The sequence below is a fragment of the Symphalangus syndactylus genome, chromosome 14 (assembly GCF_028878055.3).
Source record: "Symphalangus syndactylus isolate Jambi chromosome 14, NHGRI_mSymSyn1-v2.1_pri, whole genome shotgun sequence".
Lineage (NCBI taxonomy): Eukaryota > Metazoa > Chordata > Mammalia > Primates > Hylobatidae > Symphalangus > Symphalangus syndactylus.
Window position 1 is genome coordinate 117604682 of NC_072436.2, and position 136395 is coordinate 117741076.

Genomic DNA, 136395 nt, shown 5'->3' on the forward strand with positions numbered 1-136395 from the left:
CCCATAGCTCTGCCGTACAGCCAGCCAGCCCTGAAGCAGCTGTGGGCATCCTACTGACATGTAATTCTCAATCGCCAATCCAAGTCCATCAACTCTCCCAACAATGTCCTTGTGCCCATCGCTCTTGGGTGTTACTGCTCACAGCCCTTCTCAGGGGACAGAGCACACGCATGCACACACTTGATCCATGCACACTCACACATGCACTCACACACATGCACATGCATGCACACACTTGATCCATGCACTCACACATGCACACAGATGCACCGTCACACATGCACACATGCACACTCACACATGCACACACCTGCAACACTCGATCCATGCACACTCACAATGCACTCACACGCACACACGTGTGCATACACACGCACACTCACATATACATGCACACACGAATGTTCACATGCACACAGACACACATGCACACGCACATTTACACACATGTGTGTACACACACGCACACGTACGCACGCACATTCATGTACTTGATACACGCACACACATGCACTCACACATACACATCTGTGCACACTCACATGCACATATGCACATACACGAATGTTCACATGCACACACGAATACATATGCACGCACATTCACACTTACACATGCACACACATACACACATGCACACTCACACATGCACACTCACACACTGAGACACACACACTCCCACGTGCACATCTACACGGCCATATCTACAATGAAAACCATGAGCTCTCACAGTGCCAGTGGTTCCACCCCACAGGGCTTACTCTGCATTTCTCCTCTCCCATCGGGCTGCCTTCTCCAGCAGTGGGGAGCTGGTTCCACCCCCAAATCAGTGATCTCAATCCCCCGTGTGCCCCCCACTCTGGGCCAGTGTGGCTGTGCCGCCCCAGGTCCACCCTGGGACCTGCCCCACGCTAGGCTTTAGGACAGAATCTATTGGAGGGAAAGGGAAGGGGTGGGGTGGAGATGCGAGCAGAGCTTGACTGTTTAAAAAGCTTCTGGCCGTTTCTGCGGGTGTGTAGTGGGTGCTCCCTGCGGTTTCACTCTGCGGTTCCCCAACCAGAGCAACCTGATGAGCCAGGCTGGGCACGGAGCCTGGGGGTGCCGGAGCCCAGAAACGGGACCCCCCACCTCCTAGTCCTTGCCTTCTCTGCCCTCAGGGTGACTCGGGAGGGCCTCTGGTCTGCCAGGCGCATGGCTCCTGAGGGCACGTTGGCGTCACGAGCTGGGTCAAGAGCTATAGCTGCGGGGACTGGCCAGGGGTCTACACCCTCCTCTCTGCCTGTGTGAGCCGGTCCCACCGCCGCATCCCAGCATCGGGGGCTCAGGGGATCCCCAGGCTCCCTCCGGGGGGACTTCTTCCTCCTCCTCCAACTCATCCTGCTCTTGGCTGTCTCCTGCGTCTGGCGGCTAAGTGACCACAGGGCCAGCCTCAGCGGCGCTTCCTCCCCCGACCTCTGACCCTTGACCCGTGACCTGCATGACCCCCTCCAGCTCCCTCCTCCCAGAGGAGTGGAGGGCGATGGCCGCAGCCTAGGCCTGCAGGGAGACCCCGCTCCAGACCTGCACAGCCCCGGCTCGCACCCCAGTGCAGCCTCTTCTCCCCGTGGGGAAACTGAGGCGGAGAGGGCGCCGTTACCTGCTACGGTCACACACAAGGCCTATCCCAGCCCTGGAAGTTCCAGGGCTCTGAGACCCGACCCAGCGGGCAGGTGGGGTGGGCGGGGCAGCCGGCTCCTCTCCGCCCCTCCCTCTACCCTCCCCGCACCTGCCCTGCCCCCTCCCCGCCCCCGCACCGCCCTCCAGCAAACGCCCGGGCTTCCTCCCAGCGCCTTCCTCGGCCGCGCCCGGGCTCCGCTTTGCATGGTCAGGGGCCCCCTCTGCTGGAGACGCAGGGAAGTGCAGCGCTCCGGAGGGAGAGAAAAGTCTGTGATCGCTGCATAGAAAATCCAGGAATAATGGACCCTGAAATAATGGACTTAGCAGGGCTTAGAGACACAAAACCAATATGCAAAAGCATTATTGTATTTCTAAATGCCAGCCATGAATATTGGAAGATAAACACGAACATCAATACTCTTTGCTACAGAATAAAAAAATCAAACACCAGGAATACATTTATGGAAGGCATGCAAGATCTCTACACCAAAACGTACAAACATTGCTGGGAGGAGATTTCAAAGCCCTACGTAGGTGGAGAGACAGGAACACGGGCCATTTTCATCACCCCAAAGGTTTCCTCACCTCTCGGTCACCTGCCTGAAGGGGCGGAGAGCAGACACCCTCGGGTGATACGTCTTGCTTTGGGCCATGGTTATACAGGTTTGGCAATCATCACAATTCATTGGACTGGACATTTCAGGTCTGTGCATTCTGTTTATTTAATTTTCTCTAAATAAAAAATATATCCATACATTCAGTTCCCACTCGGACATACAAAGGGACTAGAAGTCAACTTCACAACCACATCAGAAATGCTGGGCGAACTGAAACACAGCTGAACAGCCATCTGAGAACCGAGCTCACAGGGCAAAGCACTGCCCCCAAACCGGACAGACCGGTGGCTACTCGGGAGGCTGAGGTGGGAGGATTGCTTGAGCCTGGAAGGTTAAAGCTTCAGCGAGCTAGGACTGCACCGCTGCATTCCAGCCTGGGCAACAGAGCAAGAGCCCATCTCAAAAAAAATTTTTTTTAAAACTCTGCTCTACAAGAGACATTGTTAAGAGAATGAAAAGACAAGCCACAGACTGGGAGAATATCTTTGCAAAACTCATATGTGATAGAGGATGATTATCCAAAATATACCAAGAACTCTTATCGTCAACATTAAAGAGAACAAGCAACCCGGCCAGGGATGGAGTCACGCCTGACATCCCAGCACAAGCAACCCGGCCGGGCGCGGTGGCTCACGCCTGTCATCCCAGGACTGTGGGAGGCCAAGGTGGGCGGATCATGAGGTCAGGAGATCGAGACCATCCTGGCCCACATGGTGAAACCCTGTCTCTGCTAAAAATATAAAAATTAGCTAGGTGTGGTGGCACACGCCTGTAATCCCAGTTACTCGGGAGGCTGAGGCAAGAGAATCACTTGAACCAGGGAGCTGGAGGTTGTGGAGAGCCGAGCTCAGGCCACTGCACTGCAGGCTGGTGACAGAGCGAGACTCCGTCTCAAAAAAAAAAAGAAAAAAGAAAACAAGCAACACGATTAAAAAGTGGGCATATCAGATAAATCTAACAAAGAGATTGAAAGAATTATAAAGAAAAAAAGTGGGCAAAAGAGCTGAACAGACACTTCACCACTTCACCAAAGAAGATATAGAGATGTCAAATAAGCACCTGAAAAGATGCTCAGCATCAAACGTTATTAATTAAATTAAAATAACAATGAGATACCACTACACACCCGTTAGGATGACTAAAGTCCCCAAGACAGACAATGGGAAATCTCATCCACTGCTGATGAGAAGGCAAAACGGCACAGCCACTTTGGAAGACAGTTTGGCAGTTTCTTACAAAGCTAAACATACCCTTACTATACGATCTAGCAATTGTGCTCCTAGGTATTTATTTACCCAAGGAGTTGAAAGCTTATGCCCACACAAAAACCTGCACATAATGTTGATAGCATCTTTATCCATAATTGCCAAAAAGTTGAAGGAACCAAAATGTCCTTCAAAAGGTGAATGGGTAGAACAGCTGTGGTACATCCAGACAATGGAATATCATTCAGAGATAAAAAGCAATGAGCTGGCCAGGTGGGTGTCTCAGGCCTGTAATCCCAGCACTTTGGGAGGCCGAGACGGGCGGATCATGAGGTCAGGAGATCGAGACCATCCTGGCTAACACGGTGAAACCCCGTCTCTACAAAAAAAAAAAAAAAAAAAAAAAAAATGCCGGGCGCGGTAGCTCACACCTGTAATCCCAGCACTTTGGGAGGCCGAGGCAGGCGGATCACGAGGTCAGGAGATCGAGACCATCCTGGCTAACACTGTGAAACCCCGTCTCTACTAAAAATACAAAAAAAAAATTAGCCGGGCGTGTTGGCGGGCGCCTGTAGTCCCAGCTACTCGGGAGGCTGAGGCAGGAGAATGGTGGGAACCTGGGAGGCGGAGCTTGCAGTGAGCTGAGATTGCGCCACTGTACTCCAGCCTGGGCGACAGAGCGAGACTCCGTCTCAAAATAAATAAATAAATAAATAAATAAGTAAGTAAGTAAATAAGTAAATAAATAAATAAATAAATAAATAAAAGCAAGCAGCTATCAAGCCTTAAAAGACATAAAGGGGCCATAACTGCCTACTACTCAGTGCAAGGGGCCAGTCGGAAAAAGTTAATAGTATATCGTCGATAGTGGATAAGTCAAAGCTTCAGAGACAATGAAGATATCCATGGTTTCCAGGGGATGGGGAGAGGGAGAGTCAGTGGAACACCAGATTTGGAGGGCAGGGGATGTATTCCGCATAATACGGCAACGGTGGACACGTGACTTGTGCACTTGCCACGACCCACAGAATGTACAACAGAGAGAGTGAACCCTCCCGTAAACTGTGGGCGTTAGTTAGTAATAATGTATCAATATTGTTCATCAGCTGTAACAGTGCACCCACAGTAATGCAAAACGCTCATAACAGGAAACTCTGTGTGTGGGGGTGTGTGTGTGGGGGGGATGCGATCTGTACTATCTGCCCAGTTGTCTGTAAACTTAAAACTGCTCTAAAAAATAAAGTGCTTTAATTCCAAAACGCCATACAACTTCACGTGCAATTTCACCTTGCAACAGCCTGCTTTTAATCTCCCCTGGATCCTTCTGTTACTGTAGCACATGTTGCACCCGTGTGTATTCCATAAACCACACGATACTTGCACGCGCTTTGCTGTTGTTGCTTCAAACTGTCAATTCTCTTTCAAATATTTTTTGAGAGAGAAAACTGTCTTACACAGTCACAGCTGTTTCCATTTCCAGAGCTTGTCTTCTCTTAGTCTAGGTCTAGATTTTCATCTCTTATCATCTTGTTCCTGCAGAACTTCCTTTCACATTTCTTTCTTTTTTTTTTTTTTTTTTTTGAGACAGAGTCTCACTCTGTCGCCCAGGCTGGAGTGCAGTGGCGCAATCTCAGCTCACTGCAAGCTCCGCCTCCCGGGTTCACGCCATTCTCCTGCCTCAGCCTCCCGAGTAGCTGGGACTACAGGCGCCCGCCACCACGCCCAGCTAATTTTTTGTATTTTTAGTAGAGACGGGGTTTCACCGTGTTAGCCAGGATGGTCTCGATCTCCTGACCTCGTGATCCGCCCGCCTTGGCCTCCCAAAGTGCTGGGATTACAGGCGTGAGCCACCGCCCCCGGCCGAGTTTCACATTTCTTGTAGTGCAGATATGCTGCTGATACATTCTCTCCGTGTTTGTTCCGCTGAAAGGGTCTTTGTTTAATCTTCATTTTTGGAAAGGCATTTTCACTGGGTGGCTCACGCCTGTAATCTCAGCTCTTTGGGAGGCTGAAGCATGAGGATGTTTGAGCTCAGGAGTTTGAGACGAACCTGGGCAATATAGTGAGACTCTGTCTATACCAAAAATACAAAAATTAGCCAGGCATGGTGGCACCTGTAGTCCCAGCTACTTGGGAGGCTGAGGTGTGAGGATTGCTTGAGCACGGGAGGTGGAGGCTGCAGTGAGTTGAGATTGCACCACTGTACTCCAGCCTGGGCGACAGAGTGAGACTGTGTCTCAAAAGTAATAATAACAGTAGCCGCATGTCAAGAGTCTTTTATAAGCTGCGCTGTGCTGGGCCTCCCTTGCTGGTTCTGAGGAGACGTCTCCTGTTGCTCCTGCCTGTTTCTGAGTCACGTGTTTCTCTGTCTCTGGATGCCTACTATCTTCTGTCACCGGGTTTTAGCCATGTCTGATGTGCCCTTGTATGTTTTTCTTTGGATTTATCCTACTGGGGGCTTGCGGAAATTGTTAACTCTGTCTGTTTATACTTTTGGCCATTGACTGCTCAAACATCATTTGTTCTTCCTCTTCTTCTCTTTTCGGGACCACAGGTGCATCATGGACACTGAGATGCTTCCTGGTGCCAGTGACTCCATGGTCCGTTTCTGCCTTTTCCTCTCTGTGTTTCATTTTGAACCGTTTCCCTGAGTTGTTTGTTCTCTTTCTCTGCATTCTCTCATTTGTTGATAATCCCATGCAAATTATACTTTCTCAGTGTAGACATTTGTTCATCTCCAGGCATTCCACCTGAGTCTCCTCTACAGCTTCCACTACTGTCACCAGCCCTGTGTCTCCTCTACCTTTTTTTTTTTTGAGACGCAGTCTTGCTCTGTCGCCAGACAGGAGTGCAGTGGCACAATCGCAGTTCACTGCAATCTTTGCCTCCCGGGTTCAAGTGATTCTCCTGCCTCAGCCTCCTGAGTAGCTGAAATTACAGGCATGTGCCACCAAGCCCGGCTAATTTTTGTATTATTAGTAGAGATGGGGTTTCATCACGTTGGCCAGGCTGGTCTTGAACTCCTGACCTCAGGTGATCCACCTGCCTCGGCCTCCCAAAGTGCTGGGATTACAGGCGTGAGCCACTGCGCCCAGCTAATTTTTGTATTTTTAGTAGAGATGGGGTTTCATCACGTTGGCCAGGCTGGTCTTGAACTCCTGACCTCAGGTGATCCACCTGCCTCGGCCTCCCAAAGTGCTGGGATTACATGCGTGAGCCACCGCACCCAGCTAATTTTTGTATTTTTAGTAGAGATGGGGTTTCATCATGTTGGCCAGGCTGGTCTTGAACTCCTGATCTCAGGTGATCCATCTGCCTCGGCCTCCCAAAGTGCTAGGATTACAGGCGTGAGCCACTGCGCCCGGACATAACTGATTTTTTTTTTATTGGGAGGTCATCCTTTTTCATGCCTGCTTTTTCTTTTTTTTTTTTTTTTTAGACAGGGTATTGCTTTGTCGCCAGACTGGAGTGCAGTGGCACCATCTTGGCTCATTGCAACCTCTGACTCCCTGGTTCAAGCGATTCTCCTGCCTCAGCCTCCCGAGTGGCTGGGATTACAGGCAGGTGCCACCACGCCTGGCTGATTTTTATGTTTGTAGTAGAGACGGGGTTTCACCATGTGGGCCAGGCTGGTCTCGTTCGCCTGATCTCATGATCCGCCCACCTCGGCCTCCCAAAGTGCTGGGATTACAGGTGTGAGCCACTGCGCCCGGACACCTGCTTGTTTTTGCCTAGCCCCGGACCTCGTGAATACTCTCTGGAGTGTTTTGTTGTGTGCTGGGTTGTGTTATATTCCTTGACATCGTTTTGAGATGTGCTCTCACGGGCAGTTAAGTTACTTGCAATCATTTGGATGCATCTGTGGTTTGCTTTTCAGCGTTGTGAGGGTGGGTCCGGAGAAGCCTTCCGTTCCGGAATAATTTTCTCCCCTAGTACCTTCGATACCCTTCTGAGGACTCTCCAGTGCCTGCCTCTGACAAGCTTTCTCCACTCAGCTGGTGGGAACATGCGATATGCCCAGCCCTGCGTGCACTCCCGGACTCCTCTGCCCATCTTACCTGGTGTTTCTTGTTTCTGACGTGGCTCCTACGTCTCTCTGCATCTCCGGCACTCGGCCAAGGACGCCGGGGGACCCCCCTGTGGATGCCCGGAGCTCTCCGTGCTGTTCTCTCCTCTCCGGTTTTCTGCCTCCTGAGTCCTGGCTGCCTGGGCCTCTCCACACGCCGGCGTCCGTCTCCCCAGCAAGCTCCGGGGGCTGGGTTTCCCATTGCTGCCCTGAGTCTGGACACGGTCACTTCGTCTCACCCGGCTCCCCACCCTTCTCTCGGGGACACTGCCCCACGTGGCCTCTTGCCCAATGTCTGCCAAGGGCCTGGGACCCCAGCCCTCCAGCACCCCCAGGTGAGGGGCCGGGGATCGAGGCAGGGTGCCCAGGACTCGCCCTGATTGGCACAGTGTTAGCCAATCAAAGCACTCGCATCCCCATGGTGCTGATTGGCCCGCCTCCCAGGCCTGACCCAATCGGAGCATTCCTAAGAGAAGTGGTCCCAGAGCCCCTGCCTCCGGGGTGCCAGAGACCCCTGCACACCACAGCCCTGGTGTCCCCGTGCGTCCCTGGGTTCTCCCACCCCTGGTGTCCCGAGTCTCTTCTTCACTGTCAGCCCTGGTGTCTCCCGTCACCTGATCCCCTCACCTCCTTGGCTCCTGAAGGTCCCATCTTGTGGGCTTCATTCATGGAACCAGGACGGGGCAGGTGGAGGCCTCTGGGGAGTTTGTCCAGAGAATGGAAGAGAAGCAGGGTCATGAGCAGGAGCGGTCCGGGCCACCCCTGCCTGTCCCCCGGGGGATGCAGCCCGGAAGGAGTCCAGATGGATATGGTCCTGGTGTGCAGAGTCAGCCCCAAACCAGGCTGGTCCCAGGCAGGGTGGGGGCAGGAGGAGCCCTGGCGTGGCCCTGTGTTGGGGGTCGGGGGGTAGGCAGGGGGTCCTGGGGCTCGGAAGGGCAGGAGGTGGGCTGGAGGCCCCAGTGACCAGCAGGCCGAGGGGGGTCGGGAGGTGGGGTGGACGGACCAGCAGGGACAGTGTCAGCACCGGATGGGACGGAGAGCACAGGGAGCTGGGGCCAGGGGTGAGTCCATGGGGAGCTGGGCTGGGGCCGGGGGTGTCCCTGGGGAGCTGGGCTGGGGCTGGGGGTGAGTCCATAGGGAGCTGGGGCTGGGGCGGGGGTGAGTCCATGGGGAGCTGGGCTGGGTCTCCTGGGGTTGCACCTGCACTCCTGTCTGCTCTTCCCTCTGTGGATGAAGCTCAGATCCCATGAAAAGGAGGCACCTGCAGACCAGGGGACCTGCACGGACAGCCCCAGAGATGGACACTGAGGACTCGTAGGAGAACTTGGGTCTCATACGGGGGGTGGGGAGCAGGGCCCCTTCCTGGCTGAGGACACATAGTGCTGTCCCCTCTCAAGGCTGTTTCCCCATGTGACAAAGGGGTCTCATGTGAGCCCCCAGCCAAGTGAGTTGAGGAGGGCTGGCCCCACCCCCGTCGTTTCGGAGTCCGTAGGAGGGGTGACACCCGTCATGTCCCCACCCCGTGGGCACCTTCCTGTCTCTTGGAGTGTGGCCCATGGGCATGAGTTCCTCGCCCCATGTTCCTCTTGGGGAAACAGGTTTCGGGGGTGACTGGTCTTGTAGCATGGGGCAGCCAGGCCACCTGGGTGCAGCTATGCCTGAAGGCCTCCTGGCACCAAGACAGGGGCAGGAGAAGATCCCACCAGCGGGAAGGTAGTGTGTTCTGGTGCTGGGATCCACCAGCTGACAGATGGAGCTGCGAGCCTCCCCTGCTCAACTCTCGGTGGGGCCCGTCTGGCAGCCCCACACACAGAGGGCATCGGGGTGGCGGGGGCACGTGTTCCACGGGGGCCCTGGGTCTGAGTCATCCACTTCCTCAGCATCTGGATGGGAGGGCCCGGTGCCCTTCCTCCGCCCCATCCTGATCTGGAAGGATAAATGGGGAGGGGAGAGCCCACTGGGTAGAAGGAACAGGGAGTGGCTAGGGTAAGTCCCCACTCTCAGAGACCCTGACATCAGCGTCACCTGGAGCAGAGTGGCCCAGCCTGAGACTCAGAGCACCAAGACCCGCAGGCCTGGACCCACCCTGGTCCCCCCGTCCCAGCTCCATTCTTCACCCCACAATCTGTAGCCCCCAGCCCTGCTCCGTGAGGCCTGGCCAGCCCCACAATGCCCCTCCTTGCTCCGCAGATGCTGAGCCTGCTGCTGCTGGCGATGCCCGTCCTGGTGAGCCCGGCCCACGCGGCCCCTGGTGAGTCCCAGCCCGGGTCTACCCTGCCCCTCACCACATTCCACAGGTCAGGGCCTGGGTGGGTTCTGGGGAGGCCGGGCTGGCCCCCACACAGGGAAAGGCTGGGCCCAGGTGTGGGGCTGCTTCCTGGTCCTGACCTGGTTCGTGCCCCAGCCCCAGGCCAGGCCCTGCAGCGAGCGGGCATCGTTGGGGGGCAGGAGGCCCCCAGGAGCAAGTGGCCCTGGCAGGTGAGCCTGCGATTACACGACCAATACTGGATTCACTTCTGCGGGGGCTCCCTCGTCCACCCCCAGTGGGTGCTGACCGCGGCGCACTGCGTGGGACCGTGAGTCTCCTGGGGCCTGGAGGGGTGGGCGAGGGCCGGATGTGAGTCCTGGCTCCCAGGTGCTCCTGGGGGCTGCCCAGGGCCCTGAGTGGGAGCCTCCACTGCCCAGGGACGTCAAGGATCTGGCCAACCTCAGGGTGCAACTGCGGGAGCAGCACCTCTACTACCAGGACCAGCTGCTGCCGGTCAGGAGGACCATCGTGCACCCACAGTTCTACACCGTCCAGATGGGAGCGGACATCGCCCTGCTGGAGCTGGAGGAGCCTGTGAACGTCTCCAGCCACGTCTACACGGTCACCCTGCCCCCTGCCTCGGAGACCTTTCCCCCGGGGATGCCGTGCTGGGTCACTGGCTGGGGCGACGTGGACAATGATAGTGGGTCTGGGGACAGTGGGAGGTGGGGTGTAAAATCTCAGCCACAGCCCAGCCCCTGGGCTCCCTCTGGGCTCCAGGTGGGCATTGCCGGGCCCCCTCCTGAGGCTGCACCCTCTTCTCCACCTGCAGAGCCCCTCCCACCGCCATTTCCCCTGAAGCAGGTTAAGGTCCCCATAATGGAAAACCACATTTGTGACGCAAATTACCACGTTGGCCTCTACACGGGAGACGACGTCCGCATCGTCCGTGACGACATGCTGTGTGCGGGGAACAGCCGGAGGGACTCCTGCCAGGTGGGCCCCGCGTGTCCGCCTGCCCCCCGCACCACAACCCCCACTCCCGGGCCTGGTCGGCGAGCACTGACCCCTGACCTTCCCAGGGCGACTCTGGAGGGCCCCTGGTGTGCAAGGTGAATGGCACCTGGCTGCAGGCGGGCGTGGTCAGCTGGGGCCAGGGCTGTGCCCTGCCTAACCGGCCTGGCATCTACACCCGTGTCACCTACTACTTGGACTGGATCCGCCGCTACGTCCCCAAGAAGCCCTGAGCCAGGCCTGGGGTGGCCACCTGGGTCATTGGAGGGCCAGCCCCTCCTGTCCAAAACACCACTGCTTCCTACCCACGTGGCGACTGCCCCCTACACCTTCCCTGCCCCGTCCTGAGTGCCCCTTCCCGTCCTGAGCCCCCTCCCCTGTCCTAAGCCTGACCCCTGCACCGGGCCCTCCAGCCCTCCCCTGCCCAGGTCGCTGGTGGTGGGCCCTAACCCTCCTGAGCGCTGGACCTCATTAAAGTGAATGGAAATCACTGGTGTGCATCGCTGTGTTTCTGGTTGTGGATGTCACTGGGGGAGAAGGGCTCCAGGTGTGCTGAGGACAGCTGCTGGAGTGTGAGGTCCTGGCCCTCAAGGCACAGCCAGTCACTGTGGGACGGGGCCTCCTGGGCAGCCCTGGTCCCCGGGGCTGGCTTCTCCCCACACGATGCATCCAGCATTCGGGTCACACAGAGTCACTCGGGCAATTTAGATGATTGTAAAGGACAGCCACGTCCCTGCAACCGGGTCAAGACAGAGCATGGTCGCCGGGAGCCCCGATCCCACGCTTCCCACAAGGTCTTCTCCCGGCCCCTCCGTCCACTGCTTTTGCTTTGCCTCATTGCTTCCTTTGAGATAGGATCTCACTCCGTCATCCAGGCTGAAGTGCAGGGGTGTGATCAGGGATCCCTGCAGCCTTGAACTCCTGGGCTTCAGTGATCCTCCCATCTTGGCCTCCCATGTAGCTGGGCCACAGGAGTGAGCCACCACACCCGGTTAATTTTTGTATTTTTAGTAGAGATGGGGTTTCGCCATGTTGGCCAGGCTGGTCTTGAACTCCTGACCTCAAGTGATCCGCCTGCCTCGGCCTCTCAAAGTGCTGGGATGACAGGCGTGAGCCACCGCACATGGCCTGAGTTTCGGATTTTCAAATTCATTCTGAGGTCTTTCTCTTCATCAATACGTGAGCCCTTCGCATCTGGCGAGTGTTGCATTTTATCCCAGGTTCTTGCTTGCATTTTATATTTGAACATGATTACACTCATAAATGAAATGTGGGGCTATTCTGGTTGAAAAAAAACTCTCTAAAGAAACATTCACTCTTTCCTTCCAACTGTCAGATGCAGAGATGTGCATTTAGTCTCCCGAATCTCTGCAAATGACCTCTGTCCTCACAAGGGGTGGACTCGACCCCCAGTGCCCTCTCCAGCCCCACGTGACCTCTGCCTCTGCAGCCCCTGCAGGCCCATCCCCCGGCTCCTGTTCTGCAGGCCCAGCGTCTTGTTTATGAAGATGGACCTGGAACTCGGGCCCTCCTTCCTCCCTCTGGCCCATCCCACCTTCTAGGGATCAGAGAGAGTGCGGGGTGACCCCCAGTGAACACTGAGCCCCTAGAAGCACTTCCACACGCCCAGTGGAGGTTTTGCGGGGTGGAAGTCGGAGGGAGGAGACCCCGAAGGGAAGCAGCACGGCCCCTCAGGACAGGGCTTCCGGTATCAGGAAAGGTGGACAGCAGGGGCCGGTCACTGGGTGGATGGGGCGAGGCAGGCTCCAGCCCCAGAGCTTCCCAAATTAGATCCAAGATCCCTGGGAAGCTCAGTGAAGCTCAGCCCAGTCACACCGGCAGAAGTGAGCGTCAGCCTCAGCAGGAAGGGGTCTCCCAGGACGTGGCAGGCAGGCTGCTGGCCAGGGCTGCAGCCACCTGCGTTTTGACAGGGACGGGGGGACCTGCTCCAAGATCACCCATGTGGCTGCCGGTAGGAGGCCCTGGTTCCCTGTCACAGGGGGTGTGAGGACGAGGACGAGTGGGGGTGGACAGGGTTCCTACTGAGGGGACAGTGCCCAGGTGGCCAGGTCACCGCGGACAGGTTTCCTACTGAGGGGACAGTGCCCAGGTGGCCAGGTCACCGCGGACAGAAGCAACCCCAGGTCTCCCAGGGTCCTGGACTACAGGAGACCCCACCAAGCTGGGGGCCATCGCCAGGGCCAGGCCCCCCTCCCTGCTCCTCAGCTGGCTCTCCTGTCCAACGGTGGGGGGAATGGCACCATGTCACAGGAGCGCTGAGGCTCAGGGGACGGTGCGTGGAGCTTCTTTCTCCCCAGCAGGCCTGGAATCTGGGTGGTGTGGAGCACTCTGCGGGGAGCGGTGTGCTGGGGCACAGGCAGGAAGACAGGGTCCCCAGTGCTGTGGGTGAATTGAGTTGGGACAAGTGAGGGCCCTGAAGTCCCCGCCTGTAGGGACTTGGGGACCTGGTTCCATGAAGACGCTGCCCCTCAGGCTCCCTCCCCACTGGGTGACATCGCCCTGTTAGGGGCACCCTGGGCCGGGGACTCGTGGCTCAGACCCCACTCCCTTGTGTGGGGTGGGACTGTCTTGCCTCCCCTGAGGCCGCCGTGAGGGAGGAGGGTGCCCTGTCGTGGATGCACTGCTGTCCCCGCATGCTGGCTTTGTCCTTATTCATCACCAGGAAAAACACTGGACTCCAGTTCTGAGCCTTGGCTACCCCACATGCTGGCGTGCAGGAGGCCAAGTGTGTGCCCGGGAGGCCATATCCTAGTGGGTGGTCAGGCAACTCCCCCTACCCGTGCCTCAGTTTCTCCACGTCAAAGAGGGGATCCCTGACCTAGAGGGTCTCAGCCGGACCCTCCAGCCTGGCCTGTGATTTGGATCTGGGGAGGGCAGGAAAGTCCTGGGCACTGCCCAGGGCCCCTAATCAGCTGAGTCATCAGGCTGGGGCAGCTAGGACGGTTAGAAGGGCCAACTCAGGCTGGGCCGGGAGACTGTCCCCATCTGATCTGCCGCGCAAGCACGGGACCTGCTGCCGGATGTGGGGACAGCGACTTCTCGAAGGGTGGTTGTCACGAGGGCCTGAGCTGTCTCCATGGGGCTGCTGGGCCTTGAGCTGGGACCCTCCTGAGGAACCCCCAGGACTGGGCTCCCAGAGGATGAAGGAGAGGGGGCGGGTGTGCCCCGAGGGAACCAGGGAGGAATTCTCGGAGGGGGCGGCACTGACAGGAACACTCACCTCTCCCTCAGCCCTAGCCCTGGAGCAGAGATAGGGTGAGAAGTGCTTGCCTTCTGTCCTTCCCTGCTGTGCCCTTGACTGAGCCGGCCACTTGGTGCCAGGGCTGTGGTGTCCACATAGGGATAAATGGAGGTGACGACCCTTCTTTGCAGATGTGCAGAAGGAACAGGTGGGGCCGTCTGTGGAGCTCCGGCCTCCTCCTCTGTCCTCCCGCCCTGCCCGACAGCAGGTGTGTGGCCACCCCTACCCCCCACGCCCAGCAGGTCCAAGGGTCAGGCAGGCCCTCCTTCTTCTCCGTACAGTGGGCAGACACCATGGCCCTTGGGGCCTGTGCCCTCCTGCTGCTCCTGGCTGTGCCCGGTGGGTGACCTGGCCTGGGTGTGGGGATGGGGGGGCATCTGCTTCCTGCCTGGACCCCTGATGGGGGTGAAGCTGGGGGCTGGCCTGAGAGGGAGAAACACGCTGAGCCCCCACCCTGTGGGGCCCCGTCTCCTCTGGAGACTGCACCCCTGGCTGGAGGCCCGGCTGTCTGTGCCTGGGGACAGAGGCAGGAGGGAGGCGCGGGTGGGAGTTGGGAGTACGGGAGTTGGGGGTGCGGGTGGGAGTTGGGGGTGCGGGTGGGAGTTGGGGGTGCAGGTGGGAGTTGGGGGTGCGGGAGTCCTAGGCCCCGGAACGCTGGTGATTTCTCCCCTGAGCAGGACCTGGAGGGCGGGGAGGAGGCCCAGGCCTGAGGCCAAGCTCCCGGCCTCCAGCTGCCGTTTATGGCTCGTGGCTTGTCCCACCCAGCCCTGGGCCAGTGAGACAGCAGCTGACCCAGCCTCACCAGGCCGGGCCTCTCCACTCAGGGCCAGGCCCCACCCCGGTGTCAGCATGAGGCCTGGCAGGTGTCTGGCAAGGGCCTCTAGAGCCTGCACACCCCTCCCCTCGGCAGCCCCCTCCATCCTGGGCCCTCCGTCTCTTTCCCACAGGTGTGTCCCTCAGGGCTTTGCAGCCAGGTACGTCTCTGACAGGTGTGGGGTGTTGGGGAGTGTGCTGGCAGGAAGGCCTCGGAGGGACCCTCTCCTTCCCTGGGGTCCCACTGGGGGCCCGGGGAGGTCACAGTTTGTCACTATGGTTTCTGCTCGCATCTCTCGGTTGAGGGGGGCTGGCTGGGGTCTGCTGCAGGGCTGTGTCCCTCACCACCACTGCAGTCAGTCTGGACCTTGGGAGATGCTCTGAGGCCATGAAACAACCTGGCCCTCCTTGAACTTCCTCCCCGCAGCATCCCCACCGTGGCCTGGGAACCCGCTGGGGGCTTTGCTGTGTGGGACAGCCCGTGCCCCACTCCAGACCCGCTCCCTATCTATAAATATCTGCGTCTGTCTACATCCCAGCTTCCCTTCCATTCAGCCGAGGAGCCACACTCCATCGCCAGCAAAACTATCCGGCTCAGGCGGCCCCAGGTGTGGCCAGTGGGTCTCAAGCTGACTTCCTCTTCATTTCTTTTTAACTTACTGAGGTGAAGTTCACAGAAGATAAAGTTACATTATCAAGTGTCCACTTCAGAGGCCCTGAGCACCCTGGACAGTGCTGTGTGCTCCCCCCCGATTCTATCCAGCTCCGAACCTCACCACCACTCCTGACGGAAACCCGGGGCCCACCAGGCAGTCACCCCAGCATCCCAGGCCTTCTCGGGGGCTCCACCGTTCTCTGAGCCCCTTTCTAGCCACCCAGGGGCCCTCTGCAGCTTTGCCACTGCCTCTGTGAGCCGTGATTAGTTTGTGGAGCGTGGGGCTTAGAAACCGCGACCTGGGCCCCAGGCGCGCTCACTGCTCCAGAGGTGTCATTTCTGCTGCACCCACGATGCTTCTGGGGAGAGCCCGGCAGAGCAAAGTCCTCAAGAAGGCAGGGAGGTGTGGTGAGGGAAGGCTTCCTGGAGGAAGCGCAGTGGGCTTCTTGGGATCCCCACCAGGCACCCCTTCCTCCTTCGACTTAGGGTGTGGCCGGCCGCAGGTTTCGGATGCAGGAGGCCGGATCGTGGGGGGCCACGCTGCCCCAGCTGGCGCATGGCCATGGCAAGCCAGCCTCCGCCTGCGGAGGGTGCACGTGTGCGGCGGGTCCCTGCTCAGCCCCCAGTGGGTGCTCACAGCTGCCCACTGCTTCTCCGGGTGAGTGTCTGGGTGGGCAGGGCCAGTCTGAACGTCCAGGCCCCAGTGGGGCATGCGTCAGTGCAGAGGCCTCCAGTTGGTCTAGACTCACACTGAGGTTTGGAAACTCTCAGCTTGTTTCCTTCCAGTGGAAAGGGAGGGGCTGGCTGCCCACCCTCTGTGAGGTTCTGCCGGTCTGCGCTCACATCTAGGGACAGACAGCTCCCTCCCTCCCCACTGCCTGTCTCTTCATGTGGAGCTGAGCTTGCAATCCGCCTCCTGACCAGCCCCTGCTGCTCTCCGGCATGCTGCTGGCTTTTCCAGGGGCTGGCAGGAACCCCAAGGTGCTGCCATGGCCCTTGGGCCCTGGACGGTGAGGCCATTGCCCAGGCTTTCTGCATCCCAGACCCAGGAGGGAAGAGCTGGGCTTCGGATGCCCGCAGGGGTGGGGTCTGGGCGGGGCCGACGCTGACCTCCAGCCTCTGCAGCTGGCCCCTCTCACCCGCCCACCTTCCCTACCAGGTCCCTGAACTCATCCGACTACCAGGTGCACCTGGGGGAACCGGAGATCACTCTGTCTCCCCACTTCTCCACCGTGAGGCAGATCAACCTGCACTCCAGCCCTTCAGGACCGCCGGGGTCCAGTGGGGACATCGCCCTGGTGCAGCTCAGTGTCCCCGTGACCCTCTCCAGCCGGATCCTGCCCATCTGCCTCCCGGAGGCCTCGGATGACTTCTGCCCTGGGACCCGGTGCTGGGTGACGGGCTGGGGCTACACGCGGGAGGGAGGTGAGGAGCCCCCGTGGGGACACTGGGGTGGAGGAAGGCAAGGGCGGCAGGAAGAGAGCTGGCTTGAGGGACGCTGATGCCACCACCTGCTCCTGGCGGCCTCCACACCCGGCCAAGGCCGCCCCCATCGGCCGTCCCTTTTCAAAGCCCGTCGTGTGGATCCAGAGCAGCGGCCAAATGTCAGATCACAACCCACATGCCGTGACGAGGGTCACGGTGGCATGGGACTTGTGTCTGGCAAGGTCTCCCATCCCCGCAGTGCAGGGCCTGGTGCCCCAACCTTCCCTGAAGCCTGTCCCCCTACCCCAGAGCCTCTGCCACCCCCGTACAGCCTGCAGGAGGTGGAAGTCTCCGTGGTGGACACAGAGACCTGCCGCCGGGACTATCCCGGCCCCGGGGGAAGCATCCTTCAGCCCGACATGCTGTGTGCCCGGGGCCCCGGGGATGCCTGCCAGGTGAGCCCACCAGGCCGTGACAGAGGACGGGGGTGGCTGCAGCCCAGGAGGGGCTCCCCATCTTCTCGGCTCCCAATGCTCGCCTTTTCTGCCCTCAGGACGACTCCGGGGGGCCTCTGGTCTGCCAGGTGAACGGTACCTGGGTGCAGGCTGGCATTGTGAGCTGGGGTGAGGGCTGCGGCCGCCCCAACAGGCCAGGGGTCTACACTCGTGTCCCTGCCTACGTGAACTGGATCCGCCGCCACATCACAGCCTCAGGGGGCTCAGGGTCTGGGTACCCCAGGCTCCCCCTCCTGGCTGGCTTCTTCCTCCCCGGCCTCTTCCTTCTGCTAGTCTCCGGGGTCCTGCTGGCCAAGTGTCTGCTGCACCCGTCTAGGGATGGCGCTCCCTTCCCCGCCCCTGAGGGCAGGAATCCAAGTGCGATTCTTAAATAAGTTACTATTTATTCCGCTCCGCCCCCTCCCTTCAAAAGCTGAGTCTCCTGCATCAGATTATTGCAACATTTAACCTGAATTTAAAAGCACACGAAACAAAGGTGTCAACGGGAATCTCGCGGCCAGCGCCCCCAGACGCAGGGCAGGCCTGATTTGCACCAGGGCCGGGCGCGTTACTCCACGGGGTCGGCTCCTTAGTGATGTGTCACCATCTCCGAGTCACAGGACGCTTTTGGAAAGGCCCGAGCGGAACGGAAAGGGTGGTGGCTGGAAGGGGAGGGTGGTGAGGGTGTGACAGGCGGACAAGAACTCAGACTGTGAGTGAAGGTGACATTGGGCCGCGGTGGCCGCACCTGCTGCCGCCAAGGGCACAGGGCCCCCAGTGAGGGTCCTGTAACAATTCGAGGCCTGAGAGGACGCAGCCTGGTACCTTCCCCTCGCTGGCAGGTGCCTGGTCTTCATCCCACAGACGCGGCTTCTCTAATGACGGGACGCTGACCCAGTCGCCCGCACAGCCTCGGCCGGCAGCAAAACTCGGAGAAGCCCGAACCAGAACGGTCAGAGGCTGGCAGGGCCCAGCAGCTACTCCTGCTTCGCTGGGCAGAGAACCAGGGCCTGGGCTGTCATCCTCCTCGGGCCTCTCTGCTCACAATGGGACCCAAGTCAGGGTCCACGCACGGTTCTGCCTGGGCCACCGCCCCAGCGGGGCCCCCAGACCCCAGTGCCAAAGCCGAGTACGACACCAAGCCCCCAGCTAAACGGGGTCATCTGCACCACCCCCTGGCGCAGGGGTGGCTGAGGGGGACCCTGGTTTCTCCAGAGGACACTGGGGGACTGTGAGGTACAGCCCCCGCCTCTTCTCTGGGGGGTCACCGACGGGCACGGGAGGCTCCGTTTCTGGGGGTTCCAGGGGCACCATGGCCCCTGAAGAGGAAGCTCTGGGTTCTGGGGTCACACTGTGGCTGCCGTCCAAGAAAGGGTCTCCACTGGGGCCCCCGAGGTCCAGCGGCTCGAAGGCAAAGCTGGGGACGGTCAGGTGCTCGGCCCGGCAGGAGGCCTGGCCCCAGCGGTCTCCCTTGGCTGCAGGGTCCCCCCCGGCGCCTGAGCCCTCTGTGGGCTCCAGGGAGTCCCTGTGAGGGGTGGTCTCACAGGACGGGGTCCTGCGCCTCAGTGTGGTGTTGCTGCCCTCCGCCGCGGGGGGCCGTGCGGAGCCCTCGTCCTCCACGGGGGGTTCCACCGAGATGCAGGGGGGGCTCATCTTCTTCTTCCTGCGCGCACCCAGAGTGGGCTCCGCCTCGGGGCCCCAGGCCTTCGCTTCCCCGGGCTCCCCGCTGCCCAGCTCTGCCGAGGGCCGCCACTGCTCGTCCGCCCGGCCCGGCTTGTCCAGGAAGCCCTGAGCGTCCACGCTGTAAAGCCTGCGCAGGTCCCGCTCCCCGCTGGCCACCGGAGAGGCTTCGGGGCCATGGGGCTCGGCTGCGGGCTGCCAGGGGCAGGCGGAGCTGGTGATGTGGCTGACCTCCTCATCGGCCAGGTCCGAGGCCTCGGTCTCCTCTCCGCCTGGGGCCGCCGGCCGGCTGGAGACGCAGCGCTGTCCGAAGGTGTGCCTCCGGGTGCGGACGCTGGCGGGCTGTGGGGAGCGTGCTGGGGACTGCAGGGAGCCCCCCTGGGACACCGGCCTCACCGGGGTTTTCTCGCCAGGCTCCGCAAGGTCCAGGGTGTCCCTAGGGCCGTCCATCTGCCCTTCCAAGGAATCGGTGCGCACAGCCTCCTGTGGGGGCGTAGAGTCAAAGTGAGGGGCAGGGCCCTGGGAGAGCCCTATCAGTGGCCAGGGCTCGGAGACCCCTCACCATCCAGGTCCTGGAGAGGCCAAAGTGGGCATGTTCCCTGGGTGGCTCCTGACCCTTGAGATGGGGCTGGAAGCCAATGGCGCGGACGTCCTAGTCTCACTCCTCACCTGTGTGGCTCCTGGGGAAAGCCTGTACCCGCTGCTCTGTGGGCAGAGGTGCCATGGCCCCCAGGGGCACAGAGCTGAGGCTGTGGCCACCTCCCACCCCTGGACACCAGCAGCCCAGCTGGGCACCCCCAGGACGGCGCTCTCCTAACTGCTCCCGTGCGGTACCGGGCTCTCGTACTGGGCAGCAAGAGAGAGGCAGGCGCAGGAAGAGGAGCTGAAGCTGCAGGTGGGCAAGGCTGGGACATCTGAGCACAAGCCAGGACCGAAGAAGCCGCTGTCTGCCCACCATGGGACCCATGCCCACGTGGGGACTGAGAAACTGCCGTCTGCCCACGTGAGGCCTGAGAAACTGCCGTGTGCCCGCCGTGGGGCCTGAGAAACTGCCGTGTGCCCGCCGTGGGGCCTGAGGAACTGCCGTCTGCCCACATGAGGCCTGAGAAACTGCCGTGTGCCCGCCGTGGGGCCTGGGAAACTGCTGTCTGCCCACCACGGGGCCTGAGAAACTGCCAAGTGCCCGCCGTAGGGCCTGGGAAACTGCTGTCTGCCCACCACGGGGCCTGAGAAACTGCCATGTGCCCGCCATGGGGGCTGAGAAACCGCTGTCTACCCACCATGGGGGCTGAGAAACCGCTGTCTGCCCACGATGGGGCCTGAAGCTGTGGGTCCAAGGAGAAGACTCAGGTCCCCGTAGCCGGGAGCTCTGTAGCCACAGGTTCACAGGCCTGAAGACCCACCTGGGCCCAACACTCCGAGACCCACCCAGCAGCAAGCAGAAAACTTCAGAGCCCCAAGGACCCAGCGCCACGCTCCTCCTGCCTTGTCCTCGTCTGCTGGTCCTTCAGATGAGACAAGGCATCCCTGCAAGCCCCACACCCCCGCCAGCCTCCGCTGCAGGCAACGGCTTCTCCTACCTGTCTGCAGAGCAGCCGGCTGAGGCTGGGGGAGCGGGCTGTGCCCCGAGGGGACAGGGCGTGGAGGGGCTCGCTGCTCCTGGCTGGGGATGACACAGCCAATGGGATCTGGAGGGAGGCACAGGACTCCGCGGGCGGCGAGTGCACAGAGGCAACGGAGCCTGGGGCAGGGAAAAATCTAAGCTGGCAGCTCTGCCCCTGCCTTCCTGCCCAGCTGCCACCCACTCCCGTCCTCCCTCAACCCGCCACCATCCTCCTTCCTGGCCAGCCCCAGCCTGACCTGTCCTCCCTCTCACCCGCCCACCCCAGTCCTCCCCCCATCTGCCCACACCCGGCCTCCCTGATCTGGCCTCCACCGTCCCTCCTGCCTGCCCCCATCCTCCTTCCCGCCCATCCTCCCTCCTGCCCCACTCTGGCCTGACCCATCCTCCATCCTACCGGCCCCCATCTTCCTCCCTGTCCAGCCATCCTCCCTCCCACTGCCCTGTCCTGCTTCCCACCCAGCCCACGTCTTCCCACTGGCCCCACCAGCTGCCATACCCAAGGGGGTGCCGGCCCCATAGGTCTCCATCTCCACCTCCTGCAGCGGGCGGGGGTGGGGCGCCGAGGCAGGCACCACGGGCCTGAACATGTAGCTGTCGTTGGGCAGCGAGAGCATCCTGGACACGGACACCTTGCGTGCGACCAGGAGGCTTGGGGCGTCCCTGGCGCCCGGACTCTCCTGGGGCGAGGGAAGCCTGTCCGCGTCCACCCGGCGTGCACCCCCGGGGCCCTGCGCCATCTCCAGCTCGATCTCGGCATCCAGCTCCGCGTCCTCGCGTGCCTCCTTGTTGCTCTCCTCCAGGTGCTTCATGAGCACGGCCACCACCACGTTCACCAGCACGAACTGCGCCACCAGCACGAAGGTCACGAAGTAGACGGGCGACAGGGCCGGCAGGTAGCTCAGGCAGTGCTTGTCCTCACGGGTGCACTCGCGCAGCGTGTCCTGCGGTGGGGGGCAGCTGCGGGCCGGGGTCCACACCCACCCGCGGGCGCCGCCCTGGGAGTGCCGTCCCCTTCCCCCTGCCTGGCAAGGACGGAGCCGACCCAGTCCTGGGAGAGCCTGAAAAACCGCGGGGGCTGCCAGGCGTCAGGGACACGGCCGTGGCGGTACCTTCATGATCCCGTTCCAGTTGTCCCCGGTGGACACGCGGAACAGCGTGAGGAAGGCCATGCCGAAGTTGCTGAAGGTGGCGTGCCTGCTCAGGCCCTCGCACGGGTTGTCTTCGCTGCACTCTGCGGGGAGGGGGACCCCGCCCGTTCAGCCGCGCCTGCTCCGGGTGGAGGCAGGACACGCACCCAGCCTCCACATGCCCCCTGGGGAGCCCAGAGGCAGGGTCAGCCTGGAGAATGTAGATGACGAGGCCGTGGCAGTTCGACCTGCCTGGCAGAGGCTGACCCTGGGTGTGAGGCCGGAGCCCCTGGGCTGAGGCCTCTGCTGCCGCACCTTGGCTGGAGCTCATCGGGCCTGGCGGCTGCGACCCCAGGCCCCAGAAGAATAATTGTTGTCTGTGTCTGTGACTGTGCGTGGGGAGGGATAGGTAGGCGCCGGCTGACCGGAATCAAGCTTACCCAGTGGACAGACACTGGACTGTGGCAATGTCACACCCACCATCAGGACAGGCCCGGGGGGAGGGACCCTGCAGGGACTGGGCTGTCTGAAGTGGAACCCAGCAGGGGCAGGGCTGGCCCGTCTAACGAGGGTCCCCACCTGCCCCGCCCAGCCTGGGCCATCTAAGGAGGGTCCCCACCTGCCCCGCCCAGCCTGGGCTGAGGCTGAGGCCCGGGTGGGGGCCTCAGGAAGCTACAGCCACCAGGTGAGGGGACACAGCCAGCATTTGTCTCCTGGAACCACGTGGCGCTGGGGATGGCGTGTTTCCAGATGTTTGTGTGTGCACGTCTCCAGGTGTACTTGCTTCCCCTCATGTGTGGCAGGCATCCCTGTGTCTGTGTTCCCGTGTGCACGTCTGCACACGTGTCACAAACCTGGGCACATGCCTCTGCATCGACACGAGACTCGGCCTCATGCAGAAAAGGCTCTGGAAGCAGGGCCGGGTGAGGACGCCCAGGAGGCGTGTGGCCCCGATGAGGCCCCACGCTATTTGCAGGCATGTGCCTGCGTGTGAGTGGATGGGCACAGGGGCACCTGTCAGGACCCCGTGTGTGCCAGCAGGAGGGCGCAGGGGCCACTCACCCAGCCTCCCGAACAGCTCCACTCCCAGCGCAGCATAGATAAAAAACAGGAGCATGAAAAGAAGGCCCAGGTTCCCCACCTACACAGGAGAGAAGCAGAGCCGGGTCAGACGGGCGGGCAGGGAGGCCTCAGCCCACCCTGCAGGGCACTCGGCGCCTCGGCCACCAGGCCCCACCTGCCCACCCTCTCCCAGGCGCTCCCGGCCCGAGCCAAGTGGAAGCAAGTTCCCAGAGCTGGGCGGGGACCCCTGTTCCTCAGCCCCATGCCCCTCTTGGGGCTCCATGACCTCACCAGGTAGACAGAGGCCACCCCTCCGTGCTGGCCCGCACTGGCTTCTCTCTTCCTCCGCCCTGCCCCTGAGCATCAGCCTCTGGCCCACAGCCCACTCCACTCTCTCCGCCCAGGAGGTTCCCCAAGGCCTAGCATGCTCTCCCTGGGGGCTCTGGCCTGCCCTGGTCAGCGGCTACCTCAGAAACCCCATGGTGGGGCCCAGGCCAGCACGCAGCTGGAGTCCGGGCAGGCGGATCCGGGCCTCACCCCTCCCCTGCCACAGCTCTCTCGTGAGCCACCCCACCTGCCCCATCATTTGCACACACCGCCCCGCCGGGCGGCGCACCCTCCAAGGCTGGCCAGGCCTGCCCAACTCCACGCTCCTCCCCTGCACAGCTGAGCACCTGGTGGAGCGGTACGGGGCCCTCAGGAGTGTTACTCGGACGAAGCTAGGCACACCACTGAGGACAGGGTGAGTGGGGACGGCTGAGGTGGGAGGCAGAAGACAGGCAGGGGGCAAGTGACAGATGGCGCAGGGATGGGAAATGGGTGGGAACAGGAGGTGGTGCCGGGTGCACAGGCAGCCGTGGGGGTGGGGGTGGGGGGTAGCTGGGAACATACATGGCTGGGCTGGTGGATGGACGGCCACACGGGGGTCGGATAGGTGGACTAGAGGTACGGACGGGACAACGCGTTGGGTCTCTTCGCTTTGGAGGCCAGAAAGGATCTGGGCAGGGGCCAGGGGCACAGGAAGCAGGGAGGCTGGGCTCGTGTGGGCTCCGAGGGGTCCCGGGCCTGCGGCCGAAGCCTGCATCCTGGGCGTAGTCCTGTGCCCACACACACCCACCTTGGCCACCTGCTGCCCTCTGCCTGGATGCCTCCGGCTCTCCACGGCCCCTGCCTCTGGAAGTGCACCGGGGAGGTGGCCCCGGTTATGAGTCTTGCCCAGAGGACTGAGGCCAGAGGGCAGCGGCTGGATCCACCTCTGCCAGCCCAGCCAAGCCACGCACTGCACACAGCAGGGACACAGCTTCAGCCGCCGCACAACCGAGGGACCAGAGAGACAAGTGAGGGAGAGAGGGGGACAGTGAGGTGCTCCCTGCAACCCCGTCTTTCGGGGGCCTGAGCTGAGGCTGGTGCGGGCTCCACCTACCTGAGGCAGGGCTTGCACCACAGTGTCCAGCAGGGCGCGCATGCCCGTGGCCATCTTCAGCAGCTTCAGCACTAGGGCCGGGAGCTGAGCGTCAGCAGGGCTGGGCGGACCCTCTCTGCTGCGCGGGGACCCTGGCCGCCCCTGCCCCTCACTCCCACCCAAGGCCGAGCCCCCACCCTCCACCCGCAGAGGGCACCTGGCGGGCACCTACCACGGGCAATGCGGAGCACGCGCATGATACGGATGATGGTGGGGTTGATGGGCAGCGCGGCGCTCATCTCTATTTCCTCCAGCGTGATGCCCATGAGTGACAGCAGCACGATGGCCAGGTCCAGCTGGTTCCACCTGTGTGGCCGCAGGCTCAGCGCACGCGTCTGGGGTCCCTGCCTCGGCTCAGCAGCATCCCTTCTGCAGACCCCCGTGGAAAAGCCTGCGGCCTCACCTGCCCCAGCCCCTAGAGCCCCGAGGGGCCCCGAGAACCCAAGACGGCCCTGCCACACACACCTGTCCTTGAAGAACCGACGGAACCCAAATGCCACTAGCTTCAGTGCAGCCTCGAAGACAAACACGATGGTGAACACGTAGTTGCAGTACTTGAGGGCCTCGTCCAGCGACTGGAGGGGGAGGGTCGGGCTGGTTGAGGTGGGGCTGGGGCCACCCCTCTTCCCCCCGCCCCGGCTCCCACTCTGCACGCCCGTGAGTGCCCCCACTGGCCGGCCCTGGAGGCTCCCAGGTCAGCTCAGTTAGCTCCTCCCTGGGCACCGGGAGCCTCTTCGGCCCACCTCCAGCCCAGCATACAGGAAGTGCCCCGTAAGTGTCTGATCAGGTGAATGAGTGAAAGGTACCCTCCCAGCATCCACAAGCCCAGCTGAACGCCACTGTCTCCGGGAAGCCACCCTGAGTCGCCAGCCCATTTCACACCCTGCAGCCGTCTGTGCACCCCGATGGCAGTGTCCTGACCTCCCACCCCGTCCTCCACTGACCTGAGCACTCGGGGACATGGGGACATGGGCGCACAGGGCCCAACTCTGAGCACCGACGGTATGCAGCCTGCGCTGGGCTGGGAGGCGCTGCGCAGATGGACCTGGGAGCACCCCACCCTCTGAGGACGAACCTCCAGGGAGGGAAGACCCTGCACCTTCCAGCCCAGGCACTTGGCCTCTGGCCACATCCATCCTCGGCTCCACAAAAAACGCTTTCCACAGAGCTGAGTCTGTTCAGCCTCAAAGGCTTACTGCTACCCAGAGGCTACCTCCTTCCTCTGGAAGGCTGGGAGGATGACGTCCTTCCACTGAGGAAAGGAGGGGGCTGCAGGGGGCCCGAGTAAAGGAAAACTCCACCTCAGGCCTGCCTGTCTCCAGCCTCCTCGGATGGGACGCTCACGGCCTGCCAGCCCCTCTCCATGGGTCGGACGCTCACGGCCTGCCAGCCCCTCCCCATGGGTCGGACGCTCACGGCCTGCCAGCCCCTCCCCATGGGTCGGACGCTCACGGCCTGCCAGCCCCTCCTTACGGGTGGACAGTCATGTCCTGCCAGCCCCTCCTTAGATGGGACGCTCACGGCCTGCCATCCCCTCCTCACGGGTGGGACAGTCACGTCCCGCCAGCCCCTCCTTACAGGTGGACAGTCATGTCCTGCCAGCCCCTCCTCACCGGTGGGACAGTCACGGCCAGGCTGGGGAGGGGCCCAAAGGACAAGGGGAGGGGAGTTTCAATCAATGTTAAAAGAAAGACCTGCGTTCACACAAAACCCCACATCTCCCACGCAAACGCCAGCGAGGGCTCAGCGGAGCGCCAGTCCAGGGTTGCGCCCTCTGTGTTGGCTGCCCCACTGGGGGTGCCGCAGCCCCCGGGCCCCTTGCGGCTCTCGCACCCACCTTGGGTTGGTTATAGTGCTCTATGGACATGGTGATGACGTTGACGCAGATAATGAAGGTGATGAAGAGGTCCAGATAGTGGCTGGTGCACAGCGAGTGAATGGATCGGCGGGTGGGCGAGTAGTCGGCATAGTAGGGCCGGCGCTGGGCCTCTGCGGGGAGGGCGGCCATGAGCGCCGGGCGGGAGGGTTGCCCGGCGCTCCTCACTCCTGCAGACCCCATTCTCCTCCTAGGTGGCTGAGTGTAGGGTAGAAGTGGGGGCCCACAGCTCATGTGAAGATGGGGCTGGCCCTGCCTCATGGCAGGGCTCACGTAAGACTGGAGAAGGGGGACTCTCTCAGGGAAGGGACCCTGTTCTAGGTGAGATGCAGCTCCCTGGGGAGCTGGCTAGGCCAGGAGGCCTGGCCTGGAGCAGGCCTTTGGGGCAGGCCACTGACCTCTTCCTCACCAACGCGGCCACGTCCCAGGCAGCCCCCGGGAGTGGGTACGAAGCTGAGACGGCTCCCCCACATCCCAACTGGGTGCCTGGCAGCCCCCGCCCTCCTGGAGCTCCCAGGTTGGCGCAGCACGTGGCTGGGCCTCTGTGGCCTACTCCTGGTCTGGCCTCAGGCTGAGACACTGACGAAGGGCTGGGCTGGGCAGGGCAGCCCCACTCCATCTCTGGGTCTGGGCCCATAAGGCCTCACTGGAGCAGAGACGAGAGTGTAACCTGCCCTCTGGCCACCAGCCCAAGTCCCTCCCCGCCCATCCTCCAAGCGGCCATGGGCTGTGGTCTAGGGTCTGCCGGACTCCAGACCATCTGAAGTCGGTGCCCGAGTTCTGCGTGTGTCCCCCAGGCAGGTGTGCACTGAACACTCAGCCTCCAGGGCCCCTCCACGCACAGGGAGGAGCTCCCGCAGGTGAAGGCGTGAGCTGCCACCACACCCCAGGACCCGCTTCGGCCACAAAACCACACACGGGTGGGGACTGCTGGCCCAGGGCCTGGAAGAGCAGGATCCACCCCCCGCCCAACCCTCATGCTCTGCGGGCCGGCATGCAGTCACTGAAGCGCTCATCGCAGCCTGGGCAGCCAGAGGGGGGCCAGCGGCCAGTCGGGCTGGATCAACAAGGACACAGGACAGCCACAAGCCTGCAGGGGTGTGGGCGGCCCCTTGTTGCTCTGGGTGTCCTGGCGCACGGCAGAGATGCAGGCAGACTGCGAGCCGGACACAGCCGCATGCGTGCACGCACACAGCAGCCCGGACAACAGCGGGCGAGCGCAGCCCCTCCCCACGCCACACGCCCAGCACCTCCGGCTGCCTGTGCCCGCCCTGCGGAGGACCCCGGCAGGCCTGGGATGCCCGCCCTTCCCCGAGCAGCGGCCGCAGAAGCGGGGCCTGAGGCATGCGGGGCAGGGCCGGTACCTGGGCTGGGGAAAGTGCCTGGAAAGACAAGGAGACGGTCTGAGGGCCGAGGGCGTGGGGCACTCGGGCCTGGAGCCCTCCCTGCTCTCCCTCAGCCCCCCTGTCTCGGGGGCTGCGCTGGCTCCTCGTGCAGCGAGGACTCCGTGGGGAACCTGCCCCTTGGGCGTCGTGGATGGGGTTGGGGGTGTCTCCTCCTCTCCTGCTCCCCCACGGCCCTCTCGGGCCAGCCCCTCCAAGGCCCAGCCCCCATGCAGGCCCAGGCAAGGCGGGCGGCGTGCAGAGCCATTCGGGAAGGCCGGGGCGGGAGCGGGTGGGGCTGGAGGGCCCGGTGGGCACACAGGTACCGACCCGCCACCACCGCCGCCACCGGGAGCGCCTTACTCCTGCGCCTCCTCTCCAGACGCCGCAGCCGCTTCTCCTCACGCCGCCGCGCCTCCTCCGCCTCCTGGTGCTGCCGGCACTTGTGGAAGTTCTCGACCACGACGCCCACGAACATGTTGAGCACGAAGAAGCTGACGATGAGCAGGAAGGAGATGAAGTACAGCAGCATCCAGGGGTTGTGGTTCTGCACAGGCTGCGGCACAGAGGCGGTGGGTCCCCGCCCACCTGCCCCGCCAGGTGTCCTACCCAGGACGGCCCCACGAGTCCCCAGAGGCCAAGACAGCCGCTCGGGGGAGACCCTGAGGTGACCCAGCGCGACCCCGGGGACTGCCACCCGCCTGTGCGCACCTGCTGGTCGACACCCACGGCGTCCAGCCCGTCGTACATGATGTTCACCCAGCCATCCTTGGATGACAGCACGAACAGCGACATCAGGGCCTGAGGGCCAGAGCCAGGGTCACTGACGAGGGCTGGAGCTGGGGTCGCTGGCCCTCTTGCTCCAGGGGGTCCTGGAGACCCCCGACTCCCGCCCGGCCGCCTGGCCCACCTGGCCCAGGTTGTCGAAGTTGTACTTGCGCCGCACCCAGCGGTAGTGGGCGGCCCGGCACTGTGCCTTGGTGGAGATGTTCCTGATGTCGGTGCCCTCGCAGTAGTAGAACTTCCCTTTGAAGAGCTGACGGGGTGCGGCGGTCACCGCGGAGGGCCTGGCCCGTGCCCCACCCCACACCGGACTTCCTGGGGTGCGAGTGAGGCCCAAGCTGTCCCTCCCCCTCCCGCAGCGGCGCTGCTGGGAGCCACACTGGGAAGGCAGACGGGGCAGACCCCTGAGCTCGTGGGGGCCACACACCTGTACACCCAAGATGCCAAAAATGATGAAGAAGGCGCAGCAGATGAGGACGATGTTCCCGATGGGCCTGAGTGATGATATCAGCGTCTCCACCACCAGCTTGAGGCCCGGGGCCCGGCTGATGACCCTGGAGAAGAAGGAAGGATACACCACGGTCATCTATGGCAGAAGGGTCCCAAGGTGGGGCCGAGTGGGCGGCCTGCGGACATCCCAGGACTGCGAGAGTAATGGGCAGTGGCGTCAGGCAGGACTGCAAGAGGAGTAATGGGCAGTGGCGTCAGGGGACTGTGCTTCCAGGTTGCCCCGGGAGCCCACGGGTGCCCCTGCCCCCCCACCTCAGAGGCCGCAGGGTCCGCAGCAGACGCAGCACGCGCAGAACGCCCAGGATCTTGGCGCCACCAGCCGAGGCCATGGCCACGATGATGTCCACCAGGGACACCAGCACCAGCAGCCCATCCAGTAGGTTCCAGCTGCTCTGCAGGTAAGCGTGCTCGCCGGACAGCAGCCCCAGGGCCACCACCTGCGGAGGGCCGATGGCACTGAGCTCAGGCGGGGGGGGGGGGGGGGGGGTCTGGGGAGCTGGCACGCCGCTGGGTGGGGATGAGGGCAGAAGGGGGACCTGGGAACGAGGGCAGTCCCCGGGCCGCGCGGTACCTTCACCATCATCTCCGCCACGAAGATGGCCGTGAAGATGTAATTGGAGACGCTGAGGAAGACCCGCTCCTGCCGGGAGAGGACGGTGGGGGGCTGTGTCCACTCCACCCCTCCCTGGGGGTCATGGTGGCCCAGGATGATGGGGTTGGCTGACTCACGGTGCTGCCGGGGTCAATGTCAGGCCTCTCCAGGGCGATGGTGACGCAGTTGAGGAAGATGAAGACGAGGACCACATGATCAAACATCTTGTGCGTGATGACCTTCTGGCAGGAGATGCGGAACCTGGGTGGGCGGGAGCGGGTGAGAGGTGGGGCTGGGTGGCATGGACAGCAGAGTGGATTGGGGTCGTAGGACAGCCCTGGCCAGGCCTCCACTTTCGCCCCAGTCCCTGCGGTGTGAGAAGGGGTGCCCACTCGGAAATATCCACCATGTGCCAGCCCCACCCAGCAGGGACCTGGGGGCGGGGGTCCCGCGGGGTGGAACTAGCCATGCAGCCTCCTGACCCGGGCCGCCTCACCGGTTCTGTGGGGAGAAGAGGTAGAGGGCCCAGGCCTCGCGGCTGCGGCACCACTGGGGCTTGTAGGGCTCCAGCACTTTATGGAGGCGGAGGCAGCAGCTCTGGGGGATGAGGAGGTGGGGTCTCAGATCCCTGTGCCTGCCTGTCCGGCCCCTCAGCAGGGCCCTCTGTGCTCAGCTCGGCCACCCCTCCCAGCACCTTCTCAGCCTTCTCCATCCTCACGCCTCACCCGCTGGCCTTTGGGCTCTGGCTTTCTGGCCTCTGGGGCCCATACCATGGAGCCTCCCCCTTCCCTACCCTGGTGACAGCAGTGACCCGTGCTGGGGTCCACTGGGCCAGGTGAGTGGGTGCTCTTGGGTCCCCGACTCTGGGAGTGGTCCTTGACCCACGGGAGCCTGAGAGTCTGGCGGATGCCTGGCCCTGCCTCGGCAGCAGCTCTCGGCCAGTGGCTGACCCACGGTGCAGAGCCCAGCCCCTGTACGCAGGCGTACGTGGAGCATTGAGCTCACAGCCCCTAGACGGCAGCGGGGGGACTCTGGGATCATCTGTGGCTGAATCCCTGAACGCTGCTGGATTCCTCCCTGGCCAGGCCTGCTTCTCTCCCCTTCTGAATCTCCTCCGTCAACAACACGCCCTGAATCCCATCTCAAATCCCACTTCAGGGAGCCTGCCCCGGACAGAGGCAGGCGACGGCTGCGGGCCAGGGCCACGCACTCACATCCTCCACGTCGTCGTCAAGCTCGGCCACATCCTCACGGTGGCTGTCGATGCGCAGGAAGAACTCGCTGGGCAGGGCCACCATTTGCCCGTTGCGGTCGCGGCACTTGGCAGGTGGGAGGGCGGCCGGCCGCAGGGGCCGTGGGTCCAGGGACTCGGCCCGCCGCAGCGGGGTGGCACGGGGCCCGGGCGTGGCCCTGCCATCCTCAGCTTCGTCGTCGGTGCTGCCCTTGCCCTCACCAGACAGCAGAGACTCACGTTCCCCGCGCTGGCTGCGGCGCTTGAGGCTGGGGGCACGGCCCAGGCTGCTCCAGCTGGAGCGCCGGCTGCTCCAGGCGCCATTGGGGCCCCAGGGGGCGCAGGGAGAACTTCGGAGGCTGGCCTGGGGGGTGGTGGGAGTCAGCGACCTGGCGGCATCACTATTAACACCAACTGCTGGCATTTATGGAGCACCTACTGTGTGCAAGCCACACGTGGATCATTTAACGCACAGACAGCCCTGCCAGGGAGGCACGGTGGAGGCTGTGATTTTAGGGGGACACTGAGCCAGTCGTGGCGTAGCTCATGATGGTCAGCGTGTCCGCCTCGCAGGGGTGATGCCCTGGGCTCTGCTGGGTCAGGGGCCAGAACCAGCCCAGGACCAAAGTGCAGGTGGCCCCAGCGTCCCCAGGAGCACACTGGGCCTGTGGCTCCGCCTCACATCTGCCCCGCTTCCTCTCCTGCTAGGGCATCTGGCTCACCCCCGTGCTCCGTGTCTGTTGTGGGCAGTACTGTCTGGATTTCGTTTCAAAACTGCTCCCCTCCAGTACCCCTGGACCCAGAGAGATGCCCTGGCTGTAAAGGGAATCAGGCTGCTTCTCACGGCAGCGGAACCCCCCGCCTGGCCTGCCGTCTGTTTGCCGGGCACGCTTCTGCCCTGGCTTGCTTCAGTCTTTCTGTGCTGTGCGCTGCGCACGCTGCTAGACTGTCCGGCACACAGAGCTTCCGCGTCTGCACCTTCACACTGGAACTCGCGGAACAGCAGCCCCAGCTTCCACTTGCAGAAACCACAACACACTTTCTCAGTCTCTGCACAGGGCTGGGACTTTATGGGTGTCGGGGGTGGGACCCTCACTCATCTTTGGGGAAGGCTGTAAGAAGCCAGGCATGGAAAACCTGAAGGGGCCTGAGGGCTGGCGCAGAAGACGGTCCCTACCGGAGGCTTCTGGTCTCCCAGTGGCGGGTCCCCGGAGCTGCTGCTGCCACGTCGAGAATCTGGGAGGCTGGGGGCTGTGTCCAGGAATGGCGAGCTCTTGGGGGTAGGCATGGGCGTGGCAGCTGTGCACATGATGAGGGGAGGGGACAGGCTGCCTCGTCCCTCCAGGTGCCCGTTGGGGGTCACGGCCAGGGAGCACACCTTCAGCTCTGCGGGACAGAGGGACGAATGGGCCCCTAGAGCTGCCAGGCTCCCAGGGCCAGGAATCCTCCCACCTAGCAATTGCCCTATGTGGGCCCTGCGCGGCCAGCCTGGCGTACTCCACCCACCAGAACCCGGACCATCCACTGACCACACGCACCTGTGGTCTGGAGTTCTCTGAGCTTGTGGAAGTCGTCCTCCAAGTGGACAGACGTCTTGTCCTCATCCGTGTCAGATCTGTTGGCATCGCCCTATACCCCGCAAAGCACAAGGCAGGCATGAGGGGCCCTGTGAGTGGGGACCCTTCATGCCGGACAGAAGGCTGGACCAGCCTGGGAGATGGGGTGTAGACAGAAGGCCCAGAGGATGACGTCACTGCCAGGGTAGGCAGGGAGGTGAGGAATCTGCCTCTCCAGACCCACCCCTGCCCACTACGCGGGGCTCCTGGCCTCCTGGCCTCCTGGCTCCTCGTGGCAGCCAGCTTCCCTTGTCTATCCCTCACCTCTTGGCAGGCCTCCCACACCCCTCCCCTCGACCTGAAGCCCCTCTCTCTTCTCATTGCCCTCCTGGCAGTAACCCCTTCTCCCGGAAGCCCCTCTCCCTGCCCCTCACCTCTGCCTGGAAGCCCTCCACAAGGATGGCCACCAGCAGGTTGAAGAGCACGTAGTTGCCGAAGGTCATGAGGGCCACGAAGTACAGGGCGGCCCAGGAGGAGGTTGAGGCCATGCCGTTGTACAGGACCACGTTCCAGTCCTCCTGGGTCAGAATCTGGGGTACAGCAGGGGGCCTGGGGTGGTCAGCCCAGCCCCGAAATGCCCGCAAGTCCTTGGGACGGAGGCAGCTCTGGACGCGCAGGACGGCACATCCACCTCTCTGGGGACAGACTCAGCACCCAGCACCGCTGCGGGGACCCCGGGCACTACCTGGAACACGGTGACAATGGCCCACAGCAGGGAGTCGAAGTTCTTCCTGTCGGGTACGGTGTCTCCGGTGTCTGTCTTCAGGCTGAACTTGCAGCCGAAGAGGTGCATGCCCAGGATGCTGAGGGCGGGGGCAGGGGCGTGTTGAGGGTGGAAGCAGGGGTGTGCTGAGGGGAAGAAGGTGGGGGAGCGGGAGGGGGGTGGGAGGAGGGAGGGGCAGGACCGGCTCTGCCCGTCTCGGCTCTCCTGGTCTCCTACCCTCCCGGGGTGCCCGAGCTCTCTGGCTTAGAAGGGACTTCCTACCCCTACAACTCAGCAGTATCCGCTCTATAGGCGAGAGGACCAAGATCACAGATGGGACAGACACAGGGAGGCCACTCTGGCTTCGGGCGGCAACTGGAACCTGGGACACCTGCCTCATTCAGCCTCTCTGGACTGTGAAAGCCCGGCCTGCCTGGCTGCCCAGACTCCGGCCGACGCTGACCCTGAGCTCCAGGCTAGACTGGCACCCAGCGGGCGGCTCAGAACACCCCAGTTGGAGCCTGGTGCCCGCCCCATCCCCAGTATTCCGCTCTTATTTGAGTAAGTCCCCAGCTTGTCCACCTGGTGGCCCATCTCTGACCCCTGCCATCTGACTCCCTGCATGTCTAGCGCATGGCACACAGTAGGTGCCCAATCGGTGCTTCTCAAATGAAGGCAGCGGAGGCCGAGTGTCTGCAGATGCTCTGGGGCTGGTGGTGGGACGGCTCCTTCTCCTTGGGGGGTGCCCTGGGCCTTTGCCTCCCAGCTGCCCTGGGGTGAGACACTGGGCGGGCCGGGGAGTGCCCACCTGAAGATGAAGATAAAGAGCATGAGCAGTGTGCAGAAGGTGGCCACGTTGTCCATGGTCTTCACCAGCACCACGAGCTGGCGCCGCAGGGCTGGCAGGAAGCGCACCAGCTTCAGCACACGCAGCAGCCGGAAGGTGCGCAGCACAGACAAGCCACCGTCCGCCTGCCCCACGATCTCCCAGACACTGCGGACGGGTGGGGGTGAGGGTCAGTGGGGCCACGATCCCTGATGCCGGGCCCTCCTCCCACTGGAAGCAGGATCAGCAGCCAGGGAGCCACAGCGACCTGTGGGGCATCCCACAGACGGGAGCAGGTCTGGCTGCATCAAGGCGCATGAGCAGCTGCGGAAACACCTCAAAAGCTGCTTGATCTGCTGACGGCCCCGGTGGCTACCTGGCCCCCAGCGCCCCCCCCGGGAAAGCAGAAGCCTGGCTCTGGCCAGGTCGGGGAAGCTCCTTTGCCGAGGGCACTCTCCTGTCGTGGGCCTTCCACGGCCAGACCTGGCTTGTCCGTTCTGCTCACTCCCTCCCTGCCCTGGGGTGTGAGACCCCGCACCCCTCTCCACTCTTGAGGGATGAGTGTCCTCCTAGGGGAAGACAGGGGGCGTTTCCCCTCAAATTTTCCCAATCCTCTCTGGTTTAATTTTGTGGCAGCAAATGCTCCCCTAGCAGCAAGCATGATTCAGCCTTTTAAGCTGGACTTTTTCGGTGGGCCTGAGCCCTAAACAGCTCAGCCCTGAGGCCACTGCACACCTTTGTTCCTGCAGGGAACAGCTCCGCTAGTTTCTAGAAACATCCGAGATGCAGCTGACTTAACAGGTGTGCACCCTGTAGTGCCTGCAGGGAAGCCTAGGGTCTGGGGAGGGGACTCTGCCCAGGACAGTCCCTTGGGCCACTGGGGTCACCAAGCACCTGCTTCCCACGGCCTGTCACAAAGAGCTGCCGTTGCACTTCCTCCTGTACTCAGGGTTTTGCTCTGCAGGTGGGTTTTTTGCCAGAGTGGAGCTTCCTGGGCCCCTCTGGCCTGGGGAGAGGGTGAGGACCCACCTGATGACCACGATGATGCCGTCGAAGATATTGTACGGGTTTCGGATGTAGCCCAGAGGACCACAGGCCAGCAGCTTCAGCAGCATCTCCAGGGCAAACATACTGGTGAACACGATGTTGCTGATCTCCAGAGCATTAGTCAGCTCCTCGGGCTGCAGGCAGAGATGGGGACAGTTCAGGGGGCCCCACCTGCAGCTCCCACCCCTCCTCAGCACTGATCTGGGGCCCCACCCGCAGCTCCCACCCCTCCTCAGCACTGATCTGGGAGCAGGTTTGGCTGCATCAAGACCCAAGGGGTCACGAGGGCTGCAACAGCATCTTAGAAGGGGCCTAATCAGCTGCCGTCCAGAGAGGAGGCCAGGAATCCAAGGAGCTCCCCTCCAGCAGGCTCGGAACACCTGGTCTCCCATCCTCACCATCCCCGGCTTTCTGGGGCCCTGCCTGACCGTCCTACCATCAGCTCAGGCATCGGGGCTGCTGGAAGCCTCCTGAGACTCCCCAGGCCCTGCAGGCGTGACAGGGAGCCCACCCCGTGGCCAGGCCAGCCCGCACCTGCTCATGGTACTCCACGCCCATGCTCAGCGTGTTGACGAGAATGGCCATCATGATGCCACGGCTGAAGTACTTGCTGTCCACGATGCGGCGCAGCTTGCCGCTGAAGGTAACCCAGAGGCGGCCCAGCCCGCCTGGCTCGCCCGGGGCTGCCCTCTGCTGTGCCCGCCGCCGGGGGCTGCCTGGGCCTGGTGTGTCCGTCGCAGGGGGTGGTTGCATGGGGTCCCGGCGGTCACCGTGCCGGACGTCCTGCGTGAATTCATAGACGCCACGGCCATCTGAGTCTCCGCTTTCTGAGCCGCTGAGCTCACCCTCCGGGTCCTCCAGGGCACGGGTGCAGTACGGGCAGCTCTTCAGCTCACAGGTCAGCGTGCCTGCTGGGGGGCTGGGCAGGGGGCAAGGCACGCTGAGGCCCGACAGATGGCCAGGGGCCTGGCCCAGTCCTGCGGGAGAGGGCACAGAGAGGGGCAGGCCCACTCAGTGGTGCTACCATGGGGGCCCGGGAACCCACACACACAGGAGCGGAGGAGTGAACGTGTCCCCCCTAAAAAGATCCATCCACAGTCCAAGCTCCAGAACCTGCGAGTGGACTTCACAGAAAGTAGGATCTTTGCAGGTGTCATGAATTACAATGAGGAATGAGGCTATCCTGGAGTAGGGAGGGCCCTGAGCCACGACTGTTCCAGTGAGAAGAAACCAAAGAGCCACGTGAAGACAGACAGAGACCGCAGGGACGTGTCGACAAGCCGGGCACTGGCAAAACCGCCAGAACTTAGGAGAGGCGAGGAGAGTTCTCCTGTAGAGCCTCCAGAGGAAGGCCTGGATTAGGGACCAGTGGCCTCCAGAGCTGAGTGATTTTCCACTGTTCTAAGCCCACTGGTTCGTGGGTACAGCAGCCACAGACATCAGAAGAGCCATACATTTGGGCACACACCTGGGCACATTCGCACACACACCTGGGCACACACACCCAACCCCCACAGCCGCATTCCTGCTCACGTACTGGGGCAGGGACACACTTATGTTCAGAGACGTTTGCCTGCCTTGGGCTGTGCCATCCACAGACATATAACACCAGCCACTTCCCAGCAGCCACAGCACACAGGTGAAGTTAGCGTTTGACTCCATGCGAGCCAACCGTGATCACTCCAACACGAAACTGATGTGAAAATGACCAACGAGCCGTCCTCTCATGTTTTTCACGCCGTCTTTAGAGCCCGTGTGCCTCTTACGACACAGCGGCTGGACTCCCACAATTCAAGGGCTAGAAGCACGCGCCCCTGACACTCTTGCCTGCACGCCCTGGGTACCTGTGCATGAGGGCACACAGCATCCCGGCACCCTTGCTCACACCTGTCCCCACCACGGGGGACACACCCCTGCCTGTGTCTCTACATCTGTCTATAGAACCAGGAAGGGCCCCCAAGCCTGTGTGGACACTACCATCTGGGGGTCCTGGGGTCTTCCATTCACCTGATGGACCCAGGCCCTGCACAGGAGAACCCCACGCCAGCCTCTCTACCTGACTCTCGGTGACTCTCTGATGGTTCCTCCCCCACTCGGTCTCCCCACCTAGAAGCCAGGCCAGCCTCAATGGCCAAATGGGCACGAAGGACGCTGCACGTCCTCCAGGGAGGCGTCCAGGCTGTGGACACAAGCACACAGTCCCTCTCGGGGCTGGGCAGGGGCAACGGGATGCTGGCCCAGGAGGGTCTCACAGGCCTTGTCAGATTCAGAATCCCACCTCCGCGGCTACCACTCCTGCTGTGAGCTGTGGGCCACTGGGGGCTTGCTTTGGCACTGTCGGGGCGGGACCTGCCTCTTTTCCCTTCTTATGGGCTCCGGAGGCATAGCTGGCCTGTTCCACGAGTCAAAGCTGGGCTCATGAGAATGCCCAGAGTGGGTGTTGGAATGACACACTGGAGACCCTGCCCACCCTGCCTCGGTCCCCCCGCCTCCTCCGTGGGGTGGGGCTGGGTCCTCACCATGCTCCCCGACCACCTGCTGGATCTTCTCGTAGGGATCAGGGCTATTCAAGCTCAAGGGGCTGTGCCCCCCGGTGCCTGGCGGTCCACCAGCCCACTTCCCCTTGGGTCCAGGGCTGGTGCTGCCTTTGCCGCTGCCCACCCCTGAGGGCAGGATCGTGGGGTAGTTCATGGTGCCCAGCCCCGTGGCCAGCTTGAGGCTGGCGGCAGCAGTGGCTGCAGCATGTGCCACCCGGGCCCTCTCCTGCGGCCCCTCTATGTGGCAGTCGGCATGGTAGATGCTGTGCACAGACTCTGCGTCGGGGGGTCCGCGGCCTGGGGAAGGTGGTGAGGGGGGCGCACCAGCCCGGACCAGCCTGGTGTCGCAGGCACCTGGCTCGGGGCCGGGCCTGCGGGGGCTGCTGTGGCTGAAATGGTAGTGGTGGTGGTGGTGGTGATGGTGGTGGTAGACCAGGTGGTGCACCGAGGCCGTGTGCCTGCCCGCCCGGCGCTGGCGGTGCCCGGGACCCTGGCCTTGCACAGCACTGGGGTCCACCTTCTTGCGCCAGCCGCTCTGCCAGCGGACGTAGAGGCGCAAGCTGCGCCGCTTGACCTTGCGGATTATGTGGCCCACATACTTCAGCAGCTCTTCGTAGCAGCTGCCAGGCTCGGAGAAGCTGGCCAGCGTGCTGTCGTTGGACAGGTGGCGCGCCCGCTGCTCCCGCATCAGCTGACTCTCCCGCTGCTTCGTCTCCGAGAACTGCGTGGCAATCACCACCAGGCACAGGTTGATCATGAAGAAGGAGCCCACCTGTGACGGGGGCGGGCGGGTGGGAGGCAGTGAGCGAGCAAGTTTGATTCGCCACTGAGCCCTACTGCGTGCTGCCTGTTCGCATGGGGGCCACGCCATAGGTACAGTGGGCGGGGTGCCCTGCTACGGGCAGGTTGCTGCAGTGTTCAATGCTGAGACCCCACGTCTGGGGCAGGCGGCATACAGTAGCTGCTTTGTGCCTATTTAGACAAAAGATCTGGAACCCTCTTTCCTGCTTCTCCACGTGGCCCTGCCCCTCCTTCGCCTGCAGGTCTGCCCTTGAGATGACCCTCTCAACAGTGGCCCCTCCCCCTCCCCAGCACCCCAGGTGTGTTTCCTCCTTAGCACGGGCCAGCGTGCAGCAAGTCTCTAACGGTTCTCTTCGCTTGCTCTCTCAGAACAAGCCGGGGACGTCTGTCTGCTTCTGTTACCTGCTGCGTCCTCACAGGGTGGCTCCAGGTACACCCAGGAGCCCACAGACGTCTTCGGCCTGATTAACCTGACTCTACTGGGACCCCATAGGGCCTACGAGAGGACCAGGTGAGGAGCACACCTGGGGCCACACACGCCGTGGAAAGCTGTGCTGGGAGGCTACATACTCCCCAGAGGTGTTCCTGGCTCTTCAGCCCCGAGCCAGCACCCATGGGCCTGGACCCTAAGTGATGCCATGGCCTCTTGGGGTCCCCAGCCGCACCTCACCACCCCTGCAAGCTCTGCCTCCCTCCTCTGTGTGCTCCCTTCAGCTGGAGGCCAGACAGGAGCCCCTGTGACCACCCAGGTACCCCACCCCACCCCCAGCCAGCTGACACCAGGGCCCATCATGGCGAACACTGCTGCCCACACTCACGATAATGAGCAGGATGAAATAGATGAAGTTGTAGAATGAGTGGGCGTCCATGACGTAGTACATGATGTCCACCCAGCCTTCCAGCGTGATCACCTGGGGGGGGCGGTGGCTGGACTTGGGCCCGTGCGACCCCTCCTCCTCCTCCCCGTGTCCCTGGGGTCTGGGCTGGGGGGGCGAGTCCTGCACCCGCTCCCCTGCCCTGCCCCAGGGTCCCCGTCCCACCATCTTGCCGCCCACCTGGAAGATGGCGATCCAGGCGTAGCCGATGTTGTCGAAGTTGATGGCACCGTTGTGGGGGTTGGAGTCGCCCGAGCGGCACACGTTGTAGTACTGGTTCCAGTTGATGCAGGCATTGCGCGCAGTGCCCACCCCTTCGGCCTGCGGCTGCGTGTAGGCCTCCCAGCCCAGCGTGCAGGGCACGCGCAGCTCACGGCGGCCGGGGATGTGCGAGCACTTCTGCATGCCGTTGTCTCGGCGCGAGGAGCAGATGAACGGGTTCTCCTCGCCCTCCTCCGTCTGGTAGTATGGCCGCAGGAAGGTCAAGTTGTTGTTCCTGGGGATGGGCACAGCCAGGGGGCCAAGAGGTACAATCAGGGTCAGGGACGGTCAGAGTCGGGGGCACGATCAGGATCAGGGCCAGTGGACCAATCATGGTTAGGGAGGCACGGTTAGGGTCAGGGGGCATGATAGGACCGGGGGTCAAGACCCGGATCAGGGGACACAGCCAGGACCAGGGTCAAGAACACAGTGGTGCTGTAGAAACCACACTCTCCTCAGCCCAAGTCCAGAGACAAAAGACACAAAGGAACAGGGATGGACAGAGAAATCAACAAAGAACAGCACAGAGAAACAGGGAGGGAGACTCAAGAGCCAGAAACCCAGGCTCAGACCTCAGCTCCTCCTGGAAGCAGATGAGGGGCGAGGGGCAACAGACAAGGGGAGGGAACCCTGGGGTGAGGGAGAGGAGGCTGTCCTGGGGTGAGGGCTGAGAGGGTCCTGGGGTGAGGGCTGAGGGGGTCCTGGGGTGAGGGATGAGGGGAGGGGATCCTGGGATGAGGGATGAGAAGAGGGAACCCTAGAGCGAGGGCAGAGGGAACCCCAGGGCGAGGGCTGAGGGGATCCTGAGGTGAAGGCTGAGGGGAGACTCTGGGGTGAGAGTTGATGGGAGAACCCAGGATGAAGGCTGAGGGGACCCCAGGGTGAGGGCTGAGAGACTGCAAGGTGAGGGCCCAGGGGAGACCCCGGGGTAAGATGTGACGGACTCTGGGGTGTGGGGAGGGGACGAAGCGTTGGGACTAACCTGTCTTGGGGGCTGAGAGGTGGCGGCACTGGGGGTGGGGCATATGGTGTGGTGCCGCTAAGTGCAGCGACTGCATGGTGGGCTGAGCCACGTGAGGTGGTGACTTGACTGCATGGTGGGTGGAACCATGTGGGGCGGTGACTGCAAGCTGGGCGGAGCCATGATGGCGGGGGCGGGGGGGTGACATGGTGGGCGGAGTCACGTCAGGGATGGGAGTGGCGGGGGCAGTGACTACATGGTGGGCGGGGCCATGTTGGGCAGAGACCGTGTGTTGGGTGGAGCCACACAGTGCATTATCTGCATGGTGGGCAGGGCCATCTGGGCAGGGGCCTCACGGGGGCAGGGCCTGGGCACCTGACAAAGGCACTGTCCAGGAAGCAGCGGTTCCGCAGGAGGCCAGCCCAGAGCTGGACGCCAACGATGCCGAAAATGAAGAAGACGAAGAAGCAGAGCAGAAGGACGTTCCCCAGCATGGGCAGCGTGTCCAGCAGCAGAGTGACCAGGATCCGCATGCCTGTAGGCAGCAGGGTCGGCATTGGCACTAAGCCCTGCAGGAGTGTCCTCAGGGCTGCAGCCCCTCCCGGGACCCGAGCCCCATCCACTGTTCACAGTGGGTGTCCATGCCCACCACACGCTGACTCGGGCCGTCCCCTGGTGACTTTCCCGCACCCCTAGTGTGATCAGGACTCCCCCCTACCACCGCCGGCCTCCAGGGACGCTGACACTCTGGGGTCTGACATGCATCCGGAGGGGCACCAGGTCTGCACCTCCAACCATCCCAGGGCAGCAGGTCTGCTGCTTTTGGAGGGCTGGGGTGTGGAGGAGCAGGAGTGGAGGCAGGAGACTGGCCGCAGCAACTCAGGCTCGGGATGACCAGGCAGAGCCCAGTGGCCCTCAAGGTTTGTCTGGCGGCCCTGAAGTTGCCATCAAGGCAGCAGCAGCCTCGGGGGCCCCAGAACCTCAGGTGGTGGGCTGCCTCCTGGGGTCTCTGCAGCAGGTCTGGGATCCTGAAAACTTTGTCTGATTCCCAGTGAGAATCCTGCCAGAGCAGAGCCCCGTCTCAGAGAGAGGCTGCTGGGGGCGGTGGGGAGGACAGGCAGTGGCTTTTCAGGAGGTAGCACTGAAGCCATCGGTCCTGGGTGCTATGGGCTACGTGAACTCCACATTAATCCAGCAAGTGGGTCAGCCAAGTCCCATGCACCCCTCGCTCCATCCTGGGCCTGCTCCCCAAGATGTCCTTTCCCCCAAATTTAAGCAAGGGCCAGGCTAAGGCAGCAGGTAGAGCCCTGGGCCAGGAACCTGGGGACACTGAGTTCTCACCCAGCACCCAGGGGTATCAATGGCAAAACGGGTCCCTCAGGTCACAAGGGTGAGTCAGAGCCAGGAGGGGCACTGAAGTGTCAAAAGAGCCGACAGGAGCAGACAATCAGTGAGCACTGCCCTGGCCAGGCTGCAACTGCCTCAAAGATCACAGATGATCTAGAGGTCAGAGTGGACCCCAAGCCAACAGAACGGGATGCTGCCCTGAATGTATCCTCATTATGAGGGGCGTATTATTCACCCTGGAAGAATTCCCTAGTTCCCTCCTTGGGGCAGGAGCAGGTCCCCAGGAGGCCAGGCTGCTGGCGACAATTAGGGCCACTCTGGGAATTTAACCGGAAAAGTAAACATCTGTGGAAGGGGCTGTGTGTGCTGGGTTGCTTCATGCTTCAACAGGTGGGGCCAGGCCGGTGTGCAGACTGAGCATACGGTGGGTACCGGGCAAAGGGCCAAGAGCCACACATGTGTCCCCTCACCACATGCTCAGCCACCCTTGGGGTCATGGGTACCCCTGTACTCCACTATTCCAGGAGAAACTGAGGTTCAGGCTCAGTTAGTTGCTCAGTCACACAGTATTCAAGCCCTATCTGAGCCGCACAGTACAACCAAGGCAGGCAGGTGGACGGCAGGCTCAGGGACCAGCGGCACAAGGATGACCCACCTGCCCTTCGGGAAGCCAGAGGCCCCATGGGAACGAGTGCCTAGTCTTGGGGGTCTGTGACTTTGGGGGGTTGCTGTAGGTCAAGCCCTGAGTGCCACGGCCACCAGGACCCAGGTCAGGCAGCCAGAAAGGTCGTTATACCTGCACGTGCACACACGGGGCCACATCTACACGCAGTATGCACTCGCGCCTGGTACGGCCTCGTGGGGGCCGCACCGACCCCCAGGAGCTGGAGCAGTTGAATGCAGCCCTGAGCGCTTTAAAGAACGATCCCACCCCATCCCCTGATGCAGGTGGGTGGCCCGGATTTGACAGGATCTTTCCCAAACAAGCAGGCATGTGACTTCCCGGAAACTCTTCCTCCACCTCCCCTCACGCCCAGCGCACAGCAGACACACAGCAGCTCCTCTCCACCAGACCCCCTCCTCACACCTACTGGCCAAGTCCTGAAGGATTTCCAGCCTTCCTTCTAGAAAATCAGCTGCTCAGCAGGGCACATGGAGGCCCAGCCCTGGCCAGCCAGCTTCCCCTCTTCCCTTGGGTGGGGATCCTGGCAGGAGGGTGGGGGCCAGAAGCAGTGGTGGGTGGGGAGGGTGAGCTGTCCTCAGGACAGGTGTCAGGCTCTCCCCTCGCTTGTGTGGGTGTGAAGGCGGGGCTGCACAGAGCCCTCAGATGAGCTGAGCCACACCCACAAGAGTGCCTCCACCAGCCGTGAGCCACACCAGGATGCGCCAGACAGCAAAGCCACCAGGGATCTGCTTGGCCCCCAGCCTTATCCTAGATGCCATACAAAGGAGGAACCCCAGGTTCAGAGTGGCCCCTGTCACTCGGCCATGTGGGAGCCAGGGACCCTGTGATTGCTGACTGCCCCCCACACGCCAGCTTGATTCTCCCCTGACATGCAAGGCCCATGGACAGCGGCGGGGGCCACCCCAGTGCTGGGGTCTGGGCTGGGGCCAGAGTGCCTGGTAACCTTCACCTCCCAGTCCTGTGTTCCTGTGCCTTTCGAGGGCTCTGTAGGGCTGGCGGACATGCAGGCCTGTTAGTCTCAAGCCCAGTTGGGGCCGATCACTTACTAGGCACGCGGTTGATGGCGCGGAGGGGCCGCAGCACCCGCACGGTCCTGATAGCTGAGAGGCTCACGTTGTGTCCGTCCAACGAGTACTCCATCATGCTGGGGGCGGGGCCGAAGGGGAGCAGCTCAATGAGGGGCCCGGGTGGCCCGGGGTGGGGCTGGGGTGCACAGCAGGGTGGGCAGGCATCGAGCCGGCCAGCCCGGCACCCGGAGGACCTTGTACCGGCCAGGATGGGCCCCAAGGTAGCAGGAGCACACTTGGTCACACCAGGAGGCCACCTCCCTCACCTGCGCCCAGGAGGGGGGGTCTCCGGAGTCCCAGACAGGGTCCCTGGCTCTACCTGGATCCCTCTAGAAGACACCTCCCATTTTTCTTTACAGGTGGGACACAGGGATCCCTGTGGGGTGGGGCGGGGCCCCTTCACCAGCGCTGTGGCCTCTCCAAGGCGGCGCCTACCCTGCCACGACGATGAAGAAATCCAGCCTGTTCCACGTGTCACCCAGGTAACACTTCTGCCCGAACAGCCCCAAGGCCACCATCTTGATGACCATCTCCACCGCAAAGAAGGCGAAGATGAAGGCGTCAAAGGCCTGCGGGAGGAGGGATCACGGAACGGCTCAGCTCAGCCCGCTCCCCCTCCACCCCCCGCCCCACTTGAACCTCGCCCCAATCCCAGCCCCGCCACAACCCGAGTCCCGCCCCTCACCTCCAGGATGTTGCAGCGCTCGGAGCCGCACTCAACGTCCTCACAGGGCCGGAACATGCCCAAGGTCACGCAGTTGAGCATGATTACCAGCATGCTCACGTGCTCAAACCACGTGTCGCCGTGGGTTAAGGAGCACACCGGCGCGGCCCGGGGCCCGCCCCCACGAGGCCCTCCAAATGCCCGCCCGGTCAGCCTGTGCCCTGCCATGGGTGTGCGCGCGTGGGGGCGTCCACGATGGGTTGGGGACCCCCTCCCGAAAGCAGCCACCAGGTGGCGCCTGGGGCCTGCGCCTGGCCGGGCTCTGCTCCGTGGGGGTCTCCGTTCCAGGCCCGGCCCCTAGGCCCCCGGAGTTGGCTCATCAGGAAAGCGGGGTGCAGGAGCCCTCGGTGCGCTGGCCGCATCAGGAGTGAGGCCCCAGTGAGGGCCACTCAAGACTCCCAGGGCCTAGCTGCCCACGTGGGGCCCAGGCTGCAGACAGGGCGCCCTGCGCAACTGGGAAGGCCCCAGGGCAGGGAGAATGTCGGGGCACCGCCATGCAACCCACCGGACAGGACTCCGCGTCCCACCCTCCAGGACTGGACGGCCGCACACTCGGGGCAGGCTTTTCGGGGCCCCTGTCCCAGGGCTGCGCGGCCCCATCCTGACCAGGGAACCAGAGGAAGGAGGGAGGGGCAATTCACCGGCTGACTGTGGACCCGGAGGGACCTTCCTTAAGGTACACAGAAGTCGGCATTTGGAAAACGCCAACTTGTCAGTGAACACCCTTGGGAAGTCAGGCACCAGCTCTGCCAGTCCCTGCCGTCCCCAACACGTGGGAACTGAGGAGGGGACAGAGCTGGGCATCCTCTCACAGCTGGTTCAGGGGCGGCCTGGTGGCCGCCCCCACCCCTGGCTCTGGACTTGGGCCTGTGCTTGACGCTTCCTAGCACCCACCTGGCGCAGACCACAGGCCTCAGCGCCCGCGGCTCCCCCTCACCCCTGGCAGGCCTGTTTGGGACCCGGATGATGGTAGCAGCAGCGCCCCCTGCCCAACACGGGCCATGCTCACTACAGTGGCGGTTCTGGGTGCTGCGTGCAGCACTGGGGTCGGGGTCTGAGTGTCTCAAACTCTCAGGGATGACAGCAAGGGCAGCTGCCACGGTAGGAGGGGAAGAGGCTCGGTGACGAGGGCCTTCTCTGCCCCCGCCTGTCACTCCAGCCTGGAGCCCCTCCCCCAGAGACCCCGGCAGCCCATCCCGGAACTCTCCCTCCCACCAAGCCAGGGCCCAGCCTCCTAGCAGGTCAGCATTTGATGCCAGTGCCACGGCTCCAGACCACCAATGTAATTATGTATTCCCGCCAAGAGTGCGGTAATTACACTTAATGGGTTCAGCAGTAACAGGCGCCTCTGCTGTAACACGGCTGCAAGAAGCCGAAATCAGCCTCCCACCAAGGCAGCTGGCATGCTGGCACGGCCACACCGCTGTCCCGTAGGTGGGCGAGGCCACAGCACGCACTGCCGCCTACCGATGACGCACCCATTGCGAGCCCAGCGGCCAGAGTGTGTGAGTGGGTTCACAGCAAGCCTCGGAGCACGATCCTTGCTGGACGAGGTGGGGGTGGGGTTTGCGTGACTTGCTCAAGGTGGCGGGGGCAGGAGCCGAGGCCCCGCTATGGAAGCCGTGCTAGGCCCCTTGGCCTCTCCCGGCCTCCTGACCCAGCACTGGTGCAAGGGAGCGATGGTGGATGGTGGCTCTGCCACCAGCCTCGGGCACCTTCGTCCCCTAACTGCTGCAAATAGCACCTTTCTGCGGGGGCGGCTGGAGACTGTCTTTGCATCTCTGAGGGCCATCACTGCCCGAGGGGAAGGGTTTTCTTGGGTAAACGGAACAGGCTGGCCGGAAGGAGCTCAAAGACACCCCGCCAGAACAGGACATAGCAGAGGCAGGTGTAGGGAATGGTGCTCCCTGACCTGGGCCCCCACCACACTCTACCCCAGCCTGGCTGAGCCATGGGTCTTCTAGATGGCACTGCCTCTCCCTGGGGACAGGGCATCCCAGGCCTCAGTTTACCCATCTACCCAATGGGGGTGGTGGGACTGTTTGTCCTATGGAATACCTGGGGCCGCCTTTCTGTCTCCTCTCTCCGCACTCTCCGGGACAGGACAACCCAGGCCTCAGTTTACCCATCTACCCAATGGGGGTTGTGGGACTGTTTGTCCCATGGATGCCTGGGGCCGCCTCTCTGTCCCCTCTCTCTCCACACTCTCCTTCAAGTTGGGCCGGCTCCCAACCAGCACACACACATTCCACTGCTAAAGCAGGCGGTTTCCAGCCACCCCTGGACTCCAGGACTCAGGGCTGAGACCCACCTCCAGATGTCTCCAGCCGTTGCCCGATTTCTCCCAGGCCTGCCCCCCATGTTTGCTCTGAGATCACCCCGGAGACCCCCCAGAAATGTCCAGGCTGGAGCGGGGGGTGCCCTAGGCTAGGGGCTACCTGGACACAAGGCCCTTCACACCCTCCCTGCACCCCGGCCGGCCCCCAGCCACTCGCCTGACCCTGGCAGTTCCTGCCATCCCAGCCAGCTCAGGACTTTGAGCTAAAGCTATGGCATAGCCTCCCTGGCACTGAGGGGAACGCTGACTTCTGGACCTGGTCCAAACCCTGAGGCGCAGGGCCCAATGGGGACAGAAGGGAAGGGGCCGGCACCCCTGACCAGCCGTCTCTAAGCCAGTCCAGCTGGCAGAGTGGAGTGCATGGTGTCGCAGCCCCGGGCAGCCAGTGCCAGTCACGATGAGAGCTGTCCAGGGCAGGGAGGGGCTGGCAGGGGTGGGTGGGACCGAGTGTCCAGCAACTCCTTAAAGACAGCTGGCTAGGAGTCCCCAGCCCAGGGTCCCACCTGGACACCTTTGCCCCCTCTGCCATGCCACTGAGACCCACCCCAAGCCTTTGTGACTGGCCGCAAGGGAAGCCAGGAGGGTGCCCCTCCCCGACCTCTCAGACCCTCTGGTTTAGTGGGGGATGGGGCACTGTCTTTTCCAAGCAGGGGTGTGGCTCCAGTGAGCCCCCCCCACCCAGGCGCACCCCGTCCCCCAAAATCACACACACAGCTGAAGGCCTTAGAGGGGCAAGGTTGGGCCTGCAGACACCCCAGCTGCAGACGGCCTCCCGAGCTAAGCCTGGCGACAATGGCAACCCCAAAGTTGAGCCTGCTGAGTCACCGAGACCCCGAGTGTGCCTGAGGCCACACAGCCGGGCCAGCCTGCTGGGTCACCGAGACCCCGAGTGTGCCTGAGGCCAGCCTGACGGGTCGCAGCTCTTGGATCTGCAGGGCCCCTACCCAGCATAGATTGTCTGCCTCCCCTTCCCCCAGCACCCACCCGAAATTAGCCCCACAATCCCAGAGAGCTCCTCCAATGACAAGGACCCCACCCCTGTGCCTGTGGGCAGCTCTGGAGGGAACAGTGGTGTAGCATGGTCTGGGGGACCCCACCCCTGTGCCTGTGGGCAGCTCTGGAGGGGACGGTGGTGTAGCAGGGTCTGGGGGGCCCCAAGGAGGCCTCTCACAACAGAGGACGTGACAGGCAGGCGTGTTGGGCGCCTCCCAACTGGGTCACACCCCAGCCACCAGCCCTCCCTGCCCTGGAGAGGGACTGCCAGATATACCAGGTCCCAGTGCCCCCTGGGGCTCTGCCTAGAGAGGGGAGCAGCCAGCCCAGGTCCCACATCCCGCACAGGCCGGCAGGGGCTTGGGCAGCTCCGGGCTCAGCAGGCTGGCCCTCATGTGTCACGCCATCCCAGCCACACTTCTGTGGGCAGCTAAGGACAGGCAATGTCGGGCGGCTGCATCGCACAGAGCCTGGTGACTTCTGGAGGCTTAATTATACAGATGGATTTTCTGGGTTGTAATTAAAAATTCCTTTAGGTTTCAAATCAACTTCTACAAATTAGAATCAATTTCCACTGCGGGTCGGAGGAAGGCAGGCCAATGTGGCCGGGAACAGCCCTGGGGGGGGGGGGGCCTGGTGGCTGCAGGGCGGCAGAACGGTCAGGGAACCCAGCCAGGGAATAGCCGGGCAGCGGCGCAGGGAGGTGGTCTCGGCTACGGGGTCCCCCTCAGGCAGGGAGGCACCACCAGACCCTGATGCCCAGCCAGCAGCAACGCCCCCACCCACCCTCGCTCCTTCATCTCCCTGGACCAAGCCCCAGGACCTCAGTGATTCTCCTCTTTTCTGACAGACCAAGGTTGGGGGGACCACAGGGGCCTTCTCCAGCCCCCGGAGTCTGGCCTGGGTGACATGTTCCCCAGGCGGCCCCCGCTGGACTGGGCTCACGTGCCCCACAATGCAGGCCGGGAGCTCATAACGGAGAAAACTCCCCACAGAGAGGCTTGAACAGGGGAACAGGGCTGAAGACTCCCTCGGAGGTGGGGTCCTGTCTGATGAAATACCCCTCAGGCACAGTATCCATCCTGTCCCCCAGCCCCACACTCTAAAATCAGTGCTTTCAGGCTGGGCGCGGTGGTTCACACCTGTAATCCCAGCACTCTGAGAGGCTGAGGCAGGAGGATCACTTGAACCCAGGAGTCTGAGACCAGCATGGGCAACACAGTGAGACCCCATTGCTACAAAATATTTAACAAAAAAATCAGCTGGGTGTGGTGGCAGCTACCCGGGAGGCTGAGGTGGGAGGATCGCTTGACCCCAGGAGGTGAAAGCCACAGTAAGCCACGATCGTGCCACTGCACTCCAGGCTGGGGGACGGAGCAAGACCCCATCTCAAAAAAAAAAAAAAAAAAGACACTCTTCAGAGCACCTACCAGGTCCAGCACAGCCTGGCCACCTCCCCTTCCTCAGGTCTCCAGGCCTGTGCACTTCTGAGGGGCTGGGCAGACGCTAAGCCCCCTTCCTATTCCTGCAGCCCTGCCGGGGGCCGGGCCTCCCCAGTTGACCCCCATGAAGAAAACCAGTCCCGCCCAGGATGCTTCAGGGACACCAGCTCCTCAGTCTCTGGGAGAAGAACTGCTTTTCTCACCCCCACAGGCTTCCCGTTGCAGACCGCTGCTTCCCTCGGAACCCTGGAACAAAGGCAGCCCCCCAGCCTCCTTTCTGTGGCTCCCCTTCCCACACAGGCACCGCCTGTGGCCATGCGGGCCCACACCAAGGTCCATAGAAGGCCCCTCAGCTCTCAGGACCTGGGGGGCCCTCCAAGGGGCCCAGCTCCAGCGAACTGCAAATGCCAGTCCCTGGCGGGCCAGGAGGTGTGACCGCAGGGCGGGCAGTGCTGCGGCGGCTGCTGTCCGTGGTGCTGAAGCAGCAGCCTCGCCTGGGCCCATCCTGTATGTACCAGAGCTGGGAGGGCTGGGGTTAGGTGTGGGGGACACATCCATGAGGGGGTGAGGAAGCGACCTCCCGGCCTTTATTGGAGCTGCTCCACTGATCCCTGTTTTCTCATCTGTGGGGAGTCGAGGAGGGAAAAGACTCCCAAACTGCTCTTCCCAGCTTGAAGGCACACAGCTCTGAAGGTGCCATTTTCTCCCGGCCCCTGGATGTGGGCGTGGGTAGCCCCAGAGCCACTGCCTGTTGTGTGGGGGGCAGCAAGGCCTGCATTCTCGCTGCTGGGTGAGGGGGGGAGTGTCTGGGAGTGGGGGGAACCCTGGCAGCTGCTATCTCCGTGCCGAAGGTGCTGCAGACCTGGGATTCTTGGGGCCAGGAGCCAGTCTCAGGGCGGCTCAGCCAATGTCGGGGCTGCCAGGCCCCCGAACAGTGCCGACTGAGCCCTGAGGTGCTGTGGGACCCCTCTCCCCAGAGCCAGCGGTCTCCAGGATCCTGGGTCGGGACAGGGGCTCCTCAGAAGCCCGCATACTGTGGGACGAGCGTGGCCCAAAGGGTGGTCCTGGACCATCCCAACCCGAAACATCAGCTAACATCCCCGGTGACATCAGCTCCCAGGCCCGCCCAGACCTGCTGGCTCAGGTGTCCTGGGGCCAGGGCCTCCCTGACCCTGCCCCATGACTAATCCTCAAGCCAGGGCCGTGGGGCAAGAGCCTGACCCCAATTCTACCTCCACCTGCGCGCCTCCCCCTTTCTAAGCCTGAGCTTCCCCATCTGTAAAAACGGCTATTTCATCTTTCTGGCGCTGACAGGTTTTATGCAGACCCTCCTGCAGTACAAGCCCCTCCACCTACTCTCCTGACTGTCACGGCTCAGCCTGGCCCCTGCTGGCCCTGGAGGACACATTCTCACCACACCAAGGCCTCCACATTTGCCGAAAGAAGGTCAGGACAGACGTTTCTACAGAGGAACCGAGGGGGGGCTGTGTGCCCCTCCTCAAGAGACGGTTAAGGCGTCAAAGCCATAGGCCAGCCTCAGCTCCTCAGACCACCGGGGAGGGGACTGTAGCAGCGCTAGCCCAGCGAAGGGATGGATGTCTCCAGGTGCGGCTGCTGCCTGGCTCCTCCTCTATGGTCAGAGTGGCCCCCAAGCAGGGCTGTGGCCTCCAGGGATCCCAGCGGGGCTCCCTGCTCGGCTGCATCCTGACATCGGTGCCGGGGTCCCAGCTCTGCAGCTGGGAGGATCGGGAGGCTGGGCCGTTCCCGCCCCACCGGCTGTCCCCCAGAGCAATCTGCTCAGCCAGCTGAGCCCCATTAGGCCAAATCTGCAACAGCTGGGCACAAGCAGCCTGAACCAGGGGCAGGGGTGTGGGCGGGGAAGGCACCCACAGCAGGAAGGAGAAGCCCAGAGCAAGGTGGGCCACAGCCCCCCACTCAGGACCCCATGCCCTGCAGGGCACTGACTGCAGCTGAGGTCACAGGCAGCCAGGACTCTTAGCCACGTGCTTCCGTCTCTGCACCCACCCATGACTGGGCAAAACCCTCCCTGCCCAGGGTAAGAGGGTGCCAAGGCTGACGCCGCTCCCTCCCTGCCCGCTCTGCCCACGGCCCCACGCGGCGCTGGCCGCCTCCTCCCCTCCCGGCCCTCATTCTCAGGAACACTCAACCTTACTTTCCTGATTTGCTCAAGAAGACAACCTACGTGTATGCATGGGGGAAGCCCATTCCCACAAGAGCTATCAGCCCGCAGTGCAGAGGGGACGGTCGCGTGCTCTGAGGCACTCCGTCGCCTCTGCCGCAGGGGAAGCAACAGATTTGGTCCCACATCAAGAGAGCCAGGAGAGGCCGGGCCAGCCACAGACCCTGGGAGTCAGTGGGTGGCACAGGAGATCCCCAGGAACCGGCCGCCTGGTCAGAGCGATACGCCTCAGCGCACCGCCTTCGCAGAGCCTCGACCCTCCAGCTCTGTGCCCGTGTCCACCCCCACTCAGAACCCGGCAGCTCCAAAGGACCCTCGAGGCCACGGGGGCGGGACCGACTGCCCTGAAGTCTGCCGGTCACGGTGGTGGTCCCGGCCCTGAGAGCCAGGGCGCACTGCTTGTATCGAGAAGAGCTAGAAGGGCAGAATACCTCCACTGACGTGGCACGTTCACCCGGCCAGGAAGCATTACGTGGCCACCCAAAAGGAGATGGTGGTGCCGTGGGCATCAGGACCGAGTCACAGAGGACACGTGACCCGATTCACGACAGAAGCCACAGTGCAGGCCATCTCGAGGGGCGTGTGTGTGTGCACCTGTGTGCAGAGGTACAGAGACGTTCCCGGGGAATCGCTGGAGGATGACAACGCCGCGGGGAGGCACAAGACAAGGGCGCTCGGGACGCGGGCAGAGTCAAGGATGAGAACGCCGCGGGGAGGGACAAGACGAGGGCACTCGGGACGCGGGGAGGGACAAGGATGAGAACGCCGTGGGAAGCGACAAGACGAGGGCACTCGGGACGCGGGGAGGGACAAGGATGAGAACGCCGTGGGGAGGGACAAGACGAGGGCGCTCGGGACGCGGGCAGAGTCAAGGATGAGAACGCCGTGGGGAGGGACAAGTCGAGGGCATTCAGGACGCGGGCGGAGTCCACACAGACCCTCTGACGTTCACCCCCCGCCGGGCGTCGTCCGGCTTTCTGCACGGCGAATCCAGGCCCTGCGTGTACAATGATGAAAGCGCAATGTCCGGGAGTCTGGCCTGTGCGGTCACGGAGGGCTCGGCCCCTGCCTTCCGGGCTCCCTGGGCCCAGCTTCTGAACAGCCCCGCTGGGACACGCTGAGGGAGCCGCGCATTTTTATCCAAACACCACGAAGGAAACAGACTCTCCCCGAGCAGCCCCGGGAGGATCAGCGCAGCACACCCCGGCCCGCACACGCCCCGCCTCCGGCCCCTATGCACGTCGACCATCTACTCACCCGCCATGGACCCCCGTGCCCCACTAGGCTTTCTGGGCATCTCCGGGGTTCCCCAGAAAGGCAGACTCGGGGGAGGCCTCTGCAGATGGCCGGGTCCATGTGGGAGTCTGGCTGCTGCTGGCAGGACCCACAGACAACATCCACGAGTCCAGCTCCCACCCAGGGCACGCCCAAGCTCCAGATAACCGGTGGGTGAGGCCATGAACGCCAATCCTGCCTACACCAGGGACAAAGGAAACGGGCACTCACGACAGACGGGCCCACGCGTGTCCATAGCGGCTGTGACCCCGACGGCCAGCGGTGGAAACGGCCCTGGTGTTTACCAACAGACCCATGAACACACGGAACGTGGTCTGGTCCCACGGCGGAATATTACTCAGCCATGAAAAGGAAGGAAGCTCGACACGCCACGACGCGGGTGAACCCGGGAACATGATGCTGGGAGGAGCTGGGCACAGAAAGACCACATGTCACACGGAAAGTCCCACACAGGCAAACCCAGAGACAAAGCGGGGTAGAGACAACCAGGGCTGGGCAGCGAGGGCTGATGGGGACGTGGTTTCCTCCTGGGACGTGGGAAACATTCTAGAACTAGGCAGAAGTGATGGTTCAACAACAGGAAGGTCGCTAAACCGTGCGCTTTAAAATCTGCTGGTTGTCAAATAAATAAATAAATAAAATGACTAACCCTGTGGTATGTGAAGCTCACCTCAGTCATCACCACAGCCCGCGTTTCCAGCTTTGCCTCTAAATGGCAGCTTCCCTCCACTGGAGCCCCGCACCTGTCTGCAGTCGCCACTCAAGGCGCCCTTTGGACCAGGAATTGAGACCCGGCACATGGGCAGGCGTAGGTTGGTGGGGCTGTCTCCTCCTCCTGCCACGTGGCCTCCACTCTCGCTGGGCAGAAGGCCCCCACATGCCCCGGACCCACCTGGCCACGTGATGACTCCTGGCGCCCTCCAGCCCCTTGAGACCTGCCTTCCACCAGGGGGCCCGGATGCCCACGAGAGGGCAGGGACACTCGGAGGCTGATGCGGCATCCGTGCCTCCTCCCAGGCTCACAGAGGATGAGGGTGAGGGCCGAGAAACGAGCAGCCCCGGTCAGCAGGTGATGAGCCCTCCCCACGGATGTCCCTCAAAAACAGGACAGCTGCTGTGCACAGGTGCCCAGGCCAAGCCACCTGGAGTCCTCTGGGGCTGGTGGCCCCATTCACCCCTGAGCCTCGGTCCCACACTTACCGGCCTCCACAGTCCAGCCTCTGCCTCGAGCAGTAAGGCCCAAAGCTGTCAAGGACCCAGTGGGCCGGAGCCTTGGCCAGGGTCTGCCGTGCATGCGGCAGGCTGGGCCTGACCATTCCTGAAGCACCGGAAGCCCCCTGTGGGCAGGAGTGACGCCCTGCAGTCTAGTGCAGTCCCGCCTACACCCTGCGCAATGGGCTGGTGTCCCATCTCCCCTACCAGCTCCACTAGGCCTGAGGGGCCAGGCACAGCCCAGCGGGCCTTGACTCTTTTGCCCTTGGCATCCAATGAAGCACCGGGGCAGCCACGGCTGCCCAGGCAGATGCACCTTCCCCAGGCGGCATGGACACGGCTCCAGAGCACCTGTTGTTAATTAACCGATCCAGGAGCGAATTAATTAATTCAGTCTCCCTCTGTAGTGGCAAAATTCTGGAGCCAGATGTTTGCAGACTTTGGAGTCTCCCAGCAGGTGCGACGGGACAGACCCCACTGGGGGAGCAACATGCCAGGTCACGTGCACACCCATGTATACACGTGCTCTCGCACACTCCCCCCAGGGCCACCCCCCAGCCTCACTGGGGAGACCACAGAAAGTACATCAAACCTGCAGGACGGGACGGTGCCCGGGGAGCTCCAGCGCCTGCCCTGAGCGCGGCGCCTCCCCCAGACCCCCAACCCCAATGCCACGACAGGCACGTGTCCTGTTCTCCAGCGGGGCCTCTTAGCGGGAGGGGATTGGGTGGGAAGGGGGAGGGCGAGGCAGCCACACGATCCAGGATCAGGGATGCCAGGGATGCGCTGACTGAAGGAGGTTTCTCTTCCTTCCCCGGAGGCCGTTGCCATGGAGACGAGGGAGGAGGAAGCCCGGTCAGGGCTGGGGGGAGGGGCCGGGAGGGATCCCCGGCTCCACGCTGAGGGCGGCCCCCACGCCCGTCTCCTCCCTCGGGAGAAGCCACCGCAGGGTTTTAACTCAGGAAGGGGTGAGGTCCTGAGGACCCCTCTGTGCTGGGGAAAAGTGGGGGGACACAGTGCCATCAGACCCAACAGAACCCGTCGGGGGTCCCGGGGAGGCCGGCTCCCAAGGGCAGCCCCAGGATTCCCACAGCCGCACGGGGGTGGAGGGTACCGCGTTTCAGGGCTCCAGGCCTGACACAGAACTTCCCGGAAACGGCCACCTGGGGCCCCACTGTGTCCCACCCCAGTCCCTGTTGCTGGGGGTGTCAGGGGTCACGGAGGATGGGGGTGGGGGTGGTGGGTGGGGCCTGGGCCTCCTTCACAGGCACCTGTACCAGCCCTGGAGACCGAGCTGTCCAGAGATGGGACAGGTGGGCTTGCGCCCCTGAGAACCTGCAGTGCCCATGGACCCCGTGGCTGACTCCTGACCTGGGGAGCTCTCAGGTTGGGCCCAGGACTCAGGACTCAGCTCCACAGAGGTCACCTGCATCCCATCCCAGGCAGGGAACGGAGGGTCTGGGCAACGTCAGAGGAGGGCCAGGGTGGGGGTCCCGCCACAATGACTGACCGCCTCGTTGGAGGACTGCGAGCTCTCCTGGCCTGTCCTGGTCCTCAACCCTTGCCTCTCCCAGCCAACCCCCTGTCTGCTGTGAGCGTCAATGTGCAGCCTGCCCGGAGCGTTCACCCCAGCCAGGCCTCCGATGTGGGAGCCCCTCTCCCCAGGGGCCTGGCCAGGGGAACGTGGCCGGAGCCAGCCGCCGGGACTTGCGTGACTCACACGGGCGGTGGGGGGTGGGGAGCCCGGGCAGCGGCCAAACATGGAGTGTTTGTCTCCAGCCGGCGCCGCAGGTCACAGGAGGGCGTGGGGGCTGGGCTGTCCGTGGGAGAGCACCGCCCCTAGCACAGGGGTGCGGGGAGCCCACGCCCACCACAGGCCACCACCTGGGGGATTGAAGTCACCGCTCCATGAGGGGACGGCTCACTCCCGGCTGCCGGAACATTCCGTCTCAGCGAAGCTCCTCCATGCGCAACGTCCTCGGGAGACTCGGGCCCCACAGAGAGCAGCCCTGGCCTCCGCCTCTGTGTCTGCAGAGCTGCACCCAGGTGGGCTGAGGCTCGCCTCCTCCACCCTGCAGAGCCTCCCATCTGCCACCCACCGGAGAGGCCAAAACGATCACATCGCCTGCGCTGTCTCAGGCACGGACCCCGCCCCTGCCACTGCCCGGGGAATCACCAGGCTCACCTGGGCGGCCATGTCTCACCCTGGGGAGCATCGCGTCCATCTGTGTGGGGGGACGGGGAGGGCCGGAAGCACACAGCAGCCAGGGCAGGCGGCAGAGTGGGCCTCTATGCATGCGTGTGCGAGGGGGGCATGCGTGTGCAAGGCGCATGTGTGAGGGGAGCATGCGTGTGAGGGGAGCATGCGTGTGAGGGGAGCGTGCGTGTGCGAGGGGCACATGTGTGTAAGGGCAGCATAGGGATGTAAGACGCGTGTCCGGGTGTGGGTGTGTGATGTATGTGTAGCTGCCTGTGTGCACGGGCCGGGCTCACCCCACACACGAGTGGAGAACACACAGCCCTCTTCAGGCCTGAGACAAGGACGGGTCCCCCACCTCCATGGACGGAAGGAGACCTTGGCGCGCAGCACCACCACGGAGCCGGAGCACACGCGGACAGCTCCCTCTAACTGCGCGCAATTTTAAAAGCCATGCTAATTACGAAGAGACCTAATATACTTATTTATCTCTAATAAAGAGCTTGATTTGGGAACTTTTCAAGGCATAATTGAGTGGAAAAGTGCCTGATCCCAGCCCTCGTCTCCGTGCCTGCGGGAAGCTTGGCTGTGCAGGCCGAGAAGCCCGTGGCCCTGCCAGCCACTTGGTGGCAGCGTGCAGCCACGCCGGCAAGTACCTTGGGTGCACGACCACCCAGGATGTTCTGCCTGAAATGGAGCAGACCCCAAGACTCTCCTGGCCGACGCAGGCATCAAAGCGCTGGCTCAGCTCCCACCGTCGCTGGGGGCTCAGCAGCTGCCCCAGGTCAAGGCCACCTGGTCAGGCTGGCTTTGTCCTGGGAGCGGGAAGTGGAGGGGCCGGCCATGCCGGGTGAGAGCTCCTCTCCTCTGGCCTCACCCTTGCCCATCTTGGTCCCCCTACGAGGGTGCTGTGTGCCCCCGGGCTTTGAGGGAAAGGCGTGGGCAGCAGAAACCCAGCCAGGAGGGGACCTTGGGGAAGACGACTGCCCGCCCCGGGGACAGGCCTGTGGGGCCTGCTCCGGGCTGGAATTCTCCAGGCCAGAAATAACTGCCTGAGCGCCACTGCACAGCTGCCGCGGCCCAAATTAGAGACCACCCCAGGGGACCAGGCGCTCCCTCCATGGGAACGTGGCCTGGAGCTCCACCCTTGGGTCTGGCCTGGAAGCTGGCGGAAGCAGTCCCACCAAGGCTCTTTCCTGCGGGAAGACGGGGCGAGCCCCTGCCAACGCGGCCCAGCAGGTCTGTCCTCAGCACACTGGCAGCCAGGTCGGGTGCTGGCCCGGGCAGTCCAGGGCAGGGGTGGCTGTGGACCAGGGCTGACTTCACTCTGGTCCTCTTCACGTAAGGCCCCCACTCGGCAGCATTCCGGCCCCCGCTGTGCACCCTGCGCTCTCTCCCCAGTCTGCATCTCATCTTTCCCTGCCCCGCCCGCCCTGCCCAGGCCCCTCCCTACCCGCGTCCTACTCCACGCGGTGGCCGAGGGGACCCCTGCCCCGGGAAAGCCAAGGCCAGGTGGGCCACTCCCCACCCCAGGCGCTATGGAGAGCAGCCCCTCCCTGGCCCCCCCCACGCCCCGGCTGTGACTGCAGCCCCTATTCAGGACCCAGAGGCTGTGGCTGTGCCTCGGAGGGGATATGGGGACGCCAGGGACGCCAGGACACGGGCCCACCCTCCATGCTCCAGGGCACCTCCAGTCCCACCACTGGGGATTTCCTTTAAGACCTCAGGCCTCCACAGACCTGGGGTTTAGACACCTGGGGTGCCCCCTCCTCACCCGGTCTGTCCCTCCTGCCCTGCTCTGTCCCCAACTATGGGACCCTCCTCCCCAGCCCACGGCAGCCCAAGTCCCTCTTGCCTCCGCATGCTCCGTGGGCGACGCCTGGTCTCAATCTGTGTGAAAACCCAGCTCCGGCCTGCAACACCCTGTGATCTGCAACGCGGACACGCATCACGTGCCTGTGCACACACAGCAGCCGGCTCACCTGGTATGCAGGGACAGGGACCCAGCCAGGCCACCCAGTGCGCTAGCCGTCCATCCACACGACGCCCCTCAGCCCTGTCCCTGCAGAGCCCAGCCCCCTCGGTACCACCCGGCAACCAGATGTATATTAAAAAACAAGGATGGGCCGGGGGCGGTGGCTCACGCCTGTTATCCCAGCACTTTGGGAGGCTGAGGCACGTGGATCACGAGGTCGGGAGTTCAACACCAGCCTGGCCAAGATGGTGAAACCCCATCTCTACTAAAAATACAAAAAAATTAGCTGGGCGTGGTGGCACATGCCTGTAATCCCAGCTACGTGGGAGGGTGAGGCAGGAGAATCGCTTGAACACATGAGGCAGAGGTTGCAGTGAGCCGAGATCACGCCACTGCACTCCAACCTGGGCGACAGAGCAAGACTCCATCTCAAAAAAAAAAAAAAAAAAAAAAAAGAAAAGAAAAAGAGGCCAGGCGCAGTGGCTCACGCCTGTCATCCCAACACTTTGGGAGGCCGAGGTGGATGGATCACTTGAGGTCATGAGTTCAAGACCAGCCTAGCCAACATGATAAAATGCCGTCTCTACTAACAATACAAAAATTAACCAGGCGTGGTGGTGGGCGCCTGTAATCCCAGCTATTCAGGAGGCTGAGGCAGGAGAATCGCTTGAACCCGGGAGGCAGAGGTTGCAGTGAGCCGAGATCACACCAGCAACAACAACAACAACACACACACATCAATAAATAAACGAGGAGAACGGAGCAGCCACTCAGCAGCAGCTCGGTCGGCTCTCCCACATCCCCCACCTCGCGGGGGCGGGAGACTCCATGGGGGGATCCCCCAATCCCCAGTGCCTGGTCAGCCAGGGCTTCCGTCCACCACATCCTGGTGACTGAGGTCAGGGACCCCCAACTCACCCAACCCAGGAGCCCCTGAGGCCAAACCCCACCCACAGGGGCCACCACACACCCGCTCCACCAGTCCCGGGAGGCGCATCAGATAAAAGCACAGCTCTCACTCCTGGGGAGACGACGGCCAGGCCCAGCCAGGGGTGCCTGTGCTGTGGTTTTGCTTCCCAGGCAGGTCTGAGGAACAGAGTGCAGGAAGGGCTGAACCCTATACCCGCCACAGCCTCCACAGGTCACCCATTCACCACCCAACAGGGTCTCTGTGACCTGACAGAGATCACAGAGCCTCAGTTTATCCCCTGGGGAAAATGGTGGGGCTGGGAGGGGCGCGGGGCCACCCTGCTGGGGAGATGCCACCGTCCGGTCCTCCCTCTGCCCCAGCAGCCACACCTGCCTGCCCCGGCCACTCTGCCACATCTCTTCACCCCAACCCCGACTTCTGGAGCTCGGTGGAGACAGGGGCAGGGGCATCCGGGGGTGAGCCAGCTCCGGCCAGAGAGCAGGGAAGGACCCGAGGGACACTGTGGCCCCTCTGGGGCTGGACGCTGGTCTGCTGGATGTCGGCGGCTGAGGCAACAGACGCTCACTCTCCCACACCCTGGAGGCTGGAGTCTGAGACCACAGTGTGGGCAGGGCCAGCTCCTCCTGTGGCTGCTGTCCTTGGCCTGTAGACGCCGCTGTCACCCCCTGCATCTGTGTCCCCCTGTGGCCTCACCTAATCCTAACCCCTTTCTAAAGGGCCCTTATCTCCAAATACAGTCACATTCTGAGGCACCCGGGGGGGTGGGTTAGGACTCTGAGATATGAATATGGGGGCACCAGAAGCAGCCCGTAAATGAGGCGGCTGGGGCGGCCATGGGGGGAGGGTCCAGAAAGAGGGGGCAGGAGGGACTACGGAGGGATCCAAGGAGCCGGGGCAGGAGAGCCAAGTGGGGGGTCCCAGGTGGAGCCGGGAGGGACCATGGGGTGTCCCCAGGGAATGGGGGTGGGGGAGGCCCCAGGGAGAGGGGGCAGGAGAGACCACACGGGGGGCCAGGGAGACAGGGCAGTGCTGGCAGCCTGGACACCTGCTGGGGACGGAGAGTTTGCGTCCCCACTGAGTTCAGACGCTGAGACCCAATGGGGCCTTTGGGAGGTGATTGGGATGAGGTGAGGTCAGGAGCGGGGGAGCCCTCAGGAATGGGGTTAATGCCCTTGTAACAAGGACCCCGAGAGACCCCTCCACCTCCCACCACGTGAGGACACAGGCAGAAGCACGCGTCTGCACCCAGAAGCGGCCCCCGTGGAGCCCGATCCTGCCCAGCCCTGCCCCGGGACGTCTGGCCCTCCTGAACTGAGAAACAAACTGCCTCTGTCCCTGGCCACCAGGTCCTCAGAATTTCTGTCACAGCCCAAGCAGACCAAGACGCCCCCTCCCAAGTCTGCCCTGGGGGGTCCCTTCCCTTCCACCCCGACACCCCATTTCCTGCTTGGAGCTCGTTCCACTCTCTGCCCAGGTCAGAATTCAGCCCTCAAACTTATGACAGACGTGTGACCATGAGCCGCTATCTGTGCCAGCCTGGGAGACTCCGGGGCGAAGGCAGGGTGGGCCTCGGTCAGATGCGGTCCCCACACAGTACCATGAGGAGGGCTCTCAGCCCTGAACTTCAGGCTGAGTCTCCAAGGCTGCCGGCGGCTGCGGTGTGTAAATGTCAGGGCCGGGGCTGAGACCCGGGCAGCAGGGGACCCGGCCCTGGAGGGGGTTGGCCCTGGGAGAGGCCTGGGGCACAGCAGCGCCTGGTGGAATCAAACTCCATCCAGCCTTTGTCACCTAGAAATCCAAGTGTCCGAGAGTCCCCGATGTCCTTTGTAAATGTCAGTGGAATGACCAACAGGGCCGCCCAGGACAGACGCCTGAAGGTGGCAGCCTGTGACGTCACAGTGACCTTTAGGGTTCAGTGTAGGGTTCAGAGAAGGTGCGGACGGCCTGCGGGAAGCTCCTGTGGGGAGGGAGTGAGGCTGCCCAGGCCTCCTCCAGCGCCTCCTCCCAGCCTGGGGGACTCTGCCTGTCCCCAGGCAGCCCCCACCTAAGCCAAACCCAGGCCACCTCGTCCATGGAACATCCTCACAGCAGCTGCAGCAGACGAACACTCGGCACTCAGAAGGCCACACCATCTCGTCCCCTGGGGTGAAGACTTGGGGGAAGGGCCGAGGGGAGGCAGGACAGAGGCAGCTCCCCAGCGGGGTGGCCCCGCTCCTCTCCAAGCACCATGATTTTCTTGGCTGATAAACTGAGCTTCATGGTGCATCCCCTGCTGGGCCACAGAGACTCTGTGCCCAGCCGGCCCCCGGACCCCCATCAGCCCCCTGCTCACTGCTAGAGTGGCTGGTTCCAGGGCCTGTGCAGACAAACCCGGCACCCCTTGGCTGCGGGGGTTACCTGAGACCCAGACGCCATTCTCGGGGTCCCCACAGCAGCCCAGGCCTGTCACCTCTGAGCATGGGGGGAAGTACTGGCCCCAGGCCTCCTCAGCCCGAGCCACAGGTCACTGCCATGCCTACCCTGCAGAAAGAGCCGGCAGCTGGGGTCCATGCAGAGGCCCTGGGGCTGCCACGAGTCGAGCAGCTGACCCCACTCTGGGGGGACAGCCCTCCCAGACCCATGCCTGGCTGTCCTCACAGCTGGACCCAAGGGTGGGCAGGGAAGCTCTGAGCCGTTGCTGCTGTGCCTCGCCCCTGCCCTCCCGTGGTGGGTGAGGTGCCCCGTCGGGCACTAATTAGAGCTCCACGCTCAGAACCGACAGTCAGGGCGGCTCCAGCACAAACATCTCTAACCCCGCACAGCATCTCTAACCACACAGCACTTGTGTTTAATGGGTTAGGTTGAAATTCCCAAAGTCTAGAACCCAGCTGAGCCATTATGCCTGCCAATCTGCAATGAGGTGTAAAGAGCAGAGCACACTAGACATGGCGCGTCCCGTGACTGGGCGATGGGAGCGGGAGGCGCCTCCCCGAACAGGGCTGGGACCCAGCAGCCACCAGGATGTCCTGGAAGCATGGCAGCCCCCAGGCCAAGTCCAGATGCAGGAACTGGGGTCAGACTCCAGGCTGTTGCAGAGCCTGCACTGGGGGTCCGGGCAGGAAGAATGGCAGCCCAGGGTCTGCCTGAGACGGGCAGGGGCCACTGGCACACACCTCTCAATGCACCATCCCAAGCCCAGCCCAACCTGCCCTCGGCCTGCAACGCCCACTGCCCACCTACCTCCCCAGCCTGGGAACACTCCTACGCAGCCCTCAAAACCCACTCCCGGGATCTTCCTCTAGGAAGAAACCTGGACTCTTCCTCCTCCCTCAGGCATTTGCGGAGTAACTAGTGTGTGTCAGGGACCGCTTCAGATTCTCGGACATGAGAGTAAATGGACAGGGCCAGCTGTCAGGGGTGGGCGCAGTGGTAGTGAAGGACAAGCTCGGGACATGGCAGGCAGACGGGGATGCAGACGGGGACCCAGAGTGGGTGGTGCTCAGGAGCTGGAGGTTAAAGGGTGGAGGGGCAGGGGTGCATCCAGCCCAGGCCAGGGCCCAGCAGGAGCGAGGACACAGCAGTGGGGAGTCCTGAGGGCCCCAGACCCTGTCTCCTGTCAACCCCCTCAAAGCCCTGCCTCACAACCAGCCTGCAGAACGCAAAACTACCAACGGGACCTGCAGGGAAGGTGAGTGGCCCTCCCGGGGCTCCCCAGAACCCAGCAGGGGACCCCACATGTAGGAGGGCTTCCCTTGGTAGGCACACCTACACACACAGTAGGGCCTCACATCACGCGGGGCAGTGGGCGTTGACCTGTGCGCACATTGGGGCCTCACGTCACGCAGGCCTGTGGAAGTTGATCTGCGCATAGAGCAGGCCTCCTGATACGCAGAGCCACCACCTAGCTGGCCTCACAGTCCCTGCAGCCCTGAGACCCACCACGGAGCCATGGCCAGGCCCGGCTGGTGGGGATGGAGGTGGGGGTTGGGGGTGGAGGTGGGGGTGGGGGTGGAGGTGGGGGTTGGGGGTGGAGGTGGGGGTGGGGGCCTCCCGCTGGCCCCCCGCCTGCCCACCGCGAGCTGACTGCAGACCTGGGCCCCGGGGAGCCTCGAGGCCAGGGCCACGCCACCTTGACCATCCTGGCTCTTGTCCGTGTCTGAATCAATCCACCAACAACTCGATCCATTAAGTCAGATCGGAATTCTTGGAAGCCAGCAGGAAAAGGAAGGCTCTGTGAACTGTCTGAGTCATTTTTTTTTAAACTAACATTGGGCGCCTCTCCTCTCCCAGCTGGGGGCTGGACACACGCTGTTCTGCTGCATTCTGGAAGGTACCTCTGCCCCTGCTGGGGGAGGGGCCCAGACAGCCCTGACCGTGGCAGGGGCTTCCCTTCAAGAGCCACGGCGACCCCATCCTTCCCTCCCTCCCTCCCCATGGCCACACCCCAGCTGCCACCCTGCAGAGTCCAGGCTGGGCCAGGTGGGCTGCGCTGACCGCAGCTGTTGAAAGCCTCATGCCAGCACCCTGAGATGGAGCCCCCCACCCTGGCAGCAATGGGCTAAGTTCACGCTTGGCTGCTGTGAAACGTTAGTTACCTCCATGTCCTGAGCTCTGGGGTATGGCCCCCACCAAGGGTGGGCTCCAGGAGGAATGAGAGAAAGGCACCTGGCCCGTGGCCATGGGATGGCCTTGAACCCAGGAGCCCCACGGGAGACTTCAGCCGGGTGCCACGAGAGGGAGGAGCAAACTGAGGCTGCCAGGACCTCTGCCCTTCCTTGGGGACTCTCTGCTTCAGTCCCCTCATCTGAGGGGCCACGGCTCTGCGGTGGGTCTCAGGGCTGCATGGACTGTGAGGCCTGCTAGGTGACAGCTCCCCGTATCAGGAGGCCTACTGTACGCGCAGGTCAACTTCCACAGGCCCGTGTGACGTGAGGCCCTACTGTGCACGCAGGTCAGTGCCCACAGCCCCACGTGACGTGAGGCCCCACTGTGTGCACAGGTCAATGCCCACAGCATTCAGAAGGAGTGGGGGAATTCCCCCGGGGTAAGCCTGCTGGTTTAGACCAGTGGTTCTCAGCACGGCAGCCGGGGAGCCCCACCCTCCTTCCCTCACCCCTCCGATGGGCATCCCAGGATGCTTCCACCAGGCCAGGGAGAGGGTCTTGCAAAACTGCAAAACACAGCCCCTCTTCTCACTGAGTTTTTTTTAACGTTTTGAGAAATATAACCTTTTCCATAAAAGAATGTGTTATGTTAACACACAAAGGGCTTATTATTGTGGTTAAGTGAGTTAGTAAATAATTTTTAAAAATTTCTCGTGTTAAATACTAAAAAAGTAAATAGAGACAGAACCCAGGAGGAGAGGCTCTGGGCTTCGTCCGTCCGCACCAGCGTGAAGGGCCCGAGGCCCGGAGGCGCAGCCACTGTTCTGCAGGTTGTGGGGGAGCACGCCTCGTCCCACACTCCGGAAGGGCGTCCCCCTACCCCGGGGCTCTGGCCACCTTTATGCCTGCTGGGCCTCCCGATGCCACCCGCTCAAACCCCTGCAAAGCTCCGCACCCCGTTCCTCCCTGCCTGGCCGCCAGCACCCCATCTGCTGCCCCCTTCCAGCCTCGGCCTTTTGGGCACCTCCAGCTCGTGCCCATCAGCCGCTTAAACATGCTAGGACCTCCAACTTGCCCCACACCTCGACACCCCAATATCCACAAGGACACTTGGGCTCCCCAACTCCCCAGGCCCACGGCCACACGGAGGGCTCTCCACGCCACACCCAGGGCAGGTCTGCGGCCCTGGGACTCTGGCCCCACCCCTCCCCTCCCTCCCAGGCAGCACCCACCTGCAAGGCCCTGGTGTCCCTGGGGCCAGCTGCTAAGGACGGACAAGGCTTAGGGCCAGTGACTGCGAGAGTCCCCACGGGGCCGTCCTGGCCCTGATCACAACCCCTGCCCCGCCTCAGAGGAGCAAAGCTGTGAGTCCTCCCAGCCCACAGCCCTAGGCCTGGACAGGAGTCCTCGGGGGCACCCGGGCAGCAGCAGCCCATTCCGCCCCTGGGTGCCCTGGGGAGAAGGGTGCCCTAGCTCACCCCATGCACCTCCCTGCCCCACACCCATGCAGGCGGGTCTGCCCCTGTGACTACAGGAAGCCGGTTATAGGGAAGCGGCTGCTTTAATAATAAATCGTTTAATTACAGAAACTGGGAGCTCCTGCTAGGATCCCGCGGCGTGGAGTGCAGACTACCCGCTGCTCCCACGCCTCGGGGTTCCCTCCACAGAGTGGGTGATGCGCGTGACAACACACAGGTACATACGTGTCCTGCTGGGGACCCCACGGCCACCCCAGATGGAGGCGGGCCAGGCCTGGGGCAGGGTGAGGGCAGCCCCGCTGCCACTGTCTAACAGGGGAGGACGCCTGGGGGCAGCCTAGGGACGGAGTGAGGGGGGCCCAGGTAGAGCTTGGAACATTGGGGACAGCACGGCCTGGCTCGCCAAGCTCTTTTCTACTCAACAGGGAAGGCTGAGGTGACACACTGTGGGGGGTGCCCCAGCCCCAACTCCCTGCCAAGCTCCAGGGGCGCTGCCAAGCGGGAAAGGCAGACTCGCCTGGGCCAGCCGGATCGAGGCACGCAGCCACTCTCGCCCCTGACACCCACCGTGCGCGGCCCATCCCCTGCGGCCCGGGGCCCTGTCCACCCCAGCATCTTCCCAGGGACGTCCTGGCATCTGCAGGCTGGCTTCAGAGTTCAGTGAAGGCTGCTAGAGACCCCAGGACCTTGAGCTGACCTGCTCTGATCCCACAGCACCTGGCAGGGGGGCCCACGCGAGCCCCATGCTGCACCTGGACCCCAGCGCCCGTCCTGGCACCCGCCCGGCCTGTGGAGACACCCACACCCATGGACACTGCTCCCTGCCCTTAGGCTCTGCCCTGACCCTCTCGTCTGTGGGTGAGAAGAGCCCAGAACAGACGCCTCAGACCCAGCGGGTGCTCGGAGACGGAGCCGAGTTGGGGGTAGTATCTGCCCAGACTGAGAGGGCAGCAAAGATGTGGACGGTGGGAGGCTGCGCAGAGCTCCAGGGACGCCAGGAGGGAGGGAGGGTGGTGGTCCCTGTGGGCCAAGGGGCGGCCCAGGAAGCGGGAAGGACGGAGCTAGCCCCCCAGACGCCCAGCCCGCCCAGGAGGGCCCCACAGAGCAGGCTGCCCGAGAGACCTTCCCACGGCCTGGCCGTGGAGTGGGTCAGGGAGCCAAGGGCGTGCAGGAAGAGGGAGGGAGGGGCTGTGGGTGCAGCGGGTGGGGGCAGAGCTAGAGGGAGGGTCTGCCCTGTCCTGACACCTGGCTGCACCTGTCCCCCTGGGGAGCAGAAGGTCCCCAGACCAGGCACCCAACCCTCCACACGGGAGCCACTGAGCCAAGGAGACAATGAGGGGTTGGCGCCTTGAACCCTGACCCACAGGACCGGGGCCAGCACCCAGAACAAAAAGAAAACCTGCACGGCCCACAGGAAAGAGGGGGCGCAGCAGGGAGCTGCCCCACCATGCCCTGGTCTCCTGACCCCTTCCTCCTGCACACGGGGAGGGGACCCAACACAGCCCAGCTTCTCTCACCCCGAAACCCCTGTCCAGATCGTGGGGGCACGAGGAGAGCCCCGCAAACTCGGTCAGCATCACAATCAGGATGCCGACCAGGCCCCACAGATCACTCACGCAGGGGAGACAGATGTATTCCCTGATTAAAGTTGGAAAACCCCCAAATCCCAAGGCCGACAGCCACTGGACTTGTGGGGGGCGCAGGCCAGTGTGGGGGGCACATCTTTCGCTGTTCAAGGCCCGTCCCCTCCCATCCACCCCCTTCCCCTCCCCTCCCCTGCCTCTGTCTCTCTCCCAGCCTCTTTACGGGAAACCGGGCTGACGGCTGCGTCTGCCCAGTGTTGCCCCAGATTCCTCGGGCCCTGTCCCGCTGGCTCCGCCCCAGGGAGCCCTGCTGCCCCACAGCCACGGTGCGACCTCAGCTCCCAGAGAAAGGCCCGAAGGCATGGGGAGGGGCCCGCCCCTCACGAAGAAGGCTCTGGGGTGGGTGGGAGCAGGGCGGGCTGAGCCTTGGTAGCCCTGCAGTTGGGACACACCCGGGAGGGCTGGGGTCAGGGTGCAGAGGTCAGGCCCCTCCCCTGGCACACCCACAGGCAGACCCCACACTCCCCAGCGGCTGAGAGCTCGCTGTAAGCCGGGAGGCTGCCCTGGAGAGGCGAGGGGGGGGAGGGGGGCTCAGCCCACACTGTCTCTTCCCACCGGGACTTGAGCCCTGCACATAAACAGTCTAAATTAGGAATTAAAACATCCTTGATCCCGACCCGTGGGCAGGCCATATTTCAAATGCTCAGAAAAACACCCCAGCCGCCCAGCTCCAAACCCCTGAGCTTCCCAACGTGACTGCAGTGCTGGGCGGTCGCACACGCCCATGTCCAGCCTCACAGGGGACCCGGTCCTGGGCTCTAGACGGACCCCGCTCACCTTGGGGCCAGGGACCAGGCCTGGGAGGCAGACGGACAAACGCCCCTGGGAATGAGCACCGGCCAGCCGGCCGGCCTGAAGCCCCCACAGCCACAGTGGTGTCAGCTGCCCCCAGTGGCCTGTGGCCCACCCGGAGGAGCGGGCTGGGGCCTCCCTGATCTCCGAGGGAAGCACCGGGACCCCAGGAGCCGGCTGATGGGCGGCGGCAAAAGCACAGATCGCACAGCTCTGAAGTGTCTCTCGGCGGGAGAGGCTGGAGCGTGGGGCCGCTGCCCACGGGGAACCTGAGACACGCGATGCGCCTGCCCAGCCCTGCTGCTGCTGCTTGGGGAAAGTCGTGGTGGCCGCGGGCACGCTGGCGAGGACCAAGGCAAATGCCCCTGCCACCGTCTTGGGGCCCACCCCACCAGCCCAGTCCACGACGCCCGTGTCGGAGGGTGGGAGAGGAAGTCTGGGGCTCTGCCAGCCCAGGCATCATCTGATGCCAGCCCTTCACCAAGTGCTGTTCGGGGCAGAAGACTCAGCCACCAGTCACGGTGCCGCCCACAGTGAACACAGCAGCAAAGGAAGCCTGTCCACGTCCACAATCCAGGCTAAGACCCTCAGCAAGCCCCACCCCCACCCCCAGCAAGCCCCACCCCGCCACAAGAAGACCGGCCACTGCCAGGCAGGCTCTGGGACGTGCATGCAGTGTTCTGGTATCTAGAATAGTCCAGAACCTTCCCTCCCTCCATCTCCTGCTGCCGAGGCTGCGTGCTTACGGAGCACCCGAGCCCACGCACTTGTAACCCTGGCAGAGAAACCCTTGGCATCACCCTAAGACTCCACTGTGGGCAGACTCACCCCAGGCAGGCAGGGGACGGCCCCAGCCCACCTCCTAGAGGCTCACGGGCCAGGGTATTTCAGAGCGGGACACCCCCTGAACGGGGTCTCGGCCCACGCGGCTCCCTGAGACCATCGGCCTCATGCTCCTTATTTGAGTGACCCAGATTTCCACGGAAGGTTAGAAAATAAAAACTCTGCGCTGTCACGAAAGAGCGTGGCCCGGGAGGACCAGCAGGCCCAGCTTTCAAACACACCAACTGTGGTCTGGGTCTAATGCTTCTGAGCCTTTGCCCCCAGGCCCGCTGGAGCCATTCCTGTGACGCTACATCTGGCTTCTAGAATGTTCCTCCAATGGGGCCTGTGCCTCGTGTGCTCTCTGCCCCTAAAGTGGGGAGCGGGCTGAGGAGGAGGGAGTGCCTGATGCAGACAGCCTCACCCCTCCTCGGGCCTCAGGCTCCAGGAGAGGCCTGGAGGGCAAGGCTGGGGGGCGCCACGATCCCCCTAGGACAAGGCACCCAGAGTGGGGCATGGTGCCCTGGGACTCTGGAAGGGTCTGGAAAGCAATGAGTGGGGGCCCAGCAGGCTCCTGACACAGCGCCAACTCAGCCAGGCACGATGCATGAGGGGCTCGGGGGGCACTGAGGACCACCGGACACATTGGATCATCAACCTCCCCACCCCGACCCCACCTGCCACCACCTCCAGGCAGCCCTCCCTGCCTGCAGGTACATCTCCCCAACTCTGGGGTGACCTGGGCACCCGGCAGGGCAGCTGGAGGGTCCCTCAAAGCGGCCCAGGCAGGAGCCACAGTTACAAGTCCAGCAGTCTCCCCGTCCGCCCAGGAGCCTCCCCACATCGTTGGCCCCATCCTAGAACCACGCCCCGCGGTGGGTGGTCGGACTGCATGGACTCCACCAGCTTTAGACCTTCCTACTTCGGGGACTGCAGGCCTCAGGCCCTGGGAGGGAGGAGATGGGGGTTGCTGGATGGCCAGCGTCCAAACAGACTGGACGTGGTGGGCTCATCGGGGTGAGTTGGGCAGAGACTGTCACTGGGGGGGGGGGTTCCACATGAACCGCCCCAACTGGAGAGGGCGGGGGCACCAGAGGCCGCTGTGGTCTCCCAATACCGTGCCCCAGGGGAATTCTGGTCCACCTCTCGGAGTACAGACACCCCCTCCGAAAACATCTCTGGCCTAGGCACAGCGGCTCCTTACAAAACGTCCCCCAACTCGAAGGCCTAGGGCAGACAGAGGTGCGGTCACCAGGCCTTGGGGACAAGCGGCCGTCTCCAGGCCTCAGGGAACAGGCTCCCGAGGCCCACGTGCTCCACGCACTGGTGGGGTGAGTGCTTACCGGGCACCTGCTGCCGTGGGCAGCCCGGGCCCCGTGGACGGACGGCCAGGCCACGCCTCAACCTCGCAGGTGCACTTTCTAAGCACACGCCAGCGCCACGGCTCCAGGTGTCCCGTTTCCCGTGTCTAGGTGTGTCCCTGAAGGAGGGGTGGGCTCCTTTCCGGGAGCAAAGGAGGGGTCTCGGAGTCTCTAGCCAGGAGCCGGCTTGCATGGGCCAAACCGCTTTATGTAACACAGGCCGGGCCGGTCAACCAGGAGCAGCTGGGGATTAGTGACAGGCGTTGCCATGGCAACCCCATTAGTGGCACCGCCGCGGTGAGGAGCGTGGCTCCAGCCTTCCTCAGCTCAGCAAAGGTAACAGGAAACCCCCGAGATTCATTAGCAACAGGTTCCCATGGCAACCGCACCAAGCTCATTAATAATTTTTTTTTTATTCCAAGTGTGGGTGTTGAAATTCTCCAGAGGACGGATGGAGGAATGGATGCCGTGCAAACACACACGCCAGATTCTCCCACCCGCGGCCCGGGCGTCACCCTGCCCGCTCCGTGCCGATATCACCCCCGCACCCCTGTGCGTCAGGACTCCAAGGTTCCTGACATTCGCGGGCGGCCGGCAAGCCCCACCCACCAGGACGGGCTGTTGACAGGAGGCCCAAACCCCACGGCCCCCCGCAAAGACCCCGTTTCATCCCCACGGGGCAGGTCAGGGGCTGCCGTTTCCCGACGGGAGACGCCCCAAAGGGCTGGCGAGGAAAGGAAGGGCCGTGTCCACTGCCCACAGCCCTGGACTCCAGCTGGGTGTGGCTGTCAGCACTCACTGCTGCAGAACCACCGCTCAGGGACCCAAAAGCTGGGGGTGAGAGGTGGGTCAACAGGTGGGCACCGCTTTGGAAAACAGCCTGGCCATTCCTCCCAGGACTCAACACTGTTCCCGCCTGACCCGGCAACTTCGCTCCCAGATTTACGTCCAAGAGACACGAAGCCAGGGTTTCCCCCAAACCTGGAGCAGGGACGGCCCGGCAGCGCCATGAACAGCAGCAAAGGGTGAAACGGCCCAGATATCCACCAGTGGTGAAGAGATAAACACCGCGGCCCGTCTACATGAGGGCGCGTCTAACTGCGGAAGGGTCAGGGCTCTGCCGCTGCGACGACCGACCCGTATGAAGCTCAAGCGAAGCCAGCGCAGGAGCCCACACCGCGTGGGATCCCATACACGGGAAACGTCCAGAACAGGCCAACCTCAGAGACGGAAAAGGCCAGCGGGAGACGCCGAGACAGCTGACTGCAGGGTCTCCTCTCGGGGCGAGGAGAGCATTCTGGAACCCATCGCTGCTGGGGCTGCACCACCCCGAGGACACAGGAAGAACAACCGAATTGGACCCTTTATTGGCGAGTTAGGTGGGGGATAAATTACCTCTCAATGAAACTGGGAAAAGACCAACAACAGGAACGCGTGGGTGCTGGGCTGGCCAGAGGGCCCTCTAGCCTCGGCGGCCTCCCCGGCAGGGCTGAGAGGAAGACAGGGGCCGGGATTCAGGGCACCGTTACTTGGCCCGGGGCCATGGAGTTGAGCAGGGTCTGAGCCACAGGGAGCTCCTGTCTTCCGCTCCCCACACAGAGGAACGGAGCGGCCAGCGAAGACCCCACTCCGGACGCAAAGGATTTGCTCGTGGACACTCCGCCTGCCCCCGGGGGCAAGAGGCACCCTCACTCCAACACCCACTGTCCTCTCAGGCCTGCTGCCCCTTCCCCAGGCCTCACCATCCTCCGAGCCTGAGCGAGAAAACACAAACAAGAAATCTCAGCGTCGGCTCTCAGAGTCACCCAGCCCCAAGTCACAAATGGGAACGCGTCCTCTACAGTGCCAGCAGCACGAGGAGGACCGAGACGGGGCCTCAGCCCAGAAAGAGGCGCCACAATTACAAGACGCATGGGCCAGCGTGCCCGCCACTCTTGCCCCACACGGCCGGGCTGGGCCCCAGACACCACCCAAGCAGGGGCCACAGGACCCACCCCTCTCGAGGGGAACAGGGGAACCAGCTCCCAGCCCCAAACCTCCTGGAGAGAGAAAGGAAACCCTGGGCGGGTGGGTGCATCTGGTGGGGAACGTGAGGAGGCCAGCACAGCTCAGGAGAGCCGGGAGCCACCTGCACTGTGAGCTGGGGCGGGGGCGGGGAGGCAGCCCCTCTACATCCTCAGGAGGGGTATCCCCAGCGTGCAGCCGCCTGGCAACAGCCTCGGGGGGACGTAGCTGCGCCTGGCGAGGAAAAGGGAGGGTGCCTCAGCTCCGGGCTGGCTTGTGCTGCCTGAACCCCCATGCCGAGATGCACCGGAGCCCAGGGTGGGGAGGCCCGGGCGCCTCTCTCTCCACCTGGAGCTCCCCGGCTGTGAGTACGCAGGACAGGGGCTCAGCCCACGCGGCTCCCTGTGACCATCGGCCTCATCCTCCTTATTTGAGTGACCCAGATTTCCACGGAAGGTTACAAAATAAAAACTCTGTGCTGTCACGAAAGAGCGTGGCCCGGGAGGACCAGCAGGCCCAGCTTTCAAACACACCAACTGTGGTCTGGGTCTGCCGCTTCTGAGCCGTTGCCCCCAGGCCCGCTGTGGCCATTCCTGTGATGCTACATCTGGCTTCTAGAATGTTCCTCCAATGGGGCCTGTGCCTCGTGTGCTCTCTGCTCTTCCCCCCTGTCTCCCCAGCAATCGCACCATGGTGGTCAGCGGGTGCCTGCTGCACCCCCACCCACTCCCGGGCCCAGACACACCAGCACCTTCTCTGCTCCTCCTGCCCCATCAGCCCCCTCCTTGCCTGGGTCAGGTCAGCGCCACTGTTCCCACCCTGCACAGGTGTCCTTCACGCCCCAGAACTCCATGGAGCCAAACCACCCTGAGGTCAGCCCATGCTGGACGGAGGGGCCCTGCCTGCTGCACCCAAGGAGAAAACACACATATGCGAAGCCAGGGACCAGCAAAAGGGGCGACTCGACCCACCCCCAAAAACCCAAACGGGGCCACGGGCTCACCCACACCTCCTCCAGACCCCAGGGCTGTGGAGAGCCACCCTCCACCCCAAGCAGCATATCCTGAGCCCGGCCAGTGAGGGCAGCACCACCAGACCCCAGCTCCACAGACAGAACCCCAGCAGGCCCCTCTGCGGGGCTTGAGGGCCAGGATCTCACAGAAGGGATATCCAAAGGGTCTCCGACGGAAAGGCCTCACTCCCAGGTTTTAACTGTGCCCCATTCTGTACAGCAGTGAGCCTGGTGTAGCCACGCTCGGCACCGCCCGGGATCCAAATCGCCCCTGTGCTCAGTGGACTCACACTGCAGGCCACTGCCCACCCGATGGCCACTTAGCAACCATCTCAGTTATCAGGCTGAAAGAACAGAGTATGAGGCCCGGCGTGGTGGCTCACACCTCTAATCCTAGCCCCTGGGGAGGCTGAGGCAGAAGGGTCGCTTGAACACGGGAGATCGAGGTTGCAGTGAGGGGTGACTGCACCACTGCACTCAGCCTGGGCGACAGGGTGAGACCTTGTCTCGAAAAAGAAAAGAAAAAACAGTACGTACAGGACAGGTTCATCAATCTGAGGCTTCGGGCATCCCCGGGGCCTCGGACTGCACCCCTGCAATTGAGGACACTGCTGTCCGTCTCAAACACCACATGGACACCCCTCACCCTAAAACATTCTTACTTACTTGAAACCCAAACGTAACTGAACAGGCGTCCTGGGTTTTCTGTGTCAGGGACTCAGGCCCAGGGCCCTTGATTCTGTGGCTTCCAGGAGAGGCAGAAGTGCCCCCACACCTGCGCCGGCCTCCATACCCGGCCAGCGGCCACGCAGCCTCACACCCAGCAGCACCGACAGGCCACACCCATCGGCTGCTCCTCGGCTGGGGCAGGGGCAGCTGAGCCAGACATGGCCTCTCCCCTCCTCAATAACCAAGAAGCTGAGCCGCTGAGTCACAGGCGGGAGGGTCCCCAGACCTGCCCTTTGAGGTGGCTGCCACGAAGCCCAGCTCACCACAACAACCAGGCTTCCCAGGGAGAGGAGGTGGCGTCCCGGGGCCGCTCACCCCAGCACCCAAGCGTGAGGTCAGCACTGGCACGACAGCCCGTGGCCCAGTGGGCTTGGGCGAGCGTGGTCCCAGCTACCAGCCAAGGCGGTACCCTGAGCCACCCTCAGAGACAGCGGCCAGCTTCCCCCAGCAGCCGGGACAAGTTCCCATCCATTTTAATGAGGCGCTAATGCAGGCTGACACATCAAACCACAGCCAGGGCTGACGGCAGCCCGCAAAGGCCAGGGCAGGGACTGTGTGTGTGGCCCCGAGAGAGACCCTCGCCCCTCCACACCTTGCCGGCAGGCCGTGGCCGCTCTCTGGCCATCTGGACACGGGTTTCCCCTCTGTGGCAGGCAGGGCTGTGTGTGGCTGGGGCTTCAGAGGGGGCTGGGCACAGGCCGGCTGCTCACTGGACACTCCCAGGCCAGACCAGCACCCCCTTCCGGGAGCACGAGGTGCCGTGGGGAGACTCGTAGCTCCACACCGTACCCAGGCACCTGCCTCCTGGGCCCCGCTCCACCTGGGCCCCACTCAATGCCCCCGATGCCCACCTGGCCCTGCTGGGCCAAGGCCACCCCCACCGCCCTATAGATGGGCATCAGGGCGCAGTCTCGAGCCTCAAGGTCCATGGCAGAGCTGGTGGAGGCGGCTGTGGCCTCTCCGGACCCAGGATCGGCCCCCCAAGGCAGACTGGCGCGCACCTACCCCTTTCTGCAGGCTGCCTCACCTGCCCAGAAGAGAGAGGCTGGGTGATGAGTGAGGGACACACAGCAAACACAGAGTCAGACGAGCTCAAGGTCCAGGCAGGCAGGAGCACCGGCCACCGTACCCCCACAGCCTTTGAGGCTGGAGCCAAGGACAGCTCCGCATGGCCGCAGGGCCAGGCACCTGCGGAAGGGCCGTGAGAAGAGGTGCTCCAGGGGCCTTGCGCCACTGACCACTGCTCGCCCACCTGACCACAGCTGTTTCCAGCCACCTGGGACTATCCCACACCCGGGTCATACCCCCTCGGCCTTCACGCCACAGCCCTGGCGGACGGTCCCCCAGCTTGGACACTGCCCTTCTGGCGTCAGTGGGGCCCGGGTCTCATCCATCTCGTTCCCCGCTCACCAGAGCCAAGTGCGGCCCCCAGACCCCGTCACAGCGTCCCAAGACGCTCGGCTCCTCCTAGGATGGACCCCCCACTCCAGGTGTCTGCAGGAGCTGGCCGTGCGGGGCAGCTTCTAACCAGGGCACAGAAACACAACTGCAGCACCAGCCCCCGCGCCAACTGAGGCTCTGAATGACCCATTTCACGGCTGAGCGTCCTCTCTCTCTGGGGGCTGCTCCTCGTCGGAGGAGCCTGACACAGTGGGCGACCAATCGCGATTCATCCTGAAAGGGGCTGACTCCCGTTACTGCGTCAAGCACCTCCCGCTCACAGGCCATTTTTCTCCCTCCGGGGGGCCCGCAGGCAAGGTGGGGAAGTGGCCAAGCAGGTGCCGGGGGCCTGCCCCCGGCACCTGCACCCCTGCTCGCAGCTGTGAGGGCAGGTGGGGGCACCCCAGCCGGGGGCAGCTGTAACAGAGTGCCACAGGTAGGGGCCTCTGGAGGCCAGAGGCCCAGGGCGACGGGTCATGGGGCTGACAGGATCCCGTGTGCTGCACCACCCTGGGGACTGAGTGGGGACAAGGAGTCCCCGCTACACACCCAGAGGCCAGGAGGGCAGCACGCCCATTTCACAGATGAGAAGACCAATGGCCAGGAGGCGACATGACCCCGACAGGGTCCGGAGCGGGCGCCTTGGTGCCACCTCTGCCAATCCACTTCGAACTTCACAGGACAGCCTGACCCACTGTGATGGCTCTGCTGCCTTCTAGAAAGGTCTGCCCCGAGCCTCGCCTGCAGCTCCATTAATGCGTCTGACCAGGCCCACCCCACAGGCCGGCCCCAAGGGTAGGCTGCAGCAAGGGGACCCGGGAGGTCCGGGTGCTGCTCGCAGACGGGGACAGGGCTGGCGTGGGGCCTGGCCAGCGGTCTGTCCCCCATCAGCCGCCGCACTGGCCACCCACCGACTGGACGGGGCCGACAGTCTCTCTCCCGGGACCGCATCTGGCCCCTTCTCCCACCCACCTGCTGGGAGCCTCACTCCATCAGTGACCTAGATGACAGACCAAAGTGGTGTGACAGGGAAACTGAGGCACACGTGGAGGCACTGCTCAGGCTGGCAGGGCTCGCTGACCCCCCTCCTGCGGCCAGGGAGACCCCAGAATCCCAGGAGGCTCCACCTAGTTGAGGCTGAGTCTTTAACATCTGGGGCTACTAAAGACCACCTTGCCCAAAAAAGGCCTCAAGGTGTCTCCACCTCAGTCCTCAGGCCAGTGAGGGGCCCAGAGACAACCACCTCCCGCCAGGGGGCTCTGCCCAGGTGCAGACAGCTGGGGAGGAGAGAAGGAATGAGAACAGAGGGCGGCCTGGGGGTCAACAGAGGCGAGGGCTCCCTGAGCGGGGTTCCAAGCCCTCCCCCTGGCCCCAACCCCACCTGGAGCCTGCCCTCAGGGGCAGGCAGAACCCGGGTGGGACAGAGGGGACAGACGGTGAGCAGGAACCCCCCACCCCAGCTGAGCATACCCCTGCAGATGCCCAGGGTCTCGGATGTGGTCTGTGTCCACCCAGCTCCGGGCACCTTCCCTGCTGTCCAAGACCGCTATGTACCCAGACCCCAGGCCTTGCCCCCACCTCTGCCACCGGCTCAGTGACGGCGTTCATTAATGCCAACATCCCGTGTCACCTAACAGTCCATCCAAAAGGGAACAGCTTCGCTCCCATCAGTCGCCAACGGCAGAAGCACCCACACCACCAGCAGCCCAGGGTCAGACGAGTCCAGCGGAGCCAGCCGAGGCTGAGGTCTCGCCCAAGGCCTTTTCTGCAGGAGCCAGTTCCACAGACATCAAAGCGGGGCTGGGGGTGCACCTGTGTCAGGTCTACACCCCTCGGGGATCAGAGGGGCCTCTTCACCCTGAGGCAGTGTGGGGGTCTCCGGGTCCTCTCTCTGCCAGCCCTGCTCTCAACATGGGCAAGGAGCCCAGGGCTGCACCGAGGTTGGGTGGGGGCCGCACTGGGCCGACGCCTTGGTCCTTGCCGGCCGCGCACCCGAGGATGGGGTGCTGTGGCCTCCCGGGGCCAATGCTGCACTGGGCCTCCAAACGCAGGCGGCGGCCACACCCACACCCAAGACTCTCTCTGCCCACAGCTCCCGCTCCCGGCAAGCGTCCAGGCGGCAGCAAGAGGACAAAGGAGGCCTTATGGAGCACATTCATCAACCGTCCGGCTCATCAAAGCCTGAGGCTCTCCCGGCCCCGCCAACGGCCCGCTTCTCCCGTCAGCCCGGGCCCACCTCCACCCCGCGAGGAGTGTGCGAGGAGGCCAGGGACACCAGCGGCCACGTGGCGGCACACCCCCTGCACCACGGCAAGCTGCTACTCGGTCCCCATCTGTCATCCTCGGCGGGCACAGTGCTCTGGGGACGGTGCCCGGACCCGCTGCCAGCTCTCCTGAGCCGGGCAGGGGCTGACAGCCAGCACAGCTCCTTCCCCGAGCCCCGCCCCCACCATCTCTGACCGAGGCGGCCGTACATCACCGCTCAGGGCGCGACCGGCTGACTTCACCCCTTGTATCTGCCCAGGGTGAGTGGCCGGTCTTTAATCTCCAGCCTGGAAATTCAACCTGGGCCTGCGCGACTTAGAGTTGTTCCAAGTTACGCCGACATGAACCACTGAAGAGAGGACAAGCTCCTCTCCCGTGCCAGGGAGGGGAATGCCCACTCACGAGGACGGGCGGGGACAGTCCCCACCCTTCCCACAGCAGGCTCGGCACAGGCGGCTGGACGGACGGCCTGGCCGACATCTGCATAAACAAAGGTAACGCGTTCCTCGCCTGACCTTGACTGTGCGACCGTGGCTTGGACGCAGCCAGCAGAGCTGCTGTGGATCCATCCCCGGAGTGTTTGACAGGCCGGCCCCTCCCCCGCATTCCTCCTGTCCTGACCCCGGAACGGGACGTCTCTTCTGCAGGTCCAGGAGCCCGGCCTGGTGGGGCCGCATCGCCCTGGGCTCTCACCCTTGGGGGAGGCGAGGGGAGCATGCAGAACCACCCCTGAGCGCTCCACCAGGCCAGGGAGGGCGCCCGCAGCCGGCCCCGGCAAGAATGAAGTTCGGATGCTTAGAACATGTCACCCACGAGTCCGAGAGCTTCCTTTAGGGGCTGGCAGCAGCCACACCCTCTGGGCCTGAGGGTGTGGGACACCAGCGCTCCCCACTCCCAGCCTCTGTCCCTGCGCGGCCATCACCTGCCCTTCCAGCCCCGTCTCTCTCATCGACTTCCCGCTAAGCCTGGCCCCCAGGCCTCCCCTCCCTAAGGAGCAGTTGCGACGCCAGTTAGAGGCAGAGCTGACCCTGGGCCCCAGGCCAGCCCACCACCTGCCGTCCCCACCCTCACTCTGCCTCCTCACAGCCCTCAAGCTCCCGAGGGCAGGCTCGGGGCCTGGGTCATCATGCTGGTGTGCCACCGCCACACGCCCAGACCTCCTCCCCACGGCCCACCCTGCCCCTCACCCTCCCCCCCATGTGCTATACAGACATCCCCCCACCTCAGGGCCTGCACTGTCCCTCTGCCTGGACATTCATTCTTCCCTCGGCACACCCCATCCAGGTCTGAGTCCGAACGCCTCCTCCTGCACAGGCTCCTGTGCCCACCGGGCTCATGGAATCTGCCCGTCTGGCCCACCCCACCGTCCGAGAGGCCCCCACTCTGCCTCCATCACAGGGCTCAGGCCAGTCTCGTTCTACCCCAGGATACGGACACCCGGGCACTCTGCAGGGACCTGGCCATGAAGACGTCTGCCAAGGCGTTCAGAGGCTCTCCCCCCTCTGCACCGCTCCCCAAGCCCCCCCACCAGGGGCTGAAGGCCGAGCCCAGGGACTCTCTCCACCCTGAAGTGCCTCAGGCAGGTGAACAGGGGCCCCGAGGTCAGTCAATGCCAAGGACGATCCCAGCGATGAAGGATCCGGGTGACAGAAGGACAGTGAAACCCGAGACCCCTGCCCGGTCCCCGCGGTGCGGGCTGAGTTGGGGCCTCGCGGGGCCGGGGGTGCGGCCGGGCAGGAGTGGTTCAGGAACCACCAAGGTCACATCCCCGCCAGCCCCGGCTGCAGAAGCGGGTCTGGGAGGCGCGCGGTCCCTGCCAGGGCCTGGCCTGCTCTGGGCTCCATCTCCTCCCTCCTCCCCAGCGGGGCCTGAGTCCTGAGTCCATCGGGGTAGCCCCGACCCGGAGGGTGAGCTCAGCCTGCTGGCGTCACGCCCACTTCCTGGCAGGAACAAGATGACGTCCCACGGGGCGTGTGGCCCTGACGCTTCCATGAAGGGGAAGGAACGACTCCGACAGGCGCTGGGCGGACCCCTACCCTGCCGCCACCCCCGGAGGCCTCTCTTCCCATCGCCCCGGGAAGGATGAGCTGCCCCCACGGCTCCCCCAGCTCTCGGTGGGTGGGAAGGCCCCTCCCCCTGAGCCCTGCAACGCTCCCGTCTCAGCCCCATCTGTGTCTCTGCTTCCTTGCAGGATCAGCTGTGGGGGTGGGGAGGCAGCCTCTCCCACCCTATACTAGCCCAGGAGGCAGGGACACATCCAGCCCCATCGTGGGCAGGCCGTAGGGCTCGGCGGGAACCCACACCTGTCCCAGGAACAGTGCGATGCCAGTCGCTGGCTTCAGAGACTAATGGACCCATCCCTGCAACTCTCCTTCCTGTCAGAATACCGGCAAGGGCGCCAGGGCCAAGGCACGGGCAGCCCAGGGTCCCCGGGAGACACGCACCATAGCACGGCGGAGAGAAGCCAGGCCGTGGGGTCGGGCACAACCACCGAGTTCACATCCTGGTCCACCCAGGCAGAAGGGACGTCCGGTCTGTGACGGAGCCTCTGCCAAGCCCCACCCTCCCGAGTGACCTCCAGCTCGGAGTTCAGGCCCAGGGGTCACGGGACGGCTCTGGGCCCTCCTGGGCCTGTGACTTCTGACCACTGAGGCAGCCGCTCTGAGACCAGCTCAGATGTCCGGACGCTGCTAAGACAAAGTGTTCAAGAGGGTCCCGCGATGCAAGGTCAGTAGGGGACGACCAGCCCCGTCCTGCCCACGCGCGGCCTGCGGGGCACGTGGAGCCCGGGGAGGCGGGTGCAGGCGGGACTGGCCCTTTCCAGACGTGTGCCCTCTCACACTCCTGGGGGACGCCCGCCGAGCAGCGTGACAGCCCCAGCGCCGAGTGTTCAGAGATGTCATGAAGGGCTGTCTCAGGCTCCCGCAGCTCGTCCCCACCCAGGCAGTGCTCTGCCAAACACGTGGCCCTCAGAGCCAGGATGGGCTCACGCAGCTCTGCCCTTCAGCATCCGGATGACCTTGATATATCCTTCCCCACCTCAGAGCTCCGTGACACGGGGTGTTCGGAGCCTGGGCCCTGGGAGACACCTCCCAGAGGGTCCTGCCAACCCCCAGCCCCCAAGCACCCCTTGGTCACCTTCTGGTCCCTACACACCCACAGCCCGCCTCCCTCGCTCTCGCAGGGACCGAAGCAGGGTCCCCCTTCCTGGCCTCCAAGCATTCCCGGGGGCCCTGCCCCGCCCGTGTGCCGGGACGGCGGCAGCTGTGTCGCAGGCGAACGCGGAGTCAGGAACCCCGGGCGTCCGGGCAGCACATAACCCAGCCGGGCGACAACACACAGATCCCACCCACCTTCCTCTATAAATAAACCTGTGGAGGAGAAGCAGCACTCGCCCCAAAAGTTCTAAGACAATTATATTTCTGAGAAGCCAATCAATACGGATAAGGGCGTCCTTGGAGGCTCCTTCGCCTGGGATGGAGTCACCCTGGAGACAGCCTGCACGCACCTGCTCCCTGGTGCCGGGCGTCTACCTGGGGGTTCCGGAGAGGTTCAGGGATAAACGCGGGCCCTCCCCCAGGTTCCTGTGCTGACTGAACCCCAGCTCAGGCTGGGCCTGGCGGACAGCAGCTGGGACTCTGCCAACCCCCGGGGAGCACGGAGTCACTTTACCGTGTGTGGGTTCCCTGAGCAAATCCGATTATCCCTCCCTCTCAGAGTTCACCCTCTTTGGGAGGGATTCGGGGCCCTGCGGAGGGGACGCTGAGGCCCAGGAAGCACCCTCTTGCTACAGAACACACCCCGGCCACACCAGCCGCCCACCGCCCCTGCCGCCTCCTGCAAAGCCTCCCCCTCCCAACTCTCAGGCATCTAAAGAGCTCTGGAAAGCCTCAGCCACGGCCCACACGGGCTTCCCCGGCTCCGCCAATCCCCCACCTGTCCAGGCCTGCCAGCTTATTTTAGGTTCTCTCTGAGGCCAGGACACACACCCTCTCTACAGGCCAGGCATCTGCTGGCGGTCACACCCACCCCCATGCAGCCAGGGCCTCCACAAGCCCACTCCACCTGACCGACAGGCACTTCCACGGGGCCAAGAATGAACCAAGCTTGGGATCTAAGCTCTGCTTCCCATGTCTCCTGGCGTGCAGGGCACGGAGGACACCCCACATCACTGGGTTTGGAGCTGGGAGAGCCAAAGCGTGCCAGAGGTGCTGTCGGCGAGAAGGGTGGGGGTCCCGCCGTGCTGCAGGCAGACCCAGTGCTCCAAGCCAGGGATGCCATCGAAGGGCAGGAGGCTGACCACCCGTTCTCTCCCAGCCCAGAGAGCCCTGGGGACACCAGGGATGGGGCACGCTCTGTTCTTCCCAGGCTGAGAGCACCATCCAGCCTCCAAGACCAGGACAGCACCCGAGTCCCTCTCGGGCTACCAGAGCATCCTCCTGTCAGGTCACGAAGCCCAAAAGGACAGCTCCTCAGGACACTTGGGGACAGGGCCTGGGTCACGTGATGCGGCTGGCCCAAGCCCTCCTCTCCCCCTGGAGGACTCATCCCACCTGCATGAGGCCACCCAGCCAACGCCTTCCCTGCACACAGCAATGCAAACAACCTCCTTGGAAGCCCTGACAGACACAGCCAGCCCAGAACACCAGGGCCAGGCTCCAAAACTCTCTCAGCCGAGAGGGGACAGGACAGCCAGGCCCAGGGCTCTGAGGAGAGTCCAGGCCCTGCTCAACTCTTTCCCCTCTCCGGCCTGCACACGTTTGGAAACAAGGAACGCAGGCCTTGGCTCGGGGCCAGCCTCCCGTTCCAACCCGTGCAGTCCCTTCTAGCCCCTTCCCCAGGGCCTGCTGGCACCGCCGGACTAACCCCACACCCAATCACCTTCCACCAGAACAAAGGGGCATAACCATCTCCCGCCTTAGTTCTAGAGAGGAGACAAATCTACAACCACTCTTCAAGGCTGGGCCTGCACCTCGGCTCCCGGGGACGCCCACCTACCCGCAGACACCACCCTCAGGCTACAGAAGCCAAGGACGCCCGGGCAGTGGGTGTGGGGCTCCCAGGAAGCCCTCTGGCCGAGGCCGGCTGCCCACGGGACCACGGCAGCCTCCTTTTTCTCTACAACCAGAGATGAGTCTGACTCACTCGATGTTTGGATTTGGGAAAGGAGAAACACGGGCTTTATGACTTTTTTTGTACAGATTCCTCTTTTGTGTTTAATATTTGTACAGTTAAACACACAAGGTAGGGAAGTGTACACAGGCCGCTCCTGCTGCCAGCCTGGCTCCCCACCTCCGACGGCGGACGTCTACTGGCAGGGTCTCTCCACCCCGTCCCCAGGCCCGGAGCAGCAGCCACCGCCTAGCCACCCCAGCTGCTGGCTCAGAGGTGCTGGTGGGGTTCTCCCAGCCCTGACACAGGCACCGGGCAAGGCCCTTCTCAGGGCATGCGGAGACTCACCCCCAAGGCCACCTGCTGAGGGGCCCCCTGGACCTCCGTGTACATCCCAGAAATGCCCCTGGCCCTGACCCAACTCTGTTCTGGAACCTTCTCTGCAGTCTGTGCCGCTCTCGCCAAGAGTAGAAAGGGCTGCCCCTTCCTCTCCAGCCAGGGAAGGGGCTGCGGAGAAGAGACTCCCCCTGGGTAGTGCCAGTTGCCTCCCTGCCCCCCCACCCTTAAGCTGCGCATGACTTAAATCAGCCCCATCACCGAGTTCAGCCAGAAAAAGCGAGTTCACAACCAACGTCACCGCCTCTCTCCATGGAAAAGGCCCTGGCAGCGCTCACAGGCCCCACGGGTCTCCCCACGCAGTCGGAACCACCAGGCGCTGGCTGAAAACTTTGCGCCCCGACTCCAGCTCCTCTGGCCTCCCCCTCCCCCGCGAGGGGCCTGCCTCGGGCAGGACCTTCAGACAGTGAGAGGTGGGCAAGGGGGAAATTCTCGTCCTGGCCAACACCCTTGGGGGCCCGAGGAGTTAGGATCTTCCCTCCCTCCCCGACTCCTCTCCCCTCTAAGCCCGCGGGGGCCTCGCCGCTTCGCTTCCACCTTCTCGGTCCGGAGCCGGCCCTGGAGAAGGGAGTCCGGAGGCGCCTGGTGGCCCCCCAAGCCCGCCACTCTCCGAAGGAAGAGCGCCGTCCTCGCGCCCCTGCCCTGCACCCCCGCGCGCCCGGCCCACGCCAGGTCCCACCAACAGGGGCGCGCAGGGGCGCACGCCAAAGGAGTCCAGCGCCCCGGACTCCCGCCCTCCCCACGCCCCCCGCCCCCCGCCGGCCGGGAAGGATATGGGTTGCAGACCAGCCGGAGGCACCAGCTGCGCGGCCGCGTGGTCTGCCCGAGGCAGAAGAAGACCGTGGCCGCCAAGGCCGGGTACGGGACGCGCTGCTCCTCGTCGGCACCCAGCTCCGCGCCGCGCTCGGCCGCCGGGCTCTCGGAGGGTGACACGCCGGGCTCGGACCCCCGCTCCGCCTCGCGTCCCGGCGCCCCGGGGCTCTCCGCGGACGCCCCCACCGCCGCCGCAGTGCCAGGGGGCGGCGCGCCCAGGGGCACCCGGACCTCGTCGGCGGCCCGTGCGCCCTCGGTCATGGTGGCGGCCGGCAGCACCTGCGGAGGACAGGGGGTGACCCGGGGCCGGTGGCGACGCCCCCGCCCTGCCTCCTGCGGCGCGGAGCTGCCGGAACAGCCGCGGCCGCCGGGATGTCTTTGTCTTTTCTTATTAGAGACAAACGCGCCCCCCGCCCCCGCCCGCCCCCTCCCTCCCTCCGGCGGCCCCACCCCCACCCCGAGGGGCTCCCCGGCCGGCTCCAAGCAAGTTGAAGAGGGTCCCGGGCGCGCGTCCTCGCCGCGTCTCACCTCGCTCCGCTGGCCAGCGGCGTCCCCGCGGGCATCGCCCGAGCGGCGCGGTCTCCACGGACCCCGCTCGGCGCCCGGCCCCGGCCCCGGCCCCGAGCGCCTCCGCCCCCGGCCCGCGCCCCCAGCCCGCCCGGCTCCCGGCCGCGGCTCGACTCCGGCTCCGGCTCGCCCGGCCGAGGCGACGGCGGCGGCCTCGGCGCGGCGTGGACGCCGCTGGGCGGACGGGTGAGGCCGGGGCTGGGGGCGCGGGGCGCGGGCCGGGGGCCGGTGAGGCAGCGAGCGAGCCTCGAGCCCGTCCGCGCGCGGCGCAGGAAACTTCGGGCTGAGCGGAGGGGGGCGGGGCGGGGCGGGGCCGGCGCGGCCGGGGCGGGGCCAGCGGGACCGGGGCGGGGCCTGGGGCGGGGAGGGCGGGGGGTGCCGGGGAGGATCCGCCCCCGGCCCGAGACGCGCGCGCCCGAGCGACCCCTCCCTGTTGCCTCCCGGCGCCCCGCCCCCCGCCTGGGTCCGGGAAGTCGGACCCCGCCCGCGCCCCCTCCACGCCCCCGCACTGGCTTCCCCGCTCATCGTGCTACCCACCAGTGCCGGGTGTGGGGTGCACCAGGGGGCGCTCGCGGGAGGCTCCGGCGGGGTGGGAGGGGGAGCACCTACGTCCTTCCCCGCCCCCAACTGCGGGGGCGGCCGAGCCGCCGATGCCGCGCCCCTCCCCCTCCCGCTCCGGCTCCCCGTCCCCCTCCGCGCCGCCGCGCGCGCCGCCGCCGCCGCCCCCACCCCCACTGCGACGCGGGCCTGGGTCGGCGAAGGGGCGGGGACCGGGCGGGCGTGGAAGGCGAGAGGCTGCGTGCCCCTTCCCCGCCGCGTGTGTGTCCCGGGTGTGCCCGCGCGCGTGTGTGATGGGGCGCGGGGGCGGGCGGGGGTGTGCTTTGCGGCTGGGAGTCCGCGGGTGGGATTCTGGGCGCTCCTGCACTCGCATCTCTCCCTGACACGCACGGGCAGTTTCCGCGAACTTGTCGCCGTCTCCGGCCGCCTCCCGCGTGGGGATCTAGGGGACCCTGGGGACGGCAGCTTGGTGCTCCTGCACCCTCCAACCGCGCTGCCTCACCGAGACTCACCGAGGGTCCCCCGAGGAGAAGTGTAGGCCCCCTCCTCCTGCCAGCAGCTGCTCCTTCAGCCAGGCCAGCTGAAGGGCCTTTCCCTGGACCCTCAGAGCAAGTGGTTTGGTCGGGAAGGGGTGGACCCTTCAGACATTGGGGATGGCCAGGCCCTTGTCCCAGGGAAGGCTTGCCGCACCTTGAGGTGCCAGCAGCCCAGGCTCCCGACTCCCCCCAGGGCACCCCTCCAGGCTGGAAGGGTGGTTTTGCTTCTGGGACCGCTGCTTTGTGCACCAGGGAGCTTGAGCTCCCAGGTGTGCGCCTCAACACGCCCGCCAACAAGGGGCTCCTGGTAGTGGGAGAGACCCCTTCTCCCTCCAGACAAAGAGGCCCTGCTCCAGGGCCCACCCTGAGACCCCAGACCCGGAGAGGCTGTGGGGCGGCTGTGGCTTCCCACCTGCGGGTGAGCAGCAGAGAAGCAGGACCTCCCCTGGGTGGGCCACACCGCGCAGGGAGAAGAACAGGCCCTGCCCAGCTGGGGCCCTGAAGGACACACAGCACCTGGGGTGGGCCGAGGAACTGGAAGGCGGGAGCGTGGGGGCCCAGCTGGCGTGCAGGTCCTCTCAGCAGCACCTCCTCCTGTATACCGAACTTTTCAAGAAAAGGAAAACATTTAGTCTATTTTAACGCAGCTATTCAGCGATGGAGGGCCACAGCTGGTAAATTAGGCCTTCAAAGGTCCGATTAAGGTCCCAGCCACAAAGGAGCAGGACCTAGGAGAGCCCAGTGCTTTGGACACATCCTTGGAGGGAGGCTGGAGCAGGCGGGGAGACACAAACGCTGAATCAGAGTCTGGTGCAGAGGGCACTCGGAACCTCTGATCTTTTTCTCAACACACTGCTCATCAAAAGTTAGGGTGGGCTGGGTGCGGTGGCTCACGCCTGTAATCCCAGCACTTTGGGAGGCAGAGGTGTGTGGATCACTTGAGGTCAGGAGTTCGAGACCAGCCTGACCAACATGGTGAAACCCCCATCTCTACTAAAATACAAAAATTAGCCAGCCATGGTGACATATGCCTGTAATCCCCGCTACTCAGGATGCTGAGGCAGGAGAATCACTTGAACCCAGGAGGCAGAGATTGCAGTGAGCCGAGATGACGCCGCTGCACTCCAGCCTGGGCGACAGAGTAGGACTGTCTCAAAAAAAAATAAGTAAATAAATTAATTAAAACCAAGGCAAAGCCACAGACTGAAGCTCCAGATTCTAGCTGGGGGCTGTCGTTGATTTGCTGGACAAATGGTAGTTGAGGGTGGACAGTGCGTGGGGCCCGGTTGGAGGGTGGAGATGCCTTGGCTGTAACCAGACAGACCTGGTTCTCATCCCTGCAGCTTCCGTCTTACTGGGAGGAGAAAACAGTTTCCAAGCTAAGTGCCAGGGGGCGCCCAGATAGACGAGGGCGGGGCCTCTGTGAGGACAAGCCGGCAGCCAGAAGAGGAGCAGGGGCTCTTTCCAGCAGCAACAGCAGCCCATGCAAAGGCCCTGTGGCAGGCCAGAGGGAGCCGGGGAGCGGGAAGACCCAGAGGGCGCTTGGGAAGCATCTTGGAATTCTAAACACAGCAGCTGTTGCCCTCCCGGCCACTCTGTCCTCCAGATGTCAGCAGAAGGGAAAAGGACCATGGACTTCTGTAACAGACTTCTTTTTTTTTTTTTTTTTTTTTTTTTTTTGTGGGACATAGTCTCGCTCTGTAGCCCAGACTGGAGTGCAGTGGTGTGATCTCGGCTCACTGCAAGCTCCGCCTCCTGGTGTCGGTTCAAGCGATTCTCCTGCCTCAGCCTCCTGTGTAGCTGGGATTACAGGCATGTAATTACCATGCCCAGCTAATTTTCGTATTTTTAGAAGAGACAGGATTTTGCCATGTTGGCCAGGCTGGTCTTGAACTCCTGACCTTGTGATCCGCCTGCCTCAGACTCCGAAAGTGTGGGGATTACAGGCATAAGCCACCGCGCCTGGCCCACAGACATGATTTTTTAAAGAAAGCGTCTGTAATCTGAGAAAGCGTGCGGTCGCCAGGCATCCCACGGACAATTTGCAGACCAGTTGGAGCCGCTCCAGCACCTGGGCGGGCATTTTCCAGCTCAAGGTCTGGGAGGGAGGCCTCCTCCCACCACCTTCCGCTCACTCCAGCCCATCGGATGGCGTGCCCACCTTGTCCTTGGGGGGCTCTGTGTCCACTGGGCTGCTGCCCACTGACTTGCACGCTCCACATCCGGCGGGACAGGCGCCCGCACGCCTGGAACATGGATGCTCCCTGCGCTGAACATCCATCTGCCGGAAGATGAGGCAGCTGAGGCCGCGTTCACGCAGCTGGAGCGGGGACCACCTCAACGCGATGTGAGGGCCTCCACTGAGAAAGGACATAAACGGCAGACGGTCCAGTGAGACGAGACGGGAAATTGTCCTGAGAGCGGTGGCGCCATGGTGCGCGCCCTTCGCTGAGCGTCAGAGAGAAGCCCAGGACGGTTGGAAACCAGCAGTGAGATGGTTTAATTCAACTGCAGAACGTTCAGATGTGTTGTTTCTAATCCTCCAGGTCTCTGGAAAATTTGCTTCTGGTTTTCGCTGTTTCCTTTTTTCTTTTTTTGGCTGGGGTTGTTTTTAAGGGCAATACTTTTCATTGACAAAGAGCTGGGGGGACAGAGTACAAGTGACCTCCTAGCTCAGCCATCACGTGGTGGAACCCAGGAAGGTGGGGTGGGCTCCTCGGGGTCTCCCACGGATCTCAGCATCCCCCATGCTGCCCAGGGGAAGGAGGACATCGGCAATGGGGCCTGGCATGGCAGCGATGGGACAGGCACGCCCCGACTGGTCCTCAGCTCCCTGCAGCAGGGGGGCCCATGGCTGGTCTGCCAGAAACTGGACCAAGGGCTGGTGGACAGAGTCCAGTCCTGGCAAAGCCTGGAGAGCCAGCCGTGGCAGTCTCTGCCTGCTGTCCAGTGAGACCCCTTCTCCCAGCCAGCTCTGGGTTCTGCTGCTACCTGTGGCCTGTGAGCCGGGGACCCGGGCCACCGCCACCAAGGAGACTGCCAAAACGGCCAGGAAACCAGGCCCCGGGAAGATGCAGAAAAGAGGGGCGTCCCTGCCTAGACTGGCCCCTGGAGGGAGCGGCCTCCAGGGCAGGCAACAGGGCCTCTCACTGACTCAGGCCCAGGCCCTGCCTGGCCAGAATGCTTCTTCCCTGGGAGCAGCCTCCGTGGGGCCCTATTGAGCCACAGACTGTAGGGCAGGACGGAGCCCGGTAAGCCGCCCTGAAGCATGGCGGGCTCTCACCTTTGTCCTGCCAGGGAGTCTGAGACAGGAGATCCTGGAGTGGGGAGCACGTGAGCGTCCTTTGCTCCTGCCCAGCCTCCAGTAGGTGCTAGTAAATACCTGCTGACTGGGTGGCTGAAGGGACTGCACTGGCATCCCAAGGAATTTTAGGATCCACAACCCTCGAGACTGTGCTGGGCGGGAGGCATGACCCCACACTGTGGGATAGGGAGCCTGGCGGCTGTCGGCTGGCGCGCGCCCCAAGCCCTTTCCTGGACCCAGCCGTGAGCTCAGGACAGTTTTGACTCAGCACTAATGATTTTAAGAGTTCCTTTGTTAAACGGTGAAAGCCTGTGACGGTGCTGCGTGCAGAAACATCCGGTTTTATCGCCGCTGGGTGGACAGCGCCGTCTAGACGCCGCTCACCCTTCTCACCTTCGCAGTTGTCTGTGTGGAAGATGGGAGGGGCGGGGGCACCACGCCACTGTCCCCAAGACCAGCCCCCAGGCACCGCGGGGAAGAGGCCGTGGCCTGTGAGGAGGCCCTTCCCTGCCCTGGACAGGCTGTGGAGGGGCCGCAGGCGGAGGCTGGGCTGGGGAGTGCTTGAAGGATCACTGGGCTGTGAGGGGCCCGCAGGCCGCCTGGGGACCTGGGGAGGGAAGCTCCCGGCCTTTCTCTGGCTCTACAGACGGACGGCCTGGGTTCACATGCCAGCTCCACCACTTCCTGGCTGTGTGGCCTTGGACATGTATCTTACCCTCTCTGAGCCCTAAATTTCCGCCTCTGGAAAATCAATGCTTCATCAAATAAAAAGTGATCATGAACAGGCGGTTCCTCAAATGATTAAATATGGAATTACCATACGATCCGGCATTTTCTCTTCCGGGTGTACCCAAGAGGAATGAAAATGTGTGTCCACACAGAACTGTGGACTCGGGTGTCCACAGCAGCATCGTTCGCAACAGCCAAGGGTGCAGACATCCCCAGTGTCCCACAGATAAACAGATAAACCAAATGCGGCCTCTCCATACGGTGGAATATTATGGTGAAAAGGAATGACACAGCCGGGCGCAGTGGCTCACACCTGTAATCCCAGTGCTTTGGGAGGCCGAGGCGGGCAGATCAGGAGGTTGGGAGTTTGAGACCGGCCTGATCAACATGGAGAAACTCTGTTTCTACTAAAAATACAAACATTAGCCGGGCGTGGTGGTGGGCGCCCATAGTCCCAGCTACTCAGAAGGCTGAGGCAGGAGAATCGCTTGAACCCGGGAGGTGGAGCTTGCAGTGAGCGGAGATCACGCCGTTGCACTCCAGCCTGGGCAACGGAGCAAAATTCTGTCTCAAAAAAAAATGACATTCTGACACATGTGGATGAACCTTGAAGACATCACACCGAGTGAAATAAGCCAGACACAAAATGACAAACATCATAGGATCATTAGATGAGATTTTCAGCACAGGTAAATCCGTAGAAGAAAGATGGGTGGCTGCCAAGGGCTGGGGGAGGTGGGGTGGGGGAGGGGAGACTGCTGGCAGGTAGGGGGTTTGTTTGGTTTGCATGTGTGGCCCCTACTCCAAATCTCATGTTGAAACGTGACTTCCAGGGTTGGAAGTGGGCCTGGTGGGAGGTGTTTGCATCGGGGGGGGATTCCTCAGGAGTGGCTTGCTGCTGTCCAGTGGTGATGAGTGCCTTCTTGCTCTGGTAGTTCACACAGGAGCTGGCACTTCCTCCTCTCCCTGGCACCCTCTCCCTCCATTTGACTCTTGGGTTCTCCTTCCCTTCTGCCGTGATTGGAAGCTTCCTGAGGCCTCCCCAGAAGCAGCCATCTGCGCGGTACTTCCTATACAGCCAAATCAGCCTCTTTTCTTTAGAAATCACCCAGTCCCAAGCATTCCTTCACAACAACACGAAACAGACTAACACAGGGGTTTATTTTAGGGTGGTGACAGTTGACACCACCATAAAAGCTGCAATCCAAGCTTTTATGGGGGCCAGGCAGGAAGAACATTTGAGCCCAAGAATTTGAGACTAGCCTGGGCAACATACTGAGACCTAACCTCGTCTCTACAAAAAAAAAAAAAAAAAGAAATAAAATTAGCCAGGTGCGGTGGTGGTGCCTGTGGTCTCAGCTACTCGGGAGGCTGAGGTGGGAGGATCGCTTGACTCTGAGGGGTCAAGGCTGCAGTGAGCGGAGATTGTGCCACCACACTCCAGCCTGGGCGACAGAGCGAGACCTGCAGAGACGGCTGCACCGCCGGGTGCGCTGAAAACTCACCCATAAGTGGGTGAGCCGTCCGTCCCTGTGTGAGCCCCGCCTCAGGCTGTGAAAGCAGTCATGAAGGATGGGAGCCCGCAGGCACATGAGGAAGGCTCAGAAAGACGAGGCCATTTTTAACAGCCCCCCGTGGGGGCGGAGCCAGAGGCCTCCTGGCCTCGTGGCAGGAGACAGAACCCAGGATGGAGCTGGGCTGGGGAAGCAGAGCCTTCAGCCTGTCCCTTGGGGTCCGCAGGATCTCGGAGGCCCTAGGGGTAGGGCTGCCTCTGGCCTGGGCCAAGGCCTTGAAGCCGGGGTGGACACTTCTGGTTCAGTCTCCTGGACCCAAATGTGTCAGGGAAGCCTCCTCCGAGGGCATGGGGGGCAGGGAGCTGAGTCTGGGGTGTGTGGGGGTGGGCACAGGGCATGTGCCTGGCAGCACCCAACTCTGCCTGAGCCACTGAGTCCCCCGGATCACTGTGGAGCAGGAAGGAGGAGGGTTGACCTGGGAGGGAAAGCGACAGGATGGGGTGAGCCCAGCCCGGGTGCTTCCAGACAGACTTCAAGGGGCCATGGAAGGCACAAAGCAGACATGGGTGCCCCTCTCCCCTGCCCGGTTCCCTTACCGGCCCCCAGCTCTGCACGGCCCTTCTGCTTGCAGGAAGGGCTGAGCTGGTGCAGAGTCACGGGGTCATTTCTTAGGGAGTCCTCAAGAGGTAATGCAGCAGGTCCCCCAGATCCCAGGTCCGGCCACCGGACCACCCTCAACACCCCTACCTCGCCCCCCGCCAGCCTAGGCCCAGCCCCGGGAGCTCCGAGGAGATTCACACAAGAGGAGCCCCTGAAAGGTGGAGCTGCAGGCAGCCCCAGGTCCGTCACCCCTCCCACCCTCAGGTGCCAGGTGCCCCAGCTCTCGGCCCGGCCAGGCGAGGCCCTTGGAACCACAGATGACCACGCGTGAGCCTGGAGTGTGTGTTTTGGGGGGAATTTCAAGCCGGGGGCCCCTCAGAGAAGGTGCCAGGCCACCCAGGGACATCTGAGGAACCAGCTGAGCCAGACCCGGGGTGGGAGCCTGTGCAGAGGGGCCAGGGGTCGGGCATGGGGGGCGGCCCCCACTCCGCAGCTTGCGTCACCTGGGAGAACTGGACAGGAGCCAGCTACAGTCCCCAGGTGGCCAGTGGAGGGGCCGGCGCTGCATGCGGTGGCTGCAGAGAGAGGCTGGGCCCCAGCTGTGCAGTCAGGCGCTCTGATTCCAGCTCCTTTTGTACTCACCCGGGAGGTTTTTTATCTTTACGGTTAACTGAGTTAAGTCGTCAACTGCCAATATTTGAACAGCCCCTCCCGAGGGAGGCCCCCTCCTGGCTGTGACAAAGGTTGGCGTCCACAGAGGCCGTGTAGCTGCCCCGGGGATGGCCGTGGGGGTGCCGGACGCCTGTGCCCCCCGGCTGCCCGAGGAGACCTCACGGGCTCTGGAGGCCGCGACCCGAAGCTCCGACAGCATTTATATAATTTATTGCAAATCATTTGTGCCTTGTTTAACACTCTGCTGATTCCACTTAATACCAGCTTACTGGGCTTGCCGGCCCGGACACGTCGCAGGCAGCTGACTGCGTTCGGGGAGGGAGGGCTGACAATTGGGCGCTGCCTTGAGACCAGGCATCCAGCCCACCAGAGCTGTAGTCCGGCCCTGAGCACCAGACACCACTCTGGCCGTCCCTGCCCAGCTGCCTGCCCGAGCCCGTGCACCCCCACACGGCCGGCACCCCAGATCAGCACCTTCGTTCCCCAGGAGGCGGCACGGGACAGCAGGAAGCTGGCAGGACAGACACTTTCTCTCTGCTCCCGCTCCCCACACCCAGCACACACAGGGACAACAAGGCCACCTGGGCCACAGCTGGCCACGGCACCTCAGGCGTGAGGGTGACGACAGGTCACTCTGGGAACCTTGAAAAGAAGGCCCGTTCCTTCCATTCCAGCCCAGGAGTGAGCGCCGTGGTGCTGGCCGTGGGGCCGAGACTCCGCAGCCCCAGCCTGGGGAGCCCCGGGGTTCCCAGCCCTTAAGGGTCTCCGGGGACCTTGGAGAACACGCGGGGTGCCAGTGGCGGCCTCAGAGGGAACTCGCAGGGTCTCGTGGCAGGCTGGGGCAGGACGGGGCAGAACAGGCCAGGCGGGGCCATTGTCGCGAGTCTTTTCTCTCCCCTCCCCGGCGCCACCTGGAAGCCATTGTGTCCTGGAGGCTGGCGGGGTGTGCGGACCAAGGGCAGGTGCAAGCCGGTCCAGCCGAGTGGCTTCACTCAGTGGGCTCCAGGGCACAGGGCTCTCCTCTGGGTGCATCACCCCTCCTGTACCCTGGGCCCGGCTGGGGCCTGGGCCACACTCTGACGGCCTTGGCCCCCGTCACCCATGTGGGATGAGGTCCAGGCCATCCCGGGTGGGGGCGTCTGAGCCCAAGTGACCCTGGTGGTTCCTCTCATCCAGGCCCTGGAGGCTGCCTGCAAGCCTCCAAAACCAGCCTTGCTCTACCCCAGGGAAATGGGGGCCGCCTGTCTCCCCGCCTGGCCGTTTCCCCGCCTGGCTGCGATGTGTGCAAGGACAGCCACCCGTCTCCCCGCCTGGCTGCGACGTGTGCAAGGCCGGCCTCCCCTCTCCCCGCCTGGCTGCGATGTGTGCAAGGATAGCCGCCCGTCTCCCCGCCTGGCTGTCTCCCCGCCTGGCTGCAAAGTGTGCAAGGCCAGCCTCTTCCCCTGGGTGTGTCTGCAATGTGTGCAAGGCCGGCCTCTTCCCCTGGGCATGTCTGCGATGTGTGCAAGGCCAGCCTCTTCCCCTGGGCGTACCTGTGATGTGTGCAATGCCAGCCTCTTTCTCTGGACGTGGCGCTTCAAGGTGCATCCTGGGAGTGAGTGTAGGTCAGTGCTTCCTCTTCGGGGCTGAGGCCTAGTCCACCCTGCGGATGCACTGCACGGAGTCTGTCCATTCTCGTGCATTCTTTGAAACAGTGCCATGTTGTGAGACACAACAAGCCGCACATGTGTAAAGCGTGCAGGTCGATGAGCTTTGGCGCACGCGCACAGCCGCAAAGCCCTTGCTCCAGCTAGGATGATGAGCGCATTCACCCCTCCATGCCGCGTGGCCTCATCAAGCGCCCTGATCATATTTCCCCTCATTCCTTCTGGGCTTCAGACAGCAAGGGGAGGACAGAGGCTGTTGTTCTTTCCATCTTGCACTAGTAAATCAGCTTCCTTTTTTTATTTTTTTTTGTTTTTGTTTTTTTTCTTTGAGGCGAAGTCTCGCTCTGTCACCCAGGCTGGAGTGCAGTGGCACGATCTTGGCTCACTACAATCTCTGCCTCCCAGATTCAAGCAATTCCCCTGCCTCAGCCTCTCCAGCAGCTGGGATTACAAGCACTGCCACCACACCCAGATAACTTTTTTTTTTGTATTTTTAATAGAGATGAGGTTTCACCATGTTGGCCAGGCTGGTCTCAAACTCCTAACCTCAGGTGATCCGCCCGCCTAAGCCTCCCAAAGTGCTGGAATTACAGGTGTGAGCTCCTGTATCTGGCCCTAAATCATTTTCTAATTGTTGTCAGAGGTGAAGGTAAAAGAAAACAGCAAATTTTTACCGATCTAAGTGTTGTAGCAGCAGCAGTGGCAGTGAGGCGGGCGAGCATCTGTCGTGGAGCTTGCGGGGCCCCTCGTTCAGCGAGCCAGCTGCTGCCTGGGGTGCACGGACCCCTCATGTATCTGGTCTCTATCTTTGTGGGCTGCAGAGCTGCCTGCGGGACACACAGGATGGTCCTTGCTAAATCAATCACACCCAGACCACCATGGAGCACCAGCTGTGGCCCCTGGAGGGCTGGCAGGTGTTCCGTTCTTGCCTGGAGGGCAGGACTCCTGCCATGCTGTGCTGGCATTGGGAAGACTCCCCTCGCTCTGAAGTTCCACCATTAGCACGTCATTCCTTTAGGTTACATATTAAGTGCGGCCGACCTGGGCTCTTCTTTCTTTTCTTTTTCTTTTTTTCTTTCTTTTTCTTTTTTCTTTTAAGACAGAGTCTTGCTCTGTCGCCAAGGCTGGAGTGCAGTGGCATGATCTCAGCTCACTGCAAGCTCCACCTCCCAGGTTCACGCCATTCTCCTGCCTCAGCCTCCCCAGTAGCTGGGACTACAGGTGCCTGCCACCACGCCCGGCTAATTTTTTGTATTTTTAGTAGAGATGGGGTTTCACTGTATTAGCCAGGATGGTCTCAATCTCCTTGACCTCGTGATCCGCCCACCTTGGCCTCCCAAAGTGCTGGGATTACAGGTGTGAGCCACCGCGCCCGGCCTTCTCTTTCTTTTTTTAAAGTCAGGGTCTCATTCTGTCACCCAGACTGGAGTGCAGTGGTGCGATCACGGTTCACTGCAGCCTCGACCTCCTGGGCTCAAGTGATCCTCCCACCTCAGCCTCCTGAGTAGCTCCTGAGGACCACAGGCGCCCGCCACACCCGGTAATTTTCTCCATTTTTGTAGAGACAGGTCTCAATAGGTTGCCCAGGCTCAGGTTCTTCCTTTCAAAGGCTCATCCTTCTAGGAGGGGCCGTGTACCACACTGCAGCAGCCATCGCCGTTGCAGCGTCAATGAATTTCTCGGGCCCTTTCCTGCCACCAACAGCAGAGAGCAGGGGTTCAAGGGAAGAGGATGGGACGGGGGCGGCAGGTGCTTTCAGGGTCATCTGGGAGTGTGAGTGCCGCGGCGCAGGGCTGGAGTTGGAGAGTCAGGCTGCAGACCTCAGCAGCCCGCAGGCTGCCCCCAGCCCCGTATAGCCGCGCCCAGCCCCAGGGAGGCACAGCCTTAGCTCAGAGGGACGGGCTGGTGGAATCAGGGGGTTCAGGCCTGCAGGGGATGCTTTCAGAGCGTGAGGACTCGGGGGCAGCAGGGATGGGCGGGCTCTGCCAAGGGTCCAGCTGCAGTGGCCACGGTGAGCACAGGGCCCACTTGAAGGAAGACCTTGAAGTGGAGCTTCCTCTGGGATGAGCCTGCCCACTGCCGGGGTCTCAGGGGGGTTATGGGGGCACCTGCACGCCGGGGCCTGTGCTGGGTGCAGCCGGGGGCCCAGCCCGGGGCTGAGCCTTGGGCCTGTGCCGGAGGTTCAACCCCTTGGCCCTCCATTTGGGTCCTGAGCCCCCGTCCCAAGCACAGGCTGGGCACTTGGGGAACAGGCAATGCTTGCTGGACAGGCCTTGTGGATGATGGGCGGCGGTGGACACCTGGCCAGTCCCAGGGGTCAGTGTGGAGGCCCTGGGGACGATGACAGGATGGCCTCTCCAGGAGCACCCCCCCGGCCCGCCCTGCCTCCCGACACCTTCCTCCAGCTCCTGCCCCTCCCCTGGTCAGAGAGCAGCTGCAGGTGACGCAGATTTCTGCCCGGGAGATGCTGAAGCTTTAATTTTCCTGGATTTATGGCCTCTTGTGTGGCTTTATTACTGAGATAAGGACAGCAGAAAGGACCCCTCTCCGTCGGGCTGCTCGGGGACGTGGAGCAGCTCGCAGATCAACAGCGGCACCTCTTGTTCCTGGGCAGGCACACTGGGTGACGCCTGGGAGGGTCCCTGAACATCTGCAGGCTTGGGCCAGTGGGGCAGGGTCTGTTGGCCCCCTTGATCGGCCCAACAGGCCTCAGGAGGGGCCGGGGCAGCAGAGGGGCCAAGGCGGTGGAGACCCTGACCGCCTCTGCCTCCGGGTCCAGCCCCTGCCCACAGGTCCAAGGGTCCTGGCTGTCCTCACCCCCACTGGCCATCGGAGCCCGCTGTATCCCTCTGGGTGGGCTGAGGCTGGATTGTGAAGAGGACTCTGGAGTCACCCAGCCTGGGGATGCCAGGAAGGAGGATGCACCTTCCCGGGAAGTGCAGCATCCCACGTGAGCCCAGGATGTGCTGGCCAGGACCTGAGTGTCAGGCTCGAGAAGTGAGAAGCAGCCCCCGCTCTCAGACTCAGTCAGATGCCAGTAACCAGAGGCAGGAGCCAGGCCAGGTGAGTCTGCGATGGGGAGACCCTGGCCTGAACATTGGAGGAGGCCCAGGGTAGGGGGCAGCTCTTGAGGTGGGGGCTGGGAATGAGCAGCATTTGGCGAAGGCGGGAGCCGGCGTGGGTGCCGTGCAAGTGGGAGGCCTGAGTGCCGCCAGGAGAAGGAGGTGCCGGGCTGTCTGAGGGCAGCCATCCCCGGGGGTCTCGGCCTCGCACTCTGGTGTGTGCAAGAGCCTTGAGCGATGGAGTTGAGTCCGAGTGGTCAGGCCATGAGGGGCAGGAGACAGCCCTGGAGTGGGAGAGTGGCAGGAGGGAAATAGGGTTTCTGAGACATTTGTGAGGTTCAAGTGGTTTAATGCACATGCGGGTGGAGCCTCAGAGTCTGAGGAGCAAGAACAGGACAGAAAAAGCAGTTCAGAGCATGGCCCCTGATTTCCCAAATATGCTGCAAAGTCAGCATTTATGGATGCAAAAGGCTCAACCAGCCCAAACCGGGATCGATACGGAGAAAACCATTCCCAATCTCAACTCAGTCAAACTTCTGACATCTAAAAGTAAAGAGAAAATCTTGAAAGCAGCGAGAAAAGCTGACTTACAGACACTGAAAGAGGAGGCTTCTCAGCAATCACTGCTGGGGAAACCGGAATAACCCGGAATGAGCTGCCACCCCTGCCTCACGCCACACACACGCTCCTCAACTGCCCACCAGAGGAAAACCAGCAAAGCTTCCGTAGGAAATTAGAGGGGAATATCCGTGTGATCTTGGTGTAGACAAATATTTCTTAAAACACAGGCTGGGCATGGTAGCTCACACCTGTCATCCCAGCACTTTGGGAGGCCGAGGCAGGTAGGTCACCTGAGGTCGGGAGTTTGAGACCATCCTGGCCAACATGGCGCAACCCCATCTCTACTAAAAATACAAAAATTAGCTGGGCGTGGAGGCCGACGCTGTAACCCCAGCTTCTCGTGAGGCTGAGTCACGAGAATTGCTTGAACCTGGGAGGTGGATGTTGTGGTGAGCTGAGATCATGCCACTGCACTCCAGCCTGGGTGATAGAACGAGATTCTCTCAAACAAACAAACATGAGACTCTCTTAAAACAACAACAACAACAAACAAACAAACCCCACAAAGTCAAGCCAGGCACGGTGGGTCAGGCCTGGAATCCCAGCACTTTGGGAGGCCGAGGTGGGAGGATTCGTTTAAGGTCAGGAGTTCAAGACCAGCCTGGCCGACATGGCGAAACTCCATCTCTACTAGAAATACAAAAATTAGCTGTGTGTGATGGTGCACACCTGTAATCCCAGCTACTCGGGAGGCTGAGGCAGGAGAATCACTTGAACCCAGGAGGCAGAGGTTGCAGTGAGCTGGGATCGCGCCACTGCACTCCAGTCTGGGTGGCAAAGAGAGACTCCTCTCCAAAAAAAAAAAAAAATCAAAACGTAAGACACAGATTGGGAGCTAATATTCACAGTGCAGATCCATGGCAAAGGGCTGGTACTCAGAATGTACCAAAAACTGCTGAAATTAAAAAAAAAAAAATTTACTTGAGACAAGGTCTCCCTCTGTTGCCCAGGCTGGAGTGCAGCGGTGTAATCTCTGCTGCCAGCAGCCTCCACCTCCTGGACTCAAGTGATCCTCCCACCCCAGCCTCCTGAGTAGCTGGAACTACAGGCGCCACTGTGCCTGGCTAATTTTTAATTTTTTTGTAGAGATGGGGCCTATCTATGTGGCTCAGACTGGTCTCCGACTCCTGGGCTCAAGTGATCCTCTTGCCTCTGCCTCCCAAAGTACTGGGATTCCAGGCGTGAGCCACTGCACCTGGCCCTTTAAAATTAATATTAAAAAGACAACAACACTATTTGAAAATGGTCAGAAGACTGAAAAAAATATGCCACCCAAGATTTACAGATGGCAAATAAGCACAGGAGCCAAACTGCATGTCACAGGTCACGAGGGGAGAACGCAGTGAAACCACAGCTCAACGACACTTCCTGCCTGTCGGAGGGGCTCAAAGGTGGGACGGTGGCACCACGCGTTGGTGAGGACGTGGGAAGCGGAGCTCTCAGCACGGCTGCTAGGAACGTGAAATGGTGCAACCACTTTGGAAAGCAGTTCGGCAGTTCCTTAAAGTGTTTTTTGTTTGTTTGTTTTTTTGAGACGGAGTCTTGCTCTGTTGCCCAGGCTGGAGTGCAGTGGCGTGATCTCGGCTCACTGCAACCTCCGCCTCCCAGGTTCAAGCGATTCTTCTGCCTCAGCCTTCCAAGTTGCTGGGACTACAGGCGCCCACCACCATCTCTGGCTAATTTTTGTATTTTTAGTAGAGATGGTTTTTCACCATGTTGGTCAGGTTGGTCTCAAACTCCTGACCTCGTGATCCGCCCACCTCGGCCTCCCAAAGTGCTGGGATTCCTTAAAGTGGTAAATATGCACCCAGTGGCCAGACGCGATGGCTCACGCCTGTAATCCCAGCACTTTGGGAGGCCGAGGTGAGCGGATCACCTGAGGTCAGGAGTTCGAGACCAGCCTGGCCAACACGGTGAAACCCCGTCTCTACTAAAAATACAAAAATAAACCAGGTGTGGGGGCACGTGCCTGTAATCCCAGCTGCTAGGGAGGCTGAGGCGGGAGAATGGCATGAACCCAGGAGGTGGAGCTTTCAGTGAGCCGAGACTGCACCACTGCATTCCAGCCTGGGCGACAGAGTGAGACTCAGTCTTAAAAAAAAAAAAAAAAAGTGTACCAGGTGCATGATGCCGTCTCTCTACGGGTAGGTGTGACCCTGGAGAAACGGAAGCATGTGTCACACGCTGTTCCTTATGTCACTGCTCGTGGCAGCTTGACTTACAGTAGCCCCGAGCTGGAAACGGCCCACGTGTTCACCGACGGGAGAACAGCTAAACCGCCACGGACGTTCAGACCACGAGACATGACTCAACCGCACCAGGGACGAGTGAGCTGCGGACGCGGAAGCGCGGTGAATGTCAAGGCCATTGTGCTGGGTGGGAGAAGCCTGAGGAAAACAGCGCGTACGGCTGATCCCACTTACACGCCATCCTAGGGCCTCGGATTCACCCACCGTGATGGAGAGCGGGGGGGGGCGGTGCTTCCTGGGGGTGGGGTGGGCAGCGAGGGGCCCCAGCTTTCGGTGCAATGGATGTTTTCACTCTTGGTGGAGTGGTGGTTTCACAAGCATGTACATGCATCACACTTTATTTTTTTTTTTTGAGAAGGCGTTTTGCTCTTATTGCCTAGGCTGGAGTGCAATGGCACCATCTTGGCTCGCTGCAACCTCCGCCTCCTGGGTTCAAGCAATTCTCCTGCCTCAGCCTCCCGAGTAGCTGGGATTACAGGCGCCCGCCACCACGCCCAGCTAATATTTTGTATTTTTAGTAAAGATGGGGTTTCACCATGTTGATTAGGCTGGCCTTGAACTCCTGACCTCAGGTGATCCTGCCCGCCTCAGCCTCCCAAAGTGCTGGGATTATAGGCATGAGCCACCGTGCCTGGCCCATACATCACATTTTTTTTTTTTTTTTGAGACGGAGTCTCGCTTTGTCGCCCAGGCTGGAGTGCAGTGGCGCGATCTCGGCTCACTGCAAGCTCCGCCTCCTGGGTTCACGCCATTCTCCTGCCTCAGCCTCCCAAGTAGCTGGGACTACAGGCGCCCGCCACCACGCCCACCTAGTTTTTTTGTATTTTTTTTAGTAGAGACGGGGTTTCACCGTGTTAGCCAGGATGGTCTCGATCTCCTGACCTCGTGATCCACCTCTCTTGGCCTCCCAAAGTGCTGGGATGACAGGCGTGAGCCACCACACCCAGCCACCAATTTCAATTTCAAGAAAGAATAATAAGGGCAGATTTCAAGGCTTACCGTCAAGCCAAAGTCATGAAAACACCAGGGGAACAGAGAAGGAGAGGAGGAGGCAGAACTAACACTGGGCAGGCATCCCCACACCCCCAGCGGAAGGGTCACAGTGCAGGGACGTGGGAGAGCCAGGCCAGCAGGTGTCTGCACAGGTGACTCAGCCATGTGTGGGGCCGACATGTACCAGCTCATAAGAACCAGTGGTTAAATACCTAAGAAATGAGGGAGCTGCTTGTTAAACACAGCCACAACGAAAAATTAAATCATACACACTTACAATTAGTGTTGAAGCTGAAAGAAGCTTCCGTTTCATGAATATCATTTGTACCAGGGTGAGAAAGAGTTGAACAGTGGATCACAGATCAGATTTACGGATGACACACTTAGCGGGGCAAGAATCGGCAGGTGGGGAGCAGCCTCACTCTGAGGAGTCTGAGGCTGGCCGCAACGTAAGAGTCGGGCCGGGCCGGGCGCGGTGGCTCACGCTTGTAATCCCAGCACTTTGGGAGGCCGAGGCGGGCGGATCACGAGGTCAGGAGATCGAGACCACGGTGAAACCCCGTCTCTACTAAAAAATACAAAAAAATTAGCCGGGCGTGGTGGCGGGCGCCTGTAGTCCCAGCTACTTGGAGAGGCTGAGGCAGGAGAATGGTGTGAACCCAGGAGGCGGAGCTTGCTGTGAGCCGAGATTGCACCACTGCACTCCAGCCTGGGCGACAGAGCGAGACTCCGTCTCGAAAAAAAAAAAACAGTCGGGCCGAAGCCAGCCGAGACGCCCGTCAGAACCCATCAGCCATGTGGGATTTACGACAGAGCCTTATCCCATATTTTATGACTGTTTGTAAATCATGTGCTACACATGGCTTACCTCAGTAAAGCTTACAATAAGCTGCTGCACGTCTACAAATGCGCACATTTATGCACCCGTGAGGGGCTCCCTCACGTGAAGGGTGAGAAGGGCAGCTGGCGAAAGGCAGGTGAACTCCGGGGTTTCCACTCCTGTGAATTTAAACACCCCTGAAGCCCCACCATGGGGGCCTAGACCTTGGAGGGGATGCACGGTTAGTACTATTGTTTTCTGTACTTTTCAATATATTTAAAAGATCTTAGAGGCTGGATGCCCGGGCTCACACCTGTCATCCCAGCACCTCGGCAGGTGGAGGCGGGAGGATTGCTTGAAGCCAGGAGTTCGAGACCAGCCTGGGCAACAAAGCAAGATCCCATCTCAATAATAATAATATTAGCCAGGCATGGTGGCCTGCACCTGTGGGCCCCGTTCCTTGGGTGGCTGAGGTGGGAGGATTAATTGAACCCAGGAGGTGGAGGCTTCAGTGAGCTGTGATTACGCCACCGCACTCCAGCCTGGGAGACACAGTGAGACCCTGGCTGAAAAAAAAAAAAAAAAAAAAAGGGAAAAGAAAAAGAAAAGAAAAAACCAACTTTGAACAGAAATAGGTCTTGGCTCTCAGGGCCCCCCTCTGTGGCCCAGCCTTACCCGAGGGAAGGTTTCATCCAGCTCCGGCCCTGACGAGGAAAACAGGAACCCTGCAAATAATTCGGGTGGTCCCAGGCCCTGGGGGCAGGGCAGACCGTGGAGTGAGCTGCGGAGAACGCTTCTAGCCAATGGAGTCCTCGGGAACTGGAGGGGACCTAGGGCTGGGACCCTGGCTCACCTGCCCTGCCCAGCCGTCTGTGTGGGGCAGCCGTGCTGGGCGAGGTCTCACAGGCAAAGGACAGGGGGGCGGAGCTGCGATGGGTCCAAGCCACGAGCCCCAGCCTTCAGACACCCCCCTACCCCAATCCCCCAGGCTGCCCCGACGTCGGGCGGGGAGGCAGAGCGCCAGCTTGGCCCCAACAGCTGTGGCGGAGAATCGATCGGCTGTAATTGGGACTTAGAAGAGGTTTAATATTTAACTGGATTAAATATTTAAACAGAAGGAGTTGATGGAGCACGGCGGCCAGGGCGGCGGCAGGGACAGGCCCTGAAATTGGGATGAGGGATGCCAGTGTGGGGCACCCAGGCCCTGCCCACCAGGCACACAGCAGGTGCTCCCCAGCCTCCCTTCAGAGGGGAGGGCTTGAAGGGAGGACTTCATTCTCTGTCTCTGTGTGCGGGTGGCAGCGGGACCGGCTCACCCAAAGTTCTTGGTCGGAGTCCACAGATGGACTGGGAGGGTGTGGACCCTGGATTTGGAGCCGAGACAGCGGGAGAAGCTGGGACTTCCTTCTGGGCAGGGTCCAGACCTTAATCAGCTCCTCAGAGACACCATCCCTCACCGTGCTCTCCCAAGGAGAAGATGAGCCTCAGCCCCTTCTTATCCTCCCGCCCACACCTGGGAATGGTGCATCTTTGGCCCCTGGAGAGAGTGGGGGGGGGGGCGCGCCTAGAATTTCCAGATGGCAGCCACCGCCCCACCCACCTTCCCCAAAGGTGTTCCTGAGTGGACTCCTAGAGGGATGCAGAGCGGGGTGGGGTGGGGTGGGGCAGGTGCCTGGTCCCCCTGCCCTCCGTGATCCCTGAAGACCCCACCCAGTAGGGCTTCTGCCCATGCACTGAGGGGAGGCAGCACCCGTCCCGGGCCCAGGATGCCCGGTGCTCTCAGCCACATCCCTCCTAGCGTGGCCTGGCCGGCCCTGCAGTTCTGGTGTCCGGCGTCCCCACCCCAACTGCCTGGCAGGAGGGCCCTCGTGACCATGGGGCCCGTGTAGTGTTTGCTCTGGGTCTCCCTGGGGGGTGGCACAGAGCCCCCAGGGCTGGGGTGAGTCGGCTCTGCAGAGTATCAGCCTGGAGGAAGTAAGAGGTGAGCAGGCCTCCAACTGTCTTGCAGGCCCCAGGAACTGGAGAGACAGAACCCACACGCAGGCCAGGCCCGTGGCTGCCTTCCAGGTGGACCCAGCGCTTCCTGAGGCCTCCTGTGTCTGGAGGCTCTGGGCTGGCCCTCAGGGCGTGACCAGGGCTGGAGGAGAAACAGGGCAGGGAGGAAGAAACCTCAAGACAGAGGGAGCCTGAGTCTCACGGACGCTCCGGCAGCCCCACCGCCGCGTGGACCAGGCACCCCTGGCCCTGGCCTGTCTGGGCCACTCCGAGCTGATGTGGGTCTGAGGGGTGATGGCCTTCCTGGCTGCGTGACCGGGGCAGGTGTCCTTACCGCCTGAGCCTTGGTCTCCTCACCTGTGACAGGGGTTTAGTCATTGTTCCTGTGCAGAGGGTGGCCATGGCTGTGAGACACAGGAACCGCGTGCCTGGCTGAGACCTGGGTGCCTGGCGTGTCCACGCCTTGGTTATCTCTGTAGGCCTTCCTGCCGGAGGACAGACAGAGGGAAGCTGGGCAGCGCCTGGGGAGCAGCTAGGCCCTGCGGTTGGGGGTCTTCCCGTCCACCCCCAGGGAACACCCAGCAGGTAAGCTGCGTTTGAACAACCCGGTTTCGCTCTAGCAGGCCTGCAGGGCTGGGGGAAGCCGCAAGCCTCCCAGGGGACCACGCCTCTGGTTTGGCGTCCTGGCAGCACAGCCGCTGTCCAGGGCCGCAGGGACATCAGAGGTGGGGGCCTGTGGGCTTCGAGGTGCAGGACGGGATCTCCTCTCTGCTGGACTGGACTGGCCCTCACTCCCTTCACCTGGGGGTGGACGCAGGCCTGGGGAGGGGGACGCAGAGGGGACCCGGGCAGTGTGAAGCCTGTTACTCGGACTTGCTTGTGTTTTGTAAGCAAGAGTGGAACGGTCAGCTCCCCCAGTGCCCAGAGGCCAGCCTGAGTCCCTGTCCAGGCCGCCGAGGCCTCCGCCCTGGTCCGTCTCCCGGCAGCACCCCTGGCCCGGCCTGCCTGGGCCTGCTCTGAGCCAAGCCTGGAGGGGTGGCCGCTGCCCTTGGGGCTTCAGAGGCTGAGCTGGACCCACCAGGAGGGGTTCCCTGAGGTCCTTCCTGGGCAGACGCTGGTCCCACTGGGAGGGTAGAGCTAGTGGTGGACACAGCGTCTGTCCCAGCCGTGGGCCAGCAGGTGAGCCCCAGAATGTGCTAGAAGGTGTTAGCCTCGTGTGGTCGTGCACACGGGGCAGTGGGTGCTGTGGTCCTGCAGGCGTGGCTGAGCACATGGGCCCACAGACCCCATGGGGACCCCACACAGATCCCAGACGGATCACATGCAGCCCCCACGTGGCATCCCATGTGCCCCCAAGCGCCCCCTCCTGGCCCCCACACACAAACCAAGTAGCTCCCACACGGCCCCACTAAGGCCCAGCGCCCCCCCCACCAAATCCCCACCGAGTCCCCACTGCGTCTCCCGGGCCCCAGCCTGGCCTCCGCCCCTCGCTGGCTGAGTTAGTCAGTTCCCGGCAGCAGACGCTCCCCCAGGATGGGTTCCTAATGAATTGTTTGATCTCGTGCCCCTGTTTGATCAGAGGAGGGAGCTGCTCTGGAATTAAACAGGCGGCCCCAGACCTGGCGGTTCTGCCCCACGGGGGGCAGGAGGGGACACGAGGCGGTCCCAGTGCTGGGGGGTTTTGTCCTGGTGGGGTGGGGGAGCCTGGGGAGGGGCACAGCAGCAGCACGTGGGCCGTGGGCTGTTCTTTCTGTGGGCTGTGCCTTCTCTTGCAAAGCAGTCCTGAGCTGTCACCTGCGGAGGGTTGGACAGTGGACCCCCCAGAACGTGAGCACGTCCTGCGGCCAGAGCCTGTGGAAGCGACATGCTTGGGAAAAGGATCTTCGCAGACGCGGCCTAGTCAAGGACCTCCAGGTGGGACCGTCCACGTGGGCCTTCACTCCGACACTGGCATCCTCAGAAGTCAGAGCAGAGATCAGAGCCCAGGACGCCAGGAGCCCTTGGGAGCTGGAAGAGGCAGGAAGGGACCTCCCCTGCGGCCTCCAGAGGGCATGCGGCCCTGCCCACACCCGACGCTGGACTTCCGGCCTCCAGCACTGGGAGAGGGGACGCTTCTGTTGTTTGACAGCCCCGGGGGCGGCACTGTGTCACAGGAGCCACAGGAACCCAACACGTCGCCTGAGCTTCCAGTCCACGGGCTGAGCTCAGAGCTTTCCCGACCAGCAGCCACGGACTGCTCGGGGGCCCCAGCAAGGGCCAAGGGAGGCCTCGAAGCCTGTCTAGGTGCGCACAGGGGGGTCCTAGCACTCGGACCCTCACCTGGGACATGTGCCTTCTCTTGTGCAGGACACCGTCCCTAGGCCTGGAAGGAAGGTGGGGACTTAGCACCCGGAGACACCTGGATTTCTGCACTGGAAGGTGGCGTGTCGCTCCTGCCCATGGGGAAGCACGCCAAGGGCAGGCACACGGGCAGGAGAGGCCAGGGACGGGCTCAGGGGGCGTGGGTGGGAGTCTGGGGATCTCTGTGCCGCAGCCTGGTCTGGGGGCTGCAGGCCGGGTGGGCTGCCCCATGGGTACCTCACCCCCAGGAAGGCTCCTCTGCAGCCCCCAGCTCAGGCAGGCCCAGGCCTGGGGAAGATTCGAGGGGCACATTCGTCCAGGCTGCCCAGGCCTCAGAGCTTCCTTGGAGCTGGGCTCTGGGAACATGCCAGGGACCTGGCCCCAAGTTCCCAGGAGGCAGTGGGCAGGCGGCCCGGATGGCAGTCTTGGTCTTGGGATCGATATTGAAGTCTCTGGAGCCAGAAACAGCCTCATGCCAGGAAGGGGGTGTTGCTGGGTGTGGTGGACCAGGGGCGGGCACGAGGGCAGCTCCCCCCGACCCCCACCCACACTGCGTCTGGCCCCCGGCCCCTTCCCACTGCACCCCCGGACCACGCCCACCCCCACACTTCGCCCCTGGTCCACCGCCACCCCCACACTGCGTCTGGCCCCTGGCCCTCCCCCAGTGCACCCCTGGCCCCCCCCACCCCCACTGCATCTGGCCCCCGGCCTACCCAGGGGAGCCTTGCCCAGCTTGGGGGATGATTCAGGTGCAAACAGCAGGAGAGGGGCAAGGCAGTTTGGGAAGAAGCTGACCTGTACCAGGGCCCCTCTGCCGTCCCCATGCGCTGTCTTCCCCAGGGCCTGCCTGGTGTGGGGCTGGGGGACACATCCACAGGTTGGCCCGGGAAAGCCTCCTGGGTGCTGGTGGCCTGGGAGGGCGACATTATCGGGGTGATGGATAAACTGGGGGTCAAAGGTCATTGCAGTGTGACCTGGGAATGGGGCCACCCATCACTCATTCCTCAGAGGAGAGGGATGAAGGGGTCTGAGGCAGTCCTTGCCCCAGGGACCTTCTGGCCTCTCAGCCATAGCCTTCCCCGGCCCTCGCCAGATGGACCCCAGACCACGCCCTTGGTCTTTCTCCCCCAGCCTCCTGGGCAGCCTCTGGGGGTCTCTGAGGAGCCTGGCCTGCCCCCAGCTCTCAAGAAGTGAAGGCATCCCCAGCCTCCACATGGGGCTGTCCTTGGGAGGGTGCACAGGCCAGGAGGGATGGCTGTGGCCACCGCAGGCCCTGAGGCACCTCGGGCTGGCTAGGGGCCTGGAGGACAGGGGCAGGGGTCCCTGAGGGCCCTCCATCCGTCTGTTCATATAAATGAGCTGTACCTCTGGCCCCCAGGAAACACCATCCAGTGCTGCAGGGAATGGGCAAAGCTGTCCCTCGAGGCAGAGGTGAGCTCGCGGGGAGCGGGGGGCAGGGCCAGCCCTTTCCCAGGGGTGCAAGCAGAGTTGGGCAGGGTGTGCAGCCCGGAGGAAGGCGGGGGCAGGGTGAGACAGGGACCCCAGGTGCATTGGAGTGAGGCTCCCAGTCCACAGGCACGTAACGTGCGGTCACGGGTGCTGGGCCCTGGGCTGGCTGCTGGGGTCTGCCCTCCACACAGCGGCTGCAGGGCCCGGGGCACGGTGGGTGAGGCAGAACCCAGCAAGGAGACACACACCAGCTGGGAGTCCTCCACGCACGCCGTCTCCAGCCCGCACGATGGCGCAGACGCCCCAGCAGCGAGGCACGAGGCTCCCGGTGTTCACCTGAGGGTGAAGCGCGCTACCCACCTTGTGGACCCAGCCGGAGCCTGGGGTGGGGGGCTGCAAACAGTAGCCGTGCGCTTACCAGCAGGGGCGGCAGCCCGCAGAGAGGTGGGGCAAGCAGAGGGAGGGGAGACTGAAGTGCGGGAAGGCTGAGCGTCCCCGGGTGTATCCGGCCAGTCTCCCGGAAGCAGATCCTCCCGGAAGCAGATCCTCCTGGAAGCAGATCCTGACTCAGTACAGCCTTCTCGGGAAAACCCAGCAGCAGGGGCAGGCCCAGGCGGAGGGCGGCCAGGCTGGGTGCGAGGGCCACACAGGGGGCCCCAGAGTGGTGGGCACGGGCTTCCGCCCGTGTCTGTTCAGGAGGGAGCTGGGATATTTAGACCCCACCCCAGTGGTCACCGGCTAAGGCCCTCAGTGCCCAGAGGCTCACCATGCGGGGACAGGAGGTTTGGGGAAGGCCCCGGGCACTAACCTACTAATGAGAGACGTGTCCCCAGTCCCACCGGGCCTCCTCGGGGCAGGCATACCAAGGCGTCAGGACTGTGGGGTTCAGTCCTCACCCCCACCCCGCAAACAGGCTGGAGGCGGACTTGGCGTGGTGCGGCCTGGGCAGCCTGATCCCAAAGTAAAACATTCGGTTTCCAGGGCTGATGCCTTGAAAGGCAAATATCACCTGTTTCCAACACACGTCCATTTGGGTCGGGAGGCATCTGTGCAGGATCCCTGGGCGGGGTAACTGTCCCATCCTCCCACATCCACTGTGCTTGTCCCCCGATGAGACAGGCCAGGACATCTCATCTGCTGCTGCTGTGTGGAGGACCCCGGAAGTCAGGGCGTGGCCCCCACTGCCCGTGTTATGGGTGAAGAAACGCAGGCTCAGACCCAGAGGCCCTGGAGGACCCTGGAGAGGGCCGGCTCTAGGGGTCAGCCCGGGCTCCCTGGGGTCTGCCCAAGGACCCCAGGCTCTCAGGAGGGGCCCTATGGGAGACGAGGGAGGGACACAGCTGCCTACTTAGAGGGTGTTTCCAGAGCCGTGTCCCCACCCCCAATCCTCACAGTCAGAACCAGCAAGAAACGGATGCCCAGGCTACGGCGAGGCTGGGACGTGGGGCCTGGTCACCACGGGCGAGGCCAGGACAGGGACAGAGAGCCACGCACCTCGGCAGGGTCTCCCCAGGACACTGACGGCTCCCATGGACAGCAGCAGGGATGGGGGTGTCCTGGGGACTCGGGGGCCGCCTGGGGCCCCTCTCATCGCATCATCTTGCTTCCTGCGCTCTCCCAAGTCCTTATCAACACCTCCTCTGTTGTCTTGTCCGGTACCCCCCCACCTGAATGGGGCCATTCCGGAGCGTTCCCTGCACCCTGCCCAGCCGTTCCTGCATTCAGTAGGTGCTCAGAGTGTGCGGTGTGGCCCAGGAATGAACACCCCCTCCCGCCCCAGGACCCCCAACTGTCACTCCCCACCCAGCTCAGCTCAGTGCCTCCTCTTCCAGGAAGCCTTCCTGGACTGGGAGAACTGTGGTGCTCTAGTGAGCGGCAACTCCAAGGGTTCTGGTGAGGTTCTCATGCTGGATGCTTAGATGTTCTGCCAAAGAGGCACAGGACAGCAGGTGGGTTCCCGGCAAAGCCCACAGCACTTTCTCAAATAAGAGGGAGGGGTCCCCAAGCAAGTGTCAAATCTGCAAAGCCTATCATGGGTCCTTTCGTCACCAGGGCCCGGTGCTGCTGCCCACCTAAGACTGGAAGATGTGGCTTCCTCCTAATTAGCAAGACCCATGTGGAGACACACCACCCTAATTGCAGAACTGCCCGGACCCCTGCACCTACCTGTGCCTTCTCCAGGCTGGAGGGAGGAGCTTCTGGAGGGTCATGCCTCCTGTGCTGAGTGCAGGGTCCCTCAGGGGCATCTGTCCCAGGCTGGCCTCAGGAAGGGTCCTGGGCATCGAGGTGCCCTGCAGGCTGTCCCCTGACCCTGGGCTGAGCCACTGCCCCTGCCAACCTCCTGGGCAAAACGAGGAGGTCCTGGGAGGGCACCTGGCCTCTGAGGTAAGGAATGGGGGTCCATCGAGGTGATCCCCCCAGCCCCCAGCTGCCTCTGCTTGGGGTTGCAGTGGACACCTGAGATTCCGGGGCTAAGCCTGGATGCAGTGGACGTCAGCCCCCATCCCAGCTCCATTCACACGGGAGGACGGTGCGTCCCCACCTCGGTAGAGGGCACAGAGGCTCAGGATCTGAGAACCAACCACTGCCCGGGCCCAGCACAGGCCCTCACCTCCCACCCTACAGACGGGGCCACAGGGTCTCAGGAGGACAGGGCCAGTCGCCGCCTCACTCAGGGGACACAGGGCTCTCGGGGCTGAGAAGGCCACTTCGTTCGCTTTGGGAGGAGGAGGGAAATGCTGGACTCTGTGCCCCGTCCAGGTGGGACAACAGCAGAGGGCCTTGGACTGCAGTGGGGGCTGCAGGAGGGCACCCAGGGCCTTGGGGGTTAAGGGAGGGGAGGCCCTGGTGTGGTGGGGCTTCTGCCAGGCCCTGAAGCTTCGGTTGGGCCTGGAGCTAGGATCTGTTCCTGGGGCTGGGTGGCGCGGGGTCTCTGTCCAGCTTTATCTGTGGGAAGCAGAGCTGAGGAACGGCCCTTCCTGGAGCCTGCTGAGCTTGCTGGGGGCCTGTCCCAAGAAAGCTGGAGCAGCCCTGGACCCTTCATGTCCCCTCCTCCTGAAGATGGGCCGGCCCCCTGCACAGGGAGCTCGGGCTGCCCTCTGCCTTCGCCCTCGCCATTCCCTCCCCATGCAGCCCCATTTCCCCTCCTCTGGGACCTTCCAGCACCTTCCCCAGGGCCTCCCCTACCTGGCTTAGGACGGCCCCACCCCCAGTGCCTGGCCGCCTCCTTCCCTGCCCTGAACCAGTCCCGGGGTCTGTCATCGGATTCACGTCCCCAGCTCTCCCCTGCAGGGCTCTCTGCCTGCTCTGTCCCCACGGTGTCTCCACCATCCAGACAGGCTGGGGAGGGGCACAGGGCCCTGAAGGGGAGAGGGGAGGACGGCCCGGGTGGGGGGGTCCTTGAGCCCCTCTGGGAGGGTGAGCAAGTGGGGCTGTCGGGCTGCGGAGGCCTCTGCAGAGATGAAACAGCAAAGGGACTCCGGGTGGGTGAGTCCTGGGGGGGCAGAGGGCTCCTCGGTCCCCAGAGCCTTCTCAGGACAGCAGGCGTCGGGGAGAGGGGCAGGGGCCTCTCAGTTCCAGCTCTGGCCCGGCCGTATGATTGCTGGTGGCTCTCAGCTGCCGGGCCTCCCTCACCAGGTGACGGTGGAGTCAGTTCCAGCACTGGGGAGCCAGAGCCCGAGGGCCCCTCAGCCTCTGCTGTGACGTCACTGATCTCTCACTGGGAGCCTCCCCCTGCCCAGGTCAGTCTCGGATCACACATCTCACGGGGACGGACGACATCACCCTCCGGTCTAAAACTGGATTTCCACTTCTCAAATCAGCCAGTCCCGCCCCTGATGGGGCCAACTCTCCACCTGGCCACGGGCTGGCCCAGCCTCTGTGCCTCGGTTCCTCATCTGAGGATGGCAAAGAGGCCGGAGCTCCGGAGGTCACTCAGACTGGAGTGGGGCCAGGGTGCTCTTGGTGGGGACTCTCTGGCTTTCTCTTTGTCTTTCGGGGGCAGGCGCCCCGGGGCAACAGGACTCTGTGGATAGGACAGTCGGCCGGCAGACACCCCACCCGCCCAGGGGGATTCAGCCAGGGCCCCCTTCCGCTCCACCATCAGGGCCTATGGGCCGAAGCCCACCCCAGGGGACAGGGAGTCGGCCTGGCCCGTCTCGAGAGGGGGTCTGCACCCAGTCCCCTCACAGCCTGGCCAGCTGGAGCCCCGAGCAGGAGGTGCTGAGTGGAGGCAGGGCTGGGCCTGCGTGGGCGCCGGCAGCAGGGTTGCCAGGCAACTGCCTCGCGCATCCGGCGTCGCCATCTCCGTAGGGCGGAGGAACCCAGGTTCCAATATTTATGTCTTGCTGCTGGCTAAGGCGCAGCGGTGTTAACACTGGACGGCCGGGAGAGGGCCGGCCCTGGAGGAAGGGGTGGCCCTGGGAGCTCCAGGCTGCCACTCCCAGTCCTGCTCCCGGGAGGGGCTGACAGTTCTCCCCGAGGCTGCTGTGGCTTAGGGCTGAGAGGCCAAGCGGCTTCCATGGTGGAACTCCAGGCTCGGGGGCGGCGGGGGACCTTCCTGCTGGACTCAAAATGACAGCAGGAGCTGCCTGTCCCTTCTGCCTGGGCCACAGTTAGAAGAGGCCATGCCGGGTGCAGCCCCTCCGGGGTCACTTCGGGCAAGGCCAAGTCCCCATGGGCCGCTGTACAGAGCAGGGTTGGGGGGTTACCAGGGTTTAGCCCCATCTCCATAGGCCTCAGCTTCCCCAAAAGTGCATTGGTCATCCTTGGTGGCCTGGCGGTGCTCCAACAGTCCGGGGTGACCACAGCCCAGAGGCCCTGCAGGCCAGAGGATGGGGGGCCCACGGGCTCCCAGAGAGGAACATCAGGGTGTCAGAGGCGGCCCCACCCGGGAGGTCCCCACTGTCCTGGGACGCTGTCCCAGGGCTTCCTGTGGTGAGGGCAGTGGGGGCCTCCAGCCAGGCATGGGAGCCCCAGGATGTCAATCCTGCTGCCCAGGGGTCCAGCGTGGTGCACTCCCCGAGGGCGGAGCCCCACATCTGGCCAGGGGAGCTGGAGCGCCCAGCTGGGCCCACTCAGGACCCTGCTGGGTGGGGGGCAGGGTCTTCCAGCACCTTCCATGGTCCATTTTCTCCTGAACCCACACCTCCTGCCAATTCAGGCTAGGAGTGGGGTGCTCCCTGCACGTCAGTCCTGCAGACCCCCCGGAAGGGTCAGGGCCTGGGTGGAGGGGAGGCCTCCACGTGGGTGGGGGCTTCTGGCTGTGGCCCCATCCTTCTATGGGACCACCTCGAGGGACCCCAGCCCCCCACTCTGCAGGCAATGCTGAGCCTGAGTCTTCCCCGGCAACGGGGGGCTCAACCCACTCTAAACAGCTGTGGCTCCGCCGGGCGCAGTGGCTCATGCCTGTAATCCCAGCACTTTGGGAGGCCGAGGCGGGTGGATCACGAGGTCAGGAGATCGAGACCATCCTGGCCAACACGGTGAAACCCCATCTCTACTAAAAATACAAAAAATTAGCCGGGCGTGGTGGCGGGTGCCTGTAGTCCCAGCTACTTGGGAGGCTGAGGCAGGAGAATGGCGTGAACCCGGGAGGCAGAGCTTGCAGTGAGCTGAGATTGCGCCACTGTACTCCAGCCTGGGCAACAGAGCAAGACTCTGTCTCAGAAAAAAAAAAAAAAAACAGCTGTGGCTCCGTGGCCCGTGCTCCGACCTGCCCACCCCAAGGGGAAGCCCCCGGGTCCCCAGGTGGCCTGGGCTTTGGTTGCCCACCTGGGCTGCCACCTGTGCTTCTGAATCCTTGTGTGATTCTGGGCATACTGGGCCTGGGGGGTCCCCTGCTCAGGCACCAGCTGGGGCTGCCCACGTCCCCGAGTGCAGCCAGCAGGGTGGAGGGCGCTGGCACCAAGACCCCTACTGTGTGCTCCCGTCCAGCCCAACGGGGGCCCGGCCCAGGCCACACCGGCCCCGGCCTCCCCCTTCTCTCCGCTTGGTCTGGGAGCTTCAGGGAGAGGCGGGAAGTGCTGGCGGGTGGAGGGGATTCCGGGGTGGGGTGGGCTTGAAGGGGGTCGGCGCACGGTGACCCCTTGGCCCTGGTTTCTACGTCCAGGGATGGGGACCTCTGCACCCTTCCCCTCCACCCACTGACGCGGGGACAGCTGTGGCTGAAGCCCCCGTGGCCTCCTGTCATTCCATCCACCAGATGGCCAGGGCTCCTCCTGCCACCGCCCTCACCTCCTGCTGTTAAATCTAAACTTCACAGCTTTGGGCCCAGGGTTCACCCACAGCGCAGAGCCGAGCCCCTCCCCCAGGCCTGCAGTGCCTGCTCCAGCAACTTGAACTCAGCGCTGGCCCAGGAGCCGATCGGAAGAGCTGCCTGGCCTCCCCCAGCCCCACAATCCAGCCTGACCCACTTTGGACGCTGGGGTCCTGGGGGCAGCGCAGGCAGTCAGGGGAGGCTTCCCTGGCCGGGTAGGGAGGGGTCCCTGGAGAGAAGTCCCAGCTTTGTACAAAGGTCTGTCCTAGGGGCAGGGGAGGGGCTTTCCCAGGCTTGCAGTGCCCAGGGGCCCAGCACAGCTCACAGGGCAGCCCCACAGGGCACCTCCTGCCCTCGCCCTCTGGCACTGATGGGTTCCCCACTGGGGCCAGGCCTGGGTCAGCCCATCTCTCCCTCCTGGGGTCCTGGAGGCACAGGGCAGCCAGGAATCCAGGCACCTGGGAACCCCAGAAGCCCAGAGCCAGGGCTCCTGCAGAGGGTCCAGGGGCTTCCAAAGACCACAAATGCCAGTCCCCGCCACTCCCAGGAGGAGGGGCTGCCCAGTTGCAGCCGCTGGACCTGCAAGCAGACGAGACCCTCAACTGCACAGGGGAAGACGGAGGTGAAGGCGCGCGGGAGGCCAGAGGCGAAGGCGCTCGGGAGGGAGGCCGGAGGTGAAGGCGCGCGGGAGGGAGGCTGGAGGTGAAGGCGCGTGGGAGGGAGGCTGGAGGTGAGGGCGCGCGGGAGGCCAGAGGCAAAGGCGCTCAGGAAGCCGGAGGTGAAGGCGTGCGGGAGGCTGGAGGTGAAGGTGCGCGGGAAGGAGGCTGGAGGTGAAGGCGCGTGGGAGGGAGGCTGGAGGTGAAGGCGCGCGGGAGGGAGGCTGGAGGTGAAGGCGCGCTGGAGGCCAGAGGCAAAGGCGCTCAGGAAGCCGGAGGTGAAGGCGCGCGGGAGGCCGGAGGAGAAGGCTCGTGGGCCTCCTGGATTCCGGTATTTTCCCCTTATCAAACAAACAATGTGTGGGTCAGATTCTTTGTGCAAAATGCACCTGTAGGTCGGCCCCAGGTGCTGGGGGCTGCTCAGAACTGGGGGGCGGGGTGACTGCAGAGGGAGAGCCCTGAGCCAGCCCCACAGCCTGGGACCTGGGCCCCCATCCCAACTGGCTGACCTGCAAGCAGGGACGGGGCTCCCACAGGCTCAGCCCCCCAGCCCTGTGGCAGCGGGCGCTGAGCCCCCATCCCCGGGCCCCTCCCAGTCTGCTTGGCCTGGCCCCCTCCACTGATGGGGGAGACCCCAGGACCTCAGCCTCTCCAGGGGTCTTCAGAGGACAGGGCTGCGCTGCTGAGGAGTGTGGGAAGGCGCCAGGGGAGGCTGGGCAGGGGCTCTGAGTGGGTATGGAGGTAGGACCAGGGCTGATATGCTTGTTCAGGCCTGGGGGGGAGACTGATCAGGAGGGATGGGGTGACATGAGCACTGAGGCCTCAGCAGGGACAGAGCTGGTGCAGGTCATCGAGGGCTTGGGTGCCGGCTAAGGGGAGGGCACATTTTTCACATGGGCAGTGGGGAGCTATAGATGGTCCTTGAGTGAAGGGATCACGAGTTGGTTCCTGAAGGAGGCTGCGAGCTCCCAGGGACTGGGCCTGTCCAGGTATGGAGACGGCAAGCAGGGGGGTCCAGCCGTGTGTGGGGACAAGTCCTCCCCCATCTCAGACCCCGAACAAGAGGGCTGGGACGTCCCCCCACATGCTCTCCCTCCATTCCCCAATGTCCATGTCACGGAGGTGGCCTTCCCTCAGCCGCCCAGCACCTCCCCTGGTGCCTCTCTGGGAATCCTCCCGGGGAACCCCCTGCAGACACTCCCCTGCCCCCCTGGGGTCCCTGCCCCCTGTCCTCCCTCACACTGTGCCCCAGAGCTGGGCCCAGGACTTTTGCCACTTGGGGCAGAGAATTTAGGACTTTTCCTTCTGAGCTGAGACACGGCCCTGCCCACCCCGGAACTGTGGGAAACAGCTGGCCGGTGGGCACGTCACAAGATGCACCTGTGTCTCTAGGCGGGCAGGGAGGAGCACACAGAGGCCCCTGGCTTTGGGACATCCTCGCCTCACGCCTGCGTGTGGGGTAAATCAGCCCGGCATCAGGACCTCCTCCCATGTCCGTCCAGCCAGGGCAGCCCCACAGATTACCCCGTTTCTCTCTCTTGAAGATAGTCAGGGCCGAAACAATGTCTTGACTGCCTGAGCGTGTTCACACGTCACCCTCAGGAGCGATTGTTTCAATGATTTGCTGAAGCAGAGGCTGCGGAGTCCCCTCTCGCTCCAGGCTGCCTCTCATGCATGACTCAGGCCTTTGACATCACCAGGAGAGCTGGAGACAGGCCCAGGGACTCGGCGAGGGGCTGGCTGGTCACCCAGGCCCCAGCATCCCTGTGCCACTCACACACACAGTGCTTTCTCACCAGGGCCTCTGGGCAGGACCCCTGGGGCTACACGGGAACCTGCCTCAGCCTGGACCTTGGGGTGGCCCCGGCTGCCAGACGAGGACATGCATCTTGCCCAGGGCTGTGGCCCTCAGCCCCCCAGCCCCTCGGGGACCCAGGCCCAGCCAAACCCTCCCTGGGCCTCTCTGGACTCCAGCAACTGTGTCCTCCCAGAACTGATTTTCCTGGCCGCTGAGTCTCCGGTGCCACCCGGGGTATCCAGACGGAGCTGGGGATAGGCGGGGGCCCGAGGGGCGGCCTGGCAGCAGCCTGGCTGAAGCTGAATGCTCCCTATTGATCCGGGACAATTATGGGATGGCGAGCCCCATTATGTCACTCGCACACCATTAAAGAGTTTAAAAATATCAATTTATCACCGACCCCGCAGACCAGAGTTCAGGCAGGACACCGGGCGCTTTGTTAAGAACCCGAGGGCACGGAGAAGTCACCACCCGGGCCGGGGGATAGGTGAATCTGGCCCTCGGAGAGGCACGCTTGGTCCCCGGGGTAGGGAGGGGCCGACAGACCCTCCATGGCTTGGGCCCAGCCCCCTGGGCCCTCGTGTCCACTCTGGGGCCTGGGAACCCCTGGAGGTGGGCTTGGCCACTACGGGTGCGTGGAGGGGTGTCGCCCTGAAACGCGCCCTCACCTCCACTCTGCCACTGACTCGACACCTTCCCCGGCCGGGCTCGGGGCTCCGGGGAAAGGGGCACAGCTTCTAGGCCTCCCTGTTGTGCATGGGAGGGAGTTTCGGGGGAAACATTTAGGACAAATGGAGAATTCCAGCCCGCAAGCCGGGAGGCTGAGGTGCAGGTGATGTTGGAACTGAGACCTGGGAGCCAGGGAAGCCAGTTTCCCCTGAGAGCACCCCGGGCCTGCAGGATATGTTAAGGGGATGTCAGGGCGAGGGGCCCGCGGGAGACGGGACTGCACGGCAGGCCCCCCAGCTCGAGGAACCCCAGGCAGCCCCGGACACCAGCGGGAGGGATGTGGCCCTGTGGGAGCCCCGACTCTTCCTTGGCAGTGGGGGTCCGGCTTGGCCCCCACCCCCAGCCCCACTCCCAAGGCCTGGCGAGCATTTCTCCGCTGAGATCAGGAGGGCCTCGTCGTCATAGAAACAGGCCACATTCCCAGAGTGCACCGTGGCCATTTGTGTCCCTCTCTGGCCAGGGCCTGCGGTGGGTGGGGACCCCTGCATCCTCAGATCTATTAACCGGGCAGTGTCAGGCCCCTGGGGGCACTCGGCCCCACCTGTGCGGCTCCCACAGCAGGGAAATCAAATCTTGTGGCCCCTGCTCCACCCAACCCAGTCTCCCACGACAGCCTTGCACCACGCCGGCCGCAGCCCCCACCCGGACACGCCACACCCGTGCCCCTCAGGGCCCCAGCACCCGAAACAGCCACAAGCCTGGGAACTGGGGGCCCCGGGGCCGGCGGAGGCCGGAAGGATCCTCCCTGGAGCCTCTGGAGGAAGCCGCACCCTCTGCCAATGCCCAGATAGGACTTGGCCTCCAGCGCCTGGGAGGACAGTTTGTTGTTTTAGCCACCAGGTTTGTGGCATGCGGTCAGGACAGCCCCAGGAAGCTAATCTGTTGCCCCGAGCGATGATTATCAGGGAAATCCTTAGAGCAGGTGGCTGGCAGCTTACGGCAAACGTGAAATAAATGCAAATGCTGTTATCTCAAGGGAGCCCACCCGCTTCCGATGAGATGGGCCCCACAGCCCCCGCTGCCATCCTTCGACTCCTGCCGGCCCTCGGGGAAGCGGGTGGTGTCAGGGCCTCTGTCCGGGGTCTGGGGGCCTTGAGTGGCCGGGCCTCTGCAGGCCAGGGTGTGCCGGCAGCTCCTCCAGCACTGACGAGCCTCATGCCCACGCCAGGGCTGAGCGGTGGCACTTCTGGGACTCTGGCCGTGATCAAGACGGGCCCTGGAGGAGGGTCCCAGGCCTGCTGCAGCTGGGGGGCCGCAGCTGCTCGCCCCGAGCCTTGAAGGACCCTCTGCTTGGTCAGGAGCGAGCTCAGCTGTGCCTTGGGGAGCTGCTCGGTGCACCAGGTGGAGCTGGGGGCAGCAGGGGGGCATCAGGGAGCTGGGGCAGCCGTGGAATGCATCAGGAGGAGGTCCTGGATGGGCCTGAGGATGGGTCCTGGGTGGGCCTGAAGATGCCGGAGAGATGGGAGGAGGGAGACAGGATTCTGAGTGGGGGTTGGGGGGGCGTGTTTGGCCCTTGGGGGTGGGCTCAGAGCCCAGCCGTGGCCCTGCTGGGAGAGAATTTCCTGTCCACCCGGAGTAAGTGCTGTCTGTTAGACCGAGACGCCTGTCCCTTGCCAAGGTGGGTGCCCAGAGCGCCCTTTTCTCCCTTGTGAAGGAAACCAAGATTTATAATAACGTGAAGTGCATTACCGCCATCGGAGGGGCCTGCTCCCACCCTGCTGGCCTCGTCGGCCGCGTTATCTCGGGCTCATGGTGTGGGCTGCGGGCAAGGGGCGATCCCTCACTAACACCCACACGGAGCCGCGCCGGGGCCTCGAGGGAGGGGCCTAACTCTGGCCTTGCTGGGCCTGTGGGGCCATGGGGAGACCTCACCTTCCCCCGGTGGATACTGAGGAGGCCACGGCTGCATCTCTCTCCCCCAGGAAAGGGGGCCCCAATTCCAAGAACCCTCCCTGCATCTCTCGAGGGCCCAAGAGGGCCAACGCCAGCCAGGTGCCTGGTCAGCAGCACCCAGAGACCCCCATGAGGGCCCGAGAGGGCCAACGCCAGCCAGGCGGCCGGTCAGCGATGCCCAGAGACACTCTCGAGGGCCCAGCGGTTTCAGAAAATTGGCTGCAATCACTGTCGTTGGTGTCTGTGGCGGGTGGGGGTCCCCACCTCAACTCTGTCTTCATACCTGCTCGGGGCTCACAGGCCAAGAGGCTGGGCAGCTGCTCACAGGGCTGGTGCTGGAGCCTGTCCGCAGGCCCTGGCTCTGCCCACCGTCTGCCAGCGCCCACTCGCTCTCCTTCCTCGCCTCCTGGGCCCCGGGCCATGATGGAGCAGAGACCGCACCTCCAGGACCTGGGCAGAGCTCACCTTCCACGGAGGCTGCTCCACGCTCAGCAGGCAGGGCTGGTGGAGGTGCCAGGCTGGGCAGAGGGGCCTGGGGACCCTGGGGCCAGGGCTGAGAGCGCCCCTCTCGCCTCCTCACTGCCCTTTTGGCCTCCAGAAGGCTCAGGACCCAAGACTGGGCCTCCCCGTGCCTCCCTGGAGGCTCTGCTCCGAGCCACACTGTCTGGAAGCCTTCTCGGTGCTTTTCCCCTCCCAGCCTGGGGGAGGTGGAGGCTCACCAGGACTCGTGCCGGGAGAGGCATCCACGTGCAGGCGCTACGTTCACACCTGAACCCACTTCAGAGGATCTGACGCAGGGGCTGGCACAGCAGCTGGGGACAGCTGACCCTTACAGACGGGAAACAAGGCCAGGCTGGGATGGGAGTGGAGCCTTCGTCTTTCCTCCTCCTCCTCTGGTTAGGCTCCAGGCCCCCCAGCCAGCCACGCCTTCCCAGGCCTCCCCTGGGACCCCAGGAGGTGGGGGCACCGCACTGACCTGAACTCCTGGGGGCAGGAGCCCGTCTGACCCCTCCTGGTCCCTTCCCGATGGAGCCACATGGGCCTGTGGAGCCGGGCACGTGGCCTGGCCAGCTCTGGGGGTCTGGGCGCAGGTGGGGGAGCCTGGGGGGATGCAGGCGGTGGGGGTGGCTGGAGGTGGGCGCAGCCGGGTCTACAGCTGTGGCCCGAGGCCCTCCTGACCCTGTAGCCCCAGCCCCCGGGGTCTCGGGGACACCCTTCCATGCCTTTGCACCTGGCCCCTCTCCCGGCTGGAAGACCCCACCCAGCCCCTGCTTCCGTGTGGCCGCCGTGTCCGGCCGTGTCTGGGGCTGCTCCTGCCAGGTCATCTGAGCCGCCCGGGCTCCCTTCCTCCCTTGCTCTTGGCCTTGGGAACAACCTGACCTGATTCTCAAAAGGAGTCATCAGACTGTGTTCCCCTTGTGTTTTTATTACCAAGGAATGTATGAGCGAGGGAAATAACTGTCGCTGACACCCCCAGCTCTGTCTTCAGCCTCGTGCCGCTGGGACCCCAGGACGCGTCATCCTCAGGACGTCAGCGGCTGCCATGTGGATCTGCAGGGACTGGCGGCTGAGCTTCCTGTGAGACCTTGGCCTCGGTGGTCCGGGGCCAGGTGGCACCGCCTCCCTGTCCTGCGGTGGGGAGTGGAGGTCCGCCCAGGCCGGCAGAAGCCACACTTGGAGGCACGGGGGCTCCGTCCCTGGCGTCCCTCCCTGCTTCCCGCTCTGTCCCTCTCCTGTCTGACTATCTCCCTGGCTCAGGCTGGTGAAGACGAGGCCTCGGGAAGTCCGCAGCCTCCGGCAGACCCCGTGACAGGGACGTCCCCAGCATTCAGGGAGGGGAGGGGCTCCCTCCCGGCCCCGGCTCAGAGTCAGGAACACTAGGCACGGGGCAGCTGTCCTCCTTGAGGGAACCTTCCAGAAGCATCTGTCCAGGGAAGCAGGAATTGGACACTGACCCCGTCTGCAGGGTCAGACAGGGCCTCGGGGGAAGGCGGGGGCGCAGGATCGCTGGGCTCGGCCTGGGATCTGGTCCCCGCCCCTCCCTCCTGGCAGCTCCTGCAGGCGGAGGCTCCGCGGCTGGGGGGGCCCTTCCCCGTACTCCAGCTTCAATTTCCTTGTCTGTGGGGTCGATGGTGACGCTGGGGGGACCCACCTTGACGGGGGTGGGGGCAGGGCCTCAGCCGTCCCAGGCCTGTGGGGGCAGGGTGAGGGGTGATCCAGCACCCAGGCAGGGGAGAGGGGAGGGTGTGGGGGCTCCAGGGCAAGGCCGCCCCTGTGGAAAGGAAGGTAGGGGCGGGGAGGTCCCCCTGGACCACAGGACATGGGCTGGAGGTTGTGGGGGGCGTCCTGGGGGTTGAGGACCCTGAGTTGGGGAGGGTAGGGGGGGGAGCGAACAGGGGAGGCCAGGGGAGCAGAGGGGGTGGGGAAGGGGCCAGGCGTGGTGACCTTGCTCCCCCCCGCACCCCAGGCCGTTTACTTCCTGAGTGGAGAGGTGGAGACCACAGCACAGCTCTGAATGCCCCGTTCCATCAGCTAAGTGGCTCCAGGCCACGTCACGTCCTGCTCCTGGGAGGACCTCTGGGGCCTGGGAGCCGTGGCTGATTTTCTGTGTCTATTTTCAGGGCTCTTTGGTCTAAGTGCTGGGTGGAGCCCGGCCCCTCCAGGTCCATTTCCAGGCTGGTGCTGGCGGTGGGCACGTGAGGGCCTGGCCAGGCTCTCCACCTGCCGCCCACGGACCTGGCGTCCCTCAGACGCGCTGGGGTTGCCCTCGGGCCTACTGAGCCCAGGGAGTGCTCCAGTTCTAGGGAGCGCGCGCCCCTTTCCCACTGTTTCCTCACAACCTCCAGCAGGAAAGGGGGCTGTCCCCGGAGCGGCCTCCCACCTGGGCACTGCCGGGATTCCGGCTGCTCATCCCCCGCTGTGGGGCCGTCCTGGGCCCTGCGGCAGGCAGCTAAGCTGCATCCCTGACTTCTACCCACCAGGTACCAGGAGTGCCTCTTCCCCCGCCCCCCATCATGACAGCTGAGATCCTCTGCAGACACCCCCACATGTCCCTTGTGGGGGCAGAGTCACCCCAGTTGGCAGTCACTGTTGTAGGGAGAAGGACGTGGTACGGGGGGCCCCCTGGAGCTTGGGAAGCCACGGGAAGGTGATTGAGGGGACCCTGTGTGGGGTGTGTTTGGGGCATAGGGACCCCCTGCCTGGTCACACTGCGCATGGACGGTAGTTCTTCCTTTTTTATTTTATTTTATTTTTTTTTTTGAGACAGTCTTGCTCTGTCGCCCAGGCTGCAGTGCAGTGGCGCGATCTCAGCTCACTGCAGGCTTGACCTCCTGGGCTCAAGCCATCCTCCCGCCTCAGTCTCCCGAGTAGCTGGGACCCCGGGTGTGCACCACCACGTCAGGCTAAAGTTTTTAATTTTAGAAATTTTCTGTAGAGATGGGGTCTCCCTATGTTGCCCAGGCAGGTCTCAAAGTCCTGGGCTCAAACCGTCCTTCAGCCTTGGCCTCCCACCCTCTTGCCCAGCCATGTGCCTTGGTACAGCCCAGCCCTGGTGGGCGTCAGGCCCCCCAACACCCCAAGAGAAGGACTCCTCATCCCAGGTCCCCCAGGGGCCCCGACCCCACCACCAGCCTGTGGGGGAGTGTGGGTCTCCTCCATGGTTCTGCCGAGCAAGCCTCAGGCGGCCCTAGAACGAGAGGCCGGCGGCAGGAGGACAGAAGCCATGGGGGCTTGGCGCTGCCACAGCCTGAGATGCGGCATGGGGCTCCCGTCTCGAGGTCCAGGCACAGAGGGCGGCATCTGTTAGCACTCACACACCGCGTGCAGGGGGCAGGGCTCACCCAGGTATGGGCTCCAGGGCAGCTCCGTGCCCTTGACCAGTGGCCTCCCGGGGGGCAGGACCAGGGGGCGCAGGGCGGGTGGGGGTGTGACGATCGGGTGGGGAGAACATGCACTCTCTTGGTCCTCGGTGCCTGCTCTGCAAACCACCCCCCAGGCCTTATCTCACGGCAGCAGCTGATGGGCTCCGCCTGCCTGGAGCATCTTCAGAAGCCAGACTGGAGCCTCTTAACCCCAGACGCCCTAGAGCTCCAAGGCGGCCCCTCCCTGACGCCTTCACCGACACGGCCCACAGGTGCCTCGGCCACCCACACACCAGGGGGTGCCAGAGAACAGAGACCAGGGAATGTGGCCACACCCAGAGGCCAGCCAGGAGGGGCCGGGGAAGGAGGCCACCCAGCCTCACCCTCCAGCACTCCAGGGCCTGGTGCCCCCTCAGCAGACCCCAGGACTCTGGCCTTGAGGGTGCGCCTGAGGCCCCCCGAGGTCATGCTGCTTGAAGCAGGTGAGACGGAGGCCGACAGAAACCCACCCTGTACCCGGGGCCTCCGTGGGGCTCCTCAGGGGGATGGCATCCCCGCTTCTCCCCGATTGCTCCCTCGGCTCCGCCAGCAAGAGAGACAGGGCGATGGGCACCCCATCCCGGATCCTGGAGGCTGCGCCACTGGCTCTGCCCGCTGATGGGGTGTGGGGTGGGCACGACAGTGGTGCTGGGACCTGCCTGTCTCTGTTCCCATCAGAAACCATATTCCACGCGTGGTGGGTGGCTGGCCTGAGGCCCCGGGTGTGGAGCGGAGGTGGACCAGAGGTGGACGCAGACCTACGGGCCGCCACGGCCCGCCCAGGATCCCCTGGGGGCCATCCACAGCTGGTAAAACCGAGGTGTGGGTGGACCCCGGGAAGCAGCCCCCACCCCTTGCCCCCAGTGGCTCAGGCCTGGGCAGAGAAAACAGGCCCAGCGGGGTGGGACGGTGGGGGCCCCACGATTCACCAAGGATGCGTCGTCCACAGGGAGAGACGGGGGGAGCTGTGTGTGAAAATGTGAGTAACGTACATAAATTAGGATCACAGGAATCCAGGCGGGCGGCAGATGCAGGACTGAACTTGGAGGAGGCTCATCAGGGAGGTCGGCGCTCCCCTCCGGGGACAGGATCCCGCCTTCGCCTGGCCTGCGGGACAGGGATCCCCTTGCCGGCCAGCAGCTACTGGCCACTGACCCTCACTTTGGCCTTCTGCTCCCCAGGGAAGGGTGCTGGAAGCCCCATGTCTGGAGGGTTGGCGAGTGGGGGTGAAGCTGGTGAGTGGGGTGAGGCTGGTGAGTGGGGTGAGGCTGGTGAGTGGGGGTGAGGGTGGTGAGTGGGGGTGAGGGTGGTGAGTGCAGTAAGAGTGGTGAGTGGGGTGAGGCTGGTGAGTGGGGGTGAGGGTGATGAGTGGGGGTGAGGGTGGTGAGTGGGGTGAGGCTGGTGAGTGGGGGTGAGGGTGGTGAGTGCAGTGAGGGTGGTGAGTGGGGGTGAGGGTGGTGAGTGGGGTGAGGGTGGTGAGTGGGGGTGAGGGTGGTGAGTGGGGTGAGGGTGGTGAGTGGGGTGAGGCTGGTGAGTGGGGGTGAGGGTGGTGAGTGCAGTGAGGGTGGTGAGTGGGGGTGAGGGTGGTGAGTGTGGTGAGGGTGGTGAGTGGGGGTGAGGGTGGTGAGTGCAGTGAGGGTGGTGAGTGGGGTGAGGGTGGTGAGTGGGGTGAGGGTGGTGAGTGGGGTGAGGGTGGTGAGTGGGGTGAGGGTGGTGAGTGGGGTGCGGGTGGTGAGTGTGGTGAGGGTGGTGAGTGGGGTGAGGGTGGTGAGTGGGGTGAGGGTGGTGAGTGTGGTGAGGGTGGTGAGTGGGGTGAGGGTGGTGAGTGGGGTGAGGGTGGTGAGTGGGGGTGAGGGTGGTGAGTGTGGTGAGGGTGGTGAGTGGGGTGAGGGTGGTGAGTGGGGTGAGGGTGGTGAGTGGGGGTGAGGGTGGTGAGTGGGGGTGAGGGTGGTGAGTGGGGTGAGGGTGGTGAGTGGGGTGAGGGTGGTGAGTGGGCTGAGGGTGGTGAGTGGGGTGAGGGTGGTGAGTGGGGGTGAGGGTGGTGAGTGGGGTGAGGGTGGTGAGTGGGGGTGAGGGTGGTGAGTGGGGTGAGGGGGGTGAGTGGGGTGAGGGTGGTGAGTGGGGGTGAGTGGGCTGAGGGGGGTGAGTGGGCTGAGGGTACTCCAGCCTCGGGCACTGGATCTTCTCGGGGGGTTCAGTGAGCGTTGTCCCCCTGGGCTGCCTCCACCTTGTCCTGGGGCTGGGTCCCTGGACGACGCGGCCACAGCTCCTGGAAGAGTGAGCAGCCCTCGGAGAGCTGTGACAGCCCCCACGGGGGTGTCTGGGTTCGAGGCCACATTGCAGACCCGCTGGCTGCTGGGGCTCAGGGAGGAAATGACCCGGCCTCCTGGAACTTCACCTTCCTCGTCTGTGTGCCGAGGGGAGGAGCCCGTCTCGGAGCCTGGGGACCCCCGGGTGTGGGCTGCTTGCCTGACACCTGCTCACCTGGGAGTCATCCTTGCTGGGGGCTCCAAGCCTCTGGGACGGAGTGGGGCTGAGAGCGTGTCCACCACTTCCACCACACCAGCCTGTCCATGGCCCTGCTCCGGCAGACGACAAATCTCTGCTAAATCCTCTTTAATTTTGTTCTCCAGGAGGGAGGGGGTGGGCCCTGGACACTTCAAGTCGGCCAGGCTGGGCGTCAGAGCCCCGGAAACAGTGCACTGCCCCCTCACCTGCCTTGAGGGCTGGTGTCCCCTAGCCAGCCTGGAGAGCATCTGCCGCTGTGGCTGGGACATATGGCCTCCCGGCCACCAGCAGCAGCATGGACGGGAAAGTGAGATGCTTACGTGGGGGCTGGGACCCCACGGGCGCCCCGGGCCCCATCAGAAGGCAGGTCCGGGCACAGCACGTGCTTGCAGGCCTGGACGGCATGGGGTGTTGGCTGAGGTTCAGCCACCCCAGATCGCCTCCTGAGGCCTCTCCAGGCCGTTTCCCAAGCATGGTGCGACCCTGCCCTTCTAGGAGGCTCCGCCCTGGTGCGACCCACTCATCAACATGCACCTCTGTGGCGTCCTCCTCCTGTACGCCGGGGTCTCCGGGCACAGGCCGGTGGAGTGGAGCCGGATGTCTCAGTCAGCTCAGGGAGACGTGACAAGCATCACGCCCTGGGCAGCTCCAGCGTTCTCTGCAGGTTCTAGAGGTTTCGGGTCTAAGATCAAGGTCCGGCCGATTCTGTTTGCGTCCCCTCCCTCCTGACCTCATCTAACCCTCATCACCCCCGAGGCCCCACCTCCAAGTCCCCTCACACTGGGGTTAGGGCTGCAACAGATGCATTTGAGGGATGCAGCTCAGTCCACAGCGAGGGACCGGCCTCCACCCGGAAGCACAGACCCTCTTTCACACCCGGGACAGCCTGGTCTGTGGCTCAGGACCTGCTGGCTGATGCCGGGGTCCGTGGACGGCCCGTGGGAGGGAGTTCTCTCCCGACCTGCTCGTGGGGGGAGTTCTCTCCTGACCTGCTCGTGGTGCCGCGTTTGTCTCCTCAGCAGCAGTTGGCATTGAGCCCGGCCTCCGTGACCTGAGCTGCTCCCACTGTGGCCGGGTGGGCGGTGGGCACCTGGGGCCTGCCGGGGGTGACACTGTCCCAGGAATCTCCCACCAGCTCGGGGTGTCTCTGATGAAGACCCAGGCGGGGCCTCCGCTGGTGCTGCTCCCTCCCCAGGATGACCGAGCCTTTCCCGACTGCCAGGCCTCAGGCCAGCTTCCGGGGGTCCATTCCAGGCCCAGCCTCTCTGCTGCTGGGTGCCAGCAGCCTCTGGCTGTCTCGGACATCGGCTGCAACGGTGTCCCTCCTGTCCCTGCATCCTGACAAGCAGCTGCGTGAACTCCTCCAGGGTCGGAGGGCTCACTCCCTGCAGGATGCACAGCCTTCAGCCCATCACTGTGTAATTAGAGTGCCTGGTGGCCGCGTACCCCACCTCCTGGCACAAGCCGTGTCTCCCGTCAGCCTCTCCACTCTCGGGGTCTAGTCCGCCCTGGGACTGCGCCTGACCCGCGGGGGGACACCCGGGCTCTTTCCACTGCTTTCCAATGATAATTTCACTGCACTGTAGCTTGGTACAAATGCCTTTTCCTTGTATTTAAAAAACATCCCCCTCGTTTGCGGTCATTTCCTAGGGCTGTGTTCAAAGGCTGGAGTTGCTCACTCAGGTGTGGGAACAGGTTACGTCTCTGGAGTGCGCACTACAAAGTTTTTTCTAGAAAGCAGGACCGGCCGGGCACGGTAGCTCACGCCCGTCATCCTAGCACTTTGTGAGGCCAAGGTGGATGGCTCATGAGGTCAGGAGTTCAAGACCGACCTGGCCAAGATGGTGAAACCCCGTCTCTACTAAAAATACAAAGGAATTAGCCAGGTGTGGTGGTGGGTGCCTGTAATCTCAGCTACTCAGAAGACTGAAACAGAGAATTGCTTGAACCTGGGAGGTGGAGGCTGCAGTGAGCCGAGATCATGTCACTGCACTCCAGCCTGGATGACAGAGCAAGGGTCTGTCTCAAAAAAAAAAAAAAAGATACCAGGAAGGTGGAGCTTTGCCCCCCTCACGTTGCCAGGGGTCTATTTCCATGTTTTGAAAGTCATGGTCTTTGAGGCTTTTCAGGTGGGTTTTAGCAGGATTTTAAAAATAATTGGCCCAGTGTAGTGGCTCACGACTGTAATCCCAGAACTTTGGGAGGCCAAGGTGGGTGGATCTCTTGAGCTGAGAAGTCTGAGACCAGCCTGGGCAACCCTGTCTCTGCAAAATATATAAAAATCAGCTGAGCGCGGTGGCAGGAGCCTGTAGTTCCAGCTACTTGGGAGGCTGAGATGGGAGACCCGCCTGAGAGTGTGAGTTTGAGGCTGCGGTGAGCTGCCACTGCACCAGTGTGCTCCAGCCTGGGCCGCAGAGTGAGACCCTGTCTCAAAAAAATAATAACGATATACCCAAATGGGTTGAAAACGGGTGTTCAGACAAAAACGTGCACAGACATGATTACCAGAGCACAGCTCCCAGTCTCCACAGTGCAAACACGACTCAGCCAGGAGAGGGGACCGGCCTTGAGTCACCACATCAGGGCGGAGCCGGACACAGAGGACCACATGCTTGTGACTCCGTTTCCACACTGTGCTCAGAATGGGCAATGCTGCAGAGACAGGAAGTGAGTTGCGGTTCCCAGCATCTGGGGAGATGGGAGTAACTACACGTGGGCTGAGGGCTTCCTTTTGGGGATGACAATGAAAGGTTCTGGAACCAGATGGCAGCGATGGCTGCACAGTGCTACGAATGTGCCAAACACCACCACACTGCACGCTTTACAGCAGTTAAAACGGTGAAGTTTCCGTTGTGTGATTTTACACCACAATAAAAACATAGTGGTGGCCGCGAGCGGGGGCTCATGCCTGTCATTCTAGCACTCTGGGAGGCTGAAGTGGGTGGATCATGAGATCAGGAGATCGAGACCAGCCTGGCCAACATGGTGAAACCCTGTCTCTACTAAAAATACAAAAATTAGCCGGGCGTGGTGGTGGGCGCCTATAGTCCCAGCTACTCAGGAGGCCGAAGCAGGAGAATTGTTTGAACCCAGGAGGCGGAGATTGAAGTGAGCTAAGATCACACCACTACACTCCAGCCTGGGCGACAGCATAAGACTCCATCTCAAAAAAAAAAAAAAAAAAAAACAAAACCAAAAAACGAAACAAAACAAAAAACAGTGATGATAGTGACGATGATAACAAATGCTTCTCAGGCACCTGCCGCCTGTCGGGCACTGTTCTGTGTCTACCTTCACTCCCAGGCCATGCCCTCACTGTCACTGATTTATGGACGGAAGGCCCAGGCACTGCAGGCAGCTGGCACAGCTGAAGTGGGAGAGCTGAGCTTCCCTGCGCGCTGGTGGTTGGGCGTGGGCTGCAACTGAACCTGCCTGGGCCTCAGCCCCCTGCCCCTGTTCCCCTGCCCTTTCCTGTCTGTCCCACTCCGTTCCACCAGGCAGAAGCTTCTTCGTGAAGTCACTTTCATATCTATGACACCATCCATCTTGCCTCCAATCCCTTCAACACTTGGACATTTATCTTCCTGCTGCAGTCAGGATCTGCGTGCGATCTCGTCTCACCCTGGAGTTTTATGGCTCCCTCTGAACGTGGTTTAACTCGGCCTTATCTGGAAGGCCGTTTCCGGGTGGGTGGTGAAGGTGAATGGGACAGCGTTGGGCCTGTCCCTGCGGCCTGGGACTTCGCCGGGTAGGGAGCCAGCATGGCCCGGGGGGACCTCGGATGGGAAGCCTGTGGGACCGTCACCCCACCTGGCCCTGCGTGCCCAGCCTCCTCTCCCTCCACCAAGCACGCCCAGGACTTTTCCTGGAGGAAACTGAACACCCTCCTGCTTTACCCACAAACACCCCAGAGGGAGGAACTTTCCTGGTCTCCATTCTGCAGCGGGCAGCTCAGGGCACAGTCTGTGACAGCTCTGGGGTCTGCAGCCTCGGAGGCTGAGGTCTAGACCCCGCCCATACCATGGACCTCAGAGGCTCCACTCAGCAGCTCCAGGCCATGGCGGGTGGGGGCGTCTTGGGTGCTGGGCCAGGACGCCAACTGCTGTTGAAGGCCGGCAGAGGCCCTGAGTCCTGGAGGGGCACCCAGCTGCCTGGACCACCCCCCAGCCCCCGACCTTCGGGCAGGTAAACTGAGTCACACGTGCAGTGTCAGAGCCCTGCCTCCCTAGGCCAAGGGTAGACAGAAAAGCGTCCGTGGTCGTGGGTCCCCAGCTGTGCCCACTGCCTGGGAGGACAGGATGAGAGCCGGGCAGGAGTGAGCCGTCAGCCTCTGTCGGCCGCCCTGCTTTCTGCCCAGTTTGCGAAGTGCAGAGTACTGGGTTCGGCGCCCACCTCTGCAGCAGGCCAGGACTTTGGGCTGCAGCCTCACTGCCTGCCCGCCTGACCGCACTCACATCCTCACCTCACCTCCTTGTCCATGCCACTGTGTCCCTGTCTCTGTGGGGCCCCACACTTCCCCAGGGAAGGTGAGTTTCAGCTGTCTGGGGCTGCCAGGGAGGTGCCGCCTCTAAGGCCCCTCACCCCCTCCTACAGCCTTGGGAAGCCATGTTCATGGAGACTCAGTCTGGCCGACTCTTCCTCCAAGAAGTCCTCCAGAGCCTCCTCCCAGAGCCTCCTCCCAGAGCCTCCTCCCAGAGCCTCCTCCCAGGGCCTCCTCCCAGAGCCTCCTCTCAGGGCCTCCTCCCAGAGCCTCCTCCCAGAGCCTGCCCTCTCAGCCTCTTGTCCATGTGCTGGGCTGTGGGTCTCCCTCATCTTACCCCAGCCCTCCTGTCCAGGGCACTGCCACCCTATGTGCCCGCTCCTCCGGCTCTGCTGTGACCGGCCCTTACTCACCCCCGGGGGAAGCCTCAGGGCTGCCTGAGGTGCCTCGAATCCCTGTTATTAAAATGTTCCATTGGCCCCGGGAGAAAGCGCAGGACCAGGCCACCTGCTGAGCCGGCAGAGGCACCTGCTGTGAGGCTGGGAGGGCTCCTCGAGCTGTCATTCCAGGCGGGAGCGAGCGAGGGGGTGCGGCCGGGGGTCGGAGGAAGCCAGATGGTCCGAGTCTCTGCTCTCCCATCCCCCATGGCGTCCCGGTGACCTTGGCTCATCCAGGCTGCTTTGGGTGTGCTTGGCGGTGGCTGGAGGGGCGAGGCTGCACAGAAGTGATAGGCGCCCACCTCCCCACTGGCCACTCTGAGGAAGGGGCCTCAGGCCACTGAGGTGGGTGAGGCCGGACCCAGCAGGAGGGGCTTCTCACCGGGCCCACCCTATTCCTGCTGCCTGGCGTGGGTCCTGGGGGACGGGACGCGGTGTGGGTCACAGCCATTCCAGGGTGACTGCTGCACCAGCCCTGTGTGGGGAGGCCCAGGGCAGCCACACCATTTCCAGGGAGGAGCCTGAGGCCCCAGGCTGGGCCAGGGTCACTGTCCCGCAAATCAGGACGGGGTTCAGGGGCCTCCCAGGGGCCACCCCGTGTCCAAGGTGTTTTCTGTGGTCCCCAGCTCATCCGCCAGCCCAGCCCCAACCGTCCCTGTAACAGGGATGCCAGTCACACAGCTGTCCCGCCTCCTGGGCTGGCGACTGCCTGGGTGGCCTGGGCCCTGCCCTCCCCACCTCTGGTCCCCGACCAAGGTGCTCTAACGGACACCCTGATCCTGGGGTCTGTGAGGTGGAGGGTCCCACTCTCTGGCTGGTGGACCAGAGAGGAGAGTGTTCGGGGCTGCCCTGAGGTGGAGGCACCCATTCCTGGGGCTGTCCTGGCCCAGGCCCTGTGCCCGCCCGAGGGGATGTGTGCAGGGGCCCAAGAGGTGGGGCGGGGGACTGCCAGGGGCTTCGGCCTCTCTCTGTCCTTCCCTCAAGCCGTACCCCCGGGCCGGTGCTGCCCCACTCCCAGGTAGGGAAACGGTCTGGGAGGGGCCGCCTGCCCGGCCACACAGTGGACACGGCGGGCGCCTCTGACCCAGAAGCTCTTCCTGGGGTGTCTTCACCCCCTGAGCCAGCCGAGGGCTGCAGGGGTCAAGGGCCCAGCCCCCCGTCTCAGACGGACGCTCGGTCAAGTTCTGTTGGTCAGCCTGCAGGGCCGACTTCGGTCACGGGTGAGTCTGTGTCCCATCAGCCTGGGAGCTCAATGCCGCAGCACCCCCGCTGCACCCCAGGCCACCTGGAGGCAGAGGCTGAGAGGTCACAGAGCCCAGAATTCGCCTCCTCAGCCTGGGTGGTCCCGCCGGTTCCCCGGGTCTGCAGGTCGGGGGACAAACATGGGCAGCTCCGCTGGGCTCAGCCCACAGGGAGGTGCCAAGTGAAAGCAGGTTCAAGACAAAATGTGGAGCCGGCGCCCCCCTCCGTGTGGGTCGAGCCTGCAGCCATCTGGGGAAACCAAGTCACAGTGAGGCTCCAGGATGGTCCTCAGGCCACATCAGTCCCGGAACGTTCCCTGACATTCTACCTTTGAAGGGCAGTGAGGAGAGGCCCAGGCCAACTGCCGTGGGTTCCGGGTCAGCCTGCAGTCCTGGCGCTGCTGTCCCCAAAGCCCACCTTTCATGAAGAGCCTCCCGTGTGCCCAGGAGTGCGGCGCACGCCTCCACACCCACCATCGGGAGGCTGTCAGGCCGGGCTCACCGTGGTCACAGCAGTGTGTGTGTGGGGATCTGGCCACCCATCAGTCAGGGCCAGGGGTCAGAGGTCAGTCAGGGCCAGGGGAGGGCATGGCAGGGACACAGTGGGGGCATGGGTCGGGGGATGGCACGGCGGGGGCACCGTGGGGTCATGGGGCAGGGGAGGGCACGGTGGGGGCACCGTGGGGGCATGGGCCGGGGAGGGCATGGTGGGGGCATGGAGTCACGGAGGGCATGGCGGGGGCATAGTGGTGGCATGGGCGGGGGATGGCACGGCGGGGGCACCGCGGGGGCATGGGCAGGGGAGGGCAGGGCAGGGGCACCGTGGGGGCATGGGGCAGGGGAGGGCACAGCGGGGGCACCATGGGGGCATGGGCCGGGGGAGGGCACGGCAGGGGCACCGTGGGGGCATGGGCCGGGGAGGGCATGGTGGGGGCACAGTGGGGGCATGGGCGGGGGAGGGCACGGCAGGGACACCGTGGAGGCATGGGCGGGGGAGGGCACGGTGGGGGCACAGTGGGGACATGGGACGGGGGGTGCCAGAGGAAGAAGGCCGAGGAGGGAGGTGGCCCAGGAAAAGCCTAGGCTCCTGTGGCCAGAGCAAGGATTGGAGAGGAGGTGGAGGTGGAGGTGGAGGGGTGGGGACCCAGGGGCCTGTGCTGGGGAGGACCTGGGCCTGGGGTGGAAGGGTCCCCAGAACAGGATGGGTCAGGCCGGCCAAGCAGAGCCTGGGAGCCGCTGGCATCTCACGGCCAACACCGCGCTCTGCTGGCCGCGGGGGGCATCGCGCCTGGGCTGGGGCTCCCCTGGCCCAGGACGGGGTCACGTGGTGTGCAGGGCACTTCTTGCCCATCCAGACTCTGCCAGGCAGCTTGGCCCAGGGGTTGGGGGACCACGGGGGCGGCCTCCACAGCACAGGACCGGGGGGGATCCTGGCTGGGACACGGAAGGAGGAGGGAGGTGGGGGCCTGGCTCTGGGGTAGGGGTCCCAGGAGCAGAGTGGGCAGTCTCAGCAGGAACTGCCTCAGGCTTGGGTCCCCTGGGACTGTGCGTGGGGCTCAGGCTTCCCCTCAGGGCCTGGCCTGGGGGTCCCCATGTGGTATCGGGCTGGTGTTGGGGCCCCGGGGGCAGGCAGGGGAGCCACTCACAGGGTGGCAGATACCGGGAATCACTGTCACCGTCAGGGGTTCCAACAGCCACCGGAGACCCCCCGCGGCCCCAGCCTTCTGCCCCGTGGGGCCTGCAGGTGGGCAGAGCCTTCCGTTCACAGTGTCTGGAGCCCAGCATGGAAAGGGATCAGAGAGCAAAACGGGAACAACGGGGTGAACCAAGGAAGGGGCACGGGCGTCAGGGCAGCAGGCCACCTCCCACCCACGGCCTGTGCCCCAACATGAAACACAGAAGCCGGGCACTGGCCAGCCCCAGGATCCTCTAGGTGACAGGAACCTTTGGCCACTGCTGCTTGGGCCATGGCAGGGACAGGGGTCGTAGGGCTGTGCCTGCCTGGTCCTTTAAGAGGGACCCCCCACCCCCAGCAGCCCATACCCCCTGCCTCTGGGTGGCAGCTCTGTCTGCCCCGAATGCCGCCTCCCTCAGCCACTTGGGGGGATCCCTGGTGCCCAGTAATGGAGGCCCTCGGTGTGTACCAGGCAAGTTGGAGCCACGTCCTGCTCTGGGACCGAGTGGCTGGAGCTTCCCCACTGACCTCGCTGGGCTGACCCCACCCCTCACTCCCCCGGCCCTGGTGGACACCATGGCACAGATGGACATGCTCCTGACCAAGGAGCCAGCCCCACAGACCGTTCCAGTTGCTCCCCAAAGCTGTGCGATGTGGCCTGAAACACAGGTGCCTGCATGTCCTCCAGCCTGGCCACCGCTGGCTCCCAGTGGCCCAGTACCTGCCGGACAAGCGGCTTCAGAACCGTGACGCCGGCTACCATCACCTTCGAACCATCGGCGCAGCAGCAGCATGACAGCCAGCATGGGCGGTGGAGACCGAGGCACCGGCGCAGCGCACACAAAGGGACTCCACACACAGAGGGTGGGCGGCAGCCGTAGGACACACGCGGCTGGAAGTTGGAGCTGGAGTAGGAGGTGGCAGCACCAGCCACCGAGACCCACCTGCTTCTGGCCCTGGAGCCGCAGCTGTATCGCGCCTCGGACATCATGACAGCACCTTCTCCATCGCCACCAACAACCTGCAGGGTCACAAGCAACGCCAGCACCCTGACCTCATGGGCGACCACGTCGAGACGGAGCTGCTGAAATTGCTGCGGCGTCGGGGTGGCCAGGACGCGCAGCCACAGAGAGGAGCAGCCTGGCCGTTCGTGTGGACAAGCCATGTGGCTGCTATAGGCACACAAGACCCTTGAGTCCCGAAATCTGGCCCCTTAACCACAGAAGCCGGCTTTGCCCCAAGGGGCTCCTGGCTTGCAAGCAGCTGTGTCTCCTCTGGGCCCTTCCCCTCCTCCTGCCCCCTTGAGAGTCCAGGCACATTCAGCCCTGAGCTCCCGGGGCTGAGCCACAGGGCACCTCCCCAAAGGCGTCTCTTGCTGGGACAATTGCTCCCGAGCTGGGAACCCAGGCCAGTGCTGCAGGGGTGGACAGGAAGAGTGCGCTGGGGGCCACTGGTACCCGTTCATCCTGTACGGAGCCGTGACCTCAAAGATCTGTGCACCCAGTGCCCTCTCCTCCGAACGCCCCATCCCTTCCGAATCTAGCACGACCTGTCCGTGAAGCAGCCGATAGGGTGAGGGAGTTACCTAATCCTGGCCCCAGTGCTCGCTCTGGAGAATTCTGCCACCTCTCAGAGCCTGGGGCCTCCCTGTGAATGCACTGTTAGGTCTATGAGCAAAATAGGTGGGTGGGGGCAGCTGGTGCAGGGGCCTCAGAGCCTGCTTGCTGCACCCCCAAGCTCAGTACCTTGCATCCCTCCTTCCTCCCCAGGCCTTCCCTCCCCCTTTCCTTCCCCTCCCCAGGCCCCTCCTCTGCACCCCCTCGGTGGTTTAAGAACTCCTGTGGCTCCCGTGCTAACCCCTCCGCCCTGAGCCCAGAGCCCCCGGGCCCAGCCCTCGCCTGCTTAGGAATGAACACCCTGGCAGTGCAGGAACAGGGAGGCGAACCTGCGGGGAGCGGCAGGGATGACCCCCAAAGCCTGGGACATGGGAACTGCCATGAGGGGACACTCCCAGCAGCCCGGAGAGGCCCCTGGAGAAAAGCACCCCACTTCCAACCCACCAAGAACATCCCAAAGCCCGGAATAAACCGAGGAGGGAGCTGGGCTTGTGTGCCACTTTCCAGGGGAAAGGCCTGAGGGCGAACAGGTGGGGCCTGGCCCGGACACCCCGCCAAGACTCAGGCCCCACACTCTGCTCCTCCTGAGTGAGCTGGTGCTAACTGAGGCCTGCAGCCGCCGGGCCTCCTGGGACCCTTGGCAGGTACCGGGCTCTGGTGCTCAGGGCGCCTCCTCATCCAGGAAGCTGAGCTCGTCGGGAGCATTCCCCAGCTGCTGGAAAGGCGCACCATGCAATTCGGAAACAGATCCAGAGGGTCCTGCAACCTGAGGGCTGCCCAGGGGATGGCCCCTGACCCTCCCCGCCGGCTGGCCCTGAGGCAGGACATGGACAACAGCTGGGGCTGCCCCAGGTCACAGCAGAGTGCAAGGCTGGGTGGCGCAGGTTCCAAAGACCCAGCCTGGGGGCCTGAGGGGCTAGAGCCCAGCCCCGCCCCTGACCTGCAGCCTCCCAGCCTGGCGGTGCTCCTGGCTCTGCTAACAGGGGCCTCCCGGGACAGGCTCAGAGCTGCCTCCTGAAGCAGGCACTGGGGTCCAGCCTGCGGTGGGGAGGGGGCCCCAGCACTGCCCCCCAAGGCCAGGCTGAGCCTGCACAAGAAGACCTGAAGTCGGGGCTGGTCGGACAAAGTGGCGGCTACAGCATGGAGGAGCTCTGCGCCCTCCCAGCCAGAGCACGAGGTGCGGGCCCCCCTCCACCGCCTGCCAGGGGAGGTGACCCCTGCCTGCCTGCCTGCCCCGCCCCCGGCCCTGGCTGTGGTCTCACCTTACCCGCCGGGCGTGCTCCGCGAAACGGCTTTCCCCGGCCCAGCCGGAGGCCATGGACCCCGAGGCCACCCGTGCAGCTGTCTGCCCGGGGATGGGAGAGTGAGCCAGACCCCAAGCACCCAGCGCGCACCCAGCTCACCCACGGGGCCGCCTGGAGCAGGACGGGGCGGGGCGGGATCAGCCCCAGGCAACGGCGAGTCCGCATTTCCGCGCGCGGCCGGCAGAGGGCGAGCGCCCACCGCCCACGACAGCGCCGCCAACTCGGGGCCGGGGAGGGGGCCGGGAGGGGGGCCGGGGGGAGGGGGGGAGACTGGGAGGGTCTGTAGGGGGCGGCAGGGGCTGGGGCAGGGCGTCTGGGGGGCGGTGAGTGCTGTGGGGGGGGTCTGTGGAGGGAGGTGGGGGGCTGTGGGAGGGGAGGGATGCTGAGGGAAGGCAGGGCGCCGGAGGCGGCTGGAGCATGGGGACCGTGGGGGGTTTGGATACCACAGGGAGGCAGGGCATGAGGGCGCGAGGGTGGGCGGTGGGGGGCTATGGGGGACAAAGGACCACGGGGGCCACGGGGTCAAGGAAGGCGCAGGGGATGCGTGGGTCTGCGAGGGGCGCAGGGCGGGGGTGTGGCCGGGGCGCGGGGTTGCCAGGCCTGGGGGTGCCGAGGGCCAGGAGCCAGCTTCTGGCAGGAGGACCTGGGCGGTGCCGTGACTGCGTCCTGTGCGACAGTGTCTGGGCCTGCGGCTTCACCTGGAGCTCATGCGGCACCAGGTGCAGCATCGCCTGCTCCAGGTGGGCGCCCTAAACTCCCAGACCCCTGAGGCCGGCCGCCACTCTGCCCCCTCACGACCTGGCCTGGGCCCCCAGCACCTCCCGTCCCCTGGCTGCCCATCCCGAGGGACTCCAGAAGCAGGGGCCCCACCTCTCTGGGCTCCCCTTCCAAGGACGTGAAACCAGGTGACATTGGGCATGGCTGGCGGGTGTTCCACCCTCGACTGAGCAGCCGGGCATGGGGTGTGAGGGAGGATG

General features: G+C 63.4%; 4 protein-coding genes across 11 annotated transcripts; 2 read left to right on the plus strand and 2 right to left on the minus strand.

Annotated features, from left to right (window-relative positions):
• The first annotated feature begins 9713 nt into the window (after positions 1 to 9713).
• TPSB2 (tryptase beta 2) lies at positions 9714 to 11039 on the plus strand. The gene is made up of 5 exons (XM_055241640.1): positions 9714 to 9795; positions 9949 to 10120; positions 10230 to 10495; positions 10625 to 10788; positions 10875 to 11039. The coding sequence occupies exons 1-5, from the start codon at positions 9714 to 9716 to the stop codon at positions 11037 to 11039; spliced, it is 849 nt and encodes a 282-aa protein (XP_055097615.1).
• A 3306-nt stretch (positions 11040 to 14345) lies between these two features.
• TPSG1 (tryptase gamma 1) lies at positions 14346 to 17950 on the plus strand. The gene is made up of 6 exons (XM_055241992.1): positions 14346 to 14407; positions 15016 to 15042; positions 16023 to 16194; positions 16696 to 16961; positions 17271 to 17416; positions 17515 to 17950. The coding sequence occupies exons 1-6, from the start codon at positions 14362 to 14364 to the stop codon at positions 17848 to 17850; spliced, it is 993 nt and encodes a 330-aa protein (XP_055097967.1). The 5' UTR covers positions 14346 to 14361; the 3' UTR covers positions 17851 to 17950.
• On the minus strand, positions 17840 to 83878 carry CACNA1H (calcium voltage-gated channel subunit alpha1 H). Its single transcript, XM_063616962.1, has 36 exons — positions 83797 to 83878; positions 83231 to 83547; positions 44196 to 44307; positions 43946 to 44079; positions 43490 to 43587; positions 40787 to 40946; positions 39370 to 39685; positions 39133 to 39225; positions 37496 to 38285; positions 35511 to 35953; positions 34959 to 35110; positions 33912 to 34097; positions 33086 to 33203; positions 32775 to 32930; positions 32323 to 32413; positions 31962 to 32170; positions 30768 to 31148; positions 30050 to 30150; positions 29691 to 29814; positions 29533 to 29601; positions 29214 to 29398; positions 28879 to 29005; positions 28579 to 28704; positions 28380 to 28469; positions 27999 to 28224; positions 27651 to 27668; positions 26248 to 26399; positions 24876 to 24985; positions 24583 to 24716; positions 24372 to 24442; positions 24066 to 24248; positions 22949 to 23027; positions 21869 to 21990; positions 21256 to 21700; positions 20716 to 20876; positions 17840 to 19618 (listed from the first exon to the last, which is right to left on the minus strand). The coding sequence occupies exons 2-36, from the start codon at positions 83527 to 83529 to the stop codon at positions 18605 to 18607; spliced, it is 7275 nt and encodes a 2424-aa protein (XP_063473032.1). The 5' UTR covers positions 83530 to 83547; positions 83797 to 83878; the 3' UTR covers positions 17840 to 18604.
• Positions 83879 to 95858: 11980 nt separating this feature from the next.
• On the minus strand, positions 95859 to 106968 carry LOC129462430 (uncharacterized). Of its 8 annotated transcripts, XR_010115488.1 has the most exons (8): positions 106188 to 106465; positions 105717 to 105926; positions 105454 to 105496; positions 104929 to 105141; positions 103492 to 103619; positions 101993 to 102038; positions 101188 to 101318; positions 99449 to 99464 (listed from the first exon to the last, which is right to left on the minus strand). XR_010115488.1 is itself a non-coding variant. In XM_063616965.1 (6 exons), exons 1-5 carry the CDS (start codon positions 106435 to 106437, stop codon positions 103505 to 103507), a joined length of 831 nt encoding a protein of 276 aa, XP_063473035.1. In that variant the 5' UTR covers positions 106438 to 106465; the 3' UTR covers positions 101920 to 102038; positions 103492 to 103504. The 8 variants fall into 8 exon arrangements, 5 of the variants coding, with proteins under 5 accessions (XP_055098367.1, XP_063473035.1, XP_063473036.1 ...); XM_063616965.1 differs by lacking the exons at positions 99449 to 99464; positions 101188 to 101318 and having other exon boundaries at positions 101920 to 102038; XM_063616966.1 differs by lacking the exons at positions 99449 to 99464; positions 101188 to 101318; positions 101993 to 102038 and adding an exon at positions 102143 to 102177.
• Positions 106969 to 136395: the final 29427 nt, after the last annotated feature.

What these genes read in the sequence shown, in the direction of transcription:
- LOC129462430 (XM_063616965.1), bottom strand. Translation starts at nt 106,437, where the DNA reads ATGACCTTTGACCCCCAGTTTATCCATCACCCCGATAATGTCGCCCTC. An exon ending in AGAGAAGGCACATGTCCCAG is followed by an intron (nt 105,142 to 105,453) that starts GTGAGGGTCCGA and finishes TGCCTCTTCCAG; the next exon opens with CTCCCAAGGGCTCCTGGCGT. An exon ending in CACTGTCCAACCCTCCGCAG is followed by an intron (nt 103,620 to 104,928) that starts GTGACAGCTCAG and finishes GTCCTCCGGCAG; the next exon opens with GAAGGCCTACAGAGATAACC.
- TPSB2 (XM_055241640.1), top strand. Translation starts at nt 9,714, where the DNA reads ATGCCCCTCCTTGCTCCGCAGATGCTGAGCCTGCTGCTGCTGGCGATG. An exon ending in GCGGCGCACTGCGTGGGACC is followed by an intron (nt 10,121 to 10,229) that starts GTGAGTCTCCTG and finishes TCCACTGCCCAG; the next exon opens with GGACGTCAAGGATCTGGCCA. An exon ending in GGGCGACGTGGACAATGATA is followed by an intron (nt 10,496 to 10,624) that starts GTGGGTCTGGGG and finishes CTCCACCTGCAG; the next exon opens with AGCCCCTCCCACCGCCATTT.
- CACNA1H (XM_063616962.1), bottom strand. Translation starts at nt 83,529, where the DNA reads ATGACCGAGGGCGCACGGGCCGCCGACGAGGTCCGGGTGCCCCTGGGC. An exon ending in CTCCGGCTGGTCTGCAACCC is followed by an intron (nt 44,308 to 83,230) that starts ATATCCTTCCCG and finishes CCACGGCGACAC; the next exon opens with GTGGTTTGAGCACGTGAGCA. An exon ending in GAGGGCAGCAGGTGGCCAAG is followed by an intron (nt 23,028 to 24,065) that starts GTGGGTGTGTGT and finishes TCTCCTGTGTAG; the next exon opens with GTGGGGAACCTGGGCCTTCT.
- TPSG1 (XM_055241992.1), top strand. Translation starts at nt 14,362, where the DNA reads ATGGCCCTTGGGGCCTGTGCCCTCCTGCTGCTCCTGGCTGTGCCCG. An exon ending in GCTGCTCCTGGCTGTGCCCG is followed by an intron (nt 14,408 to 15,015) that starts GTGGGTGACCTG and finishes TCTTTCCCACAG; the next exon opens with GTGTGTCCCTCAGGGCTTTG. An exon ending in GCCCCGGGGATGCCTGCCAG is followed by an intron (nt 17,417 to 17,514) that starts GTGAGCCCACCA and finishes TTCTGCCCTCAG; the next exon opens with GACGACTCCGGGGGGCCTCT.